The 144,179-nt window shown below is 42.5% G+C and overlaps 8 protein-coding genes and 1 pseudogene across 13 annotated transcripts in view; 3 read left to right on the top strand and 6 right to left on the bottom strand.

Moving 5' to 3' along the window:
• Positions 1-13,854: 13,854 nt before the first annotated feature.
• LOC133026083 (vasorin-like) lies at positions 13,855-47,430 on the bottom strand. 2 transcript variants are annotated; one of them, XM_061092921.1, is made up of 3 exons: positions 47,276-47,430; positions 30,699-30,787; positions 13,855-19,093 (listed from the first exon to the last, which is right to left on the bottom strand). In XM_061092921.1, the coding sequence occupies exon 3, from the start codon at positions 19,070-19,072 to the stop codon at positions 16,946-16,948; it is 2,127 nt and encodes a 708-aa protein (XP_060948904.1). In that variant the 5' UTR covers positions 19,073-19,093; positions 30,699-30,787; positions 47,276-47,430; the 3' UTR covers positions 13,855-16,945. The 2 variants fall into 2 exon arrangements, with proteins under 2 accessions (XP_060948904.1, XP_060948914.1); XM_061092931.1 differs by lacking the exon at positions 30,699-30,787 and having other exon boundaries at positions 47,276-47,418.
• An 11,004-nt stretch (positions 47,431-58,434) lies between these two features.
• Positions 58,435-61,936, top strand: LOC133026956 (beta-1,3-galactosyltransferase 1-like). Its single transcript, XM_061093961.1, has 2 exons — positions 58,435-58,545; positions 60,118-61,936. Exon 2 carries the CDS (start codon positions 60,123-60,125, stop codon positions 61,083-61,085), a length of 963 nt encoding a protein of 320 aa, XP_060949944.1. The 5' UTR covers positions 58,435-58,545; positions 60,118-60,122; the 3' UTR covers positions 61,086-61,936.
• An 860-nt stretch (positions 61,937-62,796) lies between these two features.
• Positions 62,797-66,877, bottom strand: LOC133015615 (beta-1,3-galactosyltransferase 5-like; annotated as a pseudogene).
• Positions 66,878-70,407: 3,530 nt separating this feature from the next.
• Positions 70,408-71,526, bottom strand: LOC133015626 (beta-1,3-galactosyltransferase 2-like). Its single transcript, XM_061082874.1, has 2 exons — positions 71,489-71,526; positions 70,408-71,437 (listed from the first exon to the last, which is right to left on the bottom strand). The coding sequence occupies exons 1-2, from the start codon at positions 71,524-71,526 to the stop codon at positions 70,408-70,410; spliced, it is 1,068 nt and encodes a 355-aa protein (XP_060938857.1).
• A 9,455-nt stretch (positions 71,527-80,981) lies between these two features.
• LOC133015646 (beta-1,3-galactosyltransferase 5-like) lies at positions 80,982-82,060 on the bottom strand. The gene has a single exon (XM_061082892.1). It carries the CDS (start codon positions 82,058-82,060, stop codon positions 81,029-81,031), a length of 1,032 nt encoding a protein of 343 aa, XP_060938875.1. The 3' UTR covers positions 80,982-81,028.
• Positions 82,061-86,285: 4,225 nt separating this feature from the next.
• LOC133027355 (beta-1,3-galactosyltransferase 2-like) lies at positions 86,286-90,533 on the bottom strand. Of its 2 annotated transcripts, XM_061094346.1 has the most exons (3): positions 90,470-90,533; positions 88,309-88,511; positions 86,286-88,236 (listed from the first exon to the last, which is right to left on the bottom strand). In XM_061094346.1, the coding sequence occupies exons 1-3, from the start codon at positions 90,511-90,513 to the stop codon at positions 87,377-87,379; spliced, it is 1,107 nt and encodes a 368-aa protein (XP_060950329.1). In that variant the 5' UTR covers positions 90,514-90,533; the 3' UTR covers positions 86,286-87,376. The 2 variants fall into 2 exon arrangements, with proteins under 2 accessions (XP_060950329.1, XP_060950319.1); XM_061094336.1 differs by having other exon boundaries at positions 86,286-88,511.
• A 1,401-nt stretch (positions 90,534-91,934) lies between these two features.
• On the bottom strand, positions 91,935-117,474 carry LOC133026499 (zinc finger protein GLIS2-like). Its single transcript, XM_061093396.1, has 7 exons — positions 117,093-117,474; positions 101,923-102,112; positions 100,671-100,864; positions 98,875-99,060; positions 98,263-98,396; positions 97,478-97,596; positions 91,935-94,825 (listed from the first exon to the last, which is right to left on the bottom strand). Exons 2-7 carry the CDS (start codon positions 102,086-102,088, stop codon positions 94,158-94,160), a joined length of 1,467 nt encoding a protein of 488 aa, XP_060949379.1. The 5' UTR covers positions 102,089-102,112; positions 117,093-117,474; the 3' UTR covers positions 91,935-94,157.
• A 2,287-nt stretch (positions 117,475-119,761) lies between these two features.
• akap8l (A kinase (PRKA) anchor protein 8-like) lies at positions 119,762-128,534 on the top strand. 3 transcript variants are annotated; one of them, XM_061093343.1, is made up of 13 exons: positions 119,762-119,851; positions 120,512-120,547; positions 121,502-121,751; positions 123,113-123,740; positions 124,248-124,410; positions 124,642-124,691; positions 124,923-124,974; positions 125,071-125,176; positions 125,399-125,540; positions 125,791-125,896; positions 125,985-126,115; positions 126,404-126,499; positions 126,753-128,534. In XM_061093343.1, the coding sequence occupies exons 1-13, from the start codon at positions 119,830-119,832 to the stop codon at positions 127,359-127,361; spliced, it is 2,391 nt and encodes a 796-aa protein (XP_060949326.1). In that variant the 5' UTR covers positions 119,762-119,829; the 3' UTR covers positions 127,362-128,534. The 3 variants fall into 3 exon arrangements, with proteins under 3 accessions (XP_060949326.1, XP_060949341.1, XP_060949334.1); XM_061093358.1 differs by having other exon boundaries at positions 124,938-124,974; XM_061093351.1 differs by having other exon boundaries at positions 124,251-124,410.
• Positions 128,535-130,508: 1,974 nt separating this feature from the next.
• The window catches only part of LOC133026420 (bromodomain-containing protein 4-like), an 18,808-nt gene continuing 5,137 nt past the window's right edge, over positions 130,509-144,179 (top strand). The window contains exons 1-15 of one of the 2 annotated variants that reach the window (XM_061093323.1): positions 130,509-130,567; positions 134,204-134,359; positions 136,270-136,510; positions 136,608-136,700; positions 137,113-137,250; positions 137,374-137,506; positions 138,428-138,861; positions 138,950-139,321; positions 139,495-139,623; positions 140,775-140,996; positions 141,175-141,401; positions 141,482-141,582; positions 141,673-141,930; positions 143,020-143,121; positions 143,218-143,610. In XM_061093323.1, the coding sequence (XP_060949306.1) occupies positions 136,382-136,510; positions 136,608-136,700; positions 137,113-137,250; positions 137,374-137,506; positions 138,428-138,861; positions 138,950-139,321; positions 139,495-139,623; positions 140,775-140,996; positions 141,175-141,401; positions 141,482-141,582; positions 141,673-141,930; positions 143,020-143,121; positions 143,218-143,610 (2,731 nt within the window). In that variant the 5' untranslated portion in view covers positions 130,509-130,567; positions 134,204-134,359; positions 136,270-136,381. Of the gene's footprint in view, positions 130,568-134,203; positions 134,360-136,269; positions 136,511-136,607; positions 136,701-137,112; positions 137,251-137,373; positions 137,507-138,427; positions 138,862-138,949; positions 139,322-139,494; positions 139,624-140,774; positions 140,997-141,174; positions 141,402-141,481; positions 141,583-141,672; positions 141,931-143,019; positions 143,122-143,217; positions 143,611-144,179 lie in introns of those variants that run through there. The other variant, XM_061093319.1, reaches the window with a different exon arrangement.

Consider the following 144,179-nt stretch of genomic DNA (forward strand, 5'->3'; position numbering starts at 1 on the left):
TCTTCTGTTTTAAGACGTCATATGAAGAGCGAGTGCCACAGTGTTTCTCTATTATCTGCATCATTCAACACCAAATACTCCTGGGATCTCATTCACACTTTTATCTACCTCACTGGAGATCACCTGTCCGATCCTGAATCTCCTCCAGCTGATCCTGACCTCTGACCTCCCAGGAGGAGAGAAACCAGATCAACAAAGTGTCCCACATGTAGCTCAGATGTAAAGTTGGACTTTGGACACATGTTTTATTGTGTTGGCGCTAAAATCGGGTAGAAATATCTGTTTTATTTGAAAAACTAACTTTGACCCTGCATCATCTGAGAGGGTTTGAAACACTAGGAGGCGCTGTGAGCCATCCTTAACACATAGATGTATATTTAGTAATGATATATTTGTTTTAATTAACTTGATAGGAAAACCAGCATAAATGTGTCTCATCAAAGTCCTTTGATTTAGTTCACAGTTCAAAGAAAGCTGTTAAGTGTTCTGGTTCTCTTTTATCTGCTTTGAGAAAAGAACTCAGGACAAATGGTATCTGGATATTTCCTGGTGTTTAACTTTCACATGAAGAACACAGCAGGAGAGTGTTTGAGTTCAGAAGGACTCCCAACAACAAGAAACAGGATTGTGAGCGTGAAAGTGGATCGTGATGGTAGAACATGAAGCGTGAAGAGCATCAACATCAATCGATACTAGAATGTTATTGTCTTCCCAAGTTGACATCCTCTTCAGTTTCTTTTTCTCTTGCTGTGAACTCTCCGAACATGATCCTGCTCTCTTCTCACATTCTCTTTATTAGAGGGTCTGGCAGGAAAACTCCCAGCGATTGTCCTGAGCCTCTGATTTGGTGATTTTCGCTCTGTAGCCCTTGAGGATCACGTCAGGAGATTATCTGGAGTTCGCTGCACGTCCCAAAAAAGCAGCTTTATATTCCTGTTTAACTCAAATTCCCTATTCTTCACTTCAAGTTTGCACATGTTTTTCTGCAGGTTTGATACGATGAAGTTCAACAGTTCCTCATTTTGATTCATGACAAGTTCCACAAACAGGGCAACAGGCCGAGACAAACAAAGCACAAAGTGGGTCATTGTTCCGGTTCAGTTTCATACGATAATGTGCTGGAGGGATGAAATGAAAGAACTCTACATTTATTATTCACTGTCCCGTTTCCCTCCTGCTGGTTAACTTATGGAAAGTATACTCTCTCGTACGTTACCACCAATTCAGACCATATGTCTCGGAGAAGAAGGTGCCAGATCATTTTGTTGAGCTTCACGCGTCAGCCCCTAAATATGCTCCGTACATCCATTGTAAATCCATATCTTACCTGTTCCAGCTTCCTGTGTTTTCTCTGGCAGCGCCTCCTTTCTCCCATGAAACCCCCCCGTGCATTAATTAAGACCTGCAACGAAGTCTGACGCCCACGGAGTGACGGCTGACCCTCTCCTGGGGAGCGGGAACGCTCATCTGACAAGGGAGAGGTGAGAGAGAGAGGGGGGGGGAGGACGAGGGGGAGACACACACACACACACTTATAATGCAATTTTCAAAAGGGAGTTTGATTTCATCCTGCAGGTATTTGGAAAGCGGAGCGAGAGAGGCAGTGCTCCGGGGATAAGGCTCTCCTTTGTGTAAACTTTCCACTGTATGAAAAAAGATCAACAAGCACACACAAAAAGAAGAAGAAGAAGAAGAAAAGAAGGACTTCTCTTTCTGTTGGAGAAGAGTGGAGGAGCTGCAGTGGAAGGACGGGGGCAAGTGCCGGGCATGGTTTTGATTAAACGCTCTGAGGTCCTGAAGGGAGGGTTGCCAGAGAGTTTGCACGTACTTAATTCCGTCCGTCAGTCGGCACTCAATCCGCTCGTACCTCAGAGACGGAAGAGCCGAGACACGGAATGAGAAAAACAGATCGAGCTGCAGAGTCGTTTCTCAGACAACGTATTAATCTCATTGGCCGATTTCAAACAAGGTGGGTGGAAGAAAAGAACTGCGTGTTTGCTAAGCGATGAAGAATGTTCCAGAAGGAACGAATCAAACTATAAATATCCATATTACAGGTTTGTTCCCTCAGGCAGCGAAAGGCCAACAAGCTTAGTCAGATAATTACGTCATAATATTGTTTTAGGTTGGAAAAACAAAATCCATAAAGTATCATGCACGGTCCTCCTCTGCTGATGGACTTTTACCAAAAGTTGCGTAAATGGAGATTTAACACCAGTTTTTATTTATTAATACAACCCCTGTGGTTGTGAAGTGGGAGAGACTTGCTCAAGGGCCGGGTCTACATTTTGTATTTATCTATGAATGTTTGGAGGGTTTGTTTGTGCTTTGTCAGTTGGATCATACGTTTCAGTAACATGCTAACTGCATGGAGATGCATGGAGTTTGTGCTACATGCTAACATGTTCCAATTCAGAGGCCACTTTTTCAGTCTGTGATTTGCATCACCAGCTTGTCCCGTCCTTCCTGCCATGGACTTTTGTGTGAAGCACTTTGTAACCTTGTTTAGATTAGTGCTACACAAATAAAGGTGGTATTAATATGAATACTGCTGTCACTTAGCAACAGATACAGTTTGAATGCCCCCTTTTAACACGGGCACTGTTATGCTGCTACTCACATTTAAAAATGAAAGCATTGGATGTTCTGGACAAGGTGTTTCCTTTTATGGGATGTAGATCTGAATCCATGAAACTTTATATGGTCCTAATGGAAGTGGCTACTGGTAAACTATGTCCATAAGGAGATGCAGAACAGTCAGTACAATACCAGGGCATTCAACTCGTCATCATAAAATGTGTCAACAGTTTAGAATTCATCTTCAATAGTTTGATAACATTGTCTGAACAAACATGACGGAGGTGTTGCAGAATTTAAGGCGGCCGTTGGACTAAATGCTGTTACTCTCCTTTCCTTCAGTTTATCAGTGAGCAGGAAAGGGAGGAAAAGAAAAGAGAGAGTCAGCAGAGAGAGGAATAAAAGAAAAGCATGTGAATCAGGATGTTTGTTCTGTGTTTTTATTTTCATTAATATCGAACAGGCCTCTCGTGAGATTGCATCACGAGAGCTGCAGCTGTGGTTTGGATTAACTCGCCTTGTGCAACACTGGCTCGTGTTCCACCGTCAGAGCTCTAATCCATCTCTTCATAATGAAAATCCTAATTAAAATGTCACATAACTCGACATTTAACTGTTATACAATGGCAGAGGATTACAGTGTTTTGGACGAATGAGGACAGAGAAGTTGGTTCAGGCCGAGAAAACGGGCGAGAATACTGGAATTAGATGCTGCTGAGACATGAGGACCAGTTTACTGCTCAACCTGTAAAGAAAAAGTGGGTTTATGGGTAAAACAAATGTATGATGTCAACAGCGTTATTTTAAATTTGGCCTCGGGTTAGAAGGTGAAGATTTGAGGTTTTTAAAAGGGTTTCACTAGCAAGGACCACACCATGACAGAGGTCGGGATGTGTAGAGGAAAGAAGAGTATGTGTGAGAAGTCTGAGAGGAAATAAACGGAAAAAGAAGGGATGAAGGAAGGAGGTGAAATGAATGGATTAAGGGAAATCTGAGACGAAGGGAGCGTGACAGGTGATTGGAGGTTTGGTTAAGGTGTGAACCAGCTCCAAACCTACGTTAACAAGCTCATTTCTGGAACGTCACTTCATTTTTGGAGCTTAACTAATGCTTGAGATTAAAAGTTGGCGTTTCTCGGCCTCTTCTTCCTCAGTTTTGACGGATCTATATTAAAATCTGTCTTTCCTAAGTCCCCTCCGGCTCAATGGGCTTGTATATCCATCTCTACGTCAAGATGGACGATGCATCTCCACTAATCCTCCCATCGTACAAACACCAGGCCAACATATCCCGGATTGGTTGAAGACATGTTTTGAAAAGTTTGAACTAATATAATCAGGAAACTCATCCCATATTGACCCAGAAGGTTTTGGCGCACACATCTGTGTCCCATTAAAACATTTCCTCTCCGGTTTCTCCCCGACAACACATCACCACACACACAAGAATCCCTTAAACACACTCTCTCTCATATCTCCTCTCAGCGGGCGCCACACAGCCGGCTGCTGGCTTCTTAATATTCAATCTCCCACCTGCGAGCTTTCCAGTGTTCTCACCGCTGATCCCACACAATCCATAATCTGCCTGTGTGTAGGAGTGGAGAAGGGGGGGGGGCAATGTGATTAGTCTGATCTGAGTTTCTACGTTTGGTTTCTTTCGGAACAAAACAGTCAGAGAAGTCTGGCTTGTACTTAAAACTTATATTTACATATTATTTTATTTTTTATTAGTTAAGATATCGGGAAGTTTATGTTGTCGGGAAAGTTTGCGATAACTACTTATGAAACCACGTTTAAATTCTGCACCAAATTACAAACACGCTTAACTATAAGTCGCCTCAACATTCCAGAATTGTTTTTCATCAAGATCCAGGAATTATTTTCTGATAAATTAATGAAAATGTTTAAAAAGAATCACCCGCTGGTCTAGATCCGCACCAAGAGGTTATGTTTTTGTCAATTCCTGAACTCACAACCTTAACTGCCGCCATCATTGTTGTTGTGTTACTTAACAACGTTAAAGTGTGGAAGTGTGTGAGGCAGTGGCTGTTATGGATGAATCTCTTTTCATATGTAAAGGCAGCATTAACCAGCCAGTTTCAATCAGATGATCCAAAATCAACAAGAACTAAGAAGCCATTGAATCAAATCAACACTTCATATAACTTCAGTCCGAAATATAACTTTTTTAAAGCATTGATTTTGCTTTGCAAGTAGAAGGAAACATAGTGACACCGAAATTCAACAGAGCTTAAATATGTCTGTGTGTGTGTGTGTGTCTGTGTGTGTGTTCCTGTGTGCTTTGTGTGTCTTTCTCTCACAATTTGAACATAGCTGACCTTGTGCGTCTCGTCTCCGAGGTGAAATCATTGTGTCCTCCGTCGCCTGCACCTGCTCCCGAAGAGCCGAGTCTGACGAGTTTAAACATTTCATCGCACTCGCTCGTTTCAATGGAGACGGACACACAATGTCTTTTGTCTGAGCAGGAAAAACTCATAACTGAGGGAGGAGGTCTGTCGTTTGTGTGGAGGCTCTTCAGGGACTCGTGTGTGTGAAAGGAAATGAGCTGATGTCTGTCGGTCAACAAGCTTAAAGCAGCCAAACATGACTGAGGAGCAGATGGAGAATCTAGAGAAAAGGAGGAAGTGTACGTAAAAATGTTTAAGTGTAAATGTTCAGTGCCTCTCTGAGGACGGTTTGGACTTCCTGCCGTTGGCTGTTGTTCAACGTGAAACACTGGAGGAGGATTTAATGCAAAAAAGAGTCGTTCTTGCCAAGCAGAGGAAAGAAAAAACATTTAAACTTAAAGAGAAGGAACAAAAGAGAACAATGTGCTCGTAAAGCTGCAGAGAACAATATGAGTTTTATGAAATATCAGCGACATGAGACACACCGCACCCAGTACGAGAAACCTCCAGGTCCCAGTTCAGTCTGCTCTCAGTGCAGCGGCATTCACCATATGAAGGAGCCAACATATATACATGAAGGATTCCAGATTCAGAAGCTGTGTCTCAAGTCAGCATCCTTCGGAGGACGTGGTCTACCTGGCGTACGAAGGCCGCTTCCTTCGTGGGCCGCGTAGAGTGAGGATTTCTGTTTTCTTTGCCTAGCAACAGAGCTGAAGATAGTTTTAATGTCTTGGTTTTGATTTGGTTGAGTTGAAGCATCGTATTCAAGCGTTGGGACGACTTGTCGTGTGCCAGTGTCATTACCTCTTTGAAAAAAGGCGTTTGTCGCCGAAGCGGAATGAATCCTGGGATAAGTTTGGCCGATGCACACGTTGAAACCTTAACTTCTCTGGAGTGTGTTTGTTGGCGGCTGTGATGCAATCTGTCTCCAATGCAGCGTCTGGATCGAGACACAGTGATTAACGTGCACATTTAAATTGTTACCAGTAAACTGTTGGCTCTATAGTTTTGCGCAAACCCACACATCATCATTGAAAAATTGTTTCAAAAAACTTGAAGGACCAATCAGATTTTCCAGCTGGGGTCGGCGCCCCCCTCTGGCCCCACTCCTGGATCCGCCCCTGTCCCGGTCACATTTTGAGCTATGATTCACAAACTCATCTTATTTTCCATCTCTTCTCTTCATCATCTCCTCCAACCGTCGCTCACCGGTGTCATGGAAAGAACCAGCACCAGGCGTCTCTAGCAGGAAACAGTGAACATGGAGAAGACAAGGCCCAGAATGAAGTTGTAGAAACCACAGTAAAAACTTCTCTCCTCTCTGGGTTCAAGCAACTGAACATAAATTCAAATTGTGACTGTTGAAGGGAATTTAAAACTTGGTTAAATGTTAAATTTGTGTTTTTAAAGCTCTTTTAGAATCTGAATGTAGTGGATTTAAATGTGTTTTCCTCAAGGAGACTGTTGGCCCTTTGTCATTAGTTCTTATTGGTGAAGCCTGAAAACTTCCAAGAGAAACTCTGCTATGACATCATGATCCAAATAAGAATCCACTTGGGGCCGAGTGTGAACCAGCACCAGCTCTGACCAGCTGGTACCTCCAGGAAACAACACACCTCATAAAACCCAATAAACACGCTGTCCAATCTGAAATCAACATGTTTGATATTGTCCAAATACAAATGACTTCCTCCCTCTCTCCCTCCTGACTCCCTCCACCCCCTCCCTCCTTCCTGCCAGGTCACATCCAAACCTGCCTCACATCTGGCTCCACAGGCACCAATAAAACAGGGGCCTTTGTCATGGGGGTGGCAACTTAATAACTCAATTGGTATCAATTTGATGAGGGGAGGGGAGGGGAGGGGAGGGGAGAGGCCCAGAGGCGAACCAGACGCTTCCTGAGGCCAGGGGGCAGCAAACAGATCGTGGGAGGGAAGAAGAGAGAGGGAGAAAACAAGAGAAGGTAAAAAGAAAAGCTGGGACATTTAGATGTAAGGTGTGTGTAGGTTTAAATGGAAGAATGAGCTCTGTTCACTGTTTTGCTTTTTGCATTTTGAATTTCACTTTTTACTTCACTTTTTATATCTTTTATCTCTTATATATTTGTATATAGATATGTTTATGTCTAAATAAATGCTACCTTGTATAAATATAAGAAAAATTGAGTAAATAAGAAGTAAATAGTGAGTAAATATATATTGTTTTTTTTATTATTATTATTGTTTTTTTTATGTGTGGTGTATTTATTGTGTTTTTATGTTTCTAAGTTCATTGTATGCACCAATAACCAGAGCAAATTCCAGGTAGGTGTTAACCTACTTGGCAATAAATACCTTCTGATTCTGATTCTGTAACATGAGTGAGAGAGAAAATGAAAAGCAGCGGTCAGGAAGGCAAACGGAGAAGAGGAGCGACAGAAGAGGAGTAATTAAAGATGTCAAGGGGAAGTGATCGGAGGCTGAAAATAGCTGAGACGCTGGAAACACCCTGTATTGTTGGTGCGAGACGCCTGCAGCCTCCGGAGGTCGGAGGTCACCTGTAGGGGGGGGGAAAGGTCGAGGGGAACGAGCCCCCCAGCAGTGGAGGCTTCAGAGAGGAGCTTTGTTTGTGTGGAGCTGAGGAGGAGAGACTGAGAGGAGTTAAGAGGGAATACAGAAAGTGCCCACCTGGGTTCACAGGTAAACTTCGGTTGTAGCTTAGTGGTGGGGGGGGGCAGCTTTCACCACCTCTAGGCCACACGTCCCTACATAAGACCCAAACCCCTTGTGGACTGCATGTAGTGAATGTTGAATCCTGTCACCAGATTAGAGGCTGATGTTGAATAACTCTTCAAACCTCTGAGCAGCAGGTTCTTCAGTTGTATCTAAAACATCTGTCTCCAGCTGCTGAAGACAGATGTTTTAGAACCTGCTGCACAGAGGTTTGAAGAGTTATTCAACTTCAGGACAGACAGGATCAGAGTCTGAGGCCTTCAAACCAACAACTACATCCTAAAGGAGGCTAAACACTCTCTGGTTCGTCACTATGATCAACATCAACATCAAACTGCTCTCGAACAAACTTTCTCCACAAAGTGAATCACAGATCCTCTACAAAAGAAGAACTTCACCCCTTTCCTCTCTCGGTGGACTGAATGTTTACGTGTCTCTGTCAGCGCTGTGATTCCTCTCTGCCTCTGTGCTTTGTGACATGTCTGCCCGCATGACTGCGCCTTCCCATGCTCGTGTGTGATTTACGCCTCCTGCACATTGCACGCAGACATGTGTTCTACGCGGCCGTGTCTGTTATGCTTTGCAGTGACGGCCCCAGAGAAGCTGCGAGTCCTTGGTAATCCCTGCTCTGTGCACTCGTGTCATCTCCTATCACAACTCCACCCGGCCCGGCCCCCGGGGAACTATTGTTGTGCCGCAAAAAAAGAAATACTGGAGCCCAATAAACCCTCAGCTGCTGCTCCTGGGGCCGTGAGTCCTCCCACCGCCAGGTTACATCTGCTGACTGGACTCTTCTTTCACTTCACTTGCATCACTGTGTGTCTGACTGGTAGCTGGATTATGCAGAAACTACTCAACGGATTTTATTAAATCTGGGTGATGGGTGGAATATGGGCCAGGGAGGAACGCAGCAAGTCTATTCACTTTCCTTAATATTCAACATTTTTGTGAATTTCCCCACGAATTCATGAATCTTGATGAATAAAGTCAGGCATAGGTGGAAAACTGATTTATGAGTGAGTGGAAACTGGTGCGGCTGTTTGAGGTTTGAAATTCCGGTAGAATTTAAGGATTTTGTTTCTGCTCTAGTTTGTTTCCTCTTCTGATTCTTCCTCAATTTCCATTTCATCGATTAGCTAAAGCAGAGTTCTCCTCCAGTCCTCGTCCTTTATGGGAAAAGGTTTTTATCTCAGAGATCTCGGGTAGCACTGCTCTGCGCTGTGTTACTTTTCCATTTAACTTCAAATTGTGCCTCGGAGAACATGGAAGTCATTAGGCGCCCTGGGTAAGAGGAGACCTTTGGGCTCTTCGGGCAAATGAATGGCAATTAAAGCTAATTCAATTAAAGTGTGTGTTGTAGTTCAGAGGGGAAAAGACTCAACCAGGACTTTATCCACCGTGATTTTCTCATGAGAAGAAGGAACATGAGAAGTCAAACCCAGAATGTGTGGGAAGCCATTTTGGAGACGACTACAAAGTCAGGCTCCTCTTTAAGTGATTCACTTTATTCAGTTCTGCTTTTTAAGTGATTGATTGAGTCCAAATGCAGTGATGTCACCGCTCATGTGACCATCGGGTTCATTCTGCTGCTCTTCACCCTGGAAGGTAAAAAACAGGCCTTTGAGATAGAGAAAGGTTCAATTTAAGTCAAGTCAGAATTGTTTAAGATATTCAGGTAAAGTCTGGATAAACTTTCATTGTCTATGAATCTTATGAATCAACCATAACCAATAAGAAGTTTATTTCTCAATACTTTTCTTCTTCCCTTCTCTGGACTTGTTGTTTCTACAACAGACGGGAATCACAGATCTTAGCAGATGTTGCTCAAACAAGAGTAAATCTGTTCAATTCTTGAGTTTGATAAATGTTTGTGTTAATCATGTGGTTTCAACACAAACTTTCAAATTCTTTCAAATCATCCCAGTGATGATTGAATGGGAATAGAAATAACACACTGGTAGATTCAATAGTCTGGGAGAAGTCTGAGAGTTTTCCTGTTACAGCAAGAGAAATTTAAAAGATTCCATTAGATTCAAGTAATCTTTACCACATCATAGTTTTGGAATAGAGCTCGTTAATTTAGATTTTATTCAGAATTATTACAATTATGCAGCATTCAGATAAACAGATCCAGGATTTGTTTCTCAATCTTTAACAGGGCAAGATGGAGATTGTCATAAATTTCTCAAGAGATTGAAGTGGCCGATCTGGTTAATTACTGTAACCATGACACCAAACATCCTCTAGCATTAAAGAGGACCATATTTTGAATCCAATTCACCATCTTATCAGGTTTGTTTTTGCCTAAACGTTACCAAACCATGACCTTTAACCGTGACGACCAAGGCCCGGCAGCCCTGCTATTGTTGGATTACAATCCTAGAAGATGCTCCTGTGGGTCGTATCGGAGAGAAGCTGCAGAGGATGTTCGTGGTCATCATGTTTTGGAACTTCCTGCCGCAGATGAAGGCAGGTCCGGTTTCTGTGAATCGATGTAACTCCAGTAAGTGGCTGTGATTCGCTGTGATTTGATCCGAGCTGACACATAAACGTCCAGCTCACAAGTAGAAATGCATTCCGGGGACAGATCTGCGTTCGGAATCAGTGCCAAAAGATTCAGTGCATTCGTAAATGGGTTTTTAAACTCTGGCGTCCGTACAAATCCTTTTAACTTTAGACATCCAAGATCTTTGTGGCGGAGTTTTTCTCATGAAAAACAGCGTCGGCCTCCAGGAGACGTAAACCATAAAGCATCGTTTTAGTGTGTGAGCAGCTGTAGTTAACATTCTCTCTCTGGCCCTCATATATTGCACAGGTATGTCAGCACTGATATAAAGATATATTGCGGCATCTGGAATTCGCAGTTGTAATATGGTAAGTGAGGAACAGTACATGTACACACACACACACACTGAGCCGGGGGGGTTAAGAGGTTTGTATGGTCCGTTTAAACCATTATCAAGTCCAACAATCTGTCTGCAGTTGGATTTCAACCCCGTTCACTGGTTTCCTCCCCCCTCTTTTCTCTGCTCGCTCCATCTATCCACCCCCAGCGAGCGCCGGCCGCTTTCATTACAACCAGATTGTTCAAATAAATCAAGCCTCTCCCCCTCTCCCCGGCTTTCTCTTTTTTCTCTGTGCGTCTCTTTCTCTTCTCTCAGCGCCCCTCAGCCGTCCGTGTGGAGCAGGCTCTCCGAACGAGAAGCACATTTTGGGGCTAATGAGGGCGATGGGCTGTGAAGTTGGGGTTTGTTTTAATTTGGAGGCTCCGTTTCTGGGTTATATACATACTGGGTTTGAAATTTTAAAATGAAAGCAAATTTTGATCACGTCAGGGACCGGCCACACCTTTACGCTGTAACTTCAGGTCCTTTATGGGGTTGCCAGGTTTGTTGTAAGGTTATTGTAACAGGAGAAAATACCTGAAACACCTTTTTTAGTCCAGATTAATGTTGCCTTGCAGAAATTGGGAAAATAGTTGACTTGATTTGCACCAATAAGGTTTTGTTGAAGATAAAGAATTTCTGCATGTGTTGATGATTACAAAACTGCTTTTAAAGTTGGAGTAAATGTGTGTGAAATAACAAAAACATATTCAACTTGTAGAGCGCGTACAAACAACGATAAAAGGCCCATCGGTCACCTTAAGCTTCATCAAGCTGCACCGAATTGCAAACACTCATAGATATTATCAACAACCATGAATTACTCCCTCGGAAAATGATGAAAATTGCCCAATGACAAAAAAAAGCACAATAAGTCTCCTTTAAGGCCTAAACTATCTCATGTCAACAAGTAAACACTGTGATCTATCGTGTCTGTGCAAGATCTGCAGTAAGTCGGAGACGGAATATAGTTACACACATCGTTCAGTGTGCATGTTGTGTTCTTACTGAGACCTACAACACGACACTGCAGCACATTCTGCTCCTGAACTGAACTGTGTGTTATGTTTCTATCAAACTGTCCTGAACACTTGTTTGTCACTCGATAGCTTTTCCGGAGAGTATTTTTCCAGCTTCTCGACGAATTCCTTTCACCAACACTCGGATCCCAGAAGTGGGCAAAACAAAAAATGTTCCAGGCTCCGTCTGAGTTTCCTGTTCTGTCGCTTCTGTGCTATTCTGACATTTTACAAGCTTTATATCAGTGTTTATGTACGCTGCCCACTGTGCTGCACTATCCTAAAAAAGGAAATCACTTGCAGCCTCGGTTACAGTTTGCCATCCAACACCACATCCTTTCAAACTGGCTCTTGTTTTAGCAAACGCATAAAACAACCAAACAAAACTGTTTATCCCACAGTCATTTTCTGTGGAATTCAGGATGATAATCTGAGAAACCTGCCGTCTGAGCCTCATGTGGCTGCATCAGTCGTCCAAACCCTTAGAAACAGTATAATTTGTGTGAGTTGTGTGTAATTTGAGAGACTTCTCACTGTCGTCTGGGATTTGCACTTGTCGTAACTTCTATATGCATCTGCTTCTGTCTTTTTGCAGCTTGTTTATTAGTTTATGACTACATATCACATCTCGGTTGCTTTTTTATTTCGGTGAATACGCTCACATGGGAAACATCGGATGCAGTTCCTGAATGTGAAGGTTTCCTGAAGTGTCGACTGTTAAAGAAGATCCTCAAAAGTGAAGCCAAAGTGCCTTGATCGCCCCCTAGTGGCTGGCTGCAGTATAGGTCATAGGTTACACCTCCTCCATGTGAGCAGATGGGACACGAGACAAACTTCACCAGAAACAACAACAGCAATGATGTTCTTCATCAAGTATTTGATGGATCGTTACTTTATCACTACTTACCGGCCCGGAATGTCTGTTGAGTTCTCTTTTCTAGACAGAGAGGAAAAATATCCATTCGAGAAAATATGTGCTGTCATGTAGACTAGGCCTGAATCAACACGGCTGGAGCGAGTGTATCAATGGGACCTTGATGCCGTCTGTCTGTGCCAGAACAAATAAGAAACAGTGTCACTCCTGCTGCTCATATAGAGATTGTGAGTCTTCCTCCCCTCTCGCCCTTGCAGCTGTGTAACAATCCGGCACGAGACACAGCCCTCGACAAAGCACAATGTTGTGTTTATTAGTATAATAGCTGCAGACTGTGCTTGTGTCACTTCCAAGACCCTGGTAGTTTGATCACAGCTCTGTGTTAAGACCTGGACTGAGCGACACCTGTGTTCCTCCAGGGTCGCTCCGTCGTTTCCACACGTTTGTGTTAAATTTGCAAAAGATCCACAACACACTCAAACTGCACTGCAGCTTCAGTGTGCTTTTTTTTTTATCAGAGCAGACATACCTAAGCAGTGAAGTCACCTTCGCTTCCACTCGGGTTGGCCTTGAATTTCTGATCAGTGACACAACACTGGAGCAGGAGTGTTTATATCTGGATCGAAAAATCCAAACATTCACTCTATGGAAAAGATAAACCAGATGTAAACCAGATAAACCAGATGTTCAGTGGATGATTTACCCTCACAAGCTGCATCTTGTATTCCTCACTGTATAAGTGTGGACTTTGGGTCTTTGTGTGTGTTTTTTCATTTCAGCGAACTGTGGAGGAGGGTGTAAGAAAAAATTTGAAAAAAGTTGAGTCAGCATGAAAACAGCCACTGGCAAAATCAGCTCAGTCGTCTCATCTGGAAACTGTGAGTTATTCAGTTTGTTTTTTTCCATCAGCATCTGTTCTTGGTTATTTGCGGAGAATACGGCAAATGACCTCCATCCACACACCAACGTAACCTTATAAAGTAATCAGGTTGTGGTTGTGGTCAGTGTGTGTTTCTGTGTGTGTGTGTGTGTGTGTGTGTGAGAAATCTTCTGTTGGGAATGAAATTTTTTTCTCACTCTTTTATTTAACACCCTTGTACATTCTACAAATAGTTATTATCTCCATCCATTAATATCCTCTGCAGCTATTCCTTCATATTTGTCCTACTTGACAAAGCTCTTGAATTTAATGTATTAAAAAGTCTTGAACTTAGCTTGTAAACGGCAGAAGCCCAGATTCCTCAAATCCACAAAAAGGAGGAAAACTGTGAAAACCCTCGCTACTGAGCTCGTTAACATGTTCGTTACTGCTCCATTAAAACGTATAAAAGTGACTTAAATCTTCATTTTTCATGAAATAAAAACACAAAAACCACAGGCGTATTGTCATTAAGGCATTTTAATACTGCTCTTTTTTTCTCAGCATCTGACAAACATGTAAAGACGAATCTGACAAACACGAAACGATAAGACAGAAACAGGGAAGATACCGTAACAAGCATGTTGAAAGTATTTCAAACATTTCCTGCCTCCACTCACTGTCCAAAGCCAAACAGAGAGTCTTGCACTTGATATATTGGGGGAAAGCAGATATTGTATATGAGCGTCTGTGTCTGTGTCTGCTGGGATGTTGACAGAGTGAAGAACGAAGAGGAGCTGGCGGATGGGGAGTTGATTTTGGACAGTGTAGTGCATGAGCTCCATTATAAAGACGACAAGTTACCAAAACACACACGTTACACACATGAGTCACACACACAAACACACACGCACCTGAACAATCCAACTGAAAACACACAGTCATCTTAGCTTTTGGCTGTTTAGACGACCGAGAACAAAGAAAGCTCTTTTATTTTAAAAACTGGCTAAATTGGTTACATTACATTTCATGTTTCTTCATTTTTAGTTTGTAATGTAATAAAATGCAATGTCTTGTGAGGCAAAATAAAGGCCCTTTTGTTCCTGAAATACACATCAGTATGTAACATGACTCTACGAGATCTCGGTTACGCTCAGAGTGCTGCTAAGGCCCGTCGCTGGTAACCTGCCTGGGATTCAGTAATCTAATCTAAGGAGAACGGAGAAATAAAAAGCACTAAATGTTTGTGACTTTCCGAGACTTGGACGATGATGAATTCCTCCGAATGGTGCATTTCACAGTCTGGTTAAGCAGTAAACAAGAAAAACAGTCTCCAAACACACACCAATGATCGTTGTTAGGCAAAAACACATGATGGTTTAAGTGTAGTGTCGAGAAGCAGCAGGAGGGAAAGCGTGTCAACACTGTGAAAGGGCGGCACGGTGGAACAGTGGTTAACACTGTCGACTCACTCCAACTCTGTGGCGTTTGCATGTTCTCACACCTGCGTGCAATCAATCTCCGGCAGTCCAGATTCCTCCCACGGTCCAAAGACAAGCAGGTTGGGTTAACTGGTAACGCTAACTTGCCTGTAGCTGTCTCTTATTTCACATGAGGGTTAATGATTGTTTGTCTTTATTTGTCAGTTTGGTGACGACATGTGCAGGATGTGCCCCACTCCCCAAAGATCCTCAGAAGGATGAGCGGAATAGATAATGGATGGATGGATGGATGCAACTGTTTAGACTCTATCTCAGAAAGGATGCAGTCGGCAACACAGAGAGCAAACAACCAGTGTCTAAAAGTTACTGACACTTACAGCAAATTGCCTTGAATCTCTTTGAACTTGCTTTGTTTGCTCGGCACATGTGTGCAGCTTTATGGGTTTGGGCTCTGTGGCAAAAGGCCTTTGAACACAGTGTTGGAAGTCTGAGGCTGAACCGTGTCTTTATGAAGCGTTGGCAGAGAGAATAAAGTGTCTGACACTTGACGGTGAGATTTTGTTATAATGTGTGTCGGCGAAAAAAGCTCTGTTGCCCAGTTGTAGTTCAATTATTTCAATTCAAACTTCCTAGAGTCGACTGCTGCCGGTTATTTTTTTTGCCGTTCTCGTTAATCTCTATAAACAGATTCTGTATATTCTGCTTTGACCAATCACGTTTGAGCAGCTCTGATTGCCGACCGTCCGAGATTAGTCAACATATCGTCCAGACCTTGAACACGTAAAGAAAGTATCACTGTTTGTGTTTTGTGTGGCGAAAGATTCAATGATAAAAGCAAATAGTCGGACTGTGAGCTGTGTACAGCGAAGGGATTTTCGGCTCGGATATCAGCTGTTTACACCGGAAGCCACAAACTATTGTCCATTTCCCGCGGAGGCTAATTCGTCGTCGTATGAAAGCCGGTGAGCTCAGAGATTGAGAAGGTCTCATAAATTTAAATTAGTAATTTACTTCTACACTCACTAGAAGAAGAAGAAAAAAAATGCAAAAAAAGGAAATTATCAAACACATAATGACATTAGCATTTTTGCACGGTGGGTAAAATCCGTAAAAAAGTTTCAACTGACAATGACAATACTGAAAGAACAATAACAGAAAATACACAAACAATAGAAAAGAAAACACATCGTACAGAATATCATGATATCAGCTACACACAACAGTCTTCTCGTCACGGCACAAAACAATATCGACAAAGTCAATTCACGATGGCTTTTCATTCAGTCCATTTATCTTTCACAGCAAAGTTAACTCCTGCGGAGCCAGAAGCGTTTGAGATGTATAGAAAGAAAAATCATTGTCTGTTGATACTGAAAAAAATCCAAATCCGCACGTGAAGAAACTTTCAGATTAGATCATGTCAACAACATAATGTGGAGTTTAGGCAGCTTTATATTTTTTCTTATTGCATTTCCTCGTGTGACCATCAGTCTTTTGGCGGTTTGTCACTGGGACACCAGAAAGGGAAGGGAATATGTCTTTTCAGTGCAAGTTCTTTTTATAGTTCCCGTGGAGCAGGTGGAGTTGTTCAAAACCCCCTTTTCGCTCCAGGGCCTATGGTCCAGGCAAGTCCCTGTTTTCATTTAAACCACCATCATATCCTCGGCTCCCGTGGCCTGACGCACCTTCCTCCTGTTTCTCCCAAATCCAGCAACAGGATGACAGCTCATTCACATAGTTTCTTTTATATAAAAAAAATAAGCTGTTGAATACAGTTGTGTCAATGCAAAAAGGCACTTCCATTTTCACTCCTCTACTAAGACCGGTCTAGTCGATTGCACTTAGTTAAATCACTCGCTTGGGTCTCACCACCATCAAACTCAGCTAGATGACTTTGAAACACATCCTGTATATTGTCCCACAGTGGCTCAGCACATTTCCAATATGCTTTCTATCTGCAACATTCAGTATCATTTAGTGTCTTGAAAATAGATAATCTATCATTTAGACAAGTCCAAATAAGTAAGTGCCGCTTTTCAAATTGAGGATATTTGAAATTAGAATGAAACTAGACTTTAACCACTAAACGAGCCGAAGCAGGATGTCAAAAGTCCTGATGGGTAAGCCCACCCACTCCTAAATGTTTCCAAGTGTTTGTATTTTATTGCATCTTAGAAATAGGAAGGCTTTTGTGATGCTAGATTGTTGTTTGATGGGCAATGTCCTTGCATCAATGGTACCTCATAGTCCAAGCACCCATTTTGTTGCGAGGATGAAGGAGGCTGAGGAGTGTGACAGCGCTCAATCTCAGGCTGCTTCTGGTGTAATGTACCATTTCCCCCATTCTCCAGGCAGGCCTTGATCCCCTCCAGTTCCATGGGGTCGGGATCAGCTGGGCCCAGCTCCAGCTCCATTCCTGCCTTGGACTTCCTCCTCTTCCGCAGGCAGATGATCGTCCCAGCCACCACAGCCAACCCCAGTACCAAAGCCAAGGCAGCCAGGGCAGGGATCAGAGTATATGTTACCTGGCTCTGTGTCTCCACCCTGGGCTCTAAGGATGTCAGTGGAACCCCTTCGGTCCGAGCTTCTGTACACGACCCTGTTTCTACGGAGCTGTTTGACCTATAGAGGACTTTCTCGCCCATGGGACTAGCGCATACTGAATAGGTGCAGTTGGGTCTCAACCCACGCAAAGTGTACTCGGGATAGGATGCCGGTACACTCAGGATAATGGGGCGGTGGTCAGGTCCTGAGAGGTTACGGTAGGTCAACCTTATCCCACGAATGTGAGGACGTGTCTCAATGAAGCGATGCAGGTCAAGAAGGATGGATGTGGAGGTCACCTGGCGTGAGCTGATGGCATCGAGTTCAGCGGGCGTCACAGCGGCGACTACCGAAACCTCTGTTGCTGCAGGTTGTGGTGGCTCAGGAACTTCATCCACATTTTCACAATAGAGGCCAGAGGTTCCTGAGGGACACAGACAGCTGAGTTGACCCAATGGATCAAAATTACAGGTGCCCCCATTGAGGCAGATGTTTGGTGGGCAGATGTGCGGCTCATTTTCTCCACTGGTGGAACTAGGGGAGACTGGAAGTTCTGGTGGAAGGGGATAGCTGATTGTTTTTGAGGACACTGTTTCCTCACTGGGAGGTGGAGGAGGAGGAATAGCATTGGTATGGGTGGCTTCAGGTGGTGTGGTGAGCATCTGAGGAACAGAGGTGCTTCCAACGGGTGAGCCAATCAGCACTGTTGTCGTAGGTGGACATCCAAAATCTTTGTGCTCAAGTGCTGAAAGCATCTTTCCAGCATTAACTAGAGGGAAGTGGCACCTAGTTTCCTCAGGCCTCCCAAGACTCACACCCTTCTCAGTTAGCCACAGAGGGAACCAGGCTAATGGACACAAGCAGTTGAATGGGTTCTCAGCTGCTGTAAGGCGCATCAACCTTGGGAATATCTGGAAGAAACTCTGTGGAAAACCCTGGAGATTAAGTCCACTTAGATCAAGCTCTTGAAGTCCTGTCAGTTTCTGGAAGTCCTCCATCCTGAGCTCGCCAAATGGGTTGGCTGCCAGGTTGAGCTTGGTCAGCCCCTTGAGGGAGTCTTGCTTTATGGCCTGTGGCACTTCAGTTAACTTGTTTGCGGAGATATCAAGCTCGTGGAGGTTCCCAAGGGAAGTTATAAGATCCTCATCCACAGAGGTAAGCCCCAGAGAGGCCAGTTTAAGGGCTTCCAGGTGAGGAGTCTGGAGGTCTGAGGGTCCCAGACTTGGGATGTTGTTGCTGCTGAGATCTAGAAGCAAAAGTCTGGGGAAGTGCAGGGTTGGAAGAGATGTGAGCTGGTTCCCTTGGAGCTTGAGTTCCAGGAGCATATCTAAACCCTCAAAAGCTTCCAAATGGATACTCTGGATGATGTTTGAATGGAGATACAGCCTCTCAAGCTGGACCAAGCCAGAAAAACTGCCTTTGGAAATGTGGGTGATGTCGTTCGAGGACAGGTCCAGGTTCTTCAGCTTCGACAGCATCTCAAACACGCCATCTGGAATCTCCACCAGCTCATTCTGACTCAGGTCGAGCATCTCCAGCTCCACCAAGCCTCTGAAGTCATCTTGTGACAAGGTGTTGATGCCGTTCTGGAAGATGTAGAGTTCTCGGCTGTGGGTGGGGACCCGGGGCACAGTGCTGGACCGTCGTTGAATGCAGAATATGGAGTCCTGGAGTGCGCAGGAACAGTCTACTGGGCAGTCGGAGGATAACACCTGCCCAGATGAGAGGAGCAAGAGCAGGAAGTAGGGTAACATCGTGATGTCCGGCCTGGAACTCTGAAAGACACAAGAAAGAAACCGGTTGGTGTTAGTGACACATACTAAGTACAGTATGAAGTAAAAGACACTGTTGCTGATGAATGTATGAAAGTTAAGAAGTATCCTTCTCAATGTAATTCCTAAAGTCTCATAAACAAGCCGAATCAACAAACCCTAGCTTCCACACTCACACGGGCAGACAGTACATACAAACACTAACTGCTCCATCAAAGTGGATTTGATGTTTCATATCCTTAATGAGCAGATACCCCCGGGATCAGGACCCGCAGACCAAGACCGTGAGTTAACACAGCCCACCCAGGGTGACCCTTCCTGGGGTAAGTGAGAAACACATCCAGCCAGTTCCCTGTGTTTATGACACAGTCCTTAGTGCGTGAAACCCAGTCTGCCGCAGAGCAGTCGGACACCCGCAGCCACACGGCTACAACATACAAACATACTCCGAGCAAATATGCTGTGTGTGAGAAGGAACACACAGAGACACACACACACACCCCCGAACATTCAGTCATATGTTTTGACATATTTGCCTTATCGTGTTACCAAAGAAATAGGCGCCACACACAGACTTGTGGGGGGCAGGAGGCGCCGTTTTGAAATTAATGAATGTTTATACACATTTCAAGTTTACACTGATCTATTCTGTAACACAAGGTTTAGGTTTTAAATGACCAAACAGGAACAACTAACCCAGCGCAGTTTTCTTTGTGTGTCCAAACCCGACTTGAGCCTGATGTAGTAAATGTTAACTTGTCCCTTCGCCCATCACAGACGTGTGCAGAGTAAGATATCTGTTCAGCCAACGTAACCAACTGGAACCCGACAGCCCTCGGTTAGGTAACCGCACTCTAACATGGAGGTTGTTACATCTGTGGTATTTTCACGTCTAATAAATTCCTTCTTCTTCTTCCTGTTTTCATCACTCCCTCTTTCCCCTGCCCCTGACCTGGTTTGCATTAGTAAACTCTTGCACTCGTGCCCTTTCCAGGACTCCTGACGTGAAAGTGAAGGAGAAACCCAGGATGTGCTTATGAAGTCAGGAGCGCACCTCTGGCCCCCCCCACCTCCATTCATGCAGTGCGTGAGGTCAGGGTTTGTCAGGAATTTGCAATATTCCCTCAAATTCTGTCACAACTGAGATCAAACTGCAAAGAGAACAAAGAAGAATGAAAGTGAGGGAAGAGAGAGGAAGGTCAAAGTGACTATTTACAGAAATCAATGATATTTAAATGGTAAAATGTTGTGTTTAGAATCACAACTGTGTTTTTCAATGGCAGCTAATATAAACCAGAAGCTGCCAAATCAGACAGTCTCGTTTCAGGCCTTCACTTCAGAAAAAGATCAAACCTCCAACCTGCGACTAAACAATGTGGCCGGACGCTGTAATTGGCTCGTCTGTGAACACAAGTTCTCCACATGTGTCTTGTGCTTTTCTGTTTGGTATAAAAGTCACTGCAGCATGCGGCAAAAGGGTAAAAAACCGAGTGTGTAGAATAAACTTCTCTGGATCTGCTGTGTCTTGCTGCAAACCACAGAGTGATGTCTGCTCTGTGACAAGTTGTATGAATCGGTTTCCAATTACAGTTTAGTTACAGTTGGAGTCTTGTTGGTATAATGTCTCGGGGCCAGAACATGGAAATGCAGAGAAAATACAAAAATCAAATTGTGCACGTCGAACACTGATCCTCCCAAACTCCTGAACTTCTTCCCTGAACTGAACGATATGTTCAGTTCAGGGAGTGGTTTTTAACATCGAGTATCCAACAAGAGTTACTGAGGAAGTGGTTGAATGCTAATGTTAGCTTCTGTTTATTGTAGCTAATGAGCAATTAGATAGATAGATAGATAGATAGATGGATACTTTATTAATCCAGAGGGAAATTTAGATCATCCAGTAGCTTATACACTTAAACACCTCACTGACATACATTCATAAATCACATACGGAGACCATATTTACAGATACAGGAATGGAATGCAATGATGTGATTGTGTCAGTGTCCAGTAGGGAAGTGTTCTTGTGCTACTGGAGTGGAAAGAACAATAAAAAAAATATATATAAATATAAATCAACAAAAATATATACATATATAAATATATAAATATATAAGAATATGTAGTGGTAAAGTCCGTGAATAGGGCTAGTATAGCCAGTAAAGGGATGGACAGTGGGTTGGTATATAATAATGAGATGAGATGAGAAGAGTAGAGAATAGAGTAGAGAATTAAATCTGTTGTTTAACCTTTGAAACTGAAATACGTATCGATTTTAACTTTCCATTATCCCTGAGTGTGACTTCCCCTGTGCACTGAGATGAGTGGAGACAGTTCACATAAAGAAATGTCTAAAGTTACCGAACCACTCTGTCACAGCAGCCGCAGAAAGAAAAGAGCTGCTATCATCAGCATTGTTCTCACTGAGACACAAACATCGACGCACACCTTCACACACACACACACACACACACACAGAGAAACTGTCCGACCTCATGCTGCACTGACGACCAGGTATTACTGCCCTGACAAGGCAAGTGACGGCTTTTGTTTCAGGTACGTGTCCTTACGTCTCGGCTTTAAAGATCTGTCTTTGTGTGCAGTCGCTCATAGAACAGCGAGCTCACGAGGAAATAACTGAACGAAATATGAATGAAGGAAAGAAAGAAGAACGCACTCATGCATAATGGAGGCTTTAAGTCTGTATATGAAAAAGTAAACAGGCTTGACCCCTAGGATATATATCTTCCTTCTGTGAATTGAGTCTGCCATTTAAAACCCTGAGTAAACAGTGTGTTTCTGGTCGTGTGTTAGAACTTGTAGATTAAACCATGTGTCCACCAGCCAAGTCCAGATACCTTGGATCACAGAGGATGAGAATTCAAACCTCCGTGACGGCGAGGATCCGCCCTGCTGAAGCCTCCGTGTGCAGGAAACTGAATCCCTTCACACTTGAGAGCTGCAGCTTTGTAGGTGAAGTTGACCTCTGACCTCCTCGTAGATAGGCGGCGAGACAAAAGAAAGTTTCTCAGAGACCTCCCACCCATCGTCACTGCAGCATTGTTTCATTTCACTTTCATGTTTCTCTACTTTTCAGATTCTGGCAACATTTTACAAGATGTACAGTTTGTTCCCAATTACCTTGATTTAAAGCTTTTTCAAAAGCTAAATTCTCTTACTTGAAGTAAGTTACTTTAAAATACTAAATGCATGTGTTAAATAATGGTTTGCTCGTGGTGTGTAGCAGTTCCTGATTTAATCCTGATTTGGTCAGTTTGAAAAATCATTTGCAGAACTTCTACAATCACAAAAAAACAACTAAATAACAACCTACAGGAAAGAAACAAGATATATAAGCTCCTTTAATTTCTAATCTAGTTTATCGCTGCTGATTTTCTCCACTTTGTAGGAGTCTGTGCATAATCTTAATCGTTTGGAAATTATCCCCCCATCACTTATCAGTTGTTGCACTGTTCAGTTCAACCATGTAAACGCTCTAAATCTCTTTGGTCAGGCATTAAATAAGGAATTGGCCGAGCAGAAGTATCGTAGACCGGAGTTTCCACAGTATTTATATTCCGGGCAGATCATTTGCAGAAAAGGCTGCTTCACATATAAATCCTCTTATTTTATGAAGTTGTCTCAGCTTTTCAAAGGAATGACTGGAGATCAGTAAGGAGGAAAGAGAAGCAGTAAAAAACAAAATGTTTCCAGTCTAATCTGAGCGTGTCTATTTTATTATCTTGGGCTGTTGGTCCTGCAGTTTGATAGAGACTCTGTGCCCATGTCACACGGCCAAGAATCTGCCAACTGCGATATTAACATCAACCTAGGAAGTCAAAACATGCACAGCAGTTTTACCCTGCCAGCGTTACACTGTAATCCCATAACCTGGATTTATGTTCCCTCCCCGACGTCAAAATTTCATAATCAGATGTGACGGCCAGTTTTCTGCTGTTAAGACTTTGCGGCACACAGTAAGTCCCGAGCGATTTGTACGAGTGGAGATAAGGACACGTGATGAAAGAGAAGCGTCGCCGTCAAAACGACATGAAACAGGTCAGCGTGAGACCTGCAGCACACACACACACACACACACACACACACACACACATTCCTGCACATGTTCACACCAGCAGACACACAAACACAGTCTGCAACACAGCTGGATTCTGTTACCCACAATACACTGCAGCCATCCCTCACTGTGAGGCAGAATGAACAGCCCACATAAACCTTTGTCCTCCCCCCACGATAAGAGAAAGGTAGAGCGACGGAGGAAAGAAGAAACAAGAGAGGGAGACCTATAGAAGATGAGGACAAGAACACAAGAGAAAGAGAGAGAGACATTTAAAAGCTGGCAGCTGACAACGGCCTCAATTTATCCGAATTCTGCTGTAAACAAAACTTTAACTTAGACTGAACAAGTGTTTGACAGAAGCCAGACCCGACAGCGCTGACGTTCTCTCGACCCGCTGCAGAGGGATCAAGTTCTCAGATATCCTCTCCATGCACAACAACCATGAGCTGCTAATCAAGTTCATTACAACTCACAACGGATTTTTCATAGTTTTGGCCGGTTGTTTAAATCATTTACACAAACACTGTCCTCGCTAAGGTATCAGCTGCTGGATTGTAGGAGTCACCTTACCCGAAAATGCATTGTGTTTATCGCCGGGGTCCGAATCTGCAGAGCCGCTTTCAAACATGCACTGAACTCTGAAGTTATTATTCTGAAATCGTATGAAAACGTGAATGTCAAGAAACTGGAAGAATATAAATATCTCAGAGGTGTCACACACGTAGAAGACGTCCTCTTTGGAAACGTTCGAGATTCTAAAGCTATTGCACAAACATTTGATCTCCGCAGATGATCTTGCTGACTTCTATGCTGCTTTCCCCTCTCACTTTATAATATTGTATTTTAAAATTAAATGTAGATAGCCTGTTATATATTTGAAGACCAATGTCGTCTGTATGAATATGAGAATGAGAGAACAAGGAAATGTTTTGGACAATCTGAAGTGGTACATAGCTGTTAATATTGAGGTGATACAATATATAGTAATTGTTGATTTTCAATCATGAATACTGACGTCTGTAAATACACACTTAAATATATTTCCCATATTATAGCACTTATTCTTGCCAGAAGTGCCTTTTGATGCTTTATGTACTAATTTCTAGATTTCTAGAGGAGGAACTTGAGCAGTTTGACCAGGATTCATACGTCATGTCCTGGTCGTACTGCTGAAGCTCCTCCTCTGCTCTCCAACGTAGTCCGGTGCTTTCCGATCAACATCAAACATGTCCAATTATTGGCGGATTTAAAGCAGCACAACGTGTAATGTTCCTTTTTGTTGTTTCTTTGTGTTGTTTGTCCCTCTTTGTTTCTGTAGAAGATGAGCACTGAGTTTCTTACCAGGACGAAATCTTGGTTTTCTTTCTTTCTTTACACCCAAACGGAAGAAAGAAGCATGAAGGACATTAAATAAATCACAGAGGGAAACTGGAAATACTGTAAACGCAGTAACCACATGGCGGCTAAAGGAGCAGCAGAGTGGGCTGTTGTAAAGTTACAACTTTGACTTATATCCCCTCTACAATTGTACAAATCATGGTCTGTAAAAGTGCATAGAATAGAGGGTGGGGGGGGGGGACAGGAGGACAGGAAATTCAGGAGTGAAGGTACAAAGAGGCAGAGCACGGATCATGAATTTGCTCGGTCTACGGGGACATTGCGTCACTTTCGTGGAGAAGAAAAAGGGGGTCCATGAGTTAGTGGTACGAACTTTACCTTCACTCCCACACCCCCGAACACTCCCCACAGTGGAATATCCTGTTACCTCACGTCTGAGAAGGCTCAGCAGTAAAAAACTGTTTAACGACTTCAATCTGTCTAAAAGCGTTTAGCTGCAGAAGCTCTTGTGTAAGCAGATGGAGTCTCCACGCTGCTGGTGCTGAGCGGGAGTCGCTCTGGAGAGAGAGCACATGCTCAAGCAACTGTGTGAGGAAATAATACAAAAATATATATTAAGTCTCAGAGGCAAATTTTACACACTCTTCTCTCGCTGGGTTTGAAAAAGTCTTGACCTTTCAGCTCTGTGCACTCCAGCGAATCTCTCCATATCATAGACCGTATATAAAATGAAGGTTGACTCCGGATCCGTAAAGTGAAGCCAATGCAGAGGGGTCCGACACCTGTCTTCTGTCATATGACCAGCAGAGGGCGACTCCACTGGTTTTAAAGGAAGTCAGTCTGTGAGAAAAATGACTTCTCACTTGATTTATAACGTCAGTAAAAATGTCTCAATCTCTACTTTCAAGCATGATTCTCATTTAGTAAATTATGGTTAATTTAGCGTAGATTCTGTGTGATTGACAGTTAGCAACGTCCAATGGGAGCAGGTCACAGGTGCTACCGTCCTCCAGCTCTCAGTTAGGCTCCACCCCCTGCTCCTCCAACTTTGGTTACTTCTGGTTTCACAAATCAAGTTGCCGCTGGTCAGAATGACGACAGCTCACGCACCCAGGACGGCCTCCAGCCTCTATCATCATTAACAACTAACAACACACAATACGACACAAACAATGAAGAACAAGTCCATTAGAGGAAAGTGGAATAGGAAACGCTGACACTGTCATTACTTGCATTTCTAAACATAGCTCTGCAGTAACAGGACAAGGTGCGGCTGTGTTGTTTCAGGTGCGACCGAAATAAACAGTGGTACAATCCAGGGAGTCGGGTTAAAGTGATACAACCACAAGACTGAACGCTTAGCAGACGCCAAAACACACAGGTGTCCATTTGTGCGTGCAAATGGGAAAAAGAACTTGGAAGTGAAATCTCTAAATGTGTGCATAGAAATCTGATTGTGTAGATAATGTGTTCGTAGATAATTTAAGGATGAAAAGGACAAATCCTCTCATATGTGCAGATCTGCACAAATCATATAAAACAGCCGTAACTGCTGACTCGTCTTTCAGCCACTTAACAGCCGCACCTTGTTAAAGCCCTATGAGACAAATTATGATTTGTGAATATGGGCTGTTCTAATAAAAATGTGAGTGATTGATTGATTGTCTATTATCTGTGAATCCATTTGAAGATTTATCGCGACACAGATCTAGGCACGTATTTGCAGATGAGTCTCAATATTACGCTGAACATTCCGAACATTGTCGTCATGGTTTTCACGGCTGCGGTAAACATTTCCTTGGCATCAACATCGTGGCTTCTCCAGGAGAATAAAACATTGTTTAACAGTCTTATAGTGTTGAGTAAAATACTGTGGCTGATAATTAAAAACCTTTATTCAGAAAATGAATCTTGGGCTTGTCGTGTTTTCTCCTCCTCACACAACAGGGAACCAACTCGTACATGCAGCGAGGCCGACGCAGCCAAAACACACATGAAGGTGTCACACTCCACACAATAGACTCGGTGAAAGAAAAAAACAAACACACACACACACCTACAGTGTAAAAGCTCAATTACATACACAACCTCCCACTCTGGTCCTGTTTTCTCACGTCACTGAACTCTGAGAGGAAGTTCAACCTCTTTTGGATTTCACCTTATTCGTACTGTTGTCACTCATTTTGACAAGATGGGTAACACACACACACACACACACACACACACACACACACACACACACACACACACACACACACACACACACACAGACACACACATGCAGACGGAGCATGACCAGGCACCTCTCCTCTTGTCATTTGTAGCTGAACTTCGGTTTAACCTCTCTCCTGGAGTTTTCATTGGCTGCTGGATCCTAATAGGATGTGAGTCACGTCTGTGATTTATATAATGTGGTTGTTTCTTCTTCTTCTTCTTCTTCTTCTCCACCAGTCGTCCCCCCCCCCCCCCCCTCTGACCTTTGAATCCACTTTGACCCCCGTCAGACCGAGACGTCCGTCCTGAGAGATCCGATCACATGTGGTCAGCGCTTAATTTAGATCGGAATGCACCAAAATACGTCCTGAGATCGGACCACAGTGGGAGCTGTACGTCTCTCTCTCTCTCTCTCTCTCTCTCTCTCTCGTTCGTCCCGACACGGACACACAACGTCACCACACACACACACACACACACACACAAACATCTGCACTAACACCAATGACGGTCGTGATTATTTGCATATAGAGCCGGGAAGTTAGATCAAGTGGTAAACAGACGTATCTGACACTGTCCACATGAGATCAGATCTGTCAGCACTGGATAAACCTCTGGTTCTCCCTCCCTCCCTCCCTCCCTCCCTCCATCCATCCCTCCCTCCCTCCCTCCCTCCCTCCCTCCCTCCCTCCCTCCCTCTCTGTCCCTCCCTTGGTTGCATTATCAGGAATAGCTGGTATCTTAGATATCCATGAAGAGACAATCTCTTAGTCCGAGTTAGGAATAGTCTTTATTTGTCCTTGTTAATGCAGCAAAAGAAGAGAGAGCACCTTGTCAACTTGGAAGAGCTGCAAGGAATTTAATAACCACCGCTTAACCTGGCTCCGCCCAGTAATTAGAAAAGCTGTGAGGAGATTGTCATGTAAACTGGAGCAGGCAATCTATCAGCATGCACAAGGTTACACAAACTCACAGATATCAGTCATGATCCATGAATTATTCCTTTGGAAAGAGATTTAAAGAAAGAGACGCTGGATCCACCCGCCCACACCCCTCCCTTCCACCAAGCTTCAAGAAAACCATTCAGATTCTGTCTGTAGAATCCTGCAGACAGACAAACAGCAATGAAGACGTAACCTCCTTGGCAAAGGTGCATGTTATTATAGAACCACCGGATCCACTGAAGTCTAATCATCAATCATCTGTCGGCGACCTCGCCCGCCTCGCTCCACGGGACCGTCCCGGTGACGCCCGGGTGTCGCTGCTGTCTCACTCAGGTATGGCAGAGACGCCAGCTATGCTCCTGCAGCTATGATGAAAATGTAAAGTGGCGTCTAGGTGTGCTACTGCCACCGCTGCCACCGCAGAGACTGAGATATTCCCACCGTGATTTGGGAATAGTCTCAAAAGCAAACGCTATTGTTGCACACGCAAACACACACTTACACTTGAACAGTTATTCTTCAGACCAGAACAATTGTACAGTATAGCAGCGATATCCTGTAAATAGATGAAACTACCTTCCAGACGGATGATAAGCTCAGTATCCTGTAGTTAGGTGGCATTAGAGAGTAATAGGACAAAGTTATAATATAGAGACTTGCAGAGCTTCTGTGTTTCATATACATTTGGCTGTGGACCGCAGCACGATTAATTAACAAGGCTCATAACACACAGGCAAATAAAAGTCAAATCTCTGCTCTGAGGATTTAGGAAACAGGCCGATCCTCAAAACCGGCCTGTTTACGATCGTATCTGTGTTTTGATCGAAGTGTCTGAGGTAAAACTGAAGTTAGCTTCCCACTGATGTGGTTCCAGAACAGAACTGGAGTGACATTGAAAAATGCCAATAAATCATCCTAACTATTTTAAAACTTGATTTGATTTAGATATTTGAGTTGTGAGTGTGAGTGTGTTTTTCTAAACTAGAAAGGTCTGATAGATCTTTTACTCTGTGTTCACACACATTTACACTGTAAATAAAGCATCTACAATAAAAAAATAAACAAGTTTAGAGCTTTTTTATGAAAATATTTTAGTATGGTGCCGGAGCATCACCAGAACGTTTCTCATATTGTTTTATCAAACACTGTGTTCTATGAGGAAGTGATATCATATCATTGATACCTGTTTCAGTGACACACCTCTGGTTTGTTACTTGCTGGCTGACGTCAGCTTGGTACTAAAAGTTTCTGGGTACATCTGTGTGGAACAAGTCTGAATGCAGCTAGAAGAAAAAGACGGCTTAGTGTTTATCTTGTTTTACTTCCATTACCACTTATTCTTCATCTGGACTGTCCAGGGATAGGGACAAACCTAGCGGAGCCCGAATGACACTAATAACAGGCAAAAAGAAATTCTGATACTGATATAAGGATTCGTTAAAAGATAAATACATGTCTTCTCTGCATTGTTTAATCTTTAAAACAAAAGTTTCCATATAAACGCCAACACTGATTGTCAGTGAAAAGCTCACATTGTAAATTACAAAACATTAGTGATCACATAAAGTATTTGAAAAGGGTTTAACCAAAGTCTGTGTGTCTTATATAAGTTGCTATATTTTTTAATGCACTGGAATCGGATCAGTTCTCGATATCAGTCAATTCGCAAAGTCCAGGATCCAAAAAGGGAAAATTGATAATGCAGCATATCAACGATCACACAGTGTTACATCTGGGTGCAGTAAGAATTACAGTTTTAAAACCCAAGTTAAAAACCCAACTGATCCTTTGCCTGTTGCTGTAGCTGAAAAGAAAAGAGCAACTGTGTGTCTGTGACCTCTGTCAGTATCTCAGCTCCAGGCGAGATGCCATTTAAATATAAACAAGTGATGGCAGGCCGGGATCTGACAGATCTGAGGGGGACGGGGGGGCGGGGCTGATGATACGCTTCACTGCTCCAGGGCCAAAAGTTTGCGTATTTTAGCTTCATCGCTTTAACTCCAGACAAAACATCAAGAGAGTCGACAAAAGAGTGGATCACTGAGTAATTTACCTCAATCAACTCGACTCCATGTTAGAATCATGTAAGGGAAGTTGTTTTTAGGGTTTGGAAATGAAATAAATGTCTTTTCTCAACTGTAGAGATTAAAATATTTGCCCGGAGAAGACGTCAAAGCACCCGGAGGATTTGTAACTTCCCGGAGGATTTAAAGAAGAGGAGACATGTTGGAGAGGTTGTTCCTCCTGCCAGGCGCCCTGTGGCACACCTGTGTGAGCGCAGGTAACATACTGATTTCCAACTGCTGACAGACAGGACAGGCTCGCAGCCAGTGGAGCGTGAGGTGAAGACACACACACACACACACACACACACACACACACACAAAGCCTTTGACATCCACGACTGTTGTGCGTCTGTAGCTGCTGTGGCACGACGCCTGACTGTGCCTGTGGCGCCTCGTTGCTGGATTTCAAAATGTCAAACCCTCAGTGGAAAAACCAGTGTAACCCAAATTCACCCTGAAACCAAGAGGTGTGACCAACTGTGCCACTCGAAAATACCAAACCAGGTTGGCTCAGCAGCCAAAGGAAAGTTTCCACTCTGTGTTCTCCTCTGTGAACGCAGCTGCTCATTCATATACATTCATTTATCAAACATTTACTGTGCAACACGAGCCAGATCTGCATCTTTACGCCTGTAATCACTCAATGTTTTTGATGCACTTTTCCCTAACAGACCCTTAAGTTTCAAATACTCATTTTTATCACTTCCCTAAATACGCCAGATTCTTTCTATCAAGACCCATGAATTATTCTCTGGGAAAAGAGTGAAAACGTAAAAAAATGGCAACGTTAAAGGAAGTGTGAAAACCTGGATCTGCACCAAAGTTTGCAGATCCAAAGTTTGGTGAAACTTCATCAGCAAGTTTCACCAAAATCTGTTCTGTTGCTTTTGCATAAATCCTCCAGACAAACAACCAACAAACAAACAGACGTAAAAACATAAAAACCTCGACAAGTCTTTACTTACTTGTTTCACTGTCGTGGAGCAAACTCCTTGCTGCCTCTTCTCCTGTCGATCTGATTGATCCTGGATGAGCTCACAAGAACAGTCCGACTCTGTAGTAACAACACAAATGAGTACGACTTTAATAACACTGGAAAATGACTCACTTTCTATTCTCGGGGATAATCTACAGAAGTTATTAGAGTAATTGTTGCATTTAAAATAACTTTGAGTGCAGGGACATGTCGACCTCGATCTGTTACAGTGTTTAGGCTCAGTTATGATCAGCGTTAGTAGACGGATATGGACGGAGCCTTTAGTCTGTGCTCTGCTTTCCTTTCGTCCCTATTTGTCAACGTCCTCTAAAAACGACGGATGTGGACGAAACGTACAAAATGGAGCAGTACCAACAAAAATCACAGGGGGGCAGTGTAGCGATAGTTAAAACTAGACGATCATATGGAAAGTGTAACGTCAAAATGGTGAAGTACTTTATCACAACCTCCTTCACCGTCGGCATTTGTTGTTGTTGTCCGAAACTGTCCACCCTGCACTGCCCTCTAGTGGATGTATTGTTGACATCATGACGCATTGGAAGTGACGGTTACATCGTTTGAAACGCATCTCTTTTCGTACATAAAGGCAGAATTCTTCGTAGCGTAGATGAGAAAATGACAGAAAGTGTGTCCCTCATTTAAATCACGTTAGTTTTATGTCCCTTTGACTTCTGACTGTCTCCTTGAACCTGACTTCAGACTGTTTGTTAACTTGCTTTATTTCTCTCTGTGTGTAAATATAGTTTAAAACACTTCTAGGCATGATGTCTTTCTTTAACCTCTTGGCTGTGATGCTCTGTGACTCACTGTGTGTGACTCACTGTGTGTGCCACAGAGCTCGATGCCGTCACAGGTCGTTTGGTGCAAGTTTTCCAAACACGTGGAGATTCAGTAAATCTCCCTTCCATTTTTGCTTGTTCATAAACGTCACATGACCAAATTGCCTCGAAACAAAGTAGGAATCTAAGAACATTTCTATTAGAGTTCAACTTTTTCCTACTGAGCAAAGCCCTACGTGAAATCTGTGGTAATGAGATTGTGTTCGGACCCTAACACATAATTTGTGCTGGAAATTTCCAGGCACGGCAGAAAATCAGCAACAATCAGAGCAGTTATTTACAATCACACGTCTCCCAGATCATATCTGTCTCACGCCAACACAAATTTACACCATCATGAGCGCTGCATCTGCTGCAGACACACTCATACCACACACACACACACAAAACACACACACACACACACGGCCGAAAGACCTCTACGAACTTGTCCCCTGCTGCTGGATCACCTCATTATCCCAGTGTTGGGTCAGGGAGTGTGGACGGATTTACTGCAGAGAGAGATTTCTATAGGAACACACACACACACACACACACAGACACACACTAACACACACAAGATTATAATTGGATTATGATTGGGAAAAGTTCACCGTCTGGATGTTGTGAACACAGAAGGACTTTCACAAAAATGACGCACGTAGATTTAATGTGTGTGTAGAAATGTACAGCTGAAGTAGGATGTCGTTAGGGTGTGTGTGTGTGTGTATGTGTGTGTGTGTGTGTGTGTGTGTGTGTGTGTGTGTGTGTGTGTGTGTGTGTGTGGAATGAGTGTTTACATAGTCACTTATCTATTTACTTAACTCCTGGAAGATCCTTTAAAGTAAACACACACATGCGCACACACACACACAGACACCCTAATTCGCGTCTCTGCTGGGAGGAGAATCAATTAGCGCAAAGTGACATGTGTGTGTGTTTGTTTGGTTCGGTCAAAGTCAGCGACCTCGGAAGGTTCATGACCCAGAAACAAAGGCTGCATTTTACACACGAACAGACAAATCAGATTTTTTAACTCTTCGTGGAGCCGTTGTTCTCCACACACACAAAATCTCTCCTGTGAGGTCGACTCTGCCCGAGAACTCAAAAAACTAAAAAAAGAAAATCTGAATCTATCATTAGTTCGGACAAAGATCATCTTGTGCTATTTGTGCAAAAAATGTCCCTGCCAGAAAATCAGTCCTTCCCTGCAGCAGTTACATAAAGTTTGATGCTTTTTATTAAGAAAACTCTCAAAATAGCAAACAACCGCGGACGGAAAACAAAAAGGCAGATTGTGTCCCGGGGAGCATCGGACTCGTTGTTTACCTTAAACTCACGGATCAGACCGAGTTCAGGCCCTGTGATGTCATCGCACACAAACACACTCGTAGCTCTTATCTCGTCAACACATCATTAATCAGGACGGATCCCAGGCTCGCTCTGTGTTTGCGTTCACTCCACCACGAGCAGAGGCTCATATCAGACTCACTGCGAATAACACACGACTAATTTAAAGTCCTGAGTAAAGCCACTGTGTCAGATATTCATTCGGTTACTTTGCAGATTGTAACGCATCACGAAAAGCAGCTAAAAATATACCTCACAAGTGATTTAGTTCAAAATGGTGAAAGGTCACGTTAACTGTTTATTTCAGCCTCTGGATTTTAAAATTCTTGGGTATGCTCTGATTCAGTGTACTTGTGTAGTCGATGGGTTTTAATTGGATGTATTGTTGCTAAAGTACCACGTTAAACTTTGTTTTTGTGTTTTTCCGCGCGTTAAATGTGGCTTCCGAGTGCCTGACAGCTTTTCCATGTATTTGCAATCATCGATTCCATGTGAAGATTGTTATCGGTAGCGGTGGAATCTGTTATTCTCACACTGGATTCCTCGACAGACACAAAGACAGATGAGAAAACTTCCGTGTTTTCTCTTCACCGTCCAATGTTCAGTCACTAATGACGCAAAACAAGCTGCTTCAAATCAAACTGCAACCTACAAGTACATTTTTATGAAGAAGCAAGTGAGTTAACAACAATCATCAGTATCTACAAATCAAATCTTGTGCTGAGGAGGTAGAGTGGGTCGTCCACTAACAGGAAGGATCGGTGGTTCGATCCCAGTCCCCTCGGATCTGCATTCCAAAGTGTGTGGACCCCAAATCGCCCCTGATGGCCGTGCTGACAGTGAATGAATGGTGTGTTGTGTTTACTTGTGTACGCTCTGATTCAGTGTAATCGTGTAGTCAATGGGTTTTTATTGGATGTATTGTTGCTAAAGTACCACGTTAAACTTTGTTTTTCCTGTTTGTTAAATGTGACTTCCGAGTGCCTGACAGCTTTTCCACGTATTTGCAATCATCGATTCCATGTGAAGATTGTTATCGGTAGCGCTGGAATCTGTTATTCTCACACTGGATTCCTGGACAGACACAAAGACAGACGATAAAACTTCTGTGTTTACTCTTTACTCTTCACCGTCCAATATTCAGTCGCTAATGACGCAAAACAAGATGCTTCAAATCAAACTGCAAACTGCAACCTACAAGTCCATTTTATTAAGAAGCAAGTAAGTTAACAACAATCATGAGTATCTACAAATCAAATGCTGTGCTGAGGTAGAGTGGGTCGTCCACTAACCAGAGGGATCCAAGTATGTGGACCCCAAATCGCCCCTGATAGCCGTGCTGACAGTGAATGAATGGTGTGTGTGAGTGTGACTTGTACTGTTAAGCGCTTTGAGTAGTTGATAAGACTTAATTAATGGTGTTAACGTTTCATTCTTAGCATTGTTTCATCATTTGAATCTTTGTAATTCTTTGAGAAGGTGCAGCCACAGTCAGAGGAACAATTGCAGGCGAAAGGTTTCACACCTCAAACCACCTTCACATGTCACATCTGAAATGATAATTGAGTTGATAATTAAAGGATTAACTGGCTGCATGCAACAGTTGAGGGAGTGTTTGCTCTGTAACTAAATCAGGACTGTAACAACACTTATCACAGGTGCTCATCAAGCAATTTATGAAATGGCTAGAACGTGGAGCTCAGAGGAGAGTTCACGGTGAACCAGCCCAGCAGCATTTCACCTCGGAGGAGCAGGAGGTAATTGGACTCTGATGAATGTTCCATTTCAACCCAAGAGCTCAAATGAAACCAATTACAGGTTACAGCCATACAACTAAAGAAAGTATAATCACCACAAACAGACTGAAACAAGCCTAAAAGAAATACACAGTCAACACTTAAAGCGGTTACATAACTCGGAGCAGATGACAGTGTTGGGCAACAATGAACCAAATCTGCAAAGTTTAGTAAAATCCCAAAACTCCAAAAGTTGTGCAATGCTTCTTTTTTGTTTTAAATCACAACCTTGCCGGCTCTGTGGTGGAACTGGAATCTGAACTGAGGAGGACTGGCGACGACATGCTCGGCTGCAGACCGGGCGCTGACACACGACTCTGCAAGGAAAATGAAAAGCCCCGAGGCTGGAGGGGATGTTTGGAGAGGGAACCAGGAGGGGAAAATGGTGTTGTTGTGTTTGTGTGGATGGATGGGAGCATGCATACACACACACACACACACAAACACGCGCATAGATTCCCTCTGAAGCCGCAAGTGACCTCACTTGATTTTTGCACTAATAAAAAACAACGTTGGCCTTTTTAAAAACATTTCATGCAAAGGAGACGAGATGATTATACCGTTTTATTGATACTTCTGGGTCATTTTGTCGCAGATACATAGAAATGGCCTGAAGCAAGGAAAAGATTGTGAATTTAAATGCATTTCGAAGGAATTGAAATGTTCTGATGAGAGTTTGGCCGCACTTCCTTCGAATTCCTTTAAAGATGTTTATCTGTCCTGTTGAATTTCATGGGAAGACCAAGTGTGTGACTCCGTCAGCCGGAGGACATACAGAGGCTCAGCTTAACAGACACGGGTACGTTTCTGAGCACGTGCAGCTCAGTGGTGTTAATCACAGCCGTGGATCTGATAAAGACGCAGAGATCAGAGGCACTGGAACTGGTTTCTTCACATTGTCGGTAGAGACACAGATGTGAGTCCAAAGGAAACACTCCTTCCTTTCCAGAACGTCCCAAACATGTTCTCTCACGGAGCCAGTCTCAAAATGAACTTTATCCTGCAAAACCTAAATATTTTCTAAATTCGCTCAATCCTGGCATTTAAAACCTTTATTTCCTACTTGAAATCCTTTGAGACCACTTATTATTATCAATTGTCTGTACTTAAATTGAGTCCAGAAACGGTATGTACATTAGTATCAATCGTGGTCACATTACTGAGCCGACTTGCAGTTTTTACTCCACGTCCACGGCTGTTTGTTTATTCAGCTGTTCTCTGTGCCGACCCTGATGTGTTGTGACCCTCAGCTGCATAGTTCTCTCCGTCCAATCCAAGATTTGAAACACTCTAATGAAGCAGAGGCAATAATATGAAGGAAACCCACAATCTATCATCCCTTTATACATTGTATAAACTATGGGAACTAGAATGGCACTTTTCCATTAAGGCCCAATTTGAAATCTGCTAGATCCAGATTCTTATTTGGATCTGCACCAAATAGCAAACTAAAATTTGAGTGCCGTTAACATGCCAGATTTTTGAAAAACATATTCCGCATCCCTGCACCAAGTTTCGTGGAAATGCGTTCCATAGTTTTTTGCACAATCCTGCAAACTTAGAGACAAACTCATCGACATTTCCCTTCCTCAACCCCACACACTCCTTCCAAGTCCTTTGAGTAATGGCACATTTTACAGAGTGAAATTCATAAGTCTCTAAACAGCCCAATTGAGAGCCAGCACCGATATATTATACAAGTTCTTCTGCTGCTGCGAGATGCGGGAAATTGCTCCATCAGCCTTCAGTACCTCAATTTGTCTTAATACATCTGCTCGGCTGAGAGAGCAGCAGTCTGCTGTGTCTTGGCCTTGTTGAAGCTCTGGAGCAACGTTCCTGCCGCTGACTGAACCACAGACTACTTTTCTTGGACCTTGTCTTGGTCTGTTCTGTGTTTATGGACTGTCTGTGGCCGGCGCGAGTGCATTGGTGAAAAAAACAAACGACAGACACAAGGAAATAAACACTGTCCCCCTTTAAAACAGAGCCTGGCAGGTGTCGGAACACAAGGTTTAGTTAGCCGTCCCTAAACGCACCCTTCAATTACTTAATTTGTTCCCTCAGACTCGAGGCTGGTGCACTGACACCTGAGCAGAACGGAGGCAATTATCCTGTGAATCACAGGCAGCTACACGATGGGTTTTACAGGCAATGATTAGAGTTCAGCCCCGTCCAGTTAGGGCTGGGCCATTAAATGAAATTCAGTTATGATGATGGCTTCCAACAACTTAGTATACAAAAGAAAGGATATATAACGTTCAATAAATGCATGAGTGAACATGTTAAATAATCGTCAGTTCAATATCGACCAAAATATCGTGATTATAATTTTCGCCATAATTAAGCATAATTTCCTATTGTACAAAATGAAGCCAAAATATCCACAATGGTGTTGAGGTCCAACTCGACCAATCGCGAGTGAGTCTCAGCTGTCAACAAGGAAGTTTCATTGTTTTTTTAATAACACTAAATAACCCTCTGACTTCAGTGTGATGAGAACGACCTACAATGTTTGGGAAAAACTGTATTTGACTTTTTGGTTTGGTCCATGTCCCATCTGCTAACATGGAGGATGCAAAGGTTTAGACCTGTACTACAGCCGGGCACCAGGGGGCGATCAAGATGTTTTTGGGGAGCTGCATCATGTTGTCCCTCTTTATACGGTCTATGCACAAATTAAAAATAACAACATTGTTCTCTAACTTAAATTCTTCAGCTTGTGCTTTATTAACGTTTGTTCACAATATTTGTTGATGGTCGTTTTTCTGTGAGCGAGCAACATGACTCTGAAGCGGCTGCAGCCTCACTTCTGATCCGCTCCCTTCTCTTTGAAGTGGCTTTCGGCTTTCATCCGTGAATCAAGATGTCTAAATTAAAACCACCACAGGCTCGCCCACAGCCACAGTTTGCTCCGCTGGGTTCAGCCGGCACAGGACGAGGTGGAGAGTCAAGTGCCGAGCGATTCATCTGAGGCGGCACTAAGTCAAACAAACGGCTGGTTACGAAGCCGGAGGGAGAATCACGTTTCCTTTCATCGGATTAATTTGATTTGTCCTTTGCACTTTTCATACCGGGTGCAAACAACAGGACCACGGCACGAGCTGCAGACATGTCGTGTGGGTGTGATGACGAAATAATCCGTGCCTTGTTGACTCCAGAACAACAATGTTTTTTTAAATGTGCATGCTAAACATTCACAACAGTTTAAAGTTGACAGGTTCTCGTGGACGAGGTTTGTAATTATTCTCAGCTTTCAGCACATTCGGACACTTGTGGGTCTGTTGTGCAGTAAAGCAAACGCTGCCTTCCGCTAACAATGAAACGCAGAGTTCTGCTCTGACCTTCTTTCATCTGCAGTTTGAGTTTAATTGACAGAAACACATTAAGCTCCACAGTTGTTTTATTTGGACACTTTGTATTATATGGGTCATTTCTTCTGGGCCTTTGTTCCTGTGCCCTCTTGATTCACTGGATTCTCTTCAGGCTCAAGAAGTGTATTTACCATCTTAGACTCTTCACTGAAACGTAATATTAAAACATGATTCTGTGTATTACTGTAAAAAGACAAGTGTGACGTTTACTTCCATGTTTTTCCTTTTGAAACTAAATCGATCAGAGTCCACATGAGGTTTTGTTTTGCTCTGTCGAAGTGTGAATCCCCGTCCACACTAACACACCTGAAATACAAAAGGAGTTTTCAAACTAAAACAGGACCAGTGGCGTTTATTCTTTCAAAACAGGCGTAGACGTACTAACACGCAATTCACCCATTATCAGTGTGGATGTAGCCAAGAAACAAAAACAGCCAACATTGTGAGAATTGTTTTTTTACTGCGCTCTATTAATTATAAGGTTTGATTATATTTTTATAACAGCTGCCCTCAAGTCACCTGTGCTCTCTAAATGCCACACACCTCCCGGGCTTTGACATTCAGATCCGAGCCAACTGTTGAAATCGTGACCTTAACCAGCTCTCGTTTCGATAAACAAGTGAGTAACACTTGTGAATCCCGCACAAGCCCCGACGTGCTGGTTTCATCTGTTTGTCTTTCTCTGGTGGTCCAAGCATCACCCGACGCTCGGCTCCAAGCCAAGCGGGAACACGATGAACCACAGAACACACTCGGCTGTGCGGCGCTTGTTCCGCGGTGTCGACTGTTCTAACTCGGAGAATCTGATTCAGCAAAATATCTGTGAGGTTCCTTCTGCTTGGTCAGTTTCTGGTCGCGCTCGGCAGGTTGACTGGTCTCTCCTTTGACTCCCGACCTCTTAATCCCCGGCCAGCTGAAGCCGGGGCCTCCGAGGACCACGGCGGGTCTGTGTGCATGCATGTGTGAATGTGTGTGAATGTGTGTGAATGTGTGTGTGTGTGTGTGTGTGTGTGTGTGTGAGAGAGGCCGGGGGAGCAGAAACTGTCTGTGCAGGAATGGATGTGTACCCGGATTCTTTGATAAGTGTCGAGAAAACTGCTCAAGGTGTTGATTTCCAAATTAGCACGGATTAAACCTGCAAAAACATAGTGTGACTTCACCACTGTAGGAGCTATACAGTGTCAGTTTAACAATGAGCTGCAGAGTATAACAACATAACTGGGTCTGGCAAGACTGTGCACACACACACACACACACACACACACACACACACTGAGAATGGCCACAAATACACTCAAGGCTGCTGGGGAGAATTCCTCTTGTGCACCAACACTGAGCAGATGACTTGAGGCCAAACTATGACTGTCCTGGTTGAATCAGTGGAGGAACAAGCCGCACCTCATCAAGCAACGAGTGTTCAACACCGTCTTTAATTTAGCTGAATCTCAGGGAGTAAACACTTGACACTAATTGATGAGCATTTGATTTGTCTGCGGTGAAGCAGCAGCCGCAGCTTCCTGGAATGAAATCACCAGCTTCATGTTGCGAGCGAGTTGTTTTTACTTTGAGACAAAAAACCAATGGTGGGATAATCTCCTCGACCTCTGAGCACTTCCATTGATGCTGCTCCAAATAGAGCAAACCTATCAATCAATTCTTAATTCACTCCCACCAGAACTGTCAATCACTCAAACTAAACCAAAGTGTGTAACCCAGGGCCGAGCGACAAAACCAAACTTTCATATCCACATATCGATATCTCAGATCATCTGAGTTCCCACCTCCTTATCCTCCCGTTGTAGTGGCACACTTGGCGCCTTTGCAGAGTTAAGTCGTGGCAGCATCTCCTTTGTATCGTCATGATTCGGTGACATGTGGTGTGTGTCAAAGGCAGAAGCTTCTTACGATCTCTTACAACTGGGTCCGAACAGTTGGACGAGATTCTTACACACGTGGTAAAAGACGTTTGTGGTGACAAAGGGCGGTTTTCCGTTGTGAATCTATGCTCGCTGCCAGTCGTACACCGTGTGTTTCCACCATATCTTCGTGATTATCTCCAGTCAACACTGAGGGATTAGTTTGGATTAATTTCCCGCTGAACTTGTTTGTAACACAGACTTCTTTCAATCTAACTGACTAACGTTTAAAAGCGATGACTCAACCAAAATCGGTTAAAACAACATGTCTGTAAAAAATCATCCGGTTTCAAACCACTTCAGCTCAGTTTCCCCCTGATTATTGTCTCATTGTCTCTCATCACCGGTTTATCTGGCTCCCTCTTGGTTTACCTGCATTAACATCCCTGTGCTGCCGGTGGCCTCACACACAAAACACACTCATGAATGGCACAGGAAAGGTAAACACAGATTTGCAGGAGCACAAAAGCAGGATTTACATGTCAGTGCTACAACCAAACGAGAGTAAAAGGGGGAACATGACACTACATGTGCATCTGAATGCAGACACACACACAGACACACACACACACACACACACACACACCGAGGCACAAGACCCATTCACCTCCACTTCCACCCGAGGCGACTGGCTCAGCGATGCTTCACACGTCCCGACAAACACGCTGCGCCGCACACGAGTGTGAGCTCCAGCGCACGCGTCCACGGTATCTCCCATCTCGCTGTTGTGTACTTCCAACTGGACTGTGTGTGTGTGTGTCTGTGTGTGTGTCTGTATGTGTCTGTGTGTGTGTGTGTGGTCTGAGGGCTTTCGAGTGCGAGGATGTGTGTGTACAGGTAGACTATGTGCCCTCAGGGGGAAAAGGGGGGTATTTAAAAGAGGTATGGAAGTTGAGAGCCCCCCCCCCCTCACCTCCTCTCGGTAGTGACGGCTGTCGGGGGATAGATGTGTTATCTTTACGACATCAGACAGATTGGGTGTTGATATGGAGAATATGACCTGTTTATACAGCCACTGCTTGAAACAGCTCATATCTGTTCGGGTCCTGGAGAGAAGTTCTTCATTCTGATTGGTCGAACATAACAGACTGGTGCCTCAGACTAAGTAACAGTAATCGATTGGAATGTGCGACTTTTAAAATCCATCTGTACCGATATCTGTGTATGCAGTGTAACGACCTGACTGAAAACGATCGCCCCCTGGTGGCTGACTACAGTAGAGGTCATGGAACTGCACCCCTTCCATGTAATTTTCAGCCATTCATGTCCCGGTGTGACGTACTGAATTGATTCAAATTAATTCAAAAGCACAGCTCCGCTCACGGATCACAACTCTTAACGCAAAATGGCCGCGCTCATATTAGGGATGATTCGGCTTCAGTTTGCACAGTGGGAGGATTTGTGTTACCAACCTATCCCAGGATTCATTGCGTGCCACGGACAAAGCTAGCGAGGAAGCCGGGCGGGTGGCGGACGGCTCAAAGGAGCAAGCGGTGCAAGGGTCCGGGCGGAAACAAGCTGGTGAAGCAGAAACTTCCCTGGAAACCATCTCAACTCGGGTCCGGCTTTCTATTCCAGAGGATGCTGCAGCTGGATTTAGACACAACTGCTGTTCCGAAACCTGTTGGAGCCCGAATCTGAATCGGGAACACGAGAGTGAAAACACAGTCTGACATCTGAGCCTCTGCCCTTCGCAACATTTACGTCATTATCTGGAGAAACTTGGCTTTTATCCCGCACAACTTATATTCCATTCAACTGCTTCCCTCCGCGAGATAAACTCAGAACACGCGACAACTGTTCTAACCTCGACTTCACGTGCACTTCTTTCAACTCTTCATCAGGAGACACGAGCGGTAGAGAGAGAGAAACTGCTGATATCAGGTCATCAGGAGGTTAAACGCTGGTACAATCTCGGCTTTGTGTTGCTGTTGCGGAGAAATCTGACCACAGATCTGCTGTCGGAGGCATCTTCATCTCCTGGTGTCTCCTGGTACCGCCGAGGAATGTGTGTGTGTGTGAGTGTGTGTGTGTGTGTGTCACGCTCTTTACCTTCCTACCGCACCTCCTTGTTTATACAACACACTGCAAGTATGAGGGGGGGAGGTACTTAGAGACACGCTTCATGGGTTAGTAAAGGAGGAGCAGCGTCCCCCCCCCTAAAGCCTCCCTGGGGGTGAGGGGGGGGGGGGAGGAGGATGGGTGGGTTCATGTTCTTGGAAAGTAGGGGTTCCTCTTCAGCGAGCACGTTAAGTCTCCGCCTGCTGTCGGCTGGAGTGAAGCATTCCTGTGGTGTCAAGGAAACGTGACACTTTACGTGTCGCTGAAAACGGAAACCAAATTTAGCCACATCCCAAATGGCTTCATCTACATTACGTGTGTATATTAACTTACATATGTGTATTTACCAAGTTAACTATAGAATTTAACAATGTAAGTGTTGCGTAAGTGTTGAATCGGAGTTGGAACGATCAATATGAACGGTTCACAGATGCATCAGTATCTGGGGTTTATGTCTGTCGATGCAGAAAATGTGAATTTATGTGTATTTTCCTTAATTCAACGTCTATATATTTGTGTTTTTTTTAAATTTGTAGTAATGTATAATACATTTTATGGTTAAACTGTAAAATAACAAGCCTCCATTACATTTTGTTGTTATTTGGGTTTGATAATTATTGATCATCGTGGGAATTTGATCGATAAATTGGCCGATTATCTAAATAAATTAATAAATATTTATAGAATAGTACAGTATAGTATAGTTAAAACTGTTTAAGTTTCTCTCTCTTTTTATATAATTGCATATTGTTTATCGTAGAGTTTTTCATTGTTTGTTTTGACCAAAAGAAGCAAAACTAAATCATAGGAAACTGTTTCTCTTCCACTTGAAAGTCATCTTTAGAAATTCAAGGTTACTCGAGCTGCTTTTTAAGATCTGGAACTATTGGAAACTTAATTGGAACAAACCAGGGGAGCAGCTGTCGTCAGTAAACATCATCAGCCGCTTGTTAGTGTAAATAGTTAATAATGACTGAACCCAGCAGGATGATTTATCAGCCGTCGGAGGCTTGTTTCTGGACGTCCGCTACATCTGCTAAGGTCCCTGCTTCCTTAAACGTTCCCAAATGAGCTGACACCCCCCCTCCCCCCCTCACACACACACACACACACACACACACACACACCTACACATCTGCACAACAGCACGAGGGGGAGGAAATCCAGATTTAGACCCTCTACTTAAAAATAGAGCTTTTTGAATTGGTGCATTATGTGATGCAGGATGTTTCCACAAGGCGTCGCAGCACAGTGTCATACTCAACACTACCACTGGAGGGCGCTAAATGTTTTATTTCATTTACGACAGAAACAAAAAGCAGCAAGATTCACAAAATAAATACATTTTGAAACGATCATTTTATTTATGAGATATGAGGAGATCTGCCTCTTTGGAATTATCACATAATCGCAAATGGAAATGTGGAACTTTGCGTTTTCTTTGGCCAATTCTCGTGGAAAGTTGCGAAAACACCTAAAAGACCAAAAAGGATATCAATTTAGATTTTAAGTTCAAATCAATGTCCGTACTTATACACAAACTAAAACCAGGCTAGATGCATTTCTCAGTTTTAGGGGCTCGTAAACTCCCGAGTTGTTTGGACCGCGGATGTAAAATCTAGCAAAGGTGATGGATGTTCAAACTAAACGTAGAAAGTGTGGATGAATATTAAAGCACAGTCATCAGTCTGAATCATATTGGACAGTTATGCATTGAACGTTTAACACAATAGCTTTAATGCCAGTGTGAAAAGCTGCAGTGTCTCCATTTAGTGAAGCGTAAAGTCGAGCTTCCACCGCCCACGACAAACTTTTAAACCACAACCACAACCTTTATCTAAACCTAACCAAGTGATTTCATTGTCAAACCCTTACCACACTCTAACCATAGTTTGTTTTCCATGCTTATATACTGTATATACACAAGATCTTTCCATAACCATAACTATACTGTAGTAAACTTTGGCAGTAGACCTTCCACTATCATGGAGGAGTCTGGCGGGGGGTGGGGGGGGGGGGGGTATCACGAGGATCTGAGGCCGAGCGAGTGTGACATTCTGGTTCCACATAAAAGAGAAACCCAGAGCTAATTTCAGGGCCCTGGCAGAAAAACCAAGATGATAAAAACAGATCGAACAGAAAACCAACAACAAGCGGGCGGGTGGGGGGGCGAGGCTGGAGACGAGCCTCTCTGCCGCGTCAAGCACGTGGAGTACTGTGGACGCCAAGGGGGGGGGGGGGCACACCCCTTTCTGTCCCCAGGGGCCGGGAAGAACTGTGCCACGAGTCGATCAGTAGTGAATGAAATGAAATAGCAGCTTGTTTCAGGAATTTATCTCCCTATAAAAATCCATCCAGCCTGTGGTACAGTGACCGAAATCTGACCTGAAGTGTGTGTGTGTGTGTGTGTGAGTGTGTGTGTGTGTGTGTGTGTGTGTGTGTGTGTGTGTGTGTGTGTGTGTGTGTGTGTGTGTGTGTGTGTGTGTCATCAGAGCACCACAGGGCACACTTAAACCCCACTAAGAGGAGGGGCTTTTAGTCAGTGTGGCTGATAACAACTGAAATTTCATCCACGCATGTACAAACACACAAACACACACACACAAAGAGAGAGACACACACACACACACACACACACACAGCATCCAACCCATGTTTCAATCCCCTTCACCTTGTACCTCTTAACTTCCTTCATGGGGTTATTAACTCCCTGATTGGGGAGCTTTCCTTCGGGGGTCCCCCCCTATTTAGTTGTCATCGTGGCGTGACCCAAACACTTATTTAGCTGACCCCTTGGGATTAGTCCAAGCTGGAAACAGGGGTGGGTGAGTGGGGGGGGTCGGGGTGGTGGGAGTTGGGGTTAAGCCTTCACCTCGAGGTGCTCGCTGCAGCATCTCACAGGAACCTTAATTAAATTGCTGAGACACCGAGTCAGGAATGTTTGCTTTGCTCTCCTGTCGCTGCTCCGGTCCCGGTCTCCACCTTTCTTTGCTTTTCCCAGACTCACCCACTCCAGGCTGGGTTTGTTTTGCCTGCCCACTCACCGAAATAATATTGAATTGGAACTTTATTGTACCCGAACTCATTGCCGAGCACTTGAACAGTGAATGGGTTCTCAGAGGAACTCAGACATGCATTACTATACTAGTTTATTACCTCCACCAAGGAGGTTTTATCTTTGTTAGTTAGCAGGCTTACACACAAACTACAGGACAGATTGTTATGAAACTTGGTGTGAAGGTTGTGGTACAGGTCAGGGAAGAAGCTAGTACATGTTTGATTAATCACTCATTATTTAAAAAGTCAGAAAATAGTGAAAATGGCCAAAATGTTTTCCAAAATGTGTTCTTTTGTCCAATCATCAGTCCAAAAGTTCGACTTGTTTCTTGAGAAATACAAGAAATCCATTCTGGGACACTGGTCTCAGACTTTAGGACCCAACGACAGATGACTGATTCATTAAGAAAAATATCAGAAACTCATCCAGACAACAAACTGCTGCAGCTCCACACTTGCAACAACTCGGAGGAAACACAAACTCCATCATGAAGCCTCGATATGGACAAGATTTAAACTGCTAGTTACCTGAAGAGGGTTTAGTTTTCTTCTTATCTTCATTAGTCTTTTTGCAATCTTTCCACTTGTTCATTTAAAAAGACAGAAAATAGTGAAAATGGCCAAAATGTTTTCCAAAATGTGTTCTTTTGTCCAATCATCAGTCCAAAAGCTCGACTTGTTTCTTAAAATATACAAGAAATCCATTCTGGGACACTGGTCTCAGACGTTAGGACCCCACGACAGATGACTGAATCATTAAGGAAAATATCAGAAACTCATCCAGACAACAAACTGCTGCAGCTCCACACTTGCAACAACTCGAGGGAAACACAAACTCCACCATGAAGCCTTGATATGGACAAGATTTAAACCGCTAGTTACCTGAAGAGGGTTTAGTTTTCGTTTTATCTTCATTTGTCTTTTTGCAATCTTTCCACTTGTTCATTAAAAAAGTCAGAAAATAGTGAAAATGGCCAAAATGTTTTCTAAAATTTGTTCTTTTGTCCAATCGTCAGTCCAAAAGTTCCACTTGTTTCTTGAGAAATACAAGAAATCCATGCTGGGACTATGGTCTCAGACTTTAGGACCCCACGACAGATGACTGATTCATTAAGGAAAATATCAGAAACTCATCCAGACAACAAACGGCTGCAGCTCCACACTTGCAGGAAACACAAACTCGGCCATGAAGCCTCGATATGGACAAGATTTAAACTGCTAGTTACCTGAAGAGGGTTTTGTATTCTTCTTATCTTCATTAGTATCTTAGTAATATTTCCCCTAGTCAGAAAATAGTGAAAAATGCCCAAATTTCTGTAAGCAAAAACTTCCAACTCGCTTGATTTATCAGATCAATCCCTCAATAATGTGACACAACAAAGAAAAGCTTCAAATCTCAACTCCAGCTTGTTGCAATGTATTGTTTGTTGGACCAAAATATATTTAATATTAAACAATAAATAAGATCTAGTTCACACTGCATGAGATATTAGAATCCTGCATCCTGGATGAGTCTTAAAACCCCTCAGTAAGCCTGTTTGTCCCAACAGGAACATCCGGATTGGTCTCTGGGGATCATCACAGATTAAAGTTTCCTCCAATCCGAGGTGCAAACAAACAGCCACAAGTGCGAGAACCCGTGGAGCTGCAGATAACGAGCTCTGATCCGATACATTCGACAAAAGCACGGTTTGGAGCAATGACAGCAGATAAGAGCTAATCCTGTCTCCACATCTCTCTGCAGGGAAACACTCCTCCCTGTGTCTGTCCTGGCCCGGGAGATCCTGACCCGAGATAGGGATCCGTGCGCCGGGGAAGGAGGAATCAATGGACACGCTGAGTAAAGAAGAAAAAAGTCTCCAACACCACAAGGGAAGCTTCTCACACCAGAGCCAGGGGAGTTCCGGGCACAGGCGCAGCAGGGGGGATGACCCTGCGTCAATTATCGGACAGCGTCAAAGTTTTGCAGATTCGCAGGTTTACGCACTGGCTCTACTGGACATCACAGCATCGTGCAGACTTCGTACATGAGAAAGGAGTTCTGCCGTTCAAATGCTATAGTGGAATCACATTCATTGCACAGGAGGAGAAGGAGTGGGTGCGTCATTCGCGTTGTGCGTAAAAAGGCACATTTAGAAACAATCGTAAATGGGAGAAAAGCGCAGGAGACACGTACCTTGGCGCAGTAAATCCAAAGTCCGCGGGGACGCGCACTGCAGGAGCGGGGTTTTTTTATCCACTTTGTCCGCGAGTCTCTCGATGCAAAACCCCCAGAAAAACTTTCCACAAACTTCTTCCACTGACGCAGCAGAGTTCGCCTTTACGCACAAACTTTAGAAGTAAAGAGGAGGCGAGTCTCGGGGTCCGGCTCCGGGGTCCAGCGGCGTTCAGGGGGCACACGGACTCTCCAGCACCAGATCTCATAGAAGCGGAGGAATCGAGCTCTTATACGAGCTGGAGAAGTGGGAGGAGCCGAGTGAAGAGCCGGAGCGCGCAGCCGAGCGCATCCCCGAGGCCGAGGCACCTGCAGAGGAAGGATGCTTCAGTGCATTGGTCTCCAACGTCTTTCAGGCCAAGGACCCCCAAACTGATGGAGAGATGGAGCAGGGACCCCCTACTATATATATTGTATAAAATTGTGTTTTATATTAAACTGGGCCTAGTGCCATGTATAAACATAGCTACCCTGTTTTTGTGCATTCAATACCAGTGGTGTATAAAGTACTTGAAAGCCATACTTGAGTAAAAGTACAGATATCTTACCTGAAAGTGACTTCGGTAAAAGTAGAAGTCACCCGTCAGAAAATGACTTGAGTAAAAGTCTTAAATTAGCTCATATTAAAAGTACTTAAGTATCAAAAGTATCTGGTGTTGAAATGTACTTAAGTATCAAAAGTAAAAGTACAAGTACCAAAATTAAAAATGCAAAGTGCTTTTTATAGTAGGCCTATACAGACACAAAACAACCCAAAATGTTTCTCCTCAAGATTTATCTCAACTGACTGAAAAATTATAACAACAATATGAATATAATGTATATAATGTAAAAAATTTGAACCCTAGATGAGAGAGAGAGAGAGAGAGAGAGAGAGAACCAACCTCCGCTGCTCAAGTAACAAGCAAGTTTGAGAATGTAAGAAGTAGAAAGTACACATATTTTTGTTCAAATGTAACGAGTAAAAGTAAAAAGTCGTCAGGAAAAGAAATACTCAAGTAAAGTACAGATATGTGAAAAATCTACTAGAGTACAGAAACAAAGTATTTCTACCTCGTTACTTCCCACCACTGTTCAATACTAAGCTATTCAAATATAACACTGGTTCATATATTCATGTTTTTAATTTAAACATGTGGAAGGTACCGGGTGGCCATGCTACTGCCAATTGTAAACATACATCTTGTATACAACACTGAGCTATTAAAGTAATTCACAGATTCATGTTTTTATTTTAAACATGTAGAAGAGACAGTGAATCCTCAACCCATCTGTGGAGGGCACACATACTCCCACATTAGTGAGATGTGGGACCCTGATGGGCAGCACACAACTTATCTCATCTTGGACAGATGGAGGTTGTCAGGCAGAGGGTCAAATCAGCCTCTCAATGTGTTGGATGCATGTTAATGTGTATTTAAACTTTAAAGATATTTAATTTTGTGGAAAAAAAATGTGTTCAAAAATAAATAAAAATGTATAAAAAATTTTAAAAATTGTCAAATCAACCAAAGATTAGGTTAGTGTGCTTCATCCTCCATGTCAGAGCTGTGACCAACCTCAGCAGATCACACACAACTCTGCACAGTACACAGCTTTGTGGTATTGTGGTAACATGTTCTGTCTCTGATTTATGTTTGCAATGATTAAAGAAATGTGGCACGACACCAGGACGAAGAATCCCTCCTGAACGAGCTAGGGACCATGATGGGATCCTGGAGTTGTGCAGGACTTGATCAGGTGGTGAGTGAGAAGTTTTAACGGCTTTAGAGAAGAAATTCAAATCAATAAACTTCACAAACCATGCAGGGAGTCCGAAATCTAAATGCTTTTCAACAAGCAGAATAAAGAAAATTAGATCCCTCTCTTAATACTGACTTTAATTTCTAGAAAACTGAATAAATTTAAACCTCAAAAACCTTAAAACCGACGTTTATATATAACACATCATCAGCTCACATCTCGGCCCGAGGGGACTTAGTAATAACGGCTGAAACATTCTATGACCCAGGGGTCTACGACTGAAGAAGATAAACCTAAAGTCAGGAGGCAGAGCTGTTCAGTGGGAAGATGTAGTGTCGTGCAACGAAGGAAATTAAAACCTTGATTACAAACCAGATGAACGTGATCCAAAAGCTACATAATTTAATCTGACAGGTACATAACTCAATCTATCATGAAGTTCAAAGGAGCAGCACACACACCATTGACACCCACCATCTTGTTTTTCAAATGATGAAGCGATTCATTGAGCCGACACTTCTATCGGGTGCATTAACTGTTTTTTTGGCCAGTAGGTGGCAGTGCAATAAGCACCCGAGCCTGACGTGAACCTGACCGGTGATTCTGTGTTTTCTGTCCACAAGCTCGACCAATCAGGAGTCAGTCTCAGCTGTCAATCAGGACATTTCCCCCAGTTTTAATAATATATTTTTTTAGTTTGGCCCATGCACTATCCACTAACATGGAGGAGGCGGGGTTTGTGAGCATTACCTCGCCACAGGTTTCACGAAAGTTCCCCCTCCCTTCACATTTCTCTTTATTTCCAGTTCACCCTCCAAGTTTGCGTTTCCATTTTGAACCGATGTATTTATACACAGTCTTGGGAAAGTTAGCGTCGCCGCAGCTCTAACCGAATACTTCCACTTGTCACCTCAGCTGCAAATGAGCTGTGGACGGAGACACTAAAGTCCAAAAAACGCCGGGTTGTGCTGCGTGCATGGGAACGCGGGCGAAACCCGAGGCTGCCGTCGTATTCACCCGGAGCTGGTGTCCCTCACATGTGCTAACACGGCCGGACAGATGTCAACAATCCATCCGACAGAGGGAAAAACAAGACACACGTCTAAATATAGAGTTTTTAAATACATACATAAAATCTACACATACATGAGCAGCTAGACAGACACACACACACACACACACACACACACACACACACACACACACACACACAGACACACAGACATAAACACACTGACATCTGAGAGGCTTGAAGGAGGCGGTCACTCGGTCGAGCCGGGACTTGCATCCAGATCAAGTCCAGTTTCCATCAACATGACTCACACTCAATAAAAACACAAAGGAATGTGCTCGTCGCAGATTTGATCCCACAGTAAAATCATGTTTTATTACTTTGGAGTTGTTTAATCTCAGAGCTGAACTGTGTCAGGAAATTTAACAGTTGTTATTATTGGATTATTATAGTATATCATCAGAGTCAGAATCAGAATCAGAAGGTATTTATTGCCAAGTAGGCTTACACCTACCTGGAATTTGCTCTGGTTATTGGTGCATACAATGAAAATAGAAACATAAAAACACAATAAATACAACATACATAAGAAAAACAATAAAAAACATTTATATATATATATATATATATATATATATATGGAAACTGGACTTCATCTGGATATAATCATCAATATTACTATTCTTTTTATAATTTTCTTTATTTAATTTCATTCTGTCCTCTATCGGGTTTGCTTACAATCTCTGACAAGCAAAAATATATGATAGATAAACAGTTAGTGGACGACCCGCTTTACCTCCTGAGACATAACTTCCCAAATTCAGTTCCTTGACATAAGTGTCTCAGACATGTTGAGTCTGTGGCTCGGAGCGGGTCGTCCACTAACCAGAAGGTCGGTGGTTTGATTCCCGCCTCTTCCACTCTGTATTCCAAAGTGTCCCTGGGGCAAGATACTGAACCACAACTGCCCCTGACAACTGCTGTGTGTGTGTGTGTGTGTGATACAAACGGGACTGGGAGTAAACACACTGTGTGAATGGGTGAATGTGTTTTGTACTTTAATCCACCTCAGAAAAATACGTTTTTTAACTTAAGGGAATTTTATTCATTAACATTTAATCATTTAATCACATTCTTCATTTACTGTACGAAGCCGTTATCAGTGGGTCCAAGGCCGGCTGGGCTGTGGGATGAGTCCCAGTGAAGAGTTGCTTTGTGTCGAGAGTGTGTTTGTGTGTGTGTGTGTGTGTGTGTGTGAGTGTGTGTGTGTGTGTGTGAGAGTGAGAATGTGTGTGTGTGTGCATGTGACAGCAGTGCGAGAAAACAAACACAACGACCCTGATCCTTCACACTTGTGTTTGTTCTGCTGCTTTACAGTGAAACACTGAAGAGGGATTTTCTCGTGGGAACAAATCAATACGTGAAACTGACGAGTTTAAAAACACAGCATCTTGTTTAAAGGTCTGATAACTGGGGGGTGATAACGTTTCCTCAGCAACGAGTGAAGAACAAGGCCGGCAGGCAAATTAAAAAAGGTGAGATTACATTTTTAAATGAAGTGATTTGTTTCTATGAGCTGAAATCAGTGTGTATTTAGAATAAAAAATGTAATATAATCACATGATGAGGTTAAAGCATCTCTACAGCAACTTAACACATACATGTCATTTGATTTACCAACAAATCATAATCATACTTCTTCTTATTTCATATAATAATCTTGAATTCTACATCCAGTCATTTAAAGTTTCACAAAAAAAATAATTTGAATAATAATAATAGTAATTAAAAAAGGCATTTATTTGTAAATTGATGGTTTAAACGTACAATTGCATTAATATTATTAATATTGTTGTTAAATGTCATTTGACAAAAAGCTAAACGTACGTCCTCGAATGACGTTTGAAAGAAACCAGCATTTAACAATTTAAAAAATAATTTGACAGGACTTCAGTTGGTGAGTCAAAGTTTTCTTGGAGGCTTTGTTTGTTCGATTATGATTTTACATCTAGAAATTATCCAAATTTCCCCGCAGGATTTAAACCTGCAATACATAGGTCAGCCACATGAGGTCTCCATCAAAACAACGACCCAGTTTGATAATTTTATTCACGTTACGCAGCAAAGAGCAATAAATTAATATGATCAATTACAAGTGGCCAATTAAAAAAAAGGTAAAAACATGTAACTGGCTGGACGTGGTTTGTTCTTGCAGAGTAAAGAGGATTTGATGCATTGAACATAAAAATGTTGATTTCTCTGGGTTTGTTGGAAACATTTATGATAATGTGAGCACACGAGGTCCTGCTGCTTTTAGACATTTTAATTAATTGTTAATAATCATCTGCTCAACTCCCAGTGGATCCTCAGCACAGCCACACGTCTGTGAACAAGCAGTGTTGTGTAGACGGTTCCTCGGCTGCACTCGGGTACCAAGTGGGAGTGTTTGAGTCGTTGTGTTTATGTGAGTCACACGGTCGGGCCTGGGGAAGACTTGACCCTTCACAGAAGACCCCCCCACCCCCCCACCCACCCCAACACAGCGGCGGAAATGACTTCTGTCCGTGTAAGACCCTCGCTCGTCTCCCTGAGCCCCTCCCAACCTCCTCCTCAGACTTGTAGCTTCACAGGAATGTAAATAACACAGGAAAACACAGAGGGATAAGATCCAGGGGGTGTTGCTCTGGGAGTGTGTGTTTGTGTGTGCACTTATTTGACTTGTGCAGAGCAGGCAGTGTACATGTGTACGTGTGTGTGTGTGTGTGTGTGTGTGTGTGTGCGTCATGCCTGTGTGTTTGCTCATGTATCGTCCTGATAACACAGCTTGTTGTACAGCAGTGCTTGTACACAGATTGTGTTTCAGAGAGAAACTGTGGTGGAGAGGGAAACATGAAATAACACAAAGGAATTCAAGCCTGGAGTTATTCTCCCCAGTGGGGGGGGGGGGGGGGGGGGGGCAGTCAGACTCTGTGTTTAGTTCATTGCCAGAACGCAGACGGGTTTTCTTTTTCTTTTTCTCTCTGTGTCTTTTGACTTCTGCCTTTTTCTTTCTCCATATAACTGTGTGTGTGTGTGTGTGTGTGTGTGTGTGTGTGTGTGTGTGTGTGTGTTCCTCTTTAACTCTGGTGTATTAATAGAACTTTTCACTGCTGATGATGAAGTTGCCACCTGTACCCTGACACACACACACACACACATATGCATGCTGTTCGCGTGTGTGTGATATTTCTGGTCATCGGTTAGTGTGTGTAGTTTATTATTATCGTAAAACACCTGTTTCCCTCTTAATTTAATTTCTTAATATTTTACATTAGTATTTGAACCCCTTTGAGTTAATGTAGATACATGTAAATGCATACACATACACAAAGTACATGCACAGAATGTACTTAAATATATATAATATCTATACAGATACACACATTAATACAAATACTATGATACTATAAGGGGTAATTGCAGTACATTGCCCAAACAATTAATAAGCAATAAGTAAACGTAAACATAGTATATATATCTACCTATAACATATGAAGTGCCCAGAATGCGATTGTCCGACATTTTCACTACAACAGGAACCTTTCTGTAAGTGAGAGGTGAGAGGTGGCGCCTGGGGCAGAACACCATGATCCTCTCTGGAAACTTTCAGTAAAAGGTCTGAAAGCAGCTGGAGACAAATGTGATAAACCCGCTGTCTTCCTGACACCTTCATACACATCACTCTTTAGGTGTTCATGACTAAAGAACATTTGTTTTGTCTTCTTCCTTCTATGGATGCCACGTTTGACTACAGAACACTCTCGTGATGAATTTGCTCATGAGCACTTTGGCCGGGCCGACCGAGGCTGATGTAGAAGCGAGGATTCCCACTTTGAAGCAGAGTCTCATTTATTTCATCTTATCGCCGATAGGAGAGAGAGGAGTGATGCTTTGAGAGAGAAGGAGCAGGAGAAGAAAAGAGGCAGAGCAGGTGAGGACAGGACGGAGGAGAGGTGATAGACACAAGGACGGGGGGGAGGGGAGATAAGACAGAAAGTGAGGAGGGAGGATGGTAAAGACAGGGAGGGATTTGACAAGGGACAGGGAGAGGGAAGGAGGGGAGGAAGGAAAACAGGAGGGAGGAGGAGGACACGGCCATGGGAACCCGTCCTGCGTCCACGCTCCAGACTCTGCAGCTTCGTCAGTGTTGTTGTTTTGTTTTCTCGCGGCCTTCAGCCTTTGCCGTGCCGGCCACAAACAGATGTTAGTGACGATTCTAAGAGCAGCAGCGGCAGCTCGGGAGTCATCAGCGCTACTAACGAGCTGTGGTGAGACGCCCCGTGAGGTCGGACGCCATCGCCGAGGCAACGATGCTGCAGAGACGGGGGGGAAAAAACTAAAAGAGCACAAATACTCCAGAGATGACAGAGGGAGAGTGTAGATCTCCAGATGAACTCAAAATGAACTGAGCTGAACTTTGCTGGAGGAAACCTTCTCCAAAAGTGAAGCCATATCATCTCTATCGCCACCTGGTGGACGGCTGCAGCACCTGAACCGCGCTTCCTCCATGTTAGCAGATAGGACATGGACCAAACCTGAAAATATCAAATAACACAACAAACAGATCAAAAATGGTCTCTGTCGTCGTACGTTTGTTCAAGTGAGTGAACGACGGCTGAGAGTGACTCACGATTGGTCAAGCAGGTGTATGAGCTGGACCTCAACAACACGCCTCCATCCCACACCACAACCTTCTGGTTTGAAACCGCATCGGCTCTGCCACGGAAACGCCAGGACGTCCACACTGCTCCGGAGTTTTAGAGCGGCTGAAACTGGGAAGATTGGAAAAAGCTACCAGTCTCATTTTAGTTTGAAAACCCCTCTAGACGAGCTGAAACTGAGACAATTGAAAAGGATGACGCAGGCTGATCGGGTCCTTGCAGTGAAGTCGTAGCCTTCGCTAATTCCTCAAGCTCCTTTCACGTGACCCCCCTCCCAGAGGATAACATCGGCTTCCAGTGTAGGACACAACATGGGGGATCAATTCAAAGCTTTGCTGTCGCTGTTGTGGAAAAACATTTTATTCTATTAATCGAGCACTTCCTGTTTACACCGTAGTGATTTTAAATGCATTTCCAGGTGTTTCAGTATTGTTAGGATTTCAAATTTTTAACTATAGTCTGTGCTGACAATCATTTCAAAATATATTTGTACTCTTAACAACAAAGATATGAGTAGTTTTAGCTAGATATTTCGATTGGTACAAATGATTTAATAATAACCTTTTTCCTTCCTAGGGTTTAATCTACAAATTAAGAATGAATGTTTCACTTGATCTCATGTCTAACTTTTGGATATTAAAGCGTAATTCCCTCAGATTCATTAAACTCACATAGATTTCGAGCATCTGTCTGATAAGTTCTGGAGGTCGGACAGAGTGACTTTGTTGACTTAATTTTGTGACATTGTTTAGTTTCGAGGATCCAAATGTTTACAGTCAGGATTGTTTTGATATGGCAGAAAACATAATATTCTTTGCTTCGCTGGACAACAGTTTTGCCCCTCATGGCATCTGCTGGGTCAAGGCCTTTCATGAAGTAAACAGGTTGCCGAGCAACTATAGCGTCATTGGGAGTGGCTCCCTGTTCACTTCCGTATTCCAAAAGCCAGGAGGATGGATTACGCCTGCGCACATCCGAGGAGGGAGGAACGAAGATCTACTGTTATAAAATGGAGAAGCGCCGGATGTTTGTGGCGCTCTGATACAACTTACGTGTTGGAAGCCCATTGTTTTGCTGATTCATAACCTGTTCATTGTTTCCCAAAGAAATACTCAATTGAACAAACCGAGTTCGGCTCTTCTTCTCTTAAAGGATAAACGAACACGCCTTAACAGTATGGAACGTGATTAAAACTGACAAATAAAAAACTAAACGCCTTAGTTACTGCCTGCTCTTCTCCAGCTCCTCGCTGACAACGACACACTGTCATGAATGTACACACCCACATGTAGTGGAGACTGATTCCGATCACATGTGGTTTACATGATCCACCCAGAGCCCATTCGATGCTCCGGCTGCAGCTGTGTTTGTTTTCAGAGGCGATGGAGTGAAGTCAGGATGCAGAGCCCGTGTTTGCCGTTGTGTGAATCTGTTTGCACAACATATACGTCCAGCAGCGACATGTTTGTGTGTGTTTTTGTTTGCGTCTGCGCTCTCTGCGTCAAGGGAGCGCAGGGGGGGGGGGGCGGTGGTTCTCACAGCCAGCAGTGACTCTTCGACAGGGATCGTGAGAACCTGAGTGGCAGGGGTCCTCGTGGGGAGGAGGAAGTCGAGCGTGGACATCTCCAACACATCACAGTCACTACAGCTGTCCTAGCTGCTCCTTTCATCTCTGTCGGACATTTTCTTTTGTGTCCATACTTTACACATCTTCATTTATCTTATCTTTCCCGTGAGTGTTGTAAATATTGTAATTGTGTTGATGTGCTCTGCTGCACATGGCATCTATTACTCTTCTGTCCGTCCTGGTCGAGAGGGACACATCAAATCTCTCCGAGGTTTCTCTGGTTCCTGTTTGAAGTTTATTTATATTATATTATATTATTCCTGAGGGTTAAGAACAGAGGATGTCGCACTTTGTGAAGTCCTTTAAGGCAAATTGTGGTTTGTGAATACGGGCTGTACTATTTCATTTCATTTCATTTCATTGATTGATTGAATCTATTAATCAATGATTGATAGATTCAATCATTGAATCTGAAAGTAAGACTTCAGATGTAGTGAATTTACACTTGTTTGTTGAGCTTTGTTCTCTCTGTGAGCTCGTCTAGTTTCATTGTGCAAAATCAACATTTACTTGACAATGATGCATTGCCTCTTCAACAAAAACATCCAATACTGAAACATAATCAAAGCCTCTCAAGTAATTATCGTTCAAGAAGTGATAATAAAGGTGAGTCCACAATCGCGAATCAATCAATCAAACAGTGTTTGAACTGAAACCAGCAGGACGTCCCGGTTTCTCTCTTTTCCCACACCTGTCTTCTTTCTCTCTCTCCTTCTCTCAGTTCATCAAAAGACACCACCTCCCCCTCCGTCTTTCTCCTTCCATCCTTCATCTCCTCCGTCTGCGGTTTCCCTGGTGTCACCGTGTGTGTGTGATTATTTATGGGCTGGTGAATGGGGAGAGATAGTATGAGGCCCAGAGCTCGGCCTCTACCCTCTCACTGTCTGCGACCACTAAATCACCACGGACTCTGGTTCACTCTCACTTCTAATGGTCTGCTGATGGTGTGTGAGACAGACGGAGACACGGCGATGGAGAAGACAAAGACACAAGGACACGTGATAGAAGAGTATTTCACAGATTACGTTCTGGTCAGTTTTTTTTTTTTTTGTATGTGCGCTTGTGTTTAAACGATAAGTGTCTTTTATTGGGATTAATAAGACATAATGTAATGTAAATGTAATTTATGTCATGTTAAAGGTTCAGTGTGTAGGATTTAGTGACATCTAGTGGTGAAGTGTCATGATGCACTCTAAGAAAATCTAATAATTTGTTTTTTAAACATATATTTATTGGTTTTATACAGTTTTATACATTTACGTCAATTTACATACGTACATGAACCTTCCCTCAACCTGAACATATGGCAGTATAAAATGTCAGTACATAATACAAATATCACAAAAATGGCTAAGTTATGATTAAAACATCAATTCAAGGACAAAAAATTGTAATGAAAATACTAATTTAGTTTAAACAAAATTAAAAAAAAATTAAATATGTATATATATATATATATATATTTAATTTTGTGATGTATATTGAAACAAAATTAAATATATATATATATTAATTTAGTTTAAACTACATTAGTATTTTCATTGTAATTTTTTTGTAAATATATATATATATTTTTTAATTTTGTTTTAATTTTAGCTCAACGCATGCAAATAGAGAAAAAAGAATAATCAATTTGACGTCACGTGTATTTTATTTTACTTATATATAAAATAATTTACTAAATTAAAACAAAATTAAAAATATATATATATATATATATATATTTAATTATATATATATACTTTTTTTGTATATATATATATATATATATATTTTTTTTTTTTTTTTTTTAATTTTGTTTTAATTTAGTAAATTATTTTATATATAAGTAAAATAAAATACACGTGACGTCAAATTGATTATTCTTTTTTCTCTATTTGCATGCGTTGAGCTCTCTCGCCCTCCGTAGTTTACAGGTGTAGGGCTCCACCCCGGGATTTCTCTGTTGCCCTTCCACTTCCATTCAGTCCAGTAATCAATAAACTCCACCTCGGGCTTTTTTTTTCAACCTAAAATTAAAACAAGGAAGTACCAGCGATTCGCACCTGCTCTGTAATTCATGGAAAAAACGCCCAAACCTACAAGGAGCCGGAGCCCGGAGGGGAGAGGGAGAGAGTCACCAGGTTCCCACCGGGTCTCTGCAGCGGGGGTGAGTGAGAAGCTGCCCCGGGGGAGGGTCTCTTCCACCGGGGAGAGGTGGCACAACACCGCGCTACAAGGGGAAGAGCCACACCTCCAAGCTGCAACAGGAGAAAATCAAATTAAAACACAATATGGACATGTAGCATCAAGTGTTTTCAACTGATATATTCATGAGACAAGACTTTAATAATGTATCTACATATTATTAATAATCATACATTTGTTTAATAGGAGTTAAACAAATAGTAAACAGTTTAAAAGCAAGTATCCGTGTTGTACTTTAAACAGATTACAACTGGACCTCATGACCAGGACTCAAGTTTTATTACATTTATAGGATTAACATATCTTCAAGACATTCATTTTCTTCCCTACTTTGTTTCTGTCTTTCTCATTGTTATTCAAATCTGTATCAGACCTAAATAGTATAAATATAAACATTAGTCCAACCCAACCTGATACACAAACAGATATTTAAATATACAATAAATGACAAAGAATTTCATCAAATCAATCCTGTCAGAGCATCAAAGAAGAGGAGACAAGCAGTGTGTGTGTGTGTGTGTGTGTGTGTGTGTGTGTGTGTGTGTGTGTGTGTGTGTGTGTGTGTGTGTGTGTGTGTGTGTGTGTGTGTGTGTGTGTGTGTGTGTGTGTGTGTGTGTTTTCAACTGAGATATTCATGAGACAAAACTTTAATAATGTGTCCACATATTATTAATAATCATACATTTTTATAATAGAAGTTAAACTTGTAGAATAACAGTAACAATCTTCATTACTTCCCTTCAACGCACAGTAACAAGGTGTTTTCCAAGTTGAAAATTGAAACAAATAGTAAACAGTTTAAAAGCAAAGATAAAAAGTGATTTGAAAACAATGTGAAGATCCCACAGCAATAGAGCCCAGATATGGAATTAAAAAAAACCTTGTGACAGGATGAAGTTTCCTCATCTGGGCGAAAAAAACTCAATGTGTAAATTTATGTGGACGTGTTTTTAAAACTTTTTTATTGACAGTTTGGCCGGTGACTGCAAATCAAACCCAGTCTTTCCAGCCTTTAGTAATGTAACTTCAACAGAGAAGATAAACGACAAAAAATACAAAACATGGTTAAAATGCTATCATTATTACGACCTTTGTTTCCTGAATATCGTATTTTTTTTTTTTTAGAATATTTATTTAAGTCTCGGAAGACACATTGAGGGATAAGACCCTCATTTACAATGGTGCCGAGGGTACAATTAAAAAGTTGATACATTAAAAGTTAATACATTGAATAAATAGGAATGAAATAAATATGCATATATATAGACACAGTAATACAAGGTATAAAACAATTCGTCAATAAAATACCACAGCACAGTCATTTGTATAAATCAGTTATAATTTTCATGATTGCTACTTGAAAACATTTGAAAAGATTACACTGATATCGAGCTTTTCGCGATTTAATTTGTTTTGAATCATTTCATTTCAAACATGGTGGACGACTGAATCGTGTGCTGCTGTTTTACCTGAATCATATTTCCTGTGCGAATTGCTGCCGTCATGTGACAACACCAGTGTCGTTTCTCTGTAGGTACAATGGAGAAGACGAGGAAATATTTCAAACGCAATTTGACCTGCATCATGGGGACGGCGGCCATCTTCCTCATCTATCTCAGATTTCATGGCACATCGAGTAACTTGCGTCCTGGATCTTTGTCAGCGTATCATGTGGCCTATCCAGGAAAATACAAATTCATCATGGACGACACACCCACGTGTAGGACCAGGTCTCCTTTCCTGGTCTTGATGGTCCCGGTCGCTCCCAGGGATGTGGCGGCTCGGCACGCCATCCGAAAGACATGGGGAAGTGAGACCATGGTTCAGGGTGTGGTGGTGGGGACGCTCTTCTTAGTGGGCCGGCCTGGAGGAGCTGATGCTGGGCACCAGCAAGAGAAACTCATCCAGGAGAACCATCTGCACCGCGACCTGATCCAGAGCGACTTCCAGGACAGCTACCGCAATCTGACCATCAAGACCATGGTGATGCTGGAGTGGCTGGCTGCTCACTGCACCAACTCCGCTTACGTCCTGAAGATTGACTCGGACGTGTTGGTCCATGTCCCCAACTTGGTCAAACTGCTGCTGGATCCCGGCACGGCCAAACAAAACTACATGTCGGGTTTGGTGTGGTGGCACAGCCCAGTTTTGAGAAACCCATTCAATAAGTTCTACCTCCCGAGAGACATTATCGCTGAGCCGGAGTACCCCCCCTATCCTCTGGGCATGGCCTACGTCATGTCCCTGGACCTTCCCGGCAAGATTCTGCAAGTCTCTGCTCAGATTAAACCGATCTTCATTGAAGACGCCTACCTGGGGATGTGTCTGAAGCACCTGGGCATTTCCCCCACCGACCCCCCGGAAACCACCATGTTTATCGTCAAGCCCGCGCATCCTCTGAGCCTCTGCAGCCTCTCAAAGGTCATCGCCGTGACGACGACGAGCATCGGACAGATGAAGAGATACTGGGAGGCGAGCAAAGGACCATACGCTAAATGCTGAACTTCAGATCTTGTTTGTTTGAACTGAAAGTAGTTTCTTGTGGGCGACTCTACTGCTAAACATTACGTGGAGCATATTTTCAGACTTTCATGTGGACCCCAGAGACCTTATCAACTCACTCCTGTGTTAGAATTTAATTTTAAGTTTGAAGTCTTTCTCAGTCTTGTGTATCTGACCTACACATCAGCTCCTCCAAGAAAGCTGGTTGGAAACTACAGGGACCAAAATCATCTGACATCTGTTTCTGAGAGGATCTGGAACAATCTGCCCGGGGAAATAATGTCGGCTGACTCAAGTTTTTTCTGAGACGTCTCTGGTTTTACTTTCATTTTTTATTTTCTTTGAGTTGTCATTTTGAACTTTTTCAACTGCTGTCTTTAAATTGACTGAATTTGAAACGTCTTTTAGTTGCTGCCTCCTTTTTTCGTTTAACGTTGTCCCAGGTCGGACACAGATCAGAACATCATTTGGATTTAGATATTGAACATAATATCTGATTCTCCTCATTAGAGATTGTCGAGTTGTAGTGTAATAGGCCAAAATTATTGAAATAACACACGAATAAATAAATTCAAATAAATGAATACGATTTAGTAATTGATATTTCTGTACGTCTACATAATGTTTTTATGATTTCTACATTTCTGTTTATTGATTAATGTATTAATACTACTTACCTAGCCAGTAAATTCCACTTTTCTGGTATCAGGCTCTTGGAGTGACTGCTGCAGTGTTTCTGTCCGAATCAATCCTCAGTATTAAAAAATCTTATTCCGATAATGGGAGAGAATCTGTAAATTGACTTTTACATGAATTATAAAGGTGCAGTCATCAGTGAAATAAACCGTGATCAGACGAGTTAATGGATCATGCAGATGAGCAGGTCTGTGTCTGTCTGTGTGTGTGTGTGTGTTCTGTGTTTTGTCAGGGTGACGGAGGGGACAGCTGTCTGCAGGGGGCACATGATGGGGGGGGAGGGGTATGGGGTTTACATTTTCAAAGTATCTGTGTTGTACTTTACACACAAATTTCAACTGGACCTCATGACCAGGACTCAAGTTTTATTACATGTAAAGGATTAACATATCTTCAACACATTCATTTTCTTTCCTACTTTGTTTCTGTCTTTCTCATTGTTATTCAAATCTGTATCAGACCTAAATAGTATAAATATAAACATAAGTCCAACCCAACCTGATACACAAACAGATATTTAAATATACAATAAATGACAAAGGAATTCATCAATTAAATCCTGTCTAAGTATCAAAGAAGAGGAGATAAGCAATTTCATGTTTGTGTGTGTGTGTGTGAGTGTGTGTGTGTGTGTGTACCTCAAACAACGGCACAATAAACGAGGCTGGTAACTCGCATCCGAAGTGTCAGGTGGGCGCAGACAGGAAGTGACGATGTGTCTGAAAACCAACGAGTCGTCCTGCTCCGACTTGCTGCCTCAGGTTATGACTGTAAATCTTGTGCCCGAGACAAAGTGCTAAACTCCAGACTGCAACTCATTATCAGGATTTCACACACACAAGAAAAAGATGGTTACTTGCCAGATGTAACATGGCACTTTGCTGCACAGTGGGTGAGAGCCAGCAGTGATTTATGTCGTTGTCCCAGACACGGAGCGGGATCTCTGGCGTTAGATGGCAGCGCAACAATGAATGATGTCTGGAGCCAGGGTTTGGGTTTTCAACATGTGTGTGATTTATGGCGTCAGCAGCAAGAGGGCGAGCAGGGCCTTTGACTGGAGGATCCTCTCTATCTGACTGAGGGAGAACAGATCGCAGACAGCTGGAGAGAGGAAGAGACCAAGGGAAGGTCACGGTCCTCAAGGCCGAGACCCACTGTTCACCGCCAAGGACTCACAGACGCTGAGGTTGGCGCCCAATGCGTCAGTAGCTGCTTTCAGATCTGCACTGTACTCCGGGTAATCTCCTGATACCTTCTCGTGCCAGCGCCCTCGAAAAAGAACTCTGATAAATAGCCAATGCAAGAAAACTGCAGGAGACGCAAGACTGAAGGAAAGAGAGTAGAATTATATCGATTATGTCGATGTGTTGCAAACAAAAATCACAGAACTTAACTTACACGTTATGTCCCCTCTGGAGATTTCGGCGTTGTTGTTAACATGTGAATGGAGAATCAAATGTGTGAAAAAGAGAAACTCCAGGAGAAAGTCCAGACCCCATCGTGCCAACATCCTCCTGAGCTCATGTCTGAAAACAACTTTCCCACTCTGAAAACTCCCTTTACAAACACACACTTGCCTTAAGTTGGCCTTTCTACAAGTTGGTCTTTCTACTTTGGCAAAGACAATTACCCAGAGTTCAAAGCGTTGTGGCCATGGCATCCACGGGCAGCACCCAGGTAATGCCACAGAGGCCACGCCCCTTCATTATGCATTATTTTAGGCCCATAAAGAGGTCATGAAGGGATCATTTAGCCGTTGAGACCAAAACAGTCTGTAAATATGTCTTATTCTGACAGTTTGACAATATTATCAACTTAAATGTTATAAAAACTTACATGTACAGTAAAGGTGTAAATACATTAATGCCAGTAGGATTATAACTCAATATTCATACATAATGAAATGCAGTTTCGGTTAATGCCTGTAGAATTTACCTGGTGTTATTTTGCCCTCTTGTGGACAAAAGGAGCAACTACAGCAGTGCCATGGGTTGATTGCAGAAGCAGGAACAAAACTCCACTGCAGCCTTTATAAATTGCAACATACATTTTTCAACTATGACGTCAGAGATTTTATGAACAATGTCCATTTTATTGCCACTTCAAATTCTTAAGTGGCGTGGGCGGCAACATTTCAAAATGAGCTAGCAACTGTGTGATGAAAAATAGCCTGATGGGATTAAATCAGAGGTCTTCAACAGGGGCTCCGCGACCCCTAGGGGGTCCGCGGTGGTACTGCAGGGGGGTCGCGAAATCTTTGGTTGATTTGACAATTTTTAAAAAATTTTATACATTTTTATTCATTTTCGCACACGTTTTTTTCCCACAAATTTAAATGTTTTTAAATACACATTAACATGCATCCAACATATTGTGAGACTGATTTGACCCTCTGCCTGACAACCTCCATCCGTCCAAGGTTAGATAAGTTGTGGGCTGCCCATCAGGGTCCGACATCTGATCTCACTAATGTGGGAGTATGTGTGGCATCCACAGATAGCTTGAGGATTCACTGTCTCTTCTACATGTATGTTTAAAATAAAAACATGAATCTGTGAATAACTTTAATAGCTCAGTGTTGTATGCAAGATGTATGTTTATAAATGGCAGTGGCATGGCCACCCTGTACCTTGCTCATGTTTAAATTAAAAACATGAATATATGAACCTGTGTAATATTTGAATAGCTTAGTATTGAATGCACAATAACAGGGTAGCTATGTTTATACATGGCACTAGGCCCAGTTTAATATAAAACAGAATTTTATTCAATATATATAATAGGGGGTCCTTGGCCTGAAAAACATTGAAGACCCCTGGATTAAATGGTTTCGGGTTACAAACCATAGACTGTAAATAAACGTGGTCAACACGTCTCCATCCAGAAATTAAGTCAAACTCTCTCAGATTAAAATAATCAGATGAGTTATTAAGAATTAGATCGCTGGAATAAAATCAACACTTGGACAAATGTCAGTGTGATAAGAATAAATTAAAACCTCTTAACATTCGGATGAAATTCGCCTGAAACACCTGCCTGAGGCATACCCGGAGTAAATTGAAAGCTGTTCTTGAGCCAGTTGGAGAATCACTTTAGGTGCTATTGAGTAATAGCAGCTGGAACACACTGAAGTAGAAGATTTTTATTTCTGCCTGAATATTTTTTGGTGAACAGATGCCTTCAGGTGACTCTAGCTGGACTCATGAGCTGGACAGCACAGTGGGACCATAGCACGAAGCCTTACCTAGCCCAAGTTCAAATTTGATAACAATACCACAGAAAATTAATATTTTAAACATGTCTTTCTAAGGGTATGTCTAGGCGGTTTCCTATGGTCACACACTTTCACAGTGAAAGAACAGGGGCACTCACACACACACGCCCCTCCTCCAGATCATAGTGACTCCTAAAGACACACACACAGTGAATCAGAGGGTCATACACAAAACACAACCAAAACAATACTTTTTGCCTTTTACGCACAGCTGTTCGTCTTTACGCAGTGATTTCCCAGCTGTGACTCCAACTCTACCCCCTGAAGCGCCATATTGGCATGTTTTACATATAGGCTTCGATTTGAATATGGGGATGGCTTATTGGTCTGAGACACAAATACTTTTTCGGGAACACGTTTCAAAGTAAAAGCACTCCAGTGTTTCACCTTCTGAATCCACTCATTGGTTCCAACGGGGCTTTGATTGTTATCGACAGACCGAAAGATGTGCAGCTTCATACCGTAGAGTCCTGACATTAACTTTAGTGCATTAACAAACTTTATCTTGATGCAACTGCAGGATATACTTGTGAATTTATTGGATATATTCACAAGAAGTATTTATTGGTTTATATTCACAAGAAGTATTTATTGTCTTACCTGTGTCATTTTTATGAATAGTATTTTTACTGTATCAATTTAGAGATTTGACAAAATAAAAGTCACAGATTTTTAGCTTCAAGTAATTTCTGGATATTTAAAAGTACTATAACAATACTTTGCCCAATAATTCCAGAGAGGGGCTGATATGCCTGTGTTCAGGACCCCTCCGGCTGTTTGATGCGTTTTGATGTGACTCGGGCAGTGTGTTGTGTGCCAAATGTTTTGCTGTTCATACTTTTCCATCGCTTTCTAAATAAATACTTGATTGAGCATCTGGTCCTTTGCTCGCCTCCCAGTATCTCTTCATCTGTGTGATGCTCGTCGTCGTCACGGCGATGACCTTTGAGAGGCTGCAGAGGCTCAGAGGATGCGCGGGCTTGACGATAAACATGGTGGTTTCCGGGGGGTCGGTGGGGGAAATGCCCAGGTGCTTCAGACACATCCCCAGGTAGGCGTCTTCAATGAAGATCGGTTTAATCTGAGCAGAGACTTGCAGAATCTTGCTCGGAAGGTCCAGGGACATGACGTAGGCCATGCCCAGAGGATAGGGGGGGTACTCCGGCTCAGCGATGATGTCTGTCGGAAGGTAGAACTTATTTAATGGGTCTCTCAAAACTGGGCTGTGCCACCACACCAAACCTGACATGTAGTCTTGTTTGGCTGTGCCGGGATCCAGCAGCAGTTTGACCGAGTTGGGGACATGGACCAACACGTCCGAGTCAATCTTCAGGACGTAAGCTGAGTTGGTGCAGTGAGCAGCCAGCCACTCCAGCATCACCATGGTCTTGATGGTCAGATTGCGGTAGCTGTCCTGGAAGTCGCTCTGGATCAGGTCGCGGTGCCAATGATTCTCCTGGATGAGTTTCTCTTGCTGGTGCCCAGCATCAGCTCCTCCAGGCCGGCCCACTAAGAAGAGCGTCCCCACCACCTCACCCTGAACCATGGTCTCACTTCCCCATGTCTTTCGGATGGCGTCCCGAGCCGCCACATCACTGGGCGCGACCATCATGACCAGGAAAGGAGACCTTGTCCTACACGTTGGTGTGTTGTCCATGATGAATTAGTAGTTTCCTGGATAGGCCACATGATACGGCCCAGGATCCTCCCATTGTGGTTCTCCTGACGGTGATGATGATGATGATGTTATTCTTGGAGTCAGGATAGTTCCATGACTTTTAAAAGCAGCACTGCTAACAGAAAATCTCCTGTCGAAGTTCATAATGATCAGGACGATGGTCGCTTCTCCCAGGAAGCAGAAAAACTTGGTTGACTTTAATTAATAATAGTTATTAAATTGTATCTAAAGTAATAAACAAAGTATTAAATAGCATCACATAGTATTGTTGAGACATTATTCTTTCACTCTATAATTATCAAGACACTGATTTTATATTTCACTGATCATATAATTTAAAAAAATCTGACATTTAATTATTTTGTCATGAGTGTTATTATTATAATGATATTGCATGGCACTTAACAGATGGGGACTTTTACCTTTTCACTAATTTCTAACGAAATAACTCAAGGATTGTGATTTAAATAATTATATTTTGGTAACTGGTGTTTTTGAGAATTTAGAAAAAGGTGCAATTGGTGGAATGAATAGTTGCTGGTGTGGCTCTGTCCATTTCTTGAAACTGGTCACTTTACACAGTTACAGTTATAGAGTCCAAGCAAACTACATGACTCAATTATATTCTCAATTCACCTGACAGAGATTACGAGCACATCGGTAAATCAACTCAACCAACAATTATAGCAGAAAACGCCAGGTGACACTAAACAAGTTTGAAGTCATGAAATATCACTTTTTTGATTTGCGGAGGTCACCTATGGGCAGTCAACACACCATTGTTACCTTTTCTTACTTACCTTTAACAGACCTCTGTGCTGCGACGTTTTCTTGTTCTGCAGTAAAACACCAGCCCACAGAAAAGACTCCCTGCCTGCAAGCCCTTCCCCTTCACAGGAATCCAGACTTTCTGGTCTAGAGTTTCTGGACACTGATTTGGTGATGGTTGATCACAAATTTGTAAGAAAATTGTTAAATCCCCCCCCCCCCCATTTGTCTTGATACCATATTTGGATTATCTGATCTTTGTAAATCAGTGATCAAAAGCAGATTAATCAACACATTTAATCTCATCCTATATTTTACACCTCAAATTTGCATTAGTCGTGTTGTTAATTTGATAATGATTAGGGCTTAATATTCTACACCATAAATAAATCTGAAATACAACTAGATATAAATACCAGTTCTATAAATGTAAACATGAGAACCAATTTTTCGGACTCATTTATTTTGTAAAATAAAAGTGTTCACATCTGCAAAAATAGATTCTGATTCGTCTATTTTACATCATCCAACAAATGAATCCGTCAGGCTCTGCTTAAATTAAATGTATTAATTATTATACATTATACAAGACGTTTATCTGACTGAATATCCTGAAACAAAGTCCACATACTAAGCTTTAACCACTTCCCTCCGGCCTGCAAGCGGTATCGTTTAATCCGAACGTCATGATCTGATGAACATACAAGGTCACATGTTCTGGCGAGACCTTTGATGCCGTCTCCCCGAACCCAGACACTTCAGACGACCTTGAATGCAACAAGATATCCTGTCAATGAATGTGACGAACAGCCGAGCTGAAATACAAGTAGCACTGGATAATATATGAACATAGAGAGGTGTCAGTATGAAAGATTTGACCATCACCCCCGATGGAGCTCCCTCTATGATGGGTAAAGAAAAAGGAGCAGTAACTCGAATGAGAGAGGACAATCCAGACCTCTCCTCATATCACTGCAGTATCCATCAGTCTGTTCTGTGCTCTACTCTTCCAGAAGAGTATGCAGAGGTTATGAATACGGTGATGAAACTTACCAACTTTCTCAGGGCGTCATCATCACATGAACATCGCCTCCTTCGAGAATTCAAATTCAAATGACCTACTGCTACACTGCAATGTTAGATGGTTGAGCAAAGGTAGAGTTCTAGCACACGTTTGGACCGTTCAAAATGATATTCTATATACTGTCTTTCTCGCTAACTGGTCCTTTGTTTCTCTCTCTCTCTCTCTCTCTCTCTCTCTCTCTCTCTCTCTCTCTCTCTCTCTCAAAGCAGCAAGTCTGTCTCTCTTCCCAAAAAGAAAAATATTGATGAGGGAGTGATGGAAGCAGAGATCGGGGGAGGAGTGTGTCACATAAACATCTGCAACCTCTGACGTCTGTAGAAACAGGTGGGACGAGGGTTCTCCAGTGCTAACCTGGTATCTCACATTGACACCAAAAACTGGAAGTTCAGGTTTGTGCTCTGTTTTAAATCTAAACTTCCTCAGCTCTCCCACCATGTTCTCTGGAAGTCTCCGCTCGTGCTCTGTGAATCTTCCAGTTACACCCCCTCTAGAGAATATCAGAAGATTATCTGGACATCGGTGAATGTCTGAGAATCGTTGAGGATCCTTTCCACCAGAACACGAGAGGAGTGAATCCTTTAACAGACCTCTGCGCTGCGTCGTTTTCTTGTTCTGCAGTAAAACCCAGAGGAAAAAATCAAGCTTCTCACCAGCCCACAAATAGACCCCCTGCCTGCAAGCCCTTCCCAATCACAGGAATCCGGACATTCAGGTCGACCAGTAAAGAAATGTACGAGTTTATTTCCTAAATCAGTTTCTAGAGTTTCTAGACCCTAAATCTAAATAATTGTCATGTTTATGTATTAAATAAAGTCTGTTTAAGATGCATCCATCTATCTTGGACATTCGACTTCCTGAACCCTTCAAAGACACTGTAGTAAAAGTGGAACCCAATCTGTTTTAATAAGGCCCATAGATGGACAGCCCACTTGGGATTAAATAACTCAAATCAGAAAACCATTGAAACCACCTCAGTCATGAGCTTTATTGACACCAATTTAAAACTCAACACAATATAAAAAACAGCAGAACCAAACGTCCCAAACGTCCCTTGAGCAGCTGTAATTCCCAGGTCAGGTCCACTTCGTAGAAGAATCAGCTAAAGGTGAGACAAGAGGTGAACAAAGAGCAGGAGCACACACAGACAAATACTAAGTTAATGAGTCAGTAGCCTTCTTTTGCAAAATTTTTTAAAGGTCTCCTTAGTAGTTTGTTTTATTGCTATCATTTCAAAACATACATTAGTGTGCAAAACTAAACGGAAAATAATAACTTGTGCTCCTTTCTGTCAGTTGCCAATGGCTTATTTCACTTAAAAGGTTACCTGAGAGTTAATAATTGTAATATTCAACATGTCTTACCAAAAATGTACCAATGGCATCATTGTGCCATTAGCCTCGAGTGGTTTTGACCCATTGCAACATTTGTGCAGCATCCTTGCATAAAATGCAATAAAAAAATGTACTGTATGTATATGCACCTACAGGATAAACAGTACTGAAACCCTCTCATCAAAAAGATCCTCAGGGCGCCAATAACTCTGATTACATTTCCACTTCCACCCATTTCTATCAGAAACTAAACCATAACAAATACATAGTTCCTTCATAAGGTTTTTTGGCAGTTTTAAATTCACCAAAGTAAATAAATGCTCGTATTTATTTCGTGCAGTTGTTTAGAAACTACTGTATTGACTCACAATTGGCTCATTCACCTTCTGAACTAAGGTAAAATAATTCTATAAGTAAGTACAATTCCCAGAACTCTGTCACCCAACCCCTTCAAGTCAAACGATTTCTCTGTATTTGTAGAAGTAAGTGTCCTAACAAGGTGGCCCAGGCTTTTTCAAGTCTGTCCAGTAATCTATCAAATTTTTAGCAGAACCAAGGATGTAGGTGATGACCTGTGAAAAATCGCAGCGGTTGTATTCCCCGGCATAGGCCTTGAACTGGGAGGGATTTGGTGGTGATGTGGGTTCAAGTCCTAGCTTTTTCATGCACACGCCAATGTAGGCGTCCTCTATGTTAAAGGGCTTTATTGACATTGAGATGTCAACATATTTCCTTGGAAGATCATTGGAGAAGACGTATCCCATGCCCATGGTGTAGGTCGGGTACGAGGGGTCTGGGTACATCTCCTCAGAGACATACCACTTGGAGTCCAATGAACGGACAACTGGCCTGTCCAACATAAGCATCCCTGTCAGGTAGTTCACCTGGGGTATACCCGGCATATGCAGCATAATCACTAGATTGTCAATGTTCAAGAACATGCCTGAGTCAATTTTCATGCTGTACGCTGCTGTAGGGCAGAAGGTAGCCAGCCAGTCCATGATCACCATGGTTTTGATAGTCAGATTGAGGTAGCTGTCGATGAAGTTACTCTGGATCAGGTCTTGGTGCTGAAGGTTCTCCTGTTGGAGCTTCTTTTGCTGCTGCACATCAGCTTCTTTAGAGACTCCAAGCATGAAGAGAGTTACCACCACTTCCCCCTGAACCAGGTTGAGGTTGCCCCATGTCTGCCGGATGGCATCACGGGCTTCTAAGTTACCTGGTGCTACTGGAACCATCAGGATCAGGAAAGGTGTTTTGGTTTTGCACACCTCTGGGTTATTCATAATGAAGTGGTAGTTGCGTGCGTAGGCTTTGTGGTACAGAGTTCCTGTAGGTGCTTCAAGCAGATTGGTCAAACCACTAACCCTGTGGTAATGCCCTTGTAGTGGAGAGGTCCCCCATGTCAGAGAGCCAATGTACAGAGTGAAGCACAAGATGAGGAACACTAGGCCGAGCAGGATCTTGAACCAGAGGTGAAACGAAGGCTTCTTCTGAGGAGTCAGGATCTCCACAACCTGACTGTAAAGAGGAGAGAGACACAGATAAGACTCTAACATTACACAGACCAACCATATAAACAGCTGTACAGTGAACGTGCTGGGAAACATGGTTGAAATCAAAATCACAATAATGTTTTTATCCTAATATCAACCATAGACATATGATGTACAGGGCCGGCCCTGGCAATGTTGGCGCCCTAGGCGGGATTTCAGAATGGCGCCCCCCCAACATACACACGCAAATTGTCATGCATCCCCAAGAACTTTTGGACTGTATACAGATGCACACACAGGCAGACAAAATTCTAAGCTATAAAAAATAATAAAAATATATAATTAAAATATAAAAAGTCTGAAATCAGCTGTACTGACAGCATATCATGTCATGTCGACAAAAATAAACATTAATGATGTCCACAATTGGGGTGATTCTACCTCTATATTGTTCTTTCTTCTCCTCCCCTACTTTGCTGCGCTTTCTGAATCGTGCACCTGATAATTTAATCCTTTTTTGATTCATCTTCATCTCTTACCACAGTCTAACACCAGGTCGGTACCAGGCCGCACAGAAAGAATAAACATTTTACATGTTTTCTGTTTTATCTATTATCTGGTAATTGTTCAAAATAAAAACGTTTTATTTTGAAAAAATTACCGGATTCTCTGCGTTATGACTCTTGCTTTATGCATGTCAAGATGCTTGTCTCGGTCACGTCACTTTTTTGCTGAACCCAAACCAGCACGGTATTTGTCGGACCCATTTGTCAACAAACCAGGTGACAAACCAGTTATATTAAAAATATAAACAACTCTGCCGGTGTCCTGGATTAAAGTCACGGCAGATTACCCTGAGATCGCCACAACAGCACTAACAACTCTGTTGCCATTTCCGACATCATAACTGTAGTGACATGACATCGGTGGAATTATTTTTAATAAACGAATTAATGTTTATCTTAAATAACAAAGCAACCTCTCCAAAGCGCACAGAAGCGCGTCGTGTGCGTAATGGAGCTTTGGGATCCGTTCGTCTCCGTCTTGCTGGTAACTTACCACGCAATAATTAATTTGAGGCCGCTTATTAACAATTTGTTAATTTCGTTAATTAAAAAAAAAATCTACCGATGTCACCAGAGTCCGTACCAGAGGGACTCCGTAGTGAGGCTAACAAACTCATTTAAATTTCAGTAATTGTAACTGCGTTACTTGATTTAAAAAAAAATACTTTGTTACATGCTGGTTACCGCTAAAAGTAGTGGAATTACAGTAACGCGTTACACTCCAAACACTGGGATTAAGTACATAATTGAAGATGGGGACATTTTTATCATGTGGCGGCAATAAACAAGGAAATTAAACTCCAGGAGAACAGTGGAGAAATCGAAAGTATGGGATGTATATTTAATCATGTATATAATATATCACTTATGTTATATCGTTTGAAATATATCAATTTTCAATGTGTTTTCCGGCCCGATTTGCTCGCAGCGAGCGAAAAAAATAGAACAGACCCCGAAACCATCGCTGCAGATCGCGAGCGGCCGCGGCGCTGCCGGTGCGAACAGCCCAATTATTTAACATGGGCGCGGAAAGGAAGCGAACAGCACAACATAGTGAAACATCATGATTGACAGCTGTTATGTAATGATGTATGAAGTCAGGCCATACATAGTCTATTAACAAAAAAATCTGAAATATGTCATACTAGAAATATAAGAATATATCTTTGCCAATACACAATTCCTATTAATGTAATAGTTATGGATTAGCAGCAATGATTTGTGCATCCACAAAAATCATGGATAAATTACTTGAAAGGTGAATAAACATAAGGTTTTTTCATTTCATTTATGTGTTTATTTGATAGGAACAATGCTCATTAATCAACAGCTAATAACAGTAAATGAGCCGGAGTAAACGTGAATCTAAGTGAACATTTGTGCCTAATTTTAAAGGATTTTCTTGAGGCTGTCACCGGTGCTGTGGTATGTCAAGAGAGAGAGAGAGAGAGAGAGAGAGAGAGACTTTTACTTTTAAGTTAACTTTTAGATAATTTCATGAAATAAAAGTAATAAATAGAACTTCAAATATTCGATATCATATTTTACAAAAGAAAACTACATGTCACACACACGGAATTTAAAAATGAAGGACCAGTGAACCGTCCTCCTCTATAAAACAGAAAAACCTGTCTGATCCCCCACTGAGATGTAAAAGCTTCCAGGTTACTGATCAGGCTGTAGAAGGCGTCCTCTATTTTCACGTGAGTTGCTACCAAACATTTAAAACACTTCACTACGTCTGTCAAGCCTTCACCCAACATCTGGTTCTTCCTGCTCTTCCAGGTGGCTAGTTTCGCCATATCAAACAGGAAGTTAACCAGGACGAGCGTTTCTCTGTTTCTTTTTTTCCGTATTTAGGCCCAAAAACAAAACAACGGGAGAGAAAAGTTCTCCCCCAGAGGCTCCAACCACTGCTGCAGTTGTCTAAATAAAACCTCTAGTCAAGGACAATTCACCACTAGGTGCTCTAGGGTCTCCCTTTCACCACAGAAACCACGACCGAGAGACAGAGAGAGAGAGAGAGAGAGAGAGAGAGAGAGAGAGAGAGAGAGAGAGAGAGAGAGAGAGAGAGGGAGGGAGGGTGGGAGAAGGAGAGAGAGAGAGAGAGAGAGAGAGAGAGAGAGAGAGAGAGAGAGAGAGAGAGAGAGAGAGAGAGAGAGAGAGAGAGAGAGCACCCTCCATTAAACACCGGGATGTGTAACAAGGAGCATTGCAGCAGCTGGTCAGTTACAGACAGATACAAAAAACCCTGGTGACGTAATGTACCTGTTCATCTGAGAACTGAAGCAAACAGAGAGAACTGATGATGATGATGATAAGTTCAAACTCTCTCTGTGATAATAAAAGTGAAGAGTTGTAACCAGAGAGCTGTCACATTTAGTTTAATCCTCTTTCAGAGAGAGAATGACTGTGACTGACTTATTGTTTTATTAACTCGTTGGCATTATAGAGTCTACACTGGGTTATGCCACGTAGTCTCTCTGGTGTGTGTGTGTGTGTGTGTGTGTGTGTGTGTGTGATGAACAGCCTGTGTAATGTTGTTGAACTGGTCTCAACGATGTTGTGTGTGTGTGTGTGTGTGTGTGTGTGTTTTAGTCACAGCACGGTCAGAGTGAAGCAGTAACATGTAAGATGGGATAGTCTGAGAGGCGCTAACTTAGATGTGAGTTTGTTTTCCTGGAGACACCTGTTGTGGCATTAACTACCAATGACACAGCAGATTTTAGGATTTGGGCAGGCGTCTGTGTTAGAGCTTCACAACCTTGAAAGGTTATCATCATGAATCTTTACAAGCGTCAAGCAGAGATCAAAATGAAGGCTGAATTTGATTATGGGTGGTTTCTGACTCATGAGTACTGAGTAGAAACAGTATTGTTTACTAACTCCTCATGGGTCAGAACATCCGATTGTAAGGTCTCTAGTTAAGGCTGTGCTAATCATGCTCATATATTCATTTAATAAAATTAAAATGTACTGTTTACTGTTGTTATTGTGTGTTCTATTTTATTGACATGAGCTGATTTAAATTTTTCAACTTAATATGATACCTTGAGTCTGTCTTTGCTGGTTGCCCTTGGAGACAGAGTGAGGGAAATCTTTCAGAGGGACCCTGGGGGAGGTAAGAACAACCCGGCTCGTTTATTTATAAAAAATGGATACTTTTATACAATGTTTTTAAGGAACAAAGAACTGTATTAGTTTGTAACTCTTGTGCACTCCTTGACACTTGAACATCAAAGCGACAGGGTAATGGGCTTTGGCGAGAGAACTTTATGATGCACACTTAACATTTTTAAAGTTTCCACACTTGGCATGTGCTACATGTTGACATAAAGTGCCTACAAAAAATATGAGCTACCATTTTTATCAGTGCGTTGAATAATGGTGCATTTCATAAAGACTATTTAAACTTGAAAAACAAAAATGTAACTTCTGACTACTGAAGAGAGTTAAACACTGTTCACCCTCTTCAGTATAGATGTGTGGCTGTGTAGATGGGCCTGGCCTTTATCGAGTTTGTACATTTAGATACTGCGGCTCTGCCATGTTAACTCAAAACTAAACTGAGCAAGTTACAGCTAACTTGACGATGAATTCTGGACTGAATTAAAGAGTTCACCCACTGAAGGATTTTAACATATTTTTTCAGAAAGACAAAATGTACATATAATATGTATTTCATTAAAATAAAAAAGAATTACCCTCTAATTCAGTGACTACTCTCTGACACAAATACAGTGTTTCCATATTTAAATCACTATCTTGATTAAACTTTCTTTCTTCTGATGACTATTCAGGGAAAGTTTTCCTGTATCCTTCCCAAAAGTGATAATTTTCTATAGGTTTATAACTTAATTAAGGTCAATTATAGGGTTTGGTTTTTCCTAGTTCTACTTTGACATCAGAGACTTTTTATTGGTATGTATAAAAAACATCATCCACGTATTATATCCATTGTGTTATTTAATGTTTAAATGATAAAAAGGCCAAAGGGTATAATTTTTACAAGCACTCTGTGAAGAATACCCTGAGCACACAGGGTGTGTCCTGCCTTTAAGAAATACAGGCATCTTCCATCCTCACTGACATTGTAGGATGATGATGCTGTATAGTATAGTTGTCCAATAAAGTTTTAAGAGGCCAAAGGGCAATAAAAGTTGGTGCAATGGTGCAATCACACTTCATGTACAGAATGATTCTCTTTTTATGTGCATGTGTTTCTGAACACTGACCCCATAAACCCCCAAGTATTGATTAATTTTTTATCCTTTTTCTCCTGATTTCCGCCTCTGAATTGATATGGCTGAGGCATAAAGAGCAGAGAGCAGAACCGTTGCCACATTTGCTGTGGTCTCATCGGATATTGGACAAGGACAAACTGAGCAGTCTCCTGGAATCTCAGACGTACAAGAGGACCCTTACTTCCAGTCTCCTCTATAATTTGGAGCCACCGATCCTCAACGTTTTTTTCCCTTACACTGTTCACGATGAACATGTTCAAGGCAGTTACTTTGCCTCCTGCCTGCGACTCCTTTGCAACAGTCTGTTCAGGCAAAAAACTGCCTTGTACCTGCCAGTAACTTCAATGAAGTGCTGGGCCAGGTGTTGAGCGTAGTGCTCACCATAATGCTGGGTATGGTCATGTTCTCCATGGGCATAACTGTGGATGCCCACAAGTTGTTGGGCCACATCAAGAGGCCCTGGGGCATTATAATCGGCTTCCTCTGCCAGTTTGGCATCATGCCTTTCACAGCCTTCGCCTTGTCACTGGCCTTCAACGTTCTACCTGTGCAGGCTGTCGTTACCAGGTGACCCAAGTCGTGTGGCTACGTGTGCGTCCTTCTCCCTGTAGCGACTCACTTAGAGAGAGGGGTAGGAAGAGGGAGGGATGGAAGCAGAGATGGGGAGGGGGAGTGTGTCACATAAACATCTGCAACCACTGACGTCTCTAGAAACAGGTAGGACGAGGGTTTCCAGTGCTAACCTGGTATCTCACGTTGACACCAAAAACTGGAAGTTCTGGTTTGTACTTTGCTTTAAATCTAAACTACCTCAGCTCTCCATCCAATCTTATCTGGAGGTCGAAATGAAATAAAAATGTTCCTGGAACAACAGAAGAATCACAAGGTCAGACAGATGGCTCAGTTTTTGGAAGATGAGAGGGAAAGCATTTTCTTATGGCCTTCTTAGTTGACATAACCTTACACCTAAATTACCTCAACTTAAAACTGCAGAGCAAGATCAACTCTGTGTGTGATTGCGTAGCAGCTGTCCCGTCTCTCCAGTGGAAGTTGGATATTTTCAAAGTGGATCTCCAAGAGAACTTTACACATTTTCCAGCAATGAAGCAAATTCAGGGTGAGGGAGAGATATTTCTTCTCATGTTGAGTTCATACAAAAACTGATTGGAAACTTCAGTGATCGTTTTGATGACTTCAGCCTGCAAGAACAGATCCTCCTTGGCGCCACATGAGTTGCGAATCCGCATTCTCAACACTTTACATCATAAAGGCAAAAAACCGTTCAAGAATGTACATTCTCTTACATGTACATTCCTTTTTGAGAACAACCCCGAGGCATCCAGTTCCACCTGAAGCACTTAACGTTTGTCTTTGAGTATGTTTCATCTTTGATTGTTAAAAGGAATGTGGGGCTATATGCAAATTCAAAGACAGGATGTTTACTAGGGATGAGCGAGTACAGCATTATCTGTATCTGTATCTGTATCTGTTAACCATATGAATTATCCGTATCCGTATCCGGAGTGGGAAGAGCCTAACCCGGAAGTGGGTGTTATTTTAAACCTGGAAGTGGGCTGGTTCAACATAACTTTCTTTTTAACTTTGAAATTTTTTTATGATTTTTTTATTTTTATTTTTTTTAAATTTATTTCCACACCAGGTGTGTGTGTGTGTGTGTGTGTGTGTGTGTGTGTGTGTGTGTGTGTGTGTGTGTGTGTGTGTGTGAGTGAGTGAGATGCGAGGGACGTTCGCTGTCTCCCGGAGAGATGAGCACTCTGTGTTTTTGGTGTGGAAAGACGTGAATTGTATTCGTTCGCAAGTCATACAGACTGGTTTTGTTATTTTCACTTTACATTAACACAGTTTAGTGCAGTGTAATTGTTTGCTGTGATAATTAAATGCCAGTGTGATAATAAAGGACAATTTCAAACCATACAAACTGTCATGTTGTACTGTATTTAATAGAGGTTTACTTTACTGTAAAGTAGGTGTGAATGTAAAGTGAAAATAACGGGGCCAGTCATTGTGACTTGTGGACGGATGTGGTTCGCGTCTTTCTGTGCTGGAAACACGGAGTGTTCATTTCTCCGGGAGACAGTGAACGTCCCTCGCATCTCCAGCGCTCCTCTACTGAGCCATTGCAGGTCTCGTGAAAATTTTTCCAAAGACTCGTACCCGAAGACCCAGTCGGGAAATGAACGAATCATTTCTGCTTCCTTGACTGAGCCTATGGAACAGTCCCGATACGCAGTGAACCTGAGTGACTGAGAGACAGAGAGCTGTTCTGTGAGTGAGTGAGCAGAGCCGTGTGTGACGGGAGGAGCGCTGTGACGCTGTGTGAGGATTTTCATTCAGTCCGAGCACAGATAATGACTCCGATTACTCGTATAATAATCGTACTCGGCAAAAGTGCTTTATCCGTACCGGATACTCGTTTCAGCCGAGTATCCGGCTCATCTCTAATGTTTACTGCACTTTGTTTAATGTTTGGCTAGAGTAGGCATTGTATTTTTGCCAGTTTGTATTTTTGCTAGTTTGTGTTTGATTTTGTATTATTATGGATTTGCCTCCAAATCCGCCCTTCACACGCCCACTTTCAACCATAAATGGTCAATGCAAAGCACGGCGTGAATATTAAATGATGCTGCTGACCAATGGGTTTCCACCGTGAGTCCTGACGGAGTCACCACATCAAGCGATGTGAAGAGGAAGTGAAACTTTCTGACACTGACATCAAGGTGTTTGTTAGTGAGGTGGAGGTGAAGAGCAACTTTATGGGACAGCAGCGATGTCACTAATAAAGAAAATACACTGATACTCTGCTGCTGCTGCTGTGGATAACACGCCGCTGCAGCTGTGCATCAGTCCCGTTCACTGCAGTGATCTGATGATACACGCACAGTGTTAGAAGATATTATTAAAACATATTAATGACTCAGCTCCGTAACTCCGCTGTTAAATCGAATCTGAACCTAATTTGTTTTAAAAAAATGTAATTAAAAGGCTCGTGTGGAGCAGATACGTCGCCCGAGAAAAACTGTTGGTTTTAATGTAAATGATGAATTGGATCAATAATCTGCTGCAGTTCACCACCTCTCGTCTGTATCCCCGTTTTCCCGTCTCCAAAACGGTCATAAGAATGGGTCTAAGTTTGCGTAGAAATATGCACATTTTCCCATCAAGTTTTGTTTTTATAAATCCCAACGTTGGCGTGAGAGGTGGCGTACGCACGTTTCAGGCCCGTTTTGTGCGTACGCAGCGGTTATAAATGAGCCCCCTGACCTGTAGAGACCTATGAGTGTGTATGCAGTGCTAGTGATAGTGCCAACTACTGATCAAGTCTGTCTCTTCTCTTAAACCAGTCTCTCTCTCTCTCTCCCTCTCGCTCTCTCTCTCTCTTTCTCTCTAACTGGTCCTTTTTTCTCTCTCTCTCTCTTTCTCTCTCTCTCTCTCTCTCTGTCTCTCTCTCTCTCAAAGCAGCCAGTCTGTCTCTCTTCCCAAAAAGAAAAATATTGATGAGGGAGGGATGGAAGCAGAGATCGGGGGGAGGAGTGTGTCACACAAACATCTGCAACCTCTGACGTCTGTAGAAACAGGAAGGACGAGGGATCTCCAGTGCTAACCTGGTATCTCACATTGACACCAAAAACTGGAAGTTCAGGTTTGTGCTCTGCTTTAAATCTAAACTTCCTCAGCTCTCCCACCATGTTCTCTGGAAGTCTCTGCTCGTGCTCTGTGAATCTTGCAGTTACACCCCCTCTAGAGAATGTCAGGAGATTCTCTGGAATGTCTGAGAATCGTTGAGGATCCTTTCCACCAGAACACAAGAGGATTGAATCCACAAGGATTTTTTTTAATGTTGCTTACTCCAAACATGTCTACAACCAAACAGCTCTTTTTTTTCAACTTCTCTTCATGTGGATAAAACCATGTTTCAGACAGAGACTCGGTTCAGGATCATGATATGAAGTAGTACAGCTTATGTTGGGATTTTAAATTTTAGCTTGTCTCTGTGCTTGAGTCTGTGAAGAGGGCATTAGAACTGAAACTCTAAACGATAAACATAAGAGGTTCAGGCAGGAGCAGGTGGGTCAGATATTATTCCTTCATACAAATGATTTATTAATAACCGTTGCTGCTTGGTGTTAATCATGAATCTTGTACTTGTTCTCATTTCTAACTTTTGATATTAAAGCATAATTCCCTTAGCTGCATTCGACATCAGACAGAGTTCAAGGAGCTGTCCCATCTTGGGCACAAACTGAGTGACATTGTTTTGGTTTAGTTGTTTCAAATGTTTACACAAAACAAAACATACAGCTGATTAAGCAGGAACACAATATTCTTTACTCCAATGCCAAGAGGATGGACTACGCTAGCGCACTATCGAGGAAGAACCAAGGAAGACTTTCCCTCGTTATGCACCAATCCTGTTCAATCTACTGTTATAAAATATTACAGACGCGGGCTGTTTGATGTGTTTTGATGTGACTCGTGACTGTCCGGTGCTGCTAGAGTGCCGGGCAGTGTGTTGTGTGCCCATCGTTTTGCTGTTCATACCTTTCCATTGCTTTCTAAATAAATACTTGATTGAACCAAACCGTAATCGGCTCTTCTCATATTTAGGATAAACCAACACGCAACGACACTTAGAACTGTCAGCTGTTTGAGAAAAACTAACTTTGTGGTTTCAAAGCCTTACATTTATTTTTCTTGCATACAAAAACATTTTTAAATATGAGATGAAGTCGCCCAACCACCGCCCACAAGAAACTACTTTCAGTTTAAAAAAACAAGATCTGAAGTTCAGCATTTAGCATCTGGTCCTTTGCTCGCCTCCCAGTATCTCTTCATCTGTGCGATGCTCGTCGTCGTCACGGCGATGACCTTTGAGAGGCTGCAGAGGCTCAGAGGATGCGCGGGGTCGACGATAAACATGGTGGTTTCCGGGGGGTCGGTGGGGGAAATGCCCAGGTGCTTCAGACACATCCCCAGGTAGGCGTCTTCAATGAAGATCGGTTTAATCTTAGCAGAGACTTGCAGAATCTTGCTGGGAAGGTCCAGGGACATGACGTAGGCCATGCCCAGAGGATAGGGGGGGTACTCCGGCTCAGCGATGATGTCTGTCGGAAGGTAGAACTTATTTAATGGGTCTCTCAAAACTGGGCTGTGCCACCACACCAAGCCTGACATGTAGTTTTGTTTGGCTGTGCCGGGATCCAGCAGCAGTTTGACCAAGTTGGGGACATGGACCAACATGTCTGAGTCAATCTTCAGGACGTAAGCGGAGTTGGTGCAGTGAGCAGCCAGCCACTCGAGCATGACCATGGTCTTGATGGTCAGATTGCGGTAGCTGTCCTGGAAGTCGCTCTGGATCAGGTCGCGGTGCAGATGGTTCTCCTGGATGAGTTTCTCTTGCTGGAGCCCAGCATCAGCTCCTCCAGGCCGGCCCACTAAGAAGAGCGTCCCCACCACCTCACCCTGAACCATGGTCTCACTTCCCCATGTCTTTCGGATGGCGTCCCGAGCCGCCACATCACTGGGCGCGACCGGGACCATCATGATCAGGAAAGCAGACCTGGTCCTACACGTCGGTGTGTTGTCCATGATGAATTTGTAGTTTTCTGGATAGGCCACATGATACGGCCCAGGATCCTCCCATTGTGGTTCTCCTGACGGTGATGATGATGATGATGTTATTCTTGGAGTCAGAGTAGTTCCTTGACTTTTAAAAGCAGCACTGCTTACAGAAGATATCCTGTCGAAGTTCATAATGATCAAGATCATGATGGTCGCCACTCCCAGTAGGCAGATAAAGATGTGGTGTTTTATCTGCATCGTCCCGTTCTTTATTGAAACTGCAAAGAAAAGAGACTCGTTTACCCCTTCAGGAATCCAGACTTTCTGGTCTAGAGTTTCTAGACACTGATTTGTTGATGATTGATCACAAATTTGTAAGAAAATTGTTGAATTTGTCTTGATATCATATTTGGATTATCTGATCTTTGAGAAAGTAATTGTATATCAGTGATCAAAAGTAGTTACAGCAGATTTAATCTCATCCTTTATTCTACACCTCAAATTTGCATTAGTTGTGTTGTTAATTTGATAATGATTAGGGCTTAATATTCTACAACTTAACCATCAACTTTATCATAAACCATAAATAAATCGAAAATACTACCAGATATAAACACCAGTCCTATAAATGTAAACATAAGAACCGATTTTTCTGAATCATTTATTCTGTAAAATAAAAGTGTTCACACCTGCAAAGATAGATTCTGATTCGTCTATTTTACATCATCCAACAAATGAATCAGTCAAGCTCTGCTTAAATTAAATGTATTAATTATTACACATTATACAAGAAGTTTATCTGACTGATCCTTCTGAAACAAGGTCCACATACTCAGCTTTAACCACTTCACTCCGGCCTGCAAGCGGTAGCGTGTAATCCGAACGTCATGATCTGATGAACATACAAGGTCACGTGTTCTGGCGAGACCTTTGATATCGTCTCCCCAAATCCAGACACTTCAGACGACCTTGAATGCAACGAGATATCCATACAAGTAGTACTGGATAATATATGAACATGACAAAACATTAAAGGAAGTGACAAATCATTAAAGGAAGTGTTTACACAAACACACACACACACATATACTCACCCATCTCTGCTTCCATCCCTCTCTCATCCTCTCAACCTCCCCCTCTCTCTAAGTGAGTCGCTACAGGAAGCAGGACGCACAAGACTAGATAACCTGGATTTAATGGCTCAAGCAAAGTTCCCGAAAAAAAAGAAGAATTAAGGGAATAGGGAAGGAAGGAAGGAAGGAAGGAAGGAAGGAAGGACGGAAGGCAGGAAGGCTCGCGGTAGTCATGGAGAATGTAGGAAGTTTCTAAGGTGCTAATGGACTAAAAAGGTAAGAACTTCTCTCTTCCTTCAAAGTAAAACGTTTAGTCCCGATCACACAAATGCATTCACTTTCTATCTATGTATCTGTCCTCGCAGTTTTTCTCTCTTTATATTTTTTAAAACAGCATCTCTATCTTTTCTGCAGGAAATGCATTCTCTAGTTAGGAATAATAATAATAATAATGCATTTCATTTAAAAAAAATAAGAAATAAATCTTTGGCGTGTTATTAATGACATTGATATAAAAACTTAACTTAATTATTTTGGGTCATTGTGAAACTGTCCGAGCTTTTCACTCCCGCTTCATCTCCTTCGCCTCTCAGACTATCCCATTTGACATGTTACTGCTACACTCTGACAGTGCTCTGACTAAAACACACACACACACACACACACACAACATCGTTGAGACCAGTTCAACAACATTACACAGGCTGTTCCAAGAAGTTTCCAGGATCAGTTTCAACCGACTCTGTGACACGCTTACTTGCTCTTTTGTACAGTGCCACCAAATTTGGCGCCATGGGGGAGGGAGTGAACAAATGAATCAGTTTAAATTAATTATTACACATTATACAAGAAGTTTAACTGACTGATCCTGCTGAAACAAAGTCCACATACTCAGCTTTAACCACTTCACTCCGGCCTCCAAGCGGTATCGTGTAATCCGAACGTCGTGATCTGATGAACATACAAGGTCACGTGTTCTAGCGAGACCTGCGAAGTACTGGATAATATATGAACATGACAAAGCATTCAAGGAAGTGTTCACACCCACACACCCACATACACCTTTGGAAGGAGGAGCCTTTATAAATTCTTTGGATTTTATTAGACTCCACCCCGCCAGGCTGCTGGGAACATGGGTGTGGCACTCGACAGTCAACTCTCCCTTAATACTGACATTACTGCCACAAGTTCCTGTAAATTCATGCTGCACCACGTGTAATATAATACTAGTAGTGTCTATAGAGCAAATAGTGTGAGTGCTTTCTTTCATCGACACTTTGAGCCACATCCTGGTAGTGATCCTGTGGTGTTTACACATGAAAATCATTACTAGGATACAGCAAACATTCTGATCATGATGTGCTCTGTGCCGATTTTAAGAAGGGATCACTTCACTGTATTGCATCAACCAATAACGTACGGTACGACTGCAACAACGGATCTATGAGACCGAAGGAGTTCCCCTTAAATCAGTGGTCATCAACTTTTTCGAGCCAAAGATCACTTTTTAATTCCAAACATAAGACGAGATCTACCACCCTGATATCTTCCAAAAATCCCACTCAGGAGGGTCGTCCTCATAATTTTACAATTTCTGTTAAAGGCTGAATGTATAATAAATAAATATGCACAAAGAGGCAGTTGTGCAGCTTTTTCTATTCAACGCACAATATTCAAATTAATATCAATTCATATTTACAATGCACAATATGTAGCTTGTATGTTCGGCAGAAGAGCTGCTACTGCAGGACAATGTTTTACATATAGGCTTTGATTTGAATATGGCGATGGCTTATCGGTCTGAGACACAAATACTTTTTCGGGAACCCGTTTCAAAGTAAAAGCACTCCAGTGTTTCACCTTCTGAATCCACTCATTTGTTCCAACGGGGCTTTGATTGTTATCGACAGACCGAAAGATGTGCATCTTCATACCGTAGAGTCCTGACAATTAACTTTAGTGCATAAACAAACTTCATCTTGAAGGACACGCAGGATATACACCTGCAACTCCACCGCCAGTAACCGACACACAGCTGATCTGTGGCACAACGACAGCCAGTGAGTCCAGAGAGTTGGGGGATCGACAGTCATGTTGCCATCACCTATCTAAGCTCAAACCACAGAAACGGCTTGTGGGAGGTGAAATGTCACATACAAACAAACACCATCGGCAAGGCAACATTTCTCTAATTAGAACTTACCTTTAACAGACCTCTGCGCTGCGTCGTTTTCTTGTTCTGCATTAAAACCCAGAGGGAAAAAATCAAGCTTCTCACCAGCCCACAAATAGACTCCCAGCCTGCAAGCCCTTCCCATTCACAGGAATCCAGACATTCAGGTCGACCAGTAAAGAAATGTACGAGTTTATTTCCTAAATCAGTGTCTAGAGTTTCTAGACACTAAATCTAAATAATTGTCATGTTTATATTAGGGCTGGGCAAGTTAACTCGTTTTAATCGAGTTAACTCATCACTTATTTAACTCAGACAATTGTTTTATCTCGCATTAACTCAGGTTTGATTATTTATTGTTTTATTGTGAAAGTCAGGCTTTTATTTTGTGAAAGTCTGTTGCTGACTGCTGCGGAACCGGAAAAAAGAAAATAATTGGCGGATAAACAACCATGGATAAGGGTACGGAGCTTTTACATGGCCATTTTCATTTTAAAGTTCTTCCAGACGGCGGAGTCGACAGAGCCAAAGTAATTTGTAGCCACTGCCGAGGTGAAATTTCTTATCACCGGAGTACTTCCAGTCTAAAATATCACCTAAATGCAAAACACACAGTTGATATCAGCAAATCATTCAACGAAACAGCGAGTGGAGCGAGGCTTCGGCAGACTACTTTAGACGCAGGGAGGAGTATACATTTTTCATAACGAAGAGGATAACATTAATGCCCTGGCAGTGGCATTGAGCTTTAATTTTGTATTTGCTTTGATAACATTGTTAAGTTGAGATTTACACTGAATATTTTATTAAACTGCTACTGTATTAAATGCTGATGTTATGGCACTTTCGTTCATATGGCAGAACATTGAAAATAAAATTGCGCTATACACTACTTTTTAATTCATTATTGGATTTTGCGTATACAAATGCGATTAATCATGATTAATCAGGGAAATCATGTGATTAATCGCGATTAAAACTTTTAATCATTGCCCAGCCCTAGTTTATATATTAAATAAAGTCTGTTTAAGACAAATCCATCAATCTTGGACATTCGACTTCCTGAACCCTTCAAAGACACTGTAGTAAAAGTGGAACCCAATCTGTTTTAATAAGGCCCATAGATGGACAGCCTACTTGGGATTGAAGAACTCAAATTAGAAAACCATTGAAACCACATGAGCTTTATTGACACCAATTTAAAACTCAACGCAATATAAAAAACAGCAGAACCAAACGTCCCAAACGTCCCTTGAGCAGCTGTAATTCCCAGGTCAGGTCCACTTCGTAGAAGAATCAGCTAAAGGTGAGACAAGAGGTGAACAAAGAGCAGGAGCACACACAGACAAATACTAACTTAGTCGCTCACATTTTTTAAAGGACTCCTTAGTAGTTTGTTTTATTGCTATCATTTCAAAACATACATTAGTGTGCAAAAATACAGGGAAAATAATAACTTGTGCCCCTTTCAGTTGCCAATGGCTTCTTTTACTTAAAAGATTAACTGAGAGTTAATAATTGTAATGTTCAACATTTCTTCCCAAAAATGTACCAATGGCATCATTATTCCATTAGCTTCAAGTGGTTTTGACCCATTGCAACATTTGTGCAGCACCATTGCATAAAATGTAATACAAAATGTATAGTGCAAACAACTACAGAATAAACAATTAAGAAACCCTCTCATCAAAAAGATCCTCAGGGCGCCAATAACTCTGATTACATTTCCACTTCCACCCATTTCTATCAGAAACTAAACCATAACAAATACATAGATCCTTCATAAGGTTTTTTGGCAATTTTAAATTCACCAAAGTAAATAAATGCTCATATTTATTTCGTGCAGTTGTTTAGAAACTACTGTATTGACTCACAATTGGCTCATTCACATTCTGAACTGAGGTAAAATAATTCTATAAATAAGATTAAGATACATTTATTTGTCCCAAAGACATGCACAAGCACACTCTTGCAAGGAGGGAAATTAAACCTCTGCTTTTAACCCTTCTGGTGCAGGACACACAGAGCAGTGGGCAGCTATGTACGGAGCCCGGGGAGCAGATGTTGGGGGAGTAAGGTGCCTTGCTCAGGGGCACTAGACAGGGTAGGGAGAATCCTCTTGGATTTTTGGACAGATCAATCCAGGTTTGTCTTTTTGTTTTTTCTCCGTGGAGTCGAACCAGAGATGAACCAGAGACCTTTTACTGCCCATAGTCCAAGTTTCTGCCACTAGTCCACCGCCTCTCTGTGGGAAGTACAATTCCCAGAACTCTGTCACCCAACCCCTTCAAGTCAAACGATTTCTCTGTATTTGTAGAAGTCAGTGTCCTAACAAGGTGGCCCAGGCTTTTTCAAGTCTGTCCAGTAATCTATCAAATTTTTAGCAGAACCAAGGATGTAGGTGATGACCTGTGAATAATCGCAGCGGTTGTATTCCCCGGCATAGGCCTTGAACTGGGAGGGATTTGGTGGTGATGTGGGTTCAAGTCCTAGCTTTTTCATGCACATGCCAATGTAGGCGTCCTCTATGTTAAAGGGCTTTATTGACATTGAGATGTCAACATATTTCCTTGGAAGATCATTGGAGAAGACGTATCCCATGCCCAGGGTGTAGGTCGGGTACGAGGGGTCTGGGTACATCTCCTCAGAGACATACCACTTGGAGTCCAATGAACGGACAACTGGCCTGTCCCACATAAGCATCCCTGTAAGGTAGTTCACCTGGGGTATACCCGGCATACGCAGCATAATCACCAGATTGTCAATGTTCAAGAACATGTCTGAGTCAATTTTCATGCTGTACGCTGCTGTAGGGCAGAAGGTGGCCAGCCAGTCCATGATCACCATGGTTTTGATAGTCAGATTGAGGTAGCTGTCGATGAAGTTACTCTGGATCAGGTCTTGGTGCTGAAGGTTCTCCTGTTGGAGCTTCTCTTGCTGCTGCACATCAGCTTCTTTAGAGACTCCAAGCATGAAGAGAGTTACCACCACTTCTCCCTGAACCAGGTTGAGGTTGCCCCATGTCTGCCGGATGGCATCACGGGCTTCTAAGTTACCTGGTGCTACTGGAACCATCAGGATCAGGAAAGGTGTTTTGGTTTTGCACACCTCTGGGTTATTCATAATGAAGTGGTAGTTGCGTGCGTAGGCTTGGTGATACAGAGTTCCTGTTGGTGCTGCAGTAGGAAGTGCTGTAGGAACTTCCGTGTGGGATTGGGTGGTTTCTTCAATTTCTCTTAGATTAACTGTGGTGCTTGGATGAATTTTGTCAGGAAACTGGACTTCAAGCAGATTGGTCCAATTAAGGAACCTGTGGTAATGCCCTTTTAGTGGAGAGGTCGTCCATGTCAGAGAGCCACTGTACAGAGTGAAGCACAAGATGAGGAACACTAGGCCGAGCAGGATCTTGAACCAGAGGTGAAACGAAGGCTTCTTCTGAGGAGTCAGGATCTCCACAACCTGACTGTAAAGAGGAGAGAGACACAGATAAGACTCTAACATTACACAGACCAACCATATAAACAGCTGTACAGTGAACGTGCTGGGAAACATGGTTGAAATCAAGCTGCAGTGTAGGTAACAAACCCTGCTTCCTGCTTGTTAGCAGATGGGACATGCACGGATAATAAAAAGTTAAAGGACCTGTTAAATATGCATTTCTCACAGATGGTTTCTGTCACTTCAGGTACTTCTTATCACACTGATTATGCTCAAGTCTTCATCTTTGCATTTAATTATTTGACTTAAACATAGTGAAACATCACAGCTGTCATGAGCTGTTATGTAATTATGTATGAAGTCAGGCCATACATAGTTTATTAACAAAAATTATGAAATATGTTATACTAGAAATATAAGATTATATCCTTGCCAATACACAATTCCTATTAATGTAATAGTTATGGATTAGCAGCAATAATTTGTGCATCCACAAAAATCATTGATAAATGACTTGAAAGGTGAATAAACATAAGGTTTTTTCATTTCATTTATGTGTTTATTTCAAAGGAACAATGCTCATTAATCAAAAGCAAATAACAGTAAATGAGGCGGAGTAAACCTGAATCTAAGTGAACATTTGTGCCAAATTTCAAGGATTTTAGGGAGAGAGAGAGAGAGAGAGAGAGAGAGAGAGAGAGAGAGAGAGAGACAGAGACAGAGAGAGAAGGAGAGAGAGAGAGACTTTTACTTTTAAGTCAACTTTTATTTAGATAATTTCATGAAATAAAAGTAATAAATAGCACTTCAAATATTCAATATCATATTTTACAAAAGAAAAAATGAAGGGCCAGTGAACCGTCCTCCTCTATAAAACAGAAAAACCTGTCTGATCACCCACTGAGATGTAAAAGCTTCCAGGTTACTGGTCAGGCTGTAGAAGGCGTCTTCTATTCTCACGAGAGTTGCTACCAAACATTTAAACAACTCCCCTACGTCTGTCAAGCCTTCACCCAACATCTGGTTCTTCCTGCTCTTCTAGGTGGCTAGTTTCCCCATACCAAACAGGAAGTTAACCAGGACGAGCGTTTCTCTGTTTCTTTTTTTTCGTATTTAGGCCCAAAAACAAAACAACGGGAGAGAAAAGTTCTCCCCCAGAGCCTCCAACCACTGCTGCAGTTGTCTAAATAAAACCTCTAGTCGAGGACAATTCACCACTAGGTGCTCTAGGGTCTCCCTGTCACCACAGAAACCACGACCGAGAGAGAGAGAGAGAGAGAGAGAGAGAGAGAGAGAGAGAGAGAGAGAGAGAGAGAGAGAGAGAGAGGGAGAGCACCCTCCATTACACTCCGGGGCAGACAGTTGGGACGTGTAACAACAAGGAGCATTGCAGCAGCTGGTCAGTTACAGACAGATACAAAAAACCCTGGTGACGTTATGTACCTGTTCATCTGAGAACTGAAGCAGACAGAGAGAACGGCTGATGATGATAAGTTCAAACTCTCTCCATGATAATAAAAGTGAAGAGTTGTAACAGCTGTCACATTTAGTTTAATCCTCTTTCAGAGAGAGAATTACTGTGGTTGACTTATTGTTTTATTAACTTGTTGGCATTAAAGAGTCTACACTGGGTTATGCATTTCCTGCAGAAAAGAGAGGGATGCTGTTTTAAAGAATATAAATTTGAATGAGAGAAAACTGGAGAGACAGATAAAAATTTCTTTTTTTTTTTTTTTTAAATAAAACGTATTAATGCTTTAGAAATAATAAAAATAGGGGCATTAATGTCCTGAACGAGCTTAGATGATTGAAATCTATATAATAAAGAAACAGTAAAACAACCGTGTGGATGAATCAGCACCTAATGATCATTCAACATTAATCCTCATCTGAAAGGTTCTTAGTGTCAAAACTAAATGCAAGTGCGCTCATTTGTGTGATCGAGACTAAACTTTTACTTTGAAGGAATATTGAAGTTCTTACCTTTTCAGGCCATTAGCACCTGAGACACTTCTTACATTCCCCATGACTCCTGCAAGCCTTCCTTCCTTCCTGTCTTCCTTCCCTATTCCCTTAATTCTTCCTTATTTCGTGAACTTTGCTTGAGCCCTTAAATCCAGGTGATCCATTCGTGTGGCTACGCGCACGTCCTGCTCCCTGTAGCGACTCACTTAGAGAGAGGGGGAGGATGAGGGAGGGATGGAAGCAGAGATGGGGGAGGAGGAGGGTGTCACATAAAGCTCTGCACTCTCTGACGTCTGTGGAAACAGGTTGGACGATGTGGTGACTCTGTGTGCCTCTGATCTCACATGGGCACACAGGGTCACCAAAAACAGGAAGTTCAGGTTTGTGCTTCTGCTTTAAATCTGAACCACCTCAGCTCTCCCACCACATGTTATCTGAAGGTCTCTATTTCACAGTCACACAATAGACCTAAACTGTGTCAAAGTTTCGGGCTGAGGGAACGTTTTTTATTATCTTCTTTATAAGCAGACAATGACAAACACGTGATAAAACATTTGGCACATCCAATGAAGGTCAGTGATTTTTTTAAGACACAATGAATAAGCCAATCATTGATATCAGTTATAACGCGACAATAACACGATTGTTTCATCCCCACGTCTCATTTAAATCATTTATCATTTGACATGTGTGTATAGATGCGGCGGCTCCATCCTGGTCACTGTGCTGAGACGATTCTACTTCGGTTGAAGGGAAGAGACTCGTCATCTTTATTTACTATCTGTCAAACAGTTTCCTTACTTGTGAGCATGAATGTCCCACCTAACAACGGCACCACCTAATAGCAGTTTGAACATTTGCACTAGACCATAATTATTTTACTACTGTATTATCCCGCCTGTATTGTATTCATATTTATATATGGCGGGGCGCTGTTACCATGAGTGTGAGTGTATGAGTGTACTAAAAATGTAAGTCCCTTTGGACAAAAGCGTCAGCTAAATAACATGTAATGTAATAATGTAATATATTTATATATTTATTTTAATACTCTGCTCTTTTACTGCCTTTTTTGCACTTCTGGTTAGATTGCTAAACTGCATTTCGTTGTTTAAGTACTTGTACTGTGCAATGAAAATAAAATTTAATCTAATCTGATCTCCAAGACACAGATATGTAAAACCACGTTCCTACCATCCCTGGTCTCCCACGACTCACAAAATCTTCCAGCAGGTTCTATGTTGACGCTGTCCGTCAAGCCCAAAGTTTACACAGTCGACCACAAATCAAACATGGATCAAGCTCTTGAATACGCTCATGAAAAACGCGTATTCACATTTAAAATAGAATAAACAATAAGCCGGTTTTCACTGACTGCAAATAAGGTCATATTCTGGAATATGCTGTTTCTGCTCATCAAGTGGTGTTCAGGTGTTTCGCTGTCAAACACAACAGGAGACAGAAGCAGATTTTCTTTCATTTGTTGGTGTTTATTTTCACAGAGTCGTCGTGAAAGTCAACACCGGTGACGTCTTTAAAAAGTGTTGCAGCGGCCCTGATGTGCAAATCACATCTGTTGTCAACCTATTACAATTCAGTTCTCTAAAATGTAATGAAAAGTAGATTCATACACTTTACATTTGCGTAAATATGTTTTTCAATATAACGTGTGATATATTTCACTTGAAACACGAGGCACTTGGACACTTTAGAAATACTGATTAGGATAAATCAATGTGCAAACAAAGAATACAAGATAAAACAACACAGATACAGGCCACTTGTGGCCATTGTCAAACATGTCCCCTTCCAAAATACTCTTCAAACCATTGTTTGGCTTCTTCTTGTACCTTTTTGTGTTTAGAAAACTATCAAAAGCAAATGTGTACCCATTACTTCCTAATACACACCTTTGTCTAGGTTGTTCCTGGTTGAATGTGTTCTTCAGTTCCTTTTGGCTGACCTTATCCAGATCATTGTCTTTGTACTGATAAGCAGAGCAAGGAGTTAGCTACAATAAACTGCAAGCAAAGGAGTTTAACTCAAACCTACATTCAGTTACGTCAATACAGTCTTTTTCTCGTTCTTTTTTCTAGCGACTTGAAAAATCACATGGTCAATTTTTTGTCACGTTATCGCAGATCTAAATGTCCCACTTCTCTTCTGTGTCAAGGTCTCTGAGTCAAGACAAACAACACCAGGCCTGAGAGCTGACATCATTTAACCATCAGTAGCCCAGAGAGATAACTGCGTCATGAATGCAGACGCATGGCAATAGGCCTCAGGAGATATAGCGGTCCTCCATGGGGGTAATTAAAATGTTTGCTGGAGCTCTTGTGAGTCAAACCAATAAGGTTGTTATCTTAATTCATATTGCACATGTCGGATTAAATCCACAGTGAACGTCTGTAAAAGATCGAACTAGGAGTCAGCCCGTTAAGGGTTTGATTCTGAATAACTTAAATAGACTTTAATCTTTGTAAGTAGACGACAAACTAGACCTACACGTAACTAAAATGTTTTTTAAAGTCAGTCGTCATTTTACGGAAACTTTTATCTTATTTTCAATTTCAACCCCTTAATTGCACAAACTCTTTGCCTGAAGGAAACGTAAAAATGGCTGTAGCACAGGCCGATCATGAAGAAGTCTCCAACATGTATGAATGAACTGTACATCACGGACTGTATTTCCCATTGCGCCCCATAATCCTGCTGTTTTGTATCTGTGTGTTCAGTGTGAAGCAGTCAGTGGGGGTTGTCAAAAAATAACAAGGGCAAAAATGATTGCTGCACCTGGTCCAGTAAATCTCATACAATTGATTGTCTGCCGTGAAAATACTTATTGATCACAAAGATAAACGAGAGGATATGGATGGATCAAGAAATATGAAAGGATCAGTTCCCCCGAATCAAACATGTTTTCCTCACTTTTCTGGAAACAGACCAAGCAAACAGATGTTTTATCTCCTGAGTTTTTGAGACATCTTCATCTAAAACATCTGCCACCACCTCCTTGTAATGGATTGTAACGGATATCGTCAAATATATTGTTCTTAATACTGCAGCTACGCTAGCGGCTCTTGACTGTAGGAACAGTGGCGCATTATGCTAAATGCTAACATCACAGTGAAGATGCTAATAGGATGATTGTTAAAAGTACAATGTTTAATATAGACTGTTAGCATGGTCACTTTAAGCTAAATGCTAACATGAGCATGATAACATGCTCAGAGTGACAATGCTAATATGATGATTACAGGCGTATTGTTTTAACATATTAGCACGCTAACATTTGCTAATTTGGACTAGCGTTGTTGACCGGTTGCTCTTATTATGGCACAGGAAAAAGTGAGTAGGATTTATCCTCTGGCGACCATGAATGATTGTATATCTTCATCTTAGAAGGATACTTGAAAATCTCAGGAGGTAAAAATGCTTCTGCAGGTCTAAATCCTACATGTTTTCAGTAATTTGGGTGGAGTTACCCTTTTCATTGTGAGACAACTGGAACATGCGTGGTGCAAGAACATTGTGCGACCAGACACTGAGTGTGTTTGGTTTTGTTCACTCATTTTGAACGTTGACTTTTTTTTTCTTATGTATTTCTGTAGAGAAAACACACGTCCTGACATATGCACACAAACACAGACAAAGAAAACCACAAATTAACACTCCCTGGTTCTTTTGGAATTGCAGAGTGCACCTCTTAGCTGACCACAGCTGGTTTGAGTAGGAGCGCCCTCGGGGGGACAACCACCCAGGACAGAGCGTCATTACGTCTTGTCGCCACCCCTGCAGACAGGTTCAACACCTCCCCAAAGTCTCCTTCATCCTCTTGTTCTTCGCCTTCCATCTCCTTCCCCACGATCCGTCCCAGACCTCCCAGAACTCCCAGCCCTAACATCGAAGCCGCCGATAGTCCAAAGTGCAACAGAGGGGAGTCTGAGAGCCCGAGAGGCCCCATGCTGCTGCCTCCTCCAACAGAGAAGAGCGGTGCCCCGTGGTGGCCCAGGGCTCTGGCGTGGCAGAAAGCGGAGAGAGGCAAAGAGGTTCCGAGACCCCCGAGAAGAGCTGCAGCAGCCCTGGGTATGATGATGTGGGCTCCGCCTACAGAGGGCAGTTCAGCGGCGCTCTGGTGCCCGAGCAGGCCCAGTCCCGACCCCAGCCTTGCTCCTTGCTCCTGGGGCACAAAATGCCCGTGGGCCTTGATGTGCTTGCGTAGCGAGCTGGGATCTGTGTAGCGCTTCAAGCAGCCTGCCATCTTGCAGTAGTAAGGCTTGTCGACGTAGTGGGTGCGGGTGTGTTTGAAGCGGTCGCTGGAGTTGGAGTAACGTTTGCTGCAGCCTTCATAAGGGCAGATGTAGGGTTTTTCTCCTGGAAAAAGGGAGAGATTCAAACAATGGGTTATTTGATCACAGTATTGATACAAACAAATCTAGAGAAAGTCTGAAGAGGTGACACTGAAGAGGCAAAGACACTGGGTGTGAACAATATTTGTTAACATAATCTTGTGAGTAGGAGCATGATAGCATTCCTCGACAGGGCGTTGCAACAGGGTAGAAAAAGTATGTACGCATGGCCAAGTAAGAATGGGTATGTTGGTCCAGAGCAACGACAATTTCATGAAAAACCTTTTAAATTCTATGATCTGTCGACAGATCACCGAAATAACAACAAGACCCTGAGCGACAAGCTTTCTGCAAGAGTTTCATAATTAGTCTTTTGTGTGTACGATGTGTCTATCGTTAGACGATTGGAATGATGTGGTTCGGTATCACCATGTTTCTGTGGGGGTAGTTGGTTCGGTTTGGTTTGATTTCCGGCTTGATTTTGGTCTTTTCACCACATGACCCCCAAGGGTTCTCACACACTCTCGAAAATTAGGGTTTGTTATCTTGCCTCCGCCAGATCCAACAGTCCCCTTGACTTCAAACGAGCTGAACCAAATTTCACACAAACATCAGTCCCCTAAATAAGCCAGAATTGTTTTCATCGAGGCCCAGAGATTATCTGAGAAATCAAGGAAAATGTTGAAAAACTTTATGATGATCTGGATCTGCACCAGAAACCAGCCGACAGACGGGGGAGAGAAAAAAAAACGATAACCGACAACACGTGAACACGTCATGATCTGTGTGTTCTCAAAAAGTCACTGGCCTGCTGTTTGGAGTGTACACAAGAATGAATGCATGGGTGTTGGCTGAGTCCTATACTGTTCATGATACAATGTCACATATCAATGTTTTAATTTTTTATATCACCACCTGCGGATGTGGTTAGATATCTCACAAAGAATCGATAAGGAATCCTGTTTGTTTCTCCTTGTTGAATGAGACTGATAAACCGTGCAGCATAACAACGGCTCTAAAAGGAAACACTCAAGCTCCATAAACATTATACAGGGAAAGGATTAATATTTGCTAGGATGTAAATGATTGATTTCTCAAGTTAGGAGGAAACTGATTTTCATTCCATCTCTTCTCCTCTGCTGTGTCATACACCAACCATCCCCTCCCCAACGTTTGATTCCAAAGAATTGATTTGATGATGGACGCCGAGTTTCAAACTGCGACCGAAAAGTGTTCTCTTTAGGCTTTATTTCTACTGACTCAAAAATTATAACAAAAATAAACATATAATGTATGATTTTACAAATTTTGAACCCCAGTTGCTGAGCTTTAGTAACAGAAATGACACACAATGCCACTTATGATAACACAGCAAAAGGAAACAAGATCTATGCACACAAAATAGGCGTGTTTTCCTTTGTGTACACAACCTGCACAGTGATGGTACAGAGAAGAACCGATAACCGGACGGTCCGGTTATCCTAAATAAAGACTGAACTGAAGTAAGCTCCTGCGTTAACACCTGGATAATTCTAAAGGGAATAAATGGAATGTGGTTCAGTGAGGTTCTCGGATCGGCTCTGCCACAGTTGGTCACGCCCTTGTCAGAGCCCCGAGATGACACTCAAATTTAACTATAGCCAAAACAGAAGGTCGTATAGTCTTTACGGTAGTGGTTTAGCGGATGAGGAAATGCACGGACCAATTGCATGCGAGTTAAGCCATCCCATGTGATACTACTCAGCCAATCAAGTCTATGCATTCCAGGCGGGTAACATTGTGACTCTACAGTGCAGACAGATGAGAGAGTTAGAGGCAAGTTACACATGGGAAGACGGTAGAAAGAAAAAGAAAGATAGCGATACAGGTAGAGAAAATAAAGGGAGACAAACAGAGGAGTGAGACGGAGAAAGTGGAGAAATAGGAGATTGGGATATAAGAGGGGAAGAAAGTGATTCTAAACCTGTTCAATTGTTAAGATGTGTTGAGATTTAATATCTGTAAAATTGTTTGAGACTTTTGAGTCAAGATGTGAAACAGAAAAATTGAAATTATAGTTTTTGCTCCCTTTAATACATTTTTCTGAAGTTAAGCCCTTTATTTGAACATGCACAATTTTCAAATTTTATTTATTTTCTCTTATTTTGAAATGCAGCCCCTACTTTTATTTAGTTAATGAGGGAACATTACACATATCTGCAATCATACATATGTTCTGTTCTACGTTACGTGACAATAAATATTGTCAAAAAGTTTTTGAATTGTACTGAATTCATTTGATTTGACAGTCAGGTAGTGAGTACATACAGATGTTGATACAACTACTAGGCTACTTAAATATATATCACACTAAATATTTAGACATTACGATCTTCCGGACCTTTGCTTCAAGACATTTTCTCTAACTGGACCTCTTTAAATTTTAGTTGAATACACCTGAACTGGAGGAAGTAAAACTCGTCACAAAGTTTCTGCAGATGAACCTGCGGACGGATCAATACCGATACAGCCTGCTCGACCAAGGCATGGAATCGCGTGGAACAGAGGTATAACATAGCAGGCTTGGGATTCACAGATATACTTGTTGGTAATGATTCATTGTTGGCTGAAGTCTTTTGTTCGACACATCAGACAAAAGAGCAATATCAGCTCACTGGTCCTTTGTCCGTGAACTCACCTGTGTGTGAGCGGGTGTGGATCTTCAAGTTCTCCAGGCGTGAGAAGCTCTTGTTACAGGTGGGACAATGGTGCGGCTTCTCGTTGGTGTGTGTGCGGATGTGAATCAGCATTTTGTATCTAAGAAAAAACGCACAACATGGACAAGAGAATGTGGATTTTGAAATGTTCAGCTTGGAGAATGTAGATTTTTGAATTGGACCCAGTTACATGACTTAATGAGACTGTCAATGGTGAACGTATTTCAAATGATCTTTACCTCTAATGGCCTCTGATCAAACAATAGCTACACAATCATTTCATTTTTTCACCAAGGCTTTTGAACTGGAGTGATCAAGAGACAAGTTTGTGGAGCAGCTTTCCGACACACACTGAACTAACATTTTCCAGAAGGGCTGTATGTGAGAACGCATATATCAGAGTCTGTTTCTCCAGACAATCTGTGGTGCTATTCCACTCATCTTCCTCACCCTGCTCTTCCTCATCATTTAGTCATTGCAAACAGAAATGATGTCGATTTGGACTGAGGAACATTGGATCTGGATGAGAAAGCTGACTGGTAGCTGCAGACTTCCAATGTATTCAATATATTTGAATACTATTTACAGGATGTTGTTACAGGATATGACACTAAGCAAATATATGTTCTTTAATGTCTCCCTGATGTAAGCGCTGTTGTATTTGTGATTCGCACACACCTTCTGTTTGCTCGACATCTTCTTTTAATATTTGCACAGTACATGTTGAAGGTTAACCCTGTTTGCAGTTACACCAGTGTGAACATACCTGGCGTTGAAACCCCTCCCGTTCCGAGCACAGCCCTCCCACTGGCAGCAGTACCCAGAATCCTTCTCGGGCTTGACGTGGAAGTCGTTGATGTGATCCACCAGGTCCTGCAGCGAGTCGAACAGCAGGTGGCACTGCAGGATAGAGGGGAGAGAGAGAGAGAGAGAGAGAGAGAGAGAGAGAGAGAGAGAGAGAGAGAGAGAGAGATGACCCAAATATCACAAATACACTGAGCTTATTTAATTTATTTTTCCCGGATCAAAAACACTTTACATCTGAATTTACCTGTTAATTAGGACCATGTATTTCTTTATTCTGTGGTATTCTTAGGATTTTCTTTTTAAGTTCATGTTTTCTTAATTCATGAACAGATGGAAGTTTTTGCTCGATTGTTGTTGAAACTTAAAAGTGTCTTTTACATTTTTAGCTCGATATTCAACAGAGATTAATTATGTTTTTTCTGTGTGGCGTCATTGTAAAGTGAACTTTAATAAGCCTGTGGTAAAATCCTTGCTCGCACACCTCTGCTCATGAAATCGAATAAATCCAAAACTTGTGTAGAATATTTATTCATCTGTTTATTTGTGTTTCTGCTTTAATATTTATATTTACTTTCATCCAGCGGCAGGCGAGCTGACCGTCCAGTGAGGGCTCTGGTGAAAGTGCCTTCTCTCTGTTCTGGCCCATGAACATGGACGAGGCGAAGCTGTAGCTCCTCGACGGGCTTCCCATGGGCAGGTAGAACGGGAACCCCTGCGGTGAAGCTCCGCCCTCCACACCGTGATGACGAGCTGCTTCCTGAAAGAGAAAAAACATTCATACCAATCTCCAATCATCCAAAACTCGCTTCTCGCTTCAGGCCCTTAAATAAAATCAAGATTTGAAGACTAATATAATCCACTCATATTTGTAATGCTCATTATCTGATTTTACTTGATATTTAACCCCCCCGCAAGTATGTTACTCAACACTTATGCACATTTGCTGTTGGTGCATTATTATTATTCATTTTATTGAAAGTAAATATGTAATTTAAATATAATACTCTGTGAAAATACTTCAGTTTGTGAAGCAGTACTTTTTAACAGTATGGAGATAAAACTGAAAACCATAATTTGATCCTGACAACCATGACAACTTTGGTCACTGTATCCTGATACAAATACATTTTTACACCGTTTCCTCCCTAGTTACAACTGGGATCAATGCTCAAAATGTTTTAGTAAAAAAATTCACACTAGTCAGCACAGTGAGTTATAAGGAACAAAAAGCAGCAGTAATAGTTTCAAAGAAATTTAAAGAACCCAATCAGTAGATGAAAAGGAAATAACCAACGTCTCTAACAGACAATTTTCTTAAAAAGTACTTTCGGAGCTGAACAATAAATCTGAGCCAGGAGGAAAGATCGTACTCTCTAGCAAAGGAGCTTGTGTGTTTGATGTTTGAAGATTTAAATATGTCAGGAATTAGATTTGGAGTCACTGGACTGACACAGGATCCCAATTCAATTCAACCCTGCCTCTGGTAACATTATTCTGCTCCTGCATACACACAAGATGAAGCTATTACACTCGGACACAAAAAATTGTCTTCATGTGCATTTTTTCTTTTTGAAACAGCAGATTTTGGTTCTTATGATCATTTGAATTTAAGCGAAACACATACTGGCAAGGGGGGGGAGATACAGAAGCACTGATGTGATTGAGATTCAATTACTGATTGTCTGAAGAGATCAAGGATACGACTCCGACATAAACCAACGATCATCGTCCTCACATGTCTACACTGAGAGGGTTTTAATAACCTGAGAGGACGGATCAGACACATTCAATTAACTGATTTACACTCATTAACCTTACACTGTACAAACAAGCAACAAATAAACTCTGATTTGACACGTTAGATATTTTCCCCTGATATTTATTATGACACATTTCAATTCTAAAGACAAATACCTGTGGGACTTTTCTCTCCACCGACTCGTGTTTTTTTGTTTTTATGTTTGTCGGCAGGATCATGCAAAAACTGCTCGTCATATTTTCATAGATGATGAAGAACCAATCAAATTTTGCTGTGGATGCAAATTAAAGGTCAGATTTTTATACAATGACGTGCAACATGGGGCATGTTTACATTTTTTTTCGGGAAATAGGTCACAAATCTTGATTTTCGACTTTTTAGGATTTGTTTTATGACAAATAAATAGTTTAGGTTGTCAGACAACTTTGTTCTTCTCTTATATTTCCACTGTAAGGATCAGATCATGGCCCGGACCCAATCCTGCCACTCATACACAGAATCCCAATGTTGAACATGGAACTCTAAATCCACATACTGTAGCTACTGAGCAGGACAACATTTTGCACAAAACACCCACGATTGGACAAAACCTTAAACATTGGACTCACCCGAGAGAACACGTGAGGCTGGGGGCTGTGGCTGCTGTGAGGGGACTCCAGGGGGGAGGACGGGGATGGGGAGTAGGGGGAGGAAGGAGACGGGGAGAGGGAGGAGGCGTGGCGGGAGGACGGGGACAGGCTGAGGTCCATGGCCGGAGGAGTGAAGCAGGACCCGGGTCGTTCATGAGAGGGAGACTGGGAATCTACGTGGGGGATTAGAGGAGATATGATGGGATCGTTAAAACCTTTCTGTGGATTCCTGTAGTTTTATTTAAAGGTTTGTTTGCGATTATGAACTGTAGTTACTGCAAATGAATGTACCCCATGTACATTTGGACCATAGACTGTATGAAAACATGGACATGGCTCCACTTCCTCCTGTTGAACAGAGATGAAGCCAAGTGTCTTTGATATGTTTACGACCTGTACTGCAGCTAGCCGCCACCAGGAGGCAGTCAAGATGATACTGCTTCACGTTGAGGGGGGCTGTCATGTCTTCCATCTTTCCATTCAGTCTATTTTGACATTTTAACCAACATTTTGCACATTTTGCTCTTCTAAAGATCACTTCAAATAAAGCATATTTGATATTTCTATACCAGAGAACCACACGAGGATAAAACAGCATTAATTATAGTTACTACAAGAAAATATCTATAGGTGAAGCACTTAATGAGATACTTGAAGTGTGATGTTATCTGCTCACAGAGGCCATGTGGACCCTTTATGTCAGTGTCATGCTGCTCTTGTTATCACACTCTGGGGACAATGTATGTCTATTTGAGGACGACCATTCATTGGATTTACAATATTAAATTACTGGGAAAGTGAGAACAGATAATCCACTTATCATGCTATTGCATTATCACATGTATGGGCTCGGTGCAACATGGCATCAGCCGAGACGTGTCCGTGTGTGAGGGGGGGGGGGGGTGCAGCGCTAAAGAAGTGGGACAATATTTAAATAAACTTTGACTTTAGACTGTTTGCAATCCCCTCTGATGACAAAAGATACTCAGGACGTCTGTCGGAGGCTTTCTTCTGCCTTTTAAAAAAATACAATGCTGGAGTACAAGCCCCACCCCCAAAGGTTCTGGTGTTTTTGTAGTAGTACGACCCCCCCCGACCTGCAGGGACTTTTGTACCGGGAACTTTATTTATACCCTAGTAACTGCGGTGGAAACGCACATGTTTCAATAGTTCCAGCGGGCGGTTCCTGAAGTTGGAACATGGCTTATGAAATCCTCTGGTTAATTCTCACCTGGGGAGGAGGGCGGTGAAGGGAAGGTGGAACACAGCAGGCGTGGTCGTGTGGTGCTGAGCGGCGCGCAGATGGACGAAGGACACGCCCTCTTCCCTAATCTCACTGGGACGTGCGTCCGTCCCGAGGGAAGCTTCAGGTCCAGCGGCTCGTCCAGTGACAGCATGGCTGCTGGTTCCTGCTGCTGCACCTGGGGACACAGAACCACGGGAATAAAGGAACTGAATGTTGCCATTCGGGACTCAGTGTTCATGAGAATCAGAAAAAGCAATGAGAGAATGATTAAACCAGCATGTGTTTTTGTGTATTTTTTCCGTCCACTAGGCAGCAGCACAACAAGCTGCAGTCACACAGATCCACAGGGTTGAGTCGGATCCATCGCAATAAAACAACATCAGATACCTGATATAGAAACAACCACAAGAACAGTGTCTCCCAGTGAGACTCCCAGTTTCTCCCAGTGAGAATAAAATGGTTTTGCATCAATAGGGAAAATGTGTGATGACGGCAAAGCACAGAGAAAACTCAGAAAAAGGTCTTCGACAGAGTTTGTTTGCTTTCTCTAAGAAATCACTTGTTTCTTTCTAAACACTGTCGGAATCACTCCAGCTACTTCTAGTAATCATCAGATCTATTTCCACTCATTCGTTCTATGGACACGTTTCAACCTGTACGTAACATGCAACGTTGCTATGGTAACTTAAACAGAGGGACATGAATAATCAAAATTATAAATAAACAATAACTCTGATAATGATTTAGAATGATAATGACACTATAACAATTTGAGTAATAATAATAAAACTTCAATGATCCAAAACAACTACATACTGCAAATGTATTTCACTACAACAGCTGCTCATTGTCAGCTGCATTTCCCTTAACTCTAAATATATTTAGTTAAACATACTTTTGTTGATTCATTTATCTTTGTTTATAGTTTATATGGAACTTACTGTGTGCAATGCAAATAACATCTTAAATAATCAAATCTATGCTAATGTGGCTACACCAAAAGCAACAACAAATATTTACCAATTATTTGTGTTACGTGTCATTTGTTGTATCACACATAATGAAGATGGTATTTGTATTTAAGTACTTAAGAGTATATGAAAATACGCTGTGGGCCCGTAAGGGTTTTTCTTGAATGTAAAGAATGAACGTCACAGGAAATTCCTGCAGTAGGAAAATCACATGTGTAAGTAATAGAAGTGATGATGGCTGAATTCCATTTAGTTTCAGTTTCAGGCTCCTGGCACCGATCACTCTGGCTCACTGTCACGTCTTACTGGAACCGTCGAGTGGAGCACAGCGATCCTCAGCGTTATTAGTAACACATGCACTTTTCCTACTGCCATAGAGCCAAGATGGCTGCTGTCACATTTATCCAAAAAAAAATCCCATCAAATAATCAATCAGGAATGAGAAGAGGGGAGAACAACATAGAACGAGGAGTTTGATTTCACAAATAGGCAGAAAGTCTTAATTATAGACCAGGTTTACTCCTATTTGTATTCAGCAGTATTAGTCCAGTATTCAAAGACCTTTCAGTCAATAATACGAGATTGTTGCTGTGTTGAGACTTTGCGTTGTTGCTCTGCTCCTGAGGGAAACTGCTCTGAGAAGCATTACGCCGAGGCTTCTTCGGTATTGTGATCCTCTACATTTCTGTGGTCCGCCTTCACTTAGAGCCTCACCAAGATTCTGCAGTAGTTTTCCACCCATTGCGATATGATACCCTGGACGGAGCACGAGACCAGGAACGCTGCTCTGACTGGTCCGTGACTCAACTCGTAAGTTCTTGTTAGGCCGAGTGACTCAAGATCCAGACATTTGTTTCAAAGGCAGAAAAAAAACAAAAAAAACAAGCTCGCAGTAGGAAACCAAAGGCGGAAAACTCTGCAGTGAAATGGACCAAACCTGCAGGGAAATGCTTCACAGCTGCTGGGAAAGACGACCCAGCTCACACACGTGTTGTTTTCAGCAAAATTCTCTGTCTCATTATTACACGTTTTATTTACACCAGAGAGATGCCCACGACATCCTCGGCCCTCTGATAGCAGGAGCCGCTAAGATTTACACCAGCAACAAACCTGCCAATAAGTAATTAGAAATGTGTCGACTGAAGTGTCAACGATCCTCGAGGGGATTTAGAAACAGAGCATTGAACAGCATTAAGTAGTTTGTCAGTGAGAAAAGCCCAGACATGTTTATATCTCATCAGTACTTTGTTTTGATTTGTCTTTGTCACCGTTCTTCAACACGTTCATTAAAGCTTTCACACAAGCCGACAGCAAACAGCCTGTCGTGAGCTGAGGATGAACTCACAGTCGATTCTGTCATGAGCCCACAGCATCTTGTCAGCACTGGAGTATGGTCTTGTCTGCACCTATCATCACTGTTAGTTTGTATTTCTTTACACCTCTCACCCAGGATGCACTGATTCAGTATCGTTGGAGCATTAAATTGGCTAATTTAAACTATATTTATTGTAGGATACAAGCAAGTCGGTCGTATCGCATGACCCACATCGTTATTAAACCGTGTCATTTCCAGGGTGTCGGTTGTTGTTGGTATTTTCCCTTATGGGCGAGGGGATTTTGAACATGTAGATATGCAGGAGAGAGGCAGGAGAATGTGCAATACATCGCCAATGGCAGATTTAAGCTGCTTTCAGACTGAACTTTGGATATTGGACATGCACTGAACTCTGGACTGAGAAATGAAATCCACCCAGAGGGGCTGTACACACAACTATCGGATTCAGTCGCTGAGCACGTACCCCACCGTTTCTCCAACTTTCAACTTTTAACTTGGATCAGCACCAAATTACACTCATAAATATAAGTCCCTTAAGAGCCTAATTCTTTTTTTTATCAAGATCCATGAGTGATTCTCTGAGAGACAGGTGGAAATTTTGAAATACAAAATCATTGAAATTTGTTTTATTTTTTTGTGTAATCCTGCAAACAAAGAAACAAAGAAACAAACCCAAATTTATATAAAGATATTGTACCTATTGTTAAAGATGAATCTATCAGTGTGTCCAATATCCAATATCAATATCAGATCGGTGCATCCCTGTAAAACTTTGGACAGCTAGCAGCCCCCGAGTGTTTATGCTAGGCTAGGCTAAGCTAATCGCATCCCGGATCCAGCCACAAACTTAATGCAGAGACATGAGAGAAAGCAAACAAGCCAATTTCCCAAATTTCTCAAACTTCTCATTAAACCAAGTCTGGAAACAAATTTATCTCGGAGACTTTACACAAGGAAAAGACGGTAAACTGCACGTGTCCGACGGTGCCGACGTGTTTCCAGGTATCTGTTTTCCTTTACAGTTAGACATTTGTCTTCTGTCGACCTCTTAAATGGCGCCAGACGTGGATTGCAAGTAGATTCGCGACACAACTGCAAAACCTCCATTGGGTCTCTCGCCGTATGGCTCTTTAATGATAGCTGACAGCAAGAGCATTCTTAATTTACTGGATTCAAACCGGCAACCTTCCAGCTACATGTACACCTCCTTGACTTCTAAACTCGCTGCCGCCACAAATTCTTCCACAATCACCGACAGGATCCCCCGACATAATATGAGGCAGAGGCTAAACCACAATGAAGTCAGTGTTTAGGTCGGTGTGCCGTGCTGCCAGCTCCCTCACCACACTGGTTTCACATTCCACAGCAGCCTCTCTGACTTCTCTCACACACGCTCTGCTATTCGGAGGTATTGTGAAGGCATGCACATACAGGACCATATGTATCCAGGCATCCACACGCACACTCAAGTCGCAGCAGACGTGAGCAGCACCCCTCCACCCCTACCTCCAGCACTGCAGCTCCTCCCCCTCTTTTCCCTCCATGACCTGGGTTTGGGCAGCGTGCCCGGACCCTCTTATGGATCCCCCCCCCCCCTTCTGCCTAGAAAAACACCCTGACTGCTGGCACGCTTGCACACAAACATACGTCCTCACATATAGCCACACACGCACACACTTGTTTTTCTGCCTGTATGTCATAATGCACTCCCTATATCCCCCCCACACAGTCTCAATTAAACGCCAACCCCACCCCAGCCCCTCACTTTACCCATGACTTTGGTTTACAGCCGCTTCAACAGAGACATTTGGAAAGAGCTGCTGAACCCGTTTTAGTTTGAAAAGTTTAGGACTGCGTTTTAGTCCCGAGGGCAGAAATGGAAAGTTCGACGTAGAATCACAACCGCTCGCTCATTGGGTCTTTACAGTCAGGAAGCAGCTGACTCCTCAGGCTTCGATCACATGACCCCCCTTCCAGAAGAGAATAATCAGTAATGTACAAGTGTAGCTTGCTCTGAGCTTTTCCAGTTTTACTTAAAGGTTCAGTGTGTGGAATTTAGTGACATCTAGTGGTGAAGTGTCACGTTGCAGCTGAACAACCCTCATCCTCCCCTTCCAAACTTTAAAGAGAACCTTTGGAAACCTTCAGTTGAGATAAAAACTCAAAAGTTGTTTAGTTTGTCCAGTCTGGGCTCCTGTAAAAAACATGGCGGCCTCCGTAGAGAGGACTCGCTTCTGATGTAAAGTATTTCAATATAAAGTATTTCAATATAAACGACCAATTCTACAACAACAATTCGTACAATTTAGATGAAACAAACCTGTGAAAACATCACTAGGATTATTTTATATTCAGTTTCTGCCAATAGATCCTTTTCACTTAAATCTTACACACTGGACCTTTAAAGTTTTTTTTTTACACTGTAAAAACGTACAGTGTGGTCGCCACTCGGGTGTAATATACACACACACACACACGCACACACACAAACACACACACACACACACACACACACACACACACACACAAACACACACACACACACACACACACACACAAGTGAGTCTCTCCCCCCTCTCACAGGAAACCTTTGCTTCCACAGCGCCCTGATCTGGCCTCTCTCTCTCTCCCTGTTTTTTTTACTCCTGTCTTTCTTTACTTCCCTCCCTCTCACTCCTTCCTGTGGTTTTCCTCTCCCAGTCCTCCAGCAGAGCATACCTCTCCCGTTCTCCTCCTCCCCTCTCCTCTGCCCTCCGCACCTCCCACTCCTTTTTTTCTTCCCTCTCCTTTTTTATTCTCCAGTGGATTTTTTCGTTTAAAAACTCCCTTTTCCATTTTTTTCTTATTTACGTCCTTATTTACGTATGTCAGAGGAGATTTGCTCAAATGAGACATTCTTGACTCCGGGGGGGTTTGGTGCGTCTCCGTGGATTGTTTGCATTTATGACACATATTTCCATCTTCTTCATCCTCTTCTAGCATACGCGTGATGAATTAAAGAGAGGTTCAGGGCGTGAAGTTGAGGAGGCAGAATCTCAAGTTTTATGAAGTTGGTATTTTAGAGGGTTTGTGTTTGATGTGCAAGCAGAGAAACGTCTGGAGAGGAGGGAGGAGTGACTGAGGACAGTCCATCACTTCAGGAATGATGTCAGTCCTTGTTTTTTTTAGGGTTTACACCGTTTGATCTTACCATCGGCCTTATAAGGTATTATGCAATGCTGCCGCAACGATGGCAGGACACTTTGTTTTTGTGGCTCTGAGGCACGCGGGGGACAGGAGGAGGGAGCCTGACTGTATGGAGGGTTTATGTGCATTCATGGGAAAATGCCTGGATTTGGCTGAAAGTGGACACCTGCTCAGACAGCAGTGGAACCAAAACAAAGGGAGGGGAGAGGAGAAGAAGGGATTCTGAGGACACTGAGGATCGCGGAGAAAACCGCAGGGGGGTCCGAGCCACCACACAGACGGTCAAACGATGTGGTGAGACGGAGACAAACATAGTTCTGCCGGGCAAAACGTGGGAGACAAACAAGAGTTCTTCTTTTTTTTTCTCTCGGCATCCGAAAACTACCAGAACTTTCAATTCCAACAACTCAAGTTTCAAACCCGAGTCCTAGAAAAACAAAACCACTGCTGCACGTAGGTGGTAGGAGAAAAGAGGAAATTTATTGTCAGTGTTCACAACTTGTGAATGTGTTGAACCACTGTTTTATATGATGTCAGCTGTGATTCACAACACCTTCTTTATGGTGGCATTGGGAGGGTGGGGGGGATTTTCCTCTGGATGAGAGAAATGGCATCATATGGGGAGACAGAGAGTGAGGAGGCGGCAAAAAGCGGCAAGAAACGGCAACAACAGGGAGGAAAACTGTGGGAGACAGACATGGCCTCCCACCCTCTCCTCCTCTCTCCTATTCTCCCTCTCCCTCTCTTTCTCTTGCGTCTCGACAGCGCTAAGTGATGCAACTCTGCAGAGCGAGACTGCAATCGCCACCAGTAGAGCCTGCAGTGTCTCTCACACTGACACTGGCGTCTCAACCACTTAGGAGGGGAGTGGTGGCAGCTGTCAAGGGAGGAGGAGTGGGCGAGTAATCTCTCCGAAACAGGATTATTTCATTCTTTACTTGAAGAAATGTTCTTTCCAGACTCTCAGTACATCGGCAAATTAATTCTAAAAACCCGGAGATTTAGAGCAACGAAGTGTGTTGACCGTTTTTTACATAAAGACACAACTGGATGTTTTGTACTTGTCGGGTTTTATCAAAACGAGAGTCAGATTGTTTGGGGGCTGATTCCAATATCGAAACCTTTCCAATAACGATATTTTGTCAATGATCCCTGAATATGAGATTATACTCATTATCAAAGCCTAAAAAATGTAACTGAGGCTTGATTCAACAGTTTAACCCTCAGATATATATTTTAAATAACTATAAATAAAAAAAACCCACATATACTCAATTTAAGAAAATAAATGTTCTTTTTAATGTAAAATGTTAACATCTTATTTTGTATTTGTTTTATTCAGTAAAATAAGATAAACGTTTTAATATCAACACGCTTTCCGTGTAAGTAATGTTTGAATAATGCCATTTAAGGGATTCAGAATAAAGATATTTCCCTAATTAGACAAAGACACCCATAATCTGTCGCCTTACTTTGGACAGAACAACGTTTTATTTCCAAAATACAACCAGTTATCTTTTAAGTTGTGTTCATGAGATTATTTTTATTTGATGGGGACATTTTATTAGCTTCTATTAAAGGGACATTGTTCAAAAATCATAACGTTCTTTCCTTTTCCTGCAGAGAGAAGCTCCAATAGAACAGAAATCGATGCTGTGTTACCTTGTTGCATTTCTCATTTAGAGTCTTTTATATTTGTACTTTAGTTGTATTTCTTCTCAACAGCTAAAGTGGAACAAGGTAAGATGCGATCTCTGGGTCGCTGAGTGCCATGTTGGAAGATTCAGTTATCACACACAAAGCTGTTTGCACAGAAATTGAAAAATACTGGCAACTGCTGTCGACAGGGAAGACGACCGAAGGTTAATAGAGTTCATTGTTAGACAAACAGAGGGCAGAGGAGAAATACTTGGCTTTCGTTGGGGGAAGATGTAGAAATGGAAAGGAGATCAGCCGCGACTGGAATAAAGGATAAACCCACCTCATCCCAGTTTATCCCTTTGTAGCTGGAAGATGAACTTAGCCATTTATAGTCATAGGATACAAACTTTCAACATGATACCAGTTTACATTGACCATCTTACCAAGTGGTGGCTAAACTGAGCTGTCTTTATTTTTCAAATGGAAGAAAATCACATTTAATAACGTAATTTAAAACTGTATCAGTATTTTTTAATCATCTATCAGCTCTGTGGAGCATTTTAGCATAATCAGCTCGTTGTTTTGATTTAACTTCACTGTTGTGGTTCAGTCTCTCTGCTCCGACAATGTCACATAACAGCTGGACAGATGTGTAAAGATGGGAAATGCCTCTCCACTTATTCCCATCGTTTGTTTTTTTTGTTTGACACCATCCACTAACACGGAGGAGGCAGAGTTAAGAACCTATACTGCAGCCAGCCACCAGGGGCAGTCATGACGTCCCTTTCAATATAAAGAAACACGCTCACGTTGAGTTGCTCTCTGGATGTGAATTGTTTGTCACGTACAGTTTCACGAGCGGTAACATCTCAGAGTTGTGTTCTTACGTTTTTGTGGTGCTGCCTCCGAGTGGACAACTATTCCACCTATTTTAATTCATCGATGTTTAGCGCAGCATCACTGAGGGAGTTGGAAACACTCACAGACAAGGGGACAGTGAAACACTGAGCCGTTATACGTCCAGAGCGGCGTATTCATTCATCTTGTACCTGAAATCCTTGTTTTGAAAGAGTAGAACTGAGCTAGATTTTAGTTTCTGCCCCTGAATTCACCATCGCGTGTATTTTACTGCCTCGTCCGCCCACAACTTTCCTTCTCCTAATTCTTTTCTTGCAGTACAACTCCCAGTCTTTCTTTTCTCTCCCTCTCTTTCTTCATTTATTGCCCTCCCTATCCCTGCTCCTCACTCAAAACCCCCTCCCATAATCCCTTGCACCACCACCGCCATCATCCCACCGTTTGGCATCGGGACAAGGTCAACACAGAAACCTCTTCACTTCTAACTCTCTGCTCTCCCTCCCTGTAATTCCTCACCATCAGCAGAGCAACAGATCCCTCCCTCCTCTGCCAATCCTTTCATCCACCGCCGCCCTCCGAGGACCGAGGGAGAGAGAGAGAGTCTAAAGATCGAGAGGAGGATGAAGGAGACGGCTGGGGATGTTCAGAAAAGAAAGGGACCAGTGCAGATATACTGGGTTGTGGACAAAGAGGAAGAAGGAGGGAAGGAATATAGGGAAGTGGAGGACGTAGAAAGGAAGGAGGGGAGTCGGGGAGGAGAGACAGACAGACTGTCGCGTTGACATGCAGCCGACATCAGTCTGCATCCCAGATATCAAACTCTTCTCCTCTTCTTATAGCTCATTTTTCCTTCTCGCTCTTTCTCTTTTTGCCGTTTTCCTCCTTTCTGTTTTTCTTTTTCCTTTCCCTCTTTCTCTGCATCCCTCTTTCATTCCCTCAGCCCTGTCATCCAGACCTAAAACATACAAACACATGCGCCTCACATTCCTACGTGCAGAGCAGATTCACCCAATTTGTTTCCACTGTGTGTGTGTGTGTGTGTGTGTGTGTGTGTGTGTGTGTGTGTGTGTGTGTGTGTGTGTGTGTGTGTGTGTGTGTGTGTGTGTGTGTGTGTGTGTGTGTGTGTGTGTGTGTGTGTGTGTGTGTGTGTGTGTGCGCGCGTCTGTGCCAAGTCAGTAAATAATAACCAATCCCAGCTGTACTGTAGGCCGTTCCTCTCATTCTCAGTGGGGAAACAAAGAGGCAGAGAAAGGAAAAAGGCTCCATCAAATTACAGAGTAATGAGCTGGAAAAAAGTCAGCGGAGAGTTAAGCAGGAAGAATCAATAACATTTTAATGCTAACTGGCATTATATGAGTCCTGTGGAGCTGCTAGTCAAAGGCCTCTGTGTATGGGAGTTAGTGTACATGCCATTTGAAAGAGAAAAATCACTTTGTACTGGTTTCTTACAGCGTTCTCAGGGTGATACCACCGTAAAGCTTCTCCGTCCGGCCGCCGGAGGCAAAGCTGCCGCGCGGCTAAATAACCTTGACAGTTTCCTTCAAAAAGTCTTTAAAACAATTAATAAATTGAGTTGGCTTCGTCACAGTGGGTTAAAATAACCTCAGAATTTCATCTTTTGTGGGTTTGTGGGTTTCAATCTGAACAAAACCAATGTGGATCTTTTTTTCACCTTCAGGTTAAGAAGAGAACTGATGAAAGCGAAGGATTGGGAGGGAACGGAAGCAAGAGAGACAGATGGACAGAAAGGGAATAAACATAAACACTAAGTGAACTGACATTTATTGACTTAAATGCATCTATCATTGTTTTATTAAATAAATATAAACACTGATATTTGATCGTTGGGCCCCACATCCGACCTGTAGCCTCTTAAAAACACTTATTTTGTAAACTTTACAGAGTCAACGTGTGTTTTTGAGTTCAACTTGAGTGAACATTAACACACACATGCCACATTATTAGGAACTGTATTGGCACTGCTTATGGGAAACTGCATGAAAACGTGTCTCTTCCATCCAAGGCCATTACCTCTTTGAAAGGTTCGTCACGGAAGCGCAATGAATCATGGGAAACGTTGGGTCGGGAAGGATCCACTTTTGAATTGGGAACAGTCGAGTCACGCCGCTGTCAGTCTACAAATGCATTGAGACTCGGCTCGTATCAAGAAGGTCCAATATGGTCGTGGTTGATACTGGACTGCTAGCATGTTTGCATTTAGCTGCTCACACCAACTAGCAGGCCATGATTTCCTAAAACTCTAACTGTGAAGTGAAGAAGAACAGGTACGAATGTGGAAAATGCAGTTATGGTCTCCAGCAGTGGAAACTGAGGTTTGCACACCGTCAAAGATTTGCAATTAAATGTAACTTTCTCAATAACAATGTCCATAATTTGGTATTTTACCTTGACAAGAACCAATTTGGCCAATAAGAAAAACTTGTCCAAGGTATAAGACAAGTTTATCTGTGTCTCACAAACCATGTAGCAGAAGCTGTAGAAAGCAAAACATTTAAACCACTGGTCGTAAAACATGGCCGAAGAATTTGGGTTTTGCAGAATTATCTAATATTGGCTCTATTGCTTGGCGATGGTTTTGCAACAGGCTGTCTGACCACCAACCTTCCAGCACCCACAACAGTTTTCAGTTATTTATGTCACTACTTTCCGCAGGATCGGATCAAAGCTCGACCAGTAATGTTCCCAGTCTCCTATTATACAAATTATTTCAGTCATTTATTCTGTGTAAGATGTAATTTCTGTCCATTATATGTCCGTGGGGAGAATAGTGCTGGGAAATATTGAATAAAACCACTGGTAGAAAACAAATCAATAAAAAATGTTGATAATTAACCAGTAAGGTCATTTATCAAGACATACACTTATTCCTGTCCCTCAACGTTTCTGCTTTCCTCTTTACGTCATTGCAAATTGAGTCTCTCTCGGCTTTGGACATTTGGCCTAAAAAAACAAGTAATTTAGCATCTGGGAAACTGTGAGGGGGCGTTCTTCACTATGTTCTAATACTTTATGGACAAGATGATTGAACTGAGTATTTGCCAGGTTACATTGGATGAAAGTGTGTGTTGGCTGCAGCCCTGGTGGAGCAGACACCGAAATCAATGGTTCGACATCTTCAAAGCAGCAGAGAGCTGAAGAAGGAGAGAAGTGATCTGACCGTCTGTCCATTGTAGTTTCACATCTATGGACCAGAGCACAGAGGAAGTCCATTTCTGATCCTACGCCCATCTGCCCTGCCACCTGATCCCTCTCTGCAATCATGCCTCTCCAACTTTGCCAAGACATATTCTTTCCCTTTATCCAGTTTTTCTCTCTTTCTCCGGGTTCACTCCCTGTCTGTCAGGCCTTTTTCTCATTCGCCTCCTTCCCCAAACACAAGAGCTAAGAGAAATTGGAAGAAGGAGAAAGAGAGAGAGGGAGCGAGGGGAGAATAAGTCGTGCGAGAGAGAGAGAGAGAGAGGGTGAAGGGGGGAGTGATTTGCCGGGGTGGGGTTTGTGGAATTTGCTCTATGTTTGGTTTGGAAGTGAAGGCCCCGGCGCTGGGCTCTCAGGAGGATAACGGAAAAGAGAGGGAGAAGAAAGGGAGGTTTATGGATGTGTGTGCACCCTCACAGGTGGTCGGCACATACTGTCAGTGGGGGGGTGGGTGGGGGGGTCTGTGTCTTTGCCGGACGGTGTCGGCATGTTGACAATGTTAATGATATCTGCGCTCGCAGCGTGTGTGTACATCTTGTCCGTTTATTTGCAGATGTTGGCACAGATGCTCGCCAGCTTTTAGCATGTAGGACTCGGAGAGAGGAACGAGGCAGAGAGAGCGAGAGAGAGAGAGAGAGAGAGAGGAGGAGGAGGAGGTGAATAAGACATTCCTAAGAAAGAGGAGGAGGAGGAGGAGGAGGAAGAGGAGGGGGAGATGTAGGGAGCCAGTGGTTAGTTAGCGGTTAGAAACTAAGAGGAGAAAAATGAATGTCTGGTCCAGGGCTGGGCCCAAAGACGACACCGCAACCCGCCAACGAGCCAGGGGAGAGGAGCAGAGGAGAAAAGTCCAAATAAGTTATGTTGAGGAGGAGAACCAGGGGAGGCCTCTTCCTCCTATGAAGCCTGCTCACTCCTGCCTGTGCCGGGGGGGGAGGAAGAGGGGGAGTAGAGCTTTTATAGCGGAGCTGAACCCACTGAACCCACCATATACAAACAGCAGGGCAAGTAGGGAGCCAGCTGAGGGTCGAGGCCACCAGAGTGTGGGATGGCCGGAGGTACGAAGAGGAAGAGGAGGAGGAGGAGGAGGAGGAGGAGGAGGAGGAGGAGGAGGAGGAGGAGGAGGAGGAGGAGGAGGAGGAGGAGGAGGAGGAGGAGGAGGAGGAGAGTGATGGAGGAAAAAGAAGGAGGCTCATCACAGGTCTTCTCTCCTTTTCAGCTGCACACCATCAGTTTGGGTGGAGATTCTACGTGCTTCCTTCCTGTGCTCACTTTCTTTCTTTCTTTCCTCACCTCTTTAAAATAAAAATTCTCTCACCTCTTTCTTTCACCAATTTCCCTTTCTTCTCTTCCTGGGTTTACTTCTGTCATTCCTTGTTTTCTTTCCTTCTTGCTGTCATTGTTTTCTTCACTTTATTTAGTTATTTTATTCTTTCTTATATTTTATATATTATATCCTTTATATATAATGTCTTTATTATTTTTTCACTCTTCTCTCCCCATCTTTCACGTCCTTCACGTTTCTTTTTTATTTATTTTCCTCCTTTCAATCATAATTTCTTTCTTTCTTCTGTTATTTAGTTTCCTCACTTTTTTCTTTTCTTTTTTCACTTCTCGTTTTTTCTTCCTTCATTCTTTTTGAGGTAGTTTTTTATGTCTTTTGTCAAATCGTTGCTGTTCATCATCGCCGTTAACTGTTTTTTTTACTTTCTTTTGCCATCTTCACCTTACTCACACTCTCCTTCCATCCTTATTTCCCCTCCTTTCCTATAGCTTCCTTCTTTCCCTCCTCCCTTTCCACATAAACATACCACTCACACACACACACAACACACACACACACACACACACACACACACTCACACTCAGTATATGCCATATGTATGAGCAGCACTCCCACCCTGCATCAGACAGTGTGGGTGGAAAGGGGCTCTGAAGCAGACACACCCAACAACAACAGGAAAGGAGTTTGCTTGGCTCTGGGCCTTTTTAGAGAAAAAACATCCATGAGCGTCTGTCCGACCTTTAGAGAACAGCATGATGCAACGAGTCTGCAACGTGCACATCGCTGCCGTCACACGAAAACCCCACATTCCCAGAAACTCTTTGCCTCGGCCACCACGAAGCATCATAGACAAATCAGAAAGGAGAGGGTGGGTGGTTGTTTTCTCACGGCTCTACAGGGTCAGACACCGTGGAGTTTCAGTGTTAGTTGAAGCGTGACGACCAGTGCAGCTGGAGTTGGGACGTGTTTCTAATGCAGAGGCGGATGGTCCTGTAGGGAGGAAGAGGCGTCAGGACTGGTGTCATGGAGGTGGAGGACTTGTGGGGTGTGATGACCCAGACTGTTGGAAGGAAAATAGGAAGCAGCGTTGCCTTTTCAAGTGAACCCGTGAAATTCAAACACTCATCCATCCACCCTACCTCCTCCTTAAGATTCATCCATACACCCTACCTCCTTAAGATCCATCCATCCACCCTACCTCCTCCTTAAGATCCATCCATCCACCCTGACTCCTCCATAAGATCCATCCATCCACCCTTCCTCCTCCTTAAGATCCATCCATCCACCCTACTTCCTCTATTAGTTCCATCTATCCACCCTTCTTCCTCCATAAGATCCATCCATCCACCCTACTTCCTCCTTAAGATATCATTCATACACTGACCTCCTCCTTAAGATTCATCCATCCACCCTTCCTCCTCCTTAAGATCCATCCATCCACCCTACTTCCTCTATTAGTTCCATCTATCCATCCATCCTCCTCCATAAGATCCATCCATCCACCCTACTCCCTCCATTAATTCCATCCATCCACCCTACTTCCTCCATTAGTTTCATCCATCCATCCTAGACTTCCTCCATTAGTTCCATCCATCCACCCTACCTCCTCCTTAAGATCCATCCATCCACCCTACTTCCTCCTTAAGATCCATCCATCCACCCTACTTACTCTATTAGTTCCATCTATCCATCCATCCTCCTCCATAAAATCCATCCATCCACCCTACTCCCTCCATTAATTCCATCCATCCACCCTACTTCCTCCATTAGTTTCATCCATCCATCCTAGACTTCCTCCATTAGTTCCATCCATCCACCCTACCTCCTCCTTAAGATCCATCTATCCACCCTTCCTCCTCCATAAGTTTCATCCATCCACCCTACCTCCTCCTTAAGATACATCCATCCATCCACCCTTCCTCCTCCATAAGATCCATCCATCCACCCTACTTCCTCCATTAGTTCCATCCATCCATACTGACTCCTCCAGGCAGTTTAGAGGAATCAATCTGCTTCAGTGTGGTGAAAACAGTGCAACTCTCCACAAGCCTTTATCATTTTATAATTTAGGAAAATGTTGTAACTTTTAAAAACTAACAATTTGACAAAAAGAAACAACATCATTCAGCTACTTGTGCAAGTGTTATCACCATAGGGAGAATAACTGAGGGCCAAGCATAGAACCCTGAAGAACTCCAGATCTGAGATGGGTTAGAGGAAGAGGAGAATGGAGCTACGATTTGCAACAATAATAATTATTTTCACTTTCAATAAATCAATTGGCTATTTTCTCAAATTGCTGACTGTTTCCTCTGGACATTTTCAGAGGATAAATTTCCCAGAATCCCGGGTGAAATTGTCAAATATTTTCGTCAAAAACTCTTGATACGGAAAAAAGAAAAGCAAATCCTCAAATCTTAGAAGCTTGGACCAGCAATTATCAAAAATGTTGCAGGTGAATTTTTGTAAATTCTTATCCAGTTAATAGAAACTCCAAATATATACAAATATCAAATGTGTTTTAATATGATTCTGGTTATGCAAGTAACTGAGATAACAAACCAATACCAGAGCAGTACAGACAGCCACAGAGGAACATCAGGGTTTGTAAGGTTGATATTATATAATATATATAATAAATAAACCAGTGTCTGAGTGTTTCTACCTTAGAGAAGCCTGTAGACAGTCACACCTCTGCTCCCTGTTCTTCTGCCTGGAGATGCTCTCGAGTCTGAGGACACAAATCAGAGTCTGTCCGGTGTCTCCTGAACCATCTTCGATGAAGTTATCAGTTGTCAGGGGCTGGTTTCAAAAAATGAAACGAGTCGGTGTCTCCAAAGCAAATCCTCCCTCAGGAGTTCGCTCAGAAAGCCTGTTGATAGAGAGAGGTCTGGAAAAAACCTGGTCCGGGGGAAGTTTCGTCTAAAAATGAGACGGACGTCGAGTAAAAGGAAGAACTGCAGAGAGACACTCAGTCAGAAGAAGAGAGGCTGGAGGAGCTCAGACACGTAGAGGGAGAAGAGGACGGGATCCTGGAGGCGCATCGCTCGGTTGCGACGCTGGTCAACTGGAGCTCCAGCTGCGGAGAGGAGGGGAGAGACTGAGGGAGGGAGGGAGAGAGAGAGACTGAAGGAGGGAGGGAGCGAGAGAGAGAGACTGAGAGAGGGAGGGTGGAAGGGAGAGACTGAGAGAGGGAGGGTAGGAGGAAGAGGAGGGGAGAGACTGAGGGAGGGTGGGTGGGAGAGAGACTGAAGGAGGGAGGGAGAGCGAGACAGAGAGGGAGAGAGAGAGAGAGAGAGACAGAGAGAGAGAGGGAGGGAGGATGGGAGGGAGAGGAGGGGAGAGACTGAGGGAGGGAGAGGAGAGAGAGACTGAGAGAGGGTGGATGGGTGGGTGGGAGAGAGAGAGAGAGAGAGAGAGAGAGAGAGAGAGAGAGAGAGAGAGAGAGAGAGATGGAGCGACACAGTGAAAGAGAGACAGAGAGAGAAGGACACTGAGAGAGAGAAGGAGAGAGAGGGAGATCCAGCCCCTCCCCCAGCTGTTGACTCTTCTTTAGACTTATTTTGATATAACTTTATTCCAGATGTAATGTGTTGACATAGAAGCTGGGGAACAAAAACTAAAATATGTCTGTATTTTATCAGAAACAAATAACACACACACACACACGCACACACACACACACACACACACACACACACACACACACACACACACACACACACACTCAGCAGCTGGATCCAGTCTGTCTCGTTGTCGCCCTCTTGTGAAGTTAAACACATTGTAACACAGTTCTACTTTCAGAGTTCACTGAGCTGAAAGTAGAACTGGTATCAGAAGTGTTGCTCTGCAGGCTGCTGGTCACAAGGTCACATGACTGATACCAGTTTAAAAAGGCCACTGGGAATAACAGAGATCTCAATGGTGGAACATTTATTGATTCACACACTGGGAATATTCAGTTGTTACAGCAGTAGGCAGTTCAGATTCAGAATGAGGCCGTCAATAGAATAACAGATATAAGATGTGCCAATAGAATAAAAATAAGAAATTACGTAAAAAATATTGATTATCTATGTAACATATACACCTTCGTGGTAGTGTGTAAGCATATGTTTTAAAGTAAGGTGACACAGGATGAGTAGAAAAAAACGTTTGGATTTCTATAAAAGGCAAAAAGAGATCAAATGCAAAAAGAGATCACAGGTAAAAGTGATAAAAGGAGGAAAGTGATAAAAGGAGAAAATTTACTTTATTACCCATGAAAACCATTCATGGCTCCAAATCGAAGTGACTACATCATCAGACACATCTACGGCACTGACAAGTGAGAATTAAAGAAATTATAATAATTTTATATGTAAAGATAGATAGATAGATAGATAGATAGATTACTTTATTCATCCCCGAAGGGAAATTAAGTCGTCATAGCAGCCGGTATATTTGAATACAATAAAATACAATACAATAAAATAAAATAAAATAAAAAATATTGAGGTAGAAAGAATAAAAAACAGAAACACAAGATAAATAGGTAGATAAGGTGCAGTGGCAAGATGATGGTAATGGTACTGATTATATGATGGTTATGTTATTGTTAGACAGTATATAAAAATAGTACAGTATATATAGTATATACTATAATATATATTTATATATGATAGTAATTATACCAATATAATAGCAGTATATAGTAATAATGGCAGCAACAGTATATATAATAATAATAGTAGTAACAATATAATAATAATAATTATAATTATAACATCTACACATGTACAAATATGTGTATATAGACTTATATATACAAAGAATATACAGAGAGTATAATATAATATATGATATATAGTAGAGGTATAAATATAAGTATTTGACTATACAATAGGTAATATAATATACTATGAGTGTAGGAATATGTAGACAGAGTGTGCAAAAGACAATATTATTGTATAAAATGATATATGATATCAGTATGGTTTATATTAACATATATCACATATGATGTGAAGTAAGTGTATATGGAGCGGAGTGTTGTACAGGGTACACAGTGCAAGGAGACAGGTATATTTAGTGCAGTTCTGTGATGGTGGCTGTGAATATTCAAACGAGAAAAAATACGATTAGATGATAAGAAATAGTAATTGATTCATTGATTTGTTGATCTATTGATTTATTGATTAATTGATTAATTGATTTATTGATTTATTGATTTATTGATTTATTGATTTATAGCTTGCAAGTGAGTGATTTGAGCCACCACACCTCCGAGGCAATAGGTGGCGGTAGTGCGAAGATAAGACGGGGATCCGCTGACGTCATAACGGGCGTGTCCGCCGCGGGGTGTCTGGCTGCTTGAGAAGCGATCGAACAACAACCGAGTGAACATCGCGACCCAGAGCATCATGGATCGAGGCTACGGTTCAGGTACACAGCCATTTTGTATCTATATATATAAATACACAGATGGGGAAAATCTTCTGCGTTAAAAAGTGCGCAGTTACGAATGTTCTTTTTGTGTTCTTTTTTCGTGTACCGGTTAGCCACATGCTTTGTTTCAAGTGCTAGCCGTTAGCTAGCTCACGTTTCAGCTAGCCGTTGGAAGCAACGTCCAAACAATAGCCCAGTGTTCGCGCTAGACAAAGAACACGATGGTTATTGGTAATATTAGGTCGGGTTCGTGGTGAGGTTTATGTTTTTATTATCAAGGAAACGCATGTACGTGCCCGTTAGCTAGCTAGCCAGGCTAACCCGTTTTATTAGCAGTGTGCTTATTTGCTAGCATGCTAACATAAAGGATTGTGGCCCATTGTTGGGCTTGATGTAGCTAGTTGTGTTAAAATGGAGTCAGCCTGGGGATAACACGCTTTTAAGTGGATAAAATGGCCGCCTGTTGTAAAGATGTGGCCAAAAGTTGTTTTTTATTAATTCACATGTTTTAAGGGAAGCTCCCAGGATATTTTGTATCCATTCATAGATCTACTAGACCGAAATGAATCCACACAGACCTTTCATCATGTTGTTGGTCAAATGTTTTGTCAGCTTGAAACGAGTAAATAATCAATGTCCTGTTTTCTTCTTTCATAGGTTACAGTTGGGGGGGTGGAGGCTATGGCAGCAAAGGTAAGGAACTGTGTGGATAAACGCTTGTACTGCATGATGGAGCAAAACCACACAATAACATCATGACCCAGTTCAGACCTGGTATTTACATCTGCCCTGTGTGATCCGATCTTCAGCACTAATTTTAGTTCTGTACTCTGAACCCGAGAAGCGCCTGTAGACCTGTTCGCTCACGCCCCTTTTCCACCAGGGCCAGTTCGAAACCAAAGTCTAATCTGAAACCAGTTCTGTGTTTCGATGACCAGTTAACAGGCTCTCGGCCCGAGAAACTGGTTTCAGGTTGGCACCAGCTCCCTTCTGGTCTAGAAGAATGAACCAACTGCATCAGAGGGTGGGGGTGGGTTCATCGTGACCACCGAGACCAACCACAGCTTAGTTCTCCAGAGCTTATGGAGTATTGTAGAGCTGAAATAGAGAAGGAAAGCGTGAAGATATCAAGAATAATTTTACAAATTTAAGAATTATTGATCATTATATGGTGATTAATGTTGACTTTCTGGGGATCCTCGAGGCCACATATGTAGGACCACCCAGAAAGCTGATTGTGTGTCTGTGCGCCAACACACTCTCAAAAGTATTAACATCAAACACATCCGTACACTCTTGACTCGGTAAAATTATGATTTGGTTTATGCAAACACAAATGACCGAGCGTAAACGTGAGATGCGATCACATATGAACAGACACACACAGGATAATGTCCACTTGTGATCAGGTCTTTCGGGACAGATGTTAATACTGGGTCTGAGCAGGTCTGCAGCAACTTTATTGATCTGTAGAGAGGTGACAATGAGACAATTAGAAATTCTGATATTGTATTTGTTTTGCAGTAGAACTACCGTTTTTAAAACAATTTGTAATCATGAATAGGACATTTTGAGAGGAGGGGCCATTTTGATTAAACCCTGATCTGTATTTAGTGCTCACTTTGTCATCATTATATTCAATTCCAGCAGGTTCGAGTGGCTTTGACATGTACAGTGGAGGTTACAAGGACTCGATGTCCGGGCTCGGGGGCTATGGAGGAGGAGGAGGGGGCGGCGGAGGAGGGGGAGGCAGCGGTCAAATGAAGAGGAGTCTCTCCGGAGCATCCATGCTCTCATCTTCAGGCACGCATGCAGATGCAGTCATTGCCAAGATCAACCAGCGACTTGACATGCTCACTCAGTTGGAGGGGGGGTTGAAAGGGACCCGGAGTGACAGGTAAAACACTTTTCACCTTGTTCTGATCCACATTGTCTTCATCCGTACATCACCACTTTCACACGTGCATGCCGGTAAGAGCATCTAATGCCCCACTAGTGTATTTCATATTGGAAGTCGACTCGATTTGCAGCTGCTAGCTAACTTAGGGCTAATGTTACGTGCAGCCTGAACCATGTAGAGAGAGCGTTGTCCCCGGAGTTAAGGTAAATGATAACTAGACGGGTGCTGTTAATGTTTCCTGTAAGCAGGGCAATGCCCACCCCGAAGTGTTTTTACTTTCATCTGGATAAACACTGTAAAGGACTAAACTCGTATTGATGCAAAAAAGATGTTTTAGACTTACAAAGCTCTTGGTAAAGAACAATTCAAGTTATCTTGTCCTGGTGTGGGTCCCGTATTCTGATAAATAAGTCAAAGTGGGTGGACACATAGTGTTATTGTTTTAGTCTTTACATTTCACACTCCGTTTGGGTGAAAACACGTTGGCCTCACCTCCTGTTTGGGATGAAAAGGGCACGAGTTGCCCACAGGCTGCAGTTCAGTGCATCTGACTGCTGTGTGGTGGTTTGTCTTATTGCTGGTAAGAAAAGTTGTGATCCATCAAAACCTTACATGTTGTGAAAATGCATGGCCGCCCCCTACTGGAGATATACATCCTTGAACATGAAGCCATCTTTATATAGCTCTTCTTGAACATTACTCTTGTCTTGATTTCTTTATTTGTTCATACGTTTTGTTTCTCATCCTCCATGTGACCTAACCCTATGTTCTGGCTTCAGGTTACACAAGTGATGAGTTTAAGTGTTGCTTGATATTATTTTGTCAAGCTGAAATGTTTACTGTAGGTTGCCTGCCATATTAATTTAAACAATGCCCATAATCCTGGGTAAAAAAACTCCAGGATGTATTTTAATCCCCTTCCTGATTATTCATTATAGTCCAGTCACTTTCTAGGATATGTCACCTTGTGTCTCAGCGTCACTGGTTCTCATGGACCATGTTCATGCCTGTTGAAGGATTGTCAGCGTATCCTTTAACAAGGAATCTGCTTTTAAAAACTGCATTTCCCTAATCTGCAGGATAGTGTTTGATCTCCAACAGAAAAATGTGGTTGGGTGAAACTCAGCAAAAATAAGGATAAATTCACTACATCGCAAAAGACCCCAAGCAGCGTAATAACTTGTTTTGGATCATTGATTTCTGATCTACTGTGGTTTGTGAAATACAAACAAAACAAATGGAGAAAGCGAGACCGTGGAGGAGAAGGAAAAGCAGGTGGAGAAATCCAAACCTGACTGTCCTCCCTGCCTCCCTTGCTCTGTGCTTCTCTCTATCAACCCTCTCCCTCCCTCCCGCAGGTTTGACCAGTACGAGTCTTTCGACTCGCGCACTTCCTCCCTCGCCTCCTCCCGAGATCTCTACAGATCTGGCGGCAGTAGCTATGGCTATGATGGTGGCCGTGGTGGGGACAATCTGCTGTTGGGTCAGCGAGCAGGCTCCGGCTTCGGAGGGGGAATGGGGCTAGGAGGAGGAGGAGGAGGCGGAGGCTTTGACAGCCCGTCCTCTTCCTATGGAGTCGCTAAAATGCGACAGAATATGAGGGATTCCTTCACCAGTAGCCAGGGAGGAGTTTCTGATGGTGGAGCATGGGGAGGTGGAGTATGGGGAGGAGCAGGCCGACGTTCCCCCAGAAGGGGTGGAAGTGCCGGGGGTCGAGGAGCTGGCGGAGGTTTTGGAAATCTCAGGTCTGATTCCACTCCATTAGGCGGTGGGAGGGGAAGTGGCAGTGGTGGCCAGTCCCACCGTGGCCACTCTCCAGGAGGTGGTAGAGGCAAGCTCCCATCCCTCCTGTCCAACCGCATGTACCCTGAGAGCGGGGGCTTCTATCAGGGTTCTGCTCAAGGGCCTCACGACTTTCCAGGGAGGCACTTTGGAGGGGGCCCACGTGCTGGCCGCCAGCGAGGCCGCAAGAGACCCCTCAACAAAGTAAGTACCTCTTGCCAAATAAGACCTCCTCAGACACTGGGCAACAGTTTAGCCCTTTCTGATGTTTGTGTTCCCTCTACCAACTGGCAAGTCAGCCTAAAGAGCTAGTGCCTGCTGTGCCAACAAAAGGTCACAAATAACCCCCAACACACATTTTAAACCTCACTTGCTCATATAATCTCCCCCCCCAGCCCTTATTGGATGTGGTCAGAAATGCAAGTGACAGTTCTCTGCCCAATTCTTTGTCTTGTTTACTTGTGGGGTCGTTGATTTCACTTTATAGCTTTTATTTTTTTGTATCTTTCGCCCCAATCCCGGGTCTTCTTAAGATAAGGCTAACGCTATTCAAGTGGAAACTCCCCATTAAGAAGAGCCATATCAATACCGCTAATTGGCTTTGACCAGCATGAAGTGTAGAATTCATTGATGTGTTGGTGAGGAGCTCTGGATGTACTGTCTTTTTGTTGTTGGGGTGAGAAAATGGGAATTGATTTTGGTTGACTGCAGCAGCAACATCAGCAGCAGCAGCAACAACAACAGCAGCAGCAGCAGCAGGTGAAGACACAACGTCCAGATGTCCAGAAAAAGAGAAAACAGATGCTCACTCCAGCCGATGAACCCGAATCCAAGATCAATAAGACGGAGAGTGCAGGGACAGAGGTTACCACAGGTACGAAATACCACACAAACTTTGTCTTGCCTCCCCCTTACCTCAAGTCGCACCAAATTGGATATGTATAGATATCAGTCCCCTAAAAGTGCCGTATTTTTGTCAAGATCCACAAATTATTCCCTTGGAAACAAACCGACAGCTCTATGAAATCTCTACGTTGGCGGCTGTAATAAACAACCTCATTACTTAAGTGGGTAACGTTTGTTGTTCTGTTGTCTGTGTCCATAGAGCCAGCCGAGAAAAACGGTAGTGCCAGTGAACCAAAGACCGCAGCTGAGGTGAGAAGACACAGAAACTCTTTGATATCTAACCGCATGTCCATTGTTTTTACTGTAGCCCCACTCGTATTGTTTGTTCTGATGACACATCACTGCGTTAACTGGACTGTTGCACAGCTATCACGCCAGGACAGAAGAATTCAAACATCATTTGTAAAGATATAAAGACCAACTTCTATTCGTAATCCAAACACAAAAATAAAGATTTATTTGTCCTTAATCTAAATGTAGGTTCCTGTCTTACAGGCGACAAAACCTGCTGGAGACGCAGAGGGAGATAAAGGTGAGTTTCACTTAGAATCACTTACTTGTCTTGTACTATTTGTGTCTCGTGTTAATCTTTGCTCGTTCTAACTTCTGCTCTCGTGCTCTTGATTAGCTTCACCCAAGCAAGAAGAGAAGAAAAAGCCACAGGGAAAACAGAGCCCAGTACAAGCCCAGGACAAGCACCCCAAAATGAGAAAGAGACGGGGCTTCCTGGAAAGGTGAGAGAAAATGAAAACACCTGACAACCACTCGCAAGTCACTACGTCACCACCTTGTTCTGTTTTTGTATATACAGTATATTTTGCAATGATTGTTTAATGGTATTTTTTTGATATTTGCACGAAGCTCACAAAGGGTTATTCTGGATTTATTCATTAGTTGTGTCACTGTGTGGCTGTATTCTGAGTGGCGTCAGGTCTTAACCCTCTTTATCTTCTCAGGGTGATGTTTGCCTGCTCGGTCTGCAAGTTCCGCTCCTTCTACAAGGAGGACATGGAAACTCATCTCGACAGTCGCTTCCACAAGGACCACTTCAAGTTCCTCTCCGGCCAACTGTCCAAGCCCACAACAGACTTCCTAGAGGTGAGACTGAGATTCATCACAATCCCACTCATAAGCTTTAAGACACATATTTTAGCATTTATCCTGGATGCACTAGAACAGAGGGCATGGCTGTCTGAGTCCAATTTTTGTTTCCGTATGTGAATCATGACAAATTACATTTATTTCACAAAGGCAATTGCTTTAAACTGTAATTCACTGTATTTACAGTCAGTGCTGGTATTTTCTCTTTCTGATGAAATGACAGCTTTATTTCTGTGTGTTTTTGTAGGAGTATTTGCAGAACAAGTTTACGAAGACAGACCAGAGGATCAGCCAGGTAGAGAACCACAGCGCTGCCATCTGCCAGGTGTACAAAGAGCAGGACCTCACCAGAGGTAGGTCACAGCTGCCTGTGTGCACGTGTGTCTGTGTGTGTACAGGCAAAGTGATTTCTAATTGAGGAAATCTTACTCGCCCCCGTAGATCTTGGAATGGAGCACTTCATGAGGAAGGTGGAAGCGGCTCACTGTGCAGCATGTGACCTCTTCATTCCCATGCAGCAGCACCTGATACAGAAACACGTCAAGTCTGCCGACCACAACTACAACCGCAAGGTACGACACACCCTCATCATTTTCATACACAAAACTTAAGTGAATGTACAAAGACCTTAAAAAAAATGTATCTTCATCATTATATCCGTAAACTGTTTCAAAAATACTTTGAACAAACAGATTGTCTTTAAACTAGGCATATGTTTTATATAGAGCTCCTTACCACCAGTCCTGTACAGACTGAACCAACAAAGACACTTACACTCTTGGTCTAATGATGGTTGATGATTACGCTGTTTCCTATCCTGTCCTGTGATTGACCTGGATCTGTCCTTTCTTTTCCTGAAGGGGATGATGGAGCAGTCTAAGAGGGGCAGCCTGTCTGTCGCTCGGAGCATCCTGAACCACAAACTCATTGGCAAGAAGCTGGAGAGTTACCTCAAGGTATGTACAGTGTTCCTGGCTGGGGGCTCAACACACATTGTACTTTTCTTTGCTTTGCATATGGGAACATGGAAATGAGTTTGGGGTCTCATGTTCATGTTTTAATCCGAAATTTAGAGCAGCACCTTAAATCGGGATATCGCCAAACTGCAAAACATATTGTTGAAGACACTTATTTGAATCTCATGTGATCGGGAAAGTAGAGCGGCTCCTACACAAGCAAATATACTTAGAAGTGTTCTGTCATTTTCAGGGTGAAAACCCGTTCACTGGTAACCAGGACGACCAGGATCCAGATGACTCCATGGCTATGGACGTGTCCGAGCTGGACTTAACCAGTGAGACAGCCGATGGTCAGACCGCTGATGAGCAGACCGCCGATGAGCAGACAGCTGATGATCAGACAGCAGACAGTAAAGCAGCCGATGGTCAGGAGGCAGACGGTAAAGCAGCTGATGATCAGACAGCCGACAGTAAAGCAGACGATGGTCAGAAGGCAGACGCTCCAGCAGCTGATGGTCAGAAGGCAGACGCTCCGGCAGCTGATGGTCAGACAGCTGGCGGTCAGATGAAGGAGGAGACAGAGGAAGGCGCAGTTCAAGAGGCGGTCAAGGTTGAAGCAGTAACTGAAGCATTAAAGGAGGAAAAGATGGAGGAGGACCTAGGAATGGGAGGAGAAGAAGGGGAGCAGGAGAACCAGGAAGAAGAGGATGGTTTCGAAGTGGGAGAAGACGACGAGGGGGAGGAGGGATATGTGGTGCACGACGAGATTGGCGAAGAGGGATTAATGGGCGAGCTGGATGATGATGAGGATGAAGGAGTGGAGGCGGCCGAAGTTGAGGAGGAAGAGAATCACAAATGACTTTTGCACCCTGGGTTTGACCTCAACCTAAAACATCTGTCTGGACCAGTCAGTGACCCCTCCACCCTCGCTTCCTAATTTCCTTGTCAGGCTTATTAACAAATACACATATTGTACCTGCTCCCTCCATTTCTTTCTATAATGACTTTTTTTTGTTGTTAAAGGAACAGTTCAACGTTTTGGGAAATAGTTTTATTTTTTTGCAGTTTTTAGATGAAAAGATAACTTTAACTACAGCTGCTTTCCGCAGTTTCTCCACATTTCCCCCGGAGGAGGTGCAATCTGTGAACGCAAATGTCAGAGTGAGACGCGGTGCAGTTTCTGTGGACTTTATCCAATAGATGAACGCAAATATGAAAGAAAACAATTATATCACGGTGACACACACACAGAAGACTCCGATGAATGTGTAGAGAGAGTTTTACGGTGATGAGAGCTGACGACGGTGTCCCGCTGCCGTAAGCTAAATGACGTGGTCTTCACAGCAGAGTTAATATGTCACTTCCTGTCTCTGTCTGCTGCCTGAATAATGCAGAGGATAAGTTGCTGGTGTGTCTGTGGAGAGAAACTCCTGCTGTGTTGTGCATGTGCGAAATGCAAACTCTGGGTCAACACCAAAACCAACTCTACGGATTTTACCCGGAGGTCATGTCTGGAAAACGGCTCATGTGTTCCTCTATTTATTATCTTAGACTGTGGATCTCCAGAGCCTCCTGATGAACACTCATAATAACATTAAACATCTCCACTGCAGCGGTTTGCACCGTTACTTTATCCTTTGTTTTAACAAGACACAGAATAATTGTATTTACTAGAATGTTTAACTGTTCCTCTTAATAGTTTTTTCTTGTGCCTCTAAATTTTTGACTCATTTGTTTAGAATTTGTCATGAGTATTGTAAAGTTGAGACATGATGTACTTTGTTTTTTCTTCTGATCAGAGTTGACACAATGTCGCAGCTTTCTGCTTATTATCAGTATTCATGATGAATGGATGTTTGTTCTCAGTTTTACTTAAATCTAGAACAATGTGGGTTTTTCCTCCTGCAGCTGCAGTGACTGAGATATGACGGTGAACTCTACTGTTTGTAGCGTTAATGGAATATTCAGTCGTTGTCCTCTTTAATGGTTTTGTGTCACTCTGAATAAGAAATAAACTTGTTGAAAAAAATCACTTTCACTGTTTGTGTTTTTAAGATTTTAATCGAAAATTCAAAAATAAGAGAAGTTAAAACAGTGACAGGATGGGCCACCTATTTTAGATTGTCAACCAACAAGAAGGTTATCAAATCAGTTTGTTGAATCTTAAAAGAAAAAAAAGTTTCAGCTTCGAAGTTGTAGTTCTCCAATATAATACTAATCAACCTAATAAAGGCAGTTTATGCTATATTGTGCATAATGTACCCTACTGCTAATTTTGGTCCCTGGTTCTTGGTACCATGTAAATGCGGCAAGTTGCAACAATTATGATGAATATACCAAATTCCGTAAACATATTTCCAGCCTTGTAAATACAGTTGTATGAAAATGTGGGTATTGTTTAATTTTTTAATGAAAATAAGTAAATACAATCCTAGCAGAAAACTGAAATATCAAAAACTGCATTAGTTTTTATTTATCAATTTGAAAAAGCAAGAAAACTAAAAGGTAACTTTGGCATTAAAAAAAGTAATTTTCTACCATCAATACCTCATGCATTTATTACGGAAATGTTTTATTTTGGTAAGGACGAGGAAGAGACAATATAGAAGCAGTGAATATAAAGGAATACTTTGTAAATTATTAAAATGAAAATGGAAAATTCAATATTTTTAGGGCTGGTTTTTTTTTTTGCACATGCAGTTTTCCAAAAAATGGTTTCAAGTGATTTGCATGTGTTTTCTTAATTATTATTATTTCAGACTCTGACCTGTTGAATCTATATAAATTATATAAAGAATGAAAATTTTTAAATTAAACGTTTTTTAAATTAAAACTTGTTCAATCCATAGACTGTATATAAACTATATAAATAGATTAAATATTTCTCATTATTTCAGACTCAGACTTGTTTACATTATATAAAGAGGTTTTTCTAATAAAATGAAAACTGTAATTTATTCCGGGCTCTGATCTGCAGAATCCACAGACTTTATATCAATTAAATAAAAAGGTTGAATAGTTTTAAATCAAACACTTTTTTTAAATAAAAATTGAAACGTGAATTAAACATTTTTTAAATGAAAACTTGTTCAATCCAAAGACTTTATATAAACTATATAAATAGATTCAATATTTCTAATTATTTCAGACTCAGACTTGTTTACTTTATATAAAGAGGTTTTAAATCAACAATTTTTTCCAATAAAATGAAAACTGTAATTTATTCCGGGCTCTGATCTGCAGAATCCACAGACTTTATATCAATTAAATAAAAAGGTTGAATAGTTTTAAATCAAACACTTTTTTTAAATAAAATTTGAAACGTGAAATAAACATTTTTTAAATGAAAACTTGTTCAATCCAAAGACTTTATATAAACTATATAAATAGATTAAATATTTCTAATTATTTCAGACTCAGACTTGTTTACTTTATAAAGAGGTTTTGAATCCACAATTTTTTCTAATAAAATGAAAACTGTAATTTATTCCGGGCTCTGATCTGCAGAATCCACAGACTTTATATCAATTAAATAAAAAGGTTGAATAGTTTTAAATCAAACACTTTTTTTAAATAAAATTTGAAACGTGAAATAAACATTTTTTAAATGAAAACTTGTTCAATCCAAAGACTTTATATAAACTATATAAATAGATTAAATATTTCTAATTATTTCAGACTCAGACTTGTTTACTTTATAAAGAGGTTTTGAATCCACAATTTTTTCTAATAAAATGAAAACTGTAATTTATTCCGGGCTCTGATCTGCAGAATCCACAGACTTTATATCAATTAAATAAAAAGGTTGAATAGTTTTAAATCAAACACTTTTTTTAAATATAATTTGAAACGTGAAATTCTTTCAGTCTCTTGCGTGATGCATACCCGTGGGTGGGTGGAGGCGGGGCGTGCGGCTGAGTGGGCGGGGCCGATATTGGGTGACATTTGCGCTGTCAGACGCTCGGCCCCGCCCCCGTGCGTCTGACGTCAACGACGTGCACCGGGACTGTTTGTTCTGGATCTGGGGCGAGGAAGGTCCGCGCGGCTGCCACCCGCCTGGAGAAGGTAAACCCTAACCCGGACCCGAACCCTAACCCGGGTCGGAGCCGGAGCTTCCCCGGCTCGCAGCTCGCCTCCTCCGGGACGAGCTGCAGCGGCCGCCCGGCCCTCGGTGGCTTCTCCGCCGCGCTGTCAGTGAGCTTCCCCGGGGAGGGAGCGTGAGCCTCCGCAGGCCTCGCACCGGGCTGGAGCAACGCGAGTCAGGTGGAGTTTAGCCCTTTAACTTAGCACGGCTCGGCTCGGACGGGCCCGGCTCGCCCCCGGCCCCCCCTCGCGGAGCCGGACCCTCCAGGCTGTCCGCGCCCCCTGCCCGCTGCAGGTCGCGCTCACGCTAGCATGTTAGCCGCTAGCTTGTTAGCGGCTAGGCGGTTTGTTTGTAGCCCCGCAGGCCGGATTCACGACATAAGTTACGTAGCTTTCCGCAGCGTAGTTTACGCGAGTACCACCCGGTGTGCGTGGTGTTGTGAACGGGTGCGTGCGTGTGGAGCTGTCCCTGTCCCTTCGGGGGGGGGGGGACACGGCGACACGGGGACAGGAAGGTTAGCTAGGCGCTGCTAGCCTGCCGCTGCGCACGAACCCTGCGTAGGATACGTAGCGGTATTCACCATGCGCAGGTACGCCGGCTGCGTAGCGGACTGACAGGAGCAAAATGGCTGATTGAATGTGGTTCAATAAGCAGATTGAGGCTGAAATGACTGAACTAGACCCTGGACTCTGTGGGTCCGCTGACGTGTGTTGACTCTGCAGGAGTGTGTGAGGAGACCTGGGAGCTGATCTCAGGTCGGATCTCCTCCTCGTCTCCTCCTGCTGCTCACTCACATCTGATGTTATCACGCCAGAGTGGCTGTTTCACCACAGCTTTTAAAATGCAACATCATTATTTTATGTGCAATCCTCTCACTGTGCATAGTCTCACTCTGCACATGATTTCCCTCTGCCATAAACTAATATATACAGTATATATTGGTTTTTATTCCATTCATATCTTTCTACATTCCTTTCACTTGAGTATTTCTTGTTATTTATTACTTACTGATGCCTATTTTTGACTCTTGCTGCTGTAATATTGCAGATTTCCCCATTGTGGCACTAATCAAGGATTATCTTATTATATTGAACACTGCATTTATAACTCTGCTCCTGTGCATATTCCACTTAAGATCCATGCTTTGTTTTGTTGTAGCATAAATTATTGTCTGGAAGTTGGTTGACAGATATGGATTTATTAGGCCTATTCTGACATAATTGTCGATAAATATCAGGGCTGGACTATATGGCCCAAAATTATATTGAAGTGAAAACCTTTATATCAGTTGATAACGTTTACTATGACGATAAATGTCTTGTTATTATTTCCGTTTTAAACTCTTCTTAAGGACAAACGCTTAATAAACAGCAAAACATTATGGGCTTATACTACTCATAAGCATTATATCATTATGTACTTAACCTTTGTTATATTGACACAGGGTTCTCTTGTTTTTACACTGTATACATTCGTTTTTATTCATTCGTATCGTTCTACATTCCTTTCACTTGAGTATTTCTTGTTACTTATTACTTACTGATGCCTATTTTTGACTCTTGCTGCTGTAATATAGCAAATTTCCCAAATGTGGGACTAATCAAGGATTATCTTATTTTATCATATTGGAAATTGCATTAATAAGTTGTTCCTGTGCATATTCCACTTAAGATGCATGCTTCCAAACTTATTGTCCAGAAGTTTGTTGACAGATATGGATTTATTAGGCCTATTCTGATTTATTAGTCAATATATATCAGGGCTGGACTATATGGCCCAAAATTATATTGAGGTGAAAACCTGTATATCAGCTGATAACGTTTACTATCATGATAAATGTCTTGTTATTATTTCGGTTTTAAACTCTTCTTAAGGACAAACACTTAATAAACAGCAAAACATTATGGACTTATACTACTCATAAGCATTTTATCATTATATACTTAATCTTTGTTATATTGTTATTAAAGCAAGTTATATTGGGATAATTATTGTTATTGTCTTATTGCCCAGTCCTTATATATGTTTTAAAACGATTGCTAATGATTCCAGAGAAGTCGTTATCAAATCTTTTTGATATAGAAATCTAATTGAGGCAGTTTAACCATGAACCTTATTAAACTTTATTTTTTACAAACTATAAATAAAAGGAAAACACAACCAAATTTATAGACCTTGAATTGGGAAAATATACACTCGTAAACATGTAATGTAAAAACAAATGCATCGGTCTGTAAACCTTTAAGTTTTCTTATAGCTAAACATGAATACCAATACATATAAGTGAACGGCTCATACTACAAAAGTAAACAAAAAGCATGCACATCGGCAAATTGATAAAAACTATATAACTTGTTAACTTTTTAATACTTTAGTGTATAGCAGAAGGCAGTTTTTATCACAGTATTTGTTTACATTTTTAATATACATAAGTTTGCATAGTTCATTTAATCTTTTAAGATCAATATTTAGGTAATTTGGCGATGAAGTTGAGCTGACATCATCGGTGGATAAAAGTTACACACAGACTGAAGACAAGCTGTCATCGTCTTTGTGAAATTCCCGTAACAAACCTTTGAGCAGTGCGACCTTCTCGATAAACGGTAATCTAGAAACTGTCAAGGTCCGAGGTCAGGGTTTGGTCTCTTGCATCCAATAAATCATGGAAATCTCATCACTCCCACTCCTGTCAGATCGCTTGACTCACAGTCAAACAAGATAAAATGGAATACACAACACAACACAATAGAACAATAAATTATACTTGAACATGAGGAAAGCTTCTATACAAAGAGTTATGGAAGAAGCATTAGAAGACTCAGGAAGATAAGCCGAGGGTTGCAACAGATCAGAGACCTTTACTAACACAAGACGAGAAGGAACATGTCAAGCACCTGTTGTGTGTCTGTGTAAGTCTCAGTTCATTTGAGCACATCCAGTTAGATTGAGTTGTTTTCCTCATGAAATATTCACGAGAGAATCTTTAATTGATTCTTAACTGGCTGGTGGTAGATCAGTTTTGAAAACTATTCCAGAGTAAAAACAGCTACAGCCACAAATGACTAAAGGTGCAGGTGACTTCACATTTCCAGGATTTATCTGTCCCATTTATCTGTCCCGTATCTAAATACCACTTTCACCGTGGCACTGGTCTCGGCTGCTTACTGCTCAGAACGATCAATCTTTAATCGGCTAATGTGTTTTAATGTTAGTTTAAAAACATCCATGGGTCTTTATCTTTACCTCAGTTTTAGGCGGGTATCTTAAATGTCAAATACAGAGACGTTTTGAAATGACGCTGGCTCATGTTGTCTTACTGTCTGGGTTTTGTCAGTCATTGCCAGTAACACTTCCACTTCATCATCATTCCAAGAAAAGGAATCGCAACTCCCTTATTTGCGGTTTCTTGTTTTCAGTATTTTGTACAACTAAGCAGCAAACTGCACAGAAGACGATCAGTTTATGTAACCAGTCATGTGATGGTTGTTTTCAGGTTTGTTAGTATGGGTTGAGATTACTACAGATACGGAGCTAAGATGCTGGTGTGGACAGAGATACTTCTTGTTTTTTTAAACATCATTATAAACCACAGACATGATGGTCTCCCTCTCTCACAGGTGTGACACTCAGCCCTCTACCAGCGTGTTGCGGTTTCCTTGCCTCGACAGCGCGCCTCTGACGGACTTCAGGTGTCACCTCAGGAAATCGCCCCCTCACCAACTGAGATATGATCACAGAATCGGATTAGACCACAGCGGCACGGCAACAAACATGTGAGTCCCTGCAAAACGACAACAAGCTTCCTTCTTCAACCTGGTGCAAGGCCATTTAAGACCTTTTTAGAAAGGAAATGTTGAAATTTTGTGGTCTCTCCACTTTACAACCACAGGCTCCATCGTAGATAAAGTGACATTAGTCTTTAGAAAACCTCATTATCTGGAGAAAACAAAACACTGTTCTTCTCTTCACGGTGTAAGTTTAGCTTCTTTCAAGTTTGTGTTTTTAACAGCTCATAGCGAATGTCTTCTTTTCGATGTTTACCTGTATCTGCTGGGTGTTTGTGTATAAGAAAGGTATTTCTCACCCAATCATCTGTTTCTCTTGCTCCAGTCCACATCGTTATACCTTCATTTCTCTATGAATTACAATAAATAATTGTAATTTTGATGTGAAAAGTAAAGGAGCCAAGAGGGTGAAGGAAACTGCCTGATATTTAGTCGATGTGACATTTAGTGTTTATTCCATTTGTGGTGAAAGTTGACAAGGGTGGATGGGTCAGTTCTTAATTCAGGTTTCCTTCTTAAACCTGGTGCAAGGCCATTTAAGACCTTTTAGAAAGGAAATGTTGAAATCCTTTGTTCTCTCCATCGTACATAAAGTGACATTAATCTTTAGAAAACCTCATTATCTGGAGAAAACTGTTCTTTCTCTTCACGGTGTAAGTTTAGCTTCTTTCAAGTTGGTGTTTTTAAAAGCTTATAGCGAATGTCCTCTTTTAGATGTTTATCTGTAACTGCTGGGTGTTTGTGTATAAGAAAGGTTTTTCTCACACAATCATCTGTTTCTCTTGCTCCAGTCCAGTCCGTTATACTTAATTTTTATATGAATTACAATAAATAATTCATGTTGATGACGTGACAAGAAACAGAGCCAAGAGGGTGAAGGAAACTGCCTGATTTTTAGCCGATGTGACATTTAGTGTTTGTTCCATTTGTGGTGAGAGTTGACAGGGGTGGATGGGTCAGTTCTTAATTCAGGTTTCCTTCTTCAACCTGGTGCAAGGCCATTTAAGACCTTTTAGAAAGGAAATGTTGAAATTTTGTGGTCTCTCCACTTTACAACCACAGGCTCCATCGTACATAAAGTGACATTAATCTTTAGAAAACCTCATTATCTGGAGAAAACTGTTCTTTCTCTTCACGGTGTAAGTTTAGCTTCCTTCAAGTTGGTGTGTTTAACAGCTCATAGCGATGTTTATCTGTAACTGCTGTTTGTGTATAAGAAAGGTATTTCTCACCCAATCATCTTTTTCTATTGCTCCAGTCCAGACAGTTATACCTTCATTTCTCTATGAACTACAATAATTAATTGTAATTATGATGTGGCAAGTAACAGAGCCAAGAGGGTGAAGGAAACTGCCTGATATTTAGTCGATGTGACATTTAGTGTTTGTTCCATTTGTGGTGAAAGTTGACACGGGGCGGATGGGTCCGTTCTTAATTCAGGTTTCCTTCTTCAACCTGGTGCAAGGCCATTTAAGACCTTTAGAAAGGAAATGTTGAAATGTTCCATCGTACATAAAGTGACATTAATCTTTAGAAAACCTCATTATCTGGAGAAAACTGTTCTTTCTCTTCACGGTGTAAGTGTATAAGAAAGGTTTTTCTCACACACATCATCTGTTTCTCTTGCTCCAGTCCAGTCCGTTATACCTTCATTTTTATATGAATTACAATATATAATTGTAATTATGACGTGAAAAGTAAAGGAGCTAAGAGGGTGAAGGAAACTTCCTGACTTTTAGTCGATGTAACATTTAGTGTTTGTTCCATTTGTGGTGAGAGTTGACAGGGGTGAATGGGTCAGTTCTTAATTCAGGTTTCCTTCCACAGATGAAACCACTAACAGGTGCAGGAGTGGCAGCAGCAGCGGTGATGACGAGTTTTGTTTCTCATCCTTCCAGTGAGTCGAGTGAGGAGTGGAATGGCCTGAGGGGGCTCCCCCCAGTCCCACCTGCCCCCGCCAGGTCCCGACTGCCTCCACTGTTTGCTCAGCCCCTGCGACCCACCGCTGCGATGGGAGACGGACTGCAGGCAGGCAACAGCCAGAACCCCCCCTCTGCCCCCCCACCTCTCGCCTTCAACGCCCCGGCACCCGACACGCGGGACCCCTCCCGACCCAAGCGACAGACCAACCAGCTGGAGGTAGAGGGAGATTTCTCTGTCTTTCAACACATGAAAACTTTCCTCCGGGGTTTGGATTTGAGTTGAATTGATTTTTTTTGACTTTGCTCTTTTTCAGTACCTGCTTAAAGTGGTGTTTAAAACGGTATGGAAGCACCACTTTGCTTGGCCCTTCCAAGCTCCCGTAGACGCCATCAAACTCAATTTACCTGTGAGTACAAAATACACAACTGAGATTGTAAATTAATGTAATATGCAAATTACACTGCAGTGCAGGTGATTGTCGGTGCAGCAGAACATGCAGTTTTTCTGCCTCGGTTTTTCCGAACTCTACTTCTTCACTTGATTTTAAAAAATAACTACTCGGTTATTCTTTTTATTCGAAAAGAAGAAATAAGTAGAAGTACTTGCAATACTTATTTCTTCATATTTAAATATTATTTGTTGTTGCAACAAAAGCTGAGATCAGACTGGAGGAGACTTGGTCCAATTTAAGTGGGTTTTTTTTGAGAGCTACAGGGGATCACAGAGCGTAAACACTAAGTTAAAGACCTTTTTAAATTACAAATTAGTCCAAGTTTATCATTTCATCAACAATCTATTCTTCGCCTGCTCTCTTCAAGGACTACTACAAGATCATCAAGATTCCTATGGACATGGGCACAATAAAGAAACGCCTGGAGAGCAACTACTACTGGAACGCCCAGGAGTGTATCCAAGACTTCAACACGATGTTCACCAACTGCTACATCTACAACAAGGTCAGCGACATGATGGCGTCCGGCCACATGTGACACGACTCCCAACAACAGGCAGTGTCCTACCAAACTTCTGTTCCAACTCAAAGAGAAGAGAGATGTTAAGGTTTGTCTTTGTTTGTTTAGCCGGGGGATGATATCGTCCTAATGGCGGAGGCCTTGGAAAAGCACTTCCTCCAGAAGATCACACAGATGCCGCAGGAGGAGACGGAGATCGCCGTGGTCACCAAGGGACGAAGGGGGTTCCGACGGGAGACAGGTACGAGTTCAAATCAAATCAAATCAAAGTTTATTGTCACATGCACCAATGAGAGCGTCATTGGAGCAGTGAAATTCTTGGGACACAGTAGACGGGCTTTACAAAAATTTAAAAAAGAATTGACATACCATATAACATATTAAAATATTAAAATGAAGCAGAAAAATATTAAAATGAAGCTGATGTTTACCGGGTGGAGTGGGGAATATTAAATTAAAACAAAAAAATATGAATATATATGTAGTAAGTACGTAGTAAGTGGGACCTGTGATCTTTTGACCTGGCAGGCAAGGGCTTTACAAAATAAAAATAACATACCATATAACATATAACATATAACATAAACATATAACGAGTTAGAGAGCACTTCAAAAGATTTGTTTTGAAAACAAGAGCCTTTCCTGTAGAAAAGGGAATTCTTTCAAACTATGCATAAACAGCAACTTTGACACATAACGGATTGGATTTGGGAGGTCAAAGGTTAAAGTCTGGGTGAACACGATATGTCAAGACTGCCTTTTGGGAATTTAGTCAAATTTCGACTTTGACTGATTTACTGAGTAGAATTCTCATGGCCTAATGTAGACTGTGTCTGCACTGGTTGGTGGTGCTTGCAGCCTGTGGTTATTCTAGTTGGTTGTGTTTGTGTGTCTCAGCCCTATGAGGAGTAAAGTGCTGTGACTGGTAAACTAGTCTAACCAGCCAAGCGTCTGTGTTGAGAACTAATTGTCTCTACTTGTTTCTTGTAAACCCCACCTAGCATGGAATTTGTATTGTTAAATTACGTTTTGCCTTATTGATGCTGGTCTGACATGTCCTGTACTGTTTTTTGATTGTTTCTCATAACTCGTCCTCACCAGGTCTGGGGTTCAACTGGTTGGTTTGGCATAATCATCTTGCTTTCTTTTCTTTTTTTTCCAGCTCTAATCACAAAGTCAGACTCAGGCCAGGACTCGTCGTCCCCCTCTTCCACGCCCCATACACGAGGCTTCTCATCCCCGCCGACCACCCCTCACACCCGTCCTGCACCCCCCCCTCAAGGCCCTCCCACATTAGCCCTGGCCCAGCCTCTATCGCAGCCCCTGGTCCAGCCTGTGGTCCACCCCTTGTTCCAGCCCTTGGTCCAGCCCATGTTCCCGCCCTCGATCCAGCCCTCGATCCAAGCTCTACTGCAGCCTCTGCCCCCCCCACGCGTGCCTCCCACACCCACCTCCCACGCCCACCTGGTCAGCCCGTTCCCCCTCTCAACCTCCGATGTCCTGGCCCAAGGCTTGACCTCTGTTCCCTCCTCAGCCCCGGCTCACCCAGGCCTCCTACCCGTCCCCATGCTGCAGAGCCCCCCCGCCCTTATCAAGGTAAGGAAATGGAGAACTCCTTCTTGAAACACACAGGCTCATTCTTACGTCATTTTTCATAAATCTCTGACCTCTGCTGCTCCAACAGCAAAGAAAGAGCCAGAAGAGGAAAGCAGACACCACCACGCCCACGGCCAACGACCAGCTCAGTGAGTCCTCTCCCGTCTCCGCCGAGGCGCGGCCACGTCGAGACACCATTCGTCCGTTGAAGCAACCCAAACGAGACGCGGCGCAGCCAGATTCTCAGCATCACCTGGTCGCTGGTCTGGAGGCGGGGGGGATGGCGACGCTGAATCGTCAGGAGCAGCTGCGTTCCTGTGCCCGCCTCGTCAGAGAGATGCTGTCCAAGAAGCACGCGGCGTACGCCTGGCCCTTCTACAAGCCGGTCGATGCTCGGGCGCTTGGCCTCCACGACTACCATGACATCATCAAGCACCCCATGGATCTCAGCACCGTCAAGGTGATTTTATTCGGATTGATGATCCGCATGTAATGACTGTTATTAACTTAATCACAGGGAGAGCCAGTATATTGCTGCCCGAGTCATAATTGGCCAGGGAAGCGAGAATATGAAATCATTGTTATTATTCTGATGAACAAACTAATGAAGACACTTTTGTTTGTCTCCCTCAGAAAAAGCTGGACAACAAACAGTACAGAGACGCTCAGGAGTTTGCGACAGAAGCCCGGTTGATGTTCTCCAACTGTTATAAGTACAATCCTCCAGACCATGACGTGGTCTCCATGGCTCGCAAATTACAGGTGGGTGAGCACATGTTACAACACTATAAGAACCACATGACCTAAAGTATGTGGACATCCATGTAACAGTGGATGGGATCAAACTCCTGCAGCCGGGCTCCAAGATCAAATGCAGTAGATTAGGGGTGGGAATTGGCAAAAATGTGACGATTCGATAGTATTGCGATACTGCAAGTATTGCGATTCGATTCTGCGATTTCATGTCCCCCATATTATTCGAAGGCATTACAAAAAATGAGGAAAATAAGACTGCTCAACTCACTTCAAATGTCACATTTCATTCTGTGAACAACATTGTCTTCTACACATTTACTGAAGAGCAAAAACTAAGAAAGGGTAGTGCAAAAACTTTGTCCTTGAACATTCAGGACACAGGACCTTTGTAATTATTTTCTGAATAGGAGACCTCTCACATGAACACTGAGCTCAATCATATAAATAAGAGTAACCTAGAGCTTCAATCAAATTGAGACCTGCAAGGTTATGACCCAAAATGTTAAATTCATTTGGGAATATTGGCATTTTTGTTCAGAAAAAGGAGTTGATCAACCTGCTAAGATGTTAAATTTCCTCTGGGCCGTTACTATATCTCCTGCAGTGGAGAACATCCTTTCCACATACACACTAGGTATCTTTTAAACTCTGAAACTCTCCTTGTCATGCTTTGCCAGCCAGGGGCTGTTACATATATAATTGTAAATAAATATTAAAAAATATTGCAATACTTTGTGCTACAGTATCGATATATTCGCGGGCGCAAAATATCGCGATACTGAACAGAATCGATTTTTTTCCCCCACCACTACAGTAGATAGATGGATGGATAGGCAGGAAGGAAAGAAGTATACTTCAATCTAAATTTCCCTCAGGATCAATAAAGTATCCATCCACCCTCGAGTAGAAAGTGCGTCAGAAGAAAATATTTACAGTATGTATTAATATATACATGCATACACTATTTGATTTCTAACAATATGAGAACAGTTAGACACGGTGAAATTCAAAGTCTCTGTGTCAATGTGCAGATGCTACTTATAATACAGCAGTTAAAGCCATTTAATTACATTTGCACCATTTTACGTATTATTTATGTTAAAAGAATTCTGAAAGGTTTATCTCCAGTTCACAGTTTCTCTTGTTTTTCGCGACAGGACGTGTTCGAGATGCGTTTGGCCAAAATGCCGGATGAGCCCGAGGAGCCCACCCCTGTTCCCACCCCGTCGTCGGCCCTCCACCCTGCCCCCTCCACTCGACAAGCCCCGCCTCCTTCTGCTGTCTCGGCGGGCGAGAGCTCCACCTCCTCCGAATCGGAGTCCTCGGGAGGAGGCCCGGACAACGAGCGGCAACATCGATTGGCTGAGTTACAGGAACAGGTTAGAGGATGGAAAATGAAGGGGGAGGGAGGCTAATGAGACACAACAGGTGGGTGGGCCACGCAGAGCAGCTTTACCGATTGTGGGTAATCGCTGAAACACGGAGAAACAAAAGCTTAGGCCGCTTTGTTTTTCGCCTCTCTAAGATCATTGTTGTTGTGTTTCCCGTTTCCTCCAGCTCAAAGCTGTCCACGAACAACTTGCAGCACTTTCTCAGCCGCAGACCATCAAGCCCAAGAAGAAAGAGAGGGAGAAGAAAGAGAAGAAGAAAGAGAAGCACAAGAAGAAGATGGGAGCAGAGGAGCCAGTGGAGGTCCCTCCTCCGCCTGTGATGATTCAGACGGCGAAGAAGAGCAAGAGCATCAAGGAGCCGATCACTGTGAAGAAGGAAAGGAAGAAGCCAGGGTAGGTTTCACAGACTTTACCTCGGTGATGTTGTTGTAGCTGCGTTAACTGGAGCTAATCACATCATCCGTCCATCACAGGAAGAAGGAAGGAGTGAAAAACAGCCGCCCGACTGCCCCCCCCCAGCCGGGGCCGACCCCTCTCGTCCCCTCAGCCTCTCTGGAAGCAGAAGAGGAAATCGGTACGTGTGCACACGGTGAGCAACATTTTCTGTTTGTAGAAATCGTTACGTCTTTAACAATGGTGTCGGGTTGTGTGCTTTCCTCTGCAGATGTATTTGGGGGCGTGTCCACTGAAAGAGGCAAGCCTATGTCGTACGAGGAGAAGCGTCAGCTGAGCCTCGACATCAACAAACTGCCCGGCGACAAACTGGGCCGCGTCGTGCACATCATCCAAACCCGCGAGCCGTCGCTGAAGAACTCCAACCCGGACGAGATCGAGATCGACTTCGAGACGCTGAAGCCTTCCACGCTGCGGGAGCTGGAGAAGTACGTCTCCAGCTGCCTCAAGAAGAAGAAGAGGACATCAGGTGGGCTGCTCCTACTTTTGCTTAGTGCTTGTTTTTAACTTCTCAGATGAAGGTCTCGCTGTACTGCTCATTTTGAATGTGGTAGTATAGTGAACTAATGTAGGCTATAGGCGAACAGGCTAAAAGAAATCAGTGCAGGTTTCTACTGAGCCCCTGAAGTCCCAAAATATATTTTTTTTATCTTGTGCACACAAGTCATAATCTTGTGGGAACAAGTTACAATCTTGTGTGCGCAAGATGATTAAGTTATATACACAGAGTTAATATCTGCGTAGTAAAGACACGACTGGCCGATGATTTCAAGGCAACACTAAATTGAGTTTATAGCTTCTTCTTTTTTTTTAAATTCTCTTTTTATTTAGAAAGGCACATTTCCATCACATACATTAAATACAGCTTTAGTCTGTCAAGGACATAAGAAAGGATGGATGTAGTAAGTTTGGGTGATTTTGTTCATACTGCCTTTCTGGGGTTTTGTTTTATGGACCTAAATTACTCCATGTAGGAACAATAATAAAGAGAACACAACCGGGGAACGCACTTCACATCAAAAAAAAAAGGAGGATCACACAAAACACAAGTATATTCAAATAAAATCAGATCTAACTGGTTTTACATACTCAGTCCATTTGGTCCAGGTCTTATAAAAAATGTCTTTCTCGACCTTGAGGGCAAAAGAGATCTTTTCCATAACATAAATCTCATACCCAATTTCAATCCATTCATCAATGGTGGGAGGGTCCACTTTGAGTTTGTAGCTTTTTAAGAGATTTTTTATTTTACAGCGACAAGAATTTCATCGTGTGACTTTCCCAGGTGAAGAGAATACTTGATTTGTCGAGTTTTCTCCATCTACGGTACAAATCTGGTGGCTGTTTGCATCTGAGTGATTCAAACTCAAATATCTTCTTAAAATATATATCTTGTGCCCACAACATAAAATACATATCTTATTTGGGACTTCAGGGGTTCTGTGTTTCCTTAACATGTTTTTCCATTTATTTTGTCTTCACACCAGATGAATATCAATCAGAAGTGAAACAGAAACGGCCGGTTTAATAATTTCTGAATGTTGTGGGTGTGTTGCAGTAGACAAACCTCTGGAAACGACAAATGTGACTAAGACGAAGACGGGATCTTCATCCTCAGGCAGCAGCGACTCCTCTGACAGTGAAGACTCTAGTGAGAATGGTAACGAACACACACACGCGCATCATTAAATGTCTCCTCACGTGATCAGCTTCTCTGTGGATTTCCTACTTATTTCATGTGTTTTCATTCCACCAGGGCTGGTTCCCACACCGCAGAAGAAGAGCTCGACTAACAAAGACATCAAGCGACCACATCACCAGTCCCTCAGCGGCGGAGTGGTCCCTGTCCCTCCTCAGCTGCAGCCTCAGCCTCCAGTCGTCCAGTCCAAGCTACCGTACGTCGCCCCCCCTCCTGTCCCTGTCCCCGTCCCGTCTCTGGACACCTCCCAGCTGCTGGCCTCAGGGTTCGATCCCCTGGCTCACTTCATGAACCCTCACCTGACGCAGACGAACCCGGCGCCGAATCCAACCATCGCTGCTGCTGGCGTCGCCGTCAGCGCCGGGCTCCTCAACACAAACACCCCCAGCAGCCAGATGACCAGTGAGACGCATCCGTTCCTCAACCAACATCCCATCATCCCCTCGCCAGGTACTCCACTGACACTACTCTAATTATTATGATAAATATAATGAATAAAGCTACTAGTTTTTCAATTTAGCAACAAAGTGTTTGTTCTGTATCGTAGCTAGAAGCAGATCAATCTAAATAGAACACAATATAAACAATCTAAAACATATTTTTATGTCAAATGTAATGTAGATTTTGTCTTTATTGTAAGATTGTTCGTATCCGCAGCTAATTTCTATCGATTGAGCAACAAACCGGTTGAGCTCAAACAATATTTGACATTTCTGGATGATAATCAGAATCAGAATCAGAACGTATTTATTGCCAAGTAGGTTTACACCTACCTGGAATTTGCTCTGGTTATTGGTGCATACAATGAACATAGAAACATAAAAACACAATAAATACACCACACGTAAGAAAAACAATAATAATAATAAAAAACAATATATATTTACTCACTATTTACTTCTTGTTTACTCACTTTTTCTAATATTTATACAAAGTAACATTTATTTAGACATAAACGTATCTATATAATCTATATAAGATATGATTTTCATCATATTAACCCCAAAGTCTGATCCTAT

Source organism: Limanda limanda, chromosome 2, assembly GCF_963576545.1.
Source record: "Limanda limanda chromosome 2, fLimLim1.1, whole genome shotgun sequence".
Taxonomy (NCBI): domain Eukaryota; kingdom Metazoa; phylum Chordata; class Actinopteri; order Pleuronectiformes; family Pleuronectidae; genus Limanda; species Limanda limanda.

What these genes read in the sequence shown, in the direction of transcription:
- LOC133026083 (XM_061092921.1), bottom strand. Translation starts at nt 19,072, where the DNA reads ATGTTACCCTACTTCCTGCTCTTGCTCCTCTCATCTGGGCAGGTGTTA.
- LOC133015626 (XM_061082874.1), bottom strand. Translation starts at nt 71,526, where the DNA reads ATGTTTCCCAGCACGTTCACTGTACAGCTGTTTATATG. An exon ending in ACTGTACAGCTGTTTATATG is followed by an intron (nt 71,438 to 71,488) that starts GTTGGTCTGTGT and finishes TCCTCTTTACAG; the next exon opens with TCAGGTTGTGGAGATCCTGA.
- LOC133027355 (XM_061094336.1), bottom strand. Translation starts at nt 90,513, where the DNA reads ATGGGGAATGTAAGAAGTGTCTCAGGTGCTAATGGCCTGAAAAG. An exon ending in GGTGCTAATGGCCTGAAAAG is followed by an intron (nt 88,512 to 90,469) that starts GTAAGAACTTCA and finishes TCCTCTTTACAG; the next exon opens with TCAGGTTGTGGAGATCCTGA.
- LOC133026956 (XM_061093961.1), top strand. Translation starts at nt 60,123, where the DNA reads ATGGAGAAGACGAGGAAATATTTCAAACGCAATTTGACCTGCATCATG.
- LOC133015646 (XM_061082892.1), bottom strand. Translation starts at nt 82,060, where the DNA reads ATGCAGATAAAACACCACATCTTTATCTGCCTACTGGGAGTGGCGACC.
- akap8l (XM_061093343.1), top strand. Translation starts at nt 119,830, where the DNA reads ATGGATCGAGGCTACGGTTCAG. An exon ending in AGAGCAGGACCTCACCAGAG is followed by an intron (nt 125,897 to 125,984) that starts GTAGGTCACAGC and finishes TCGCCCCCGTAG; the next exon opens with ATCTTGGAATGGAGCACTTC. An exon ending in AGCTGGAGAGTTACCTCAAG is followed by an intron (nt 126,500 to 126,752) that starts GTATGTACAGTG and finishes TGTCATTTTCAG; the next exon opens with GGTGAAAACCCGTTCACTGG.
- LOC133026499 (XM_061093396.1), bottom strand. Translation starts at nt 102,088, where the DNA reads ATGCTGTCACTGGACGAGCCGCTGGACCTGAAGCTTCCCTCGGGACGG. An exon ending in AGCCTCACGTGTTCTCTCGG is followed by an intron (nt 99,061 to 100,670) that starts GTGAGTCCAATG and finishes TTTCTCTTTCAG; the next exon opens with GAAGCAGCTCGTCATCACGG. An exon ending in GGGAGGGGTTTCAACGCCAG is followed by an intron (nt 97,597 to 98,262) that starts GTATGTTCACAC and finishes GTTTTTTCTTAG; the next exon opens with ATACAAAATGCTGATTCACA.